This window comes from Solea solea, chromosome 19, assembly GCF_958295425.1.
Source record: "Solea solea chromosome 19, fSolSol10.1, whole genome shotgun sequence".
Classification (NCBI taxonomy): Eukaryota; Metazoa; Chordata; class Actinopteri; order Pleuronectiformes; family Soleidae; genus Solea; species Solea solea.
Genome location: NC_081152.1, coordinates 617,870 through 762,048, shown reverse-complemented (window position 1 = coordinate 762,048; position 144,179 = coordinate 617,870). Strand labels below are relative to the sequence as shown.

Here is a 144,179-nt window from a genome sequence, read left to right as displayed (position 1 = left end):
TGAAAGAGAAACAGGATGCGGCCCTCCTTGTTTTTACAGCGTGTCGACCTGCATCAGCGCTGTGATCACTGAGTCTGCTGCACACCAGCCTCCTCGTGCACACGCTCATATTCCTGCTGGGTCCTGACCAAAGCAGGGATCTCATCCATCATCTTCAGCCGCTGATCTCACTTTTCCATCCAGATGGATGAAGAGGAGTATTTAAGTCCCTCCTCCTCCACCTCCTCAGTCAGGGCTGGGCCGGCTGCCAACCGAGAGGAAGAGTGAGGACGCGGAGGTAAACTTGGCCAGAGGAGAATCCGCTGTAGTCGTCAGTGGGAACGGTTTGCTGTGAAAACGTCTCTGTATTTCCACACTTACACGGAGCAGAAGAAAGCAGGGTCAGGGTTCCACATGAGCGTCACAGGGACTGTGGGAGGAAACCACACAGGCAGGAGTGCTAACCCCTGCACCACCGTGTGTCCCCTGTTCCCATTCCATTTAGGTACAAATCTGCCCTGTGTTGTAATTTGTCTCATCTGTAGACGACTGGACTGAAGACAGAAGACAGAAGACTTCTTCACTCCAGACGCGTGAAGTTCTGACCTCTGACCTCTGACCTCTGACCCAGTTTCAGGTTGTCTCCCGTGTATTTGAACAGGAAATGTGTAAATTCAGCGATTTTGTCCACAGAAACGTTGAAATACTTACAGAAAACTCATTTATAAAAGGATCAAGTTCTTTTATCATTGTTAGTATTAACAATGATATTAACAATGTCGCCTCCCCCGACCACACGGCACAGATTTCACCTGAGTCAACGTGTGACAGAAGGTCGTTAGAGGTCACATGACTCTTCTTGTTTGTTTAGGCCGGATCAGATTATCATCAGACTGACTTTCTGAAGTTCTGGATCCAGTGGATCAGGTGCTGGTCTGTTTTATTTCATTAGAGATAAAAGTTAACCAAAGTCACAATTGTTTAAATTGTTGAAATTGTTTGGAAGAATTTAAAAGTTAAGGAGAAGTAAAAAAGAAAATAAAACACATAAAAAAAGCGCATGAATTACAGTAGAGAGAACGTAATAGGACAAGTAAATCATTTTAGTTTTCAAAGCACTAAAAGAAATAAAAGGAAAATAAAAAATCTTTTCACTAAACTTACACGTGCATTACTGTGGAAGTTCAGTTTTCTTCCCCGGGGTTAAGAGTTCCTCGTGGGGAGTCTGAAAATAATATTTCAAATGAAAGGAAGTTGTATGTTTTAGTTCTAATGGTGAAACGAATAGAAAACATGTTTCCAGCTTTCAGATGTCCTTTGTTCCCACGTGATGCCCGAGGTGATAATGAGCAGCTGCTGCTTCAAATTAAAGTCTTTTGTGTAAGAAGTCGACCCTCCTGAAGGGATAATGTGTTTTTAGTCTGCAGTGCTTTTATTTTGGAGGTTTGAGGCAGAAACGTTTGAGTTTTACTGCGATAATCGAGGGAATGTGACGTCGTCATGTTTTTCAACTTCTCTCAGTGAACAAACACATCTCTGGCTCCCCCACAGTCGGTGAAAGGTATTGATTGTTACAAGTCACTCTCAGCTCACTTCTTGGCATTAAACCAGGCACTGGGCGGAGTTAACTTGAGTTAAACACAAAGCTCAGTCCAGCTTCACTTGGAACACTGAACTTTACTTTCATCTTTTTCTTTGAATAGAATCCGTTAAAGTTCATGGTGACGGCAGAATACTGAGCACACGACACCGAACATCAGCCAAGTTTAAATTTGGCTCGTCGTCCTCGTCGTCGTCACTGAGTCAACGCTAACTAGCGTTAATGAGCAGCATCAGCTAATGAAGCGCTCGCCCACAGTCAGCGGTGAAAGAGACTCTGCTAATAACCCAAATTAGAACTGTCTCATTTTTACTCCCCGGTGCAGCAGGAGGTCTGGACTCCTGAAAGACACCAGAGGGAGGGACTGAGGACGAGGCTCAGTCAGGATCTGCTGTGCTGGTTCTGGTCCGGATCCATTAGTTCAGGATCGTGACGAGTTTTCTGTCTTTGCCAAATTTGACAGGAATTCCCTGGAGATATTTCATTGTTGTTTTTTATATTTTATTCTTTCACACTTGAGTGTGTGCGCTGGTTCTTGGGCTCCTGGTGCAGTTGTCGGCTTGTGAATACTAATGTGTTGTTTCTCTCTTTTTGTTGTCTTAACATGGCTGCGCGTAGCTAATTACACCTAGTGCGACTAATGAAGTTGTTTTAATTTCACAGCTGCTTTGACTTTGTTTTGTCTCAGTCCCTAAAAGTCTGGGTTTTAGCTTGGTCTCTAATTTAGGTCCTGATCTTATCTTGGTACATTCTGGTCTTGGTCTCAGTGTTGATGACAAAATGATTGTTAGTGTTTCTCATTGTGCCGGAATCTGTCAATTAAAACCTGAACATTCCTTGGTCTGTGTTCCAAGACGGGTCAGGTGGGTTAGCGACGCGACTGAGGACAGTCCGCTCGGATCCACAGAGGGTCCACGGCAACCCCCGGTGAGGGGGGCAGTCGCGAGGTCCGGGCGAGGGTTCACTGTAAACCACCATCGCCCCGAGACCATCGGTGGAGGAAATGTCATTTTCACAACTTCTGTGTGACACTGTTGTCGCCATCAATTCATGAAAAAGAACTGCTGAAAAGTTGAAATATGGAGATTAAAGGTTTCTGCACAACAACAATCTCCAATACTTACTGACCGAAATGAATTTGTTAAAGGACTATACTTAAGACTAGAGACTAGACTGACTAAAACTGTCTAAAACTATCACATATACAAATGACTTAAACTAATAAGCATTTCAAAAGTCTCAGTCAGTGTGGTCTTGGTCTTGTTGTGTTCTTGGTCTCGTAGTGGTCTTGGTATTGTTGTGGTCTTGGTATTGTTGTGGTCTTGGTCTTGTTGTGGTGTCTGTCTTGTTGTGGTCTCGGTATTGTTGTGGTCCTGGTCTTGTTGTGGTCTTGGTCTTGTTGTGGTCTTAATCTTGTTGAAGTCTCGGTATTGTTGTGGTCTTGGTCTCGTTGTGGTTTTAGTCTCGTTGTGGTCTTGGTCTCGTTGTGGTCTTGGTCACGGTTGTGGTCTTGTTGTGGTCTTGGTCTCGTTGTGTTTTTGGTCTCGTTGTGGTCTTGGTCTTGTGGTCTTGTTGTGGTCTTTGTCTCGTTGTGGTCTCTGTCTTGTTGTGGTCTCGGTCTTGTTGTGGTCTTGGTCTCGTTGTGGTCTTGGTCTCGTTGTGGTCTTTGTCTCGTTGTGGTCTCGGTCTTGTTGTGGCCTTGACCACAACACTGTGATCAAGGACGACAAGGTGAATCTGGTTCAGTGCCAGGATTCATGGAATCACTTAAAGATCATCTTTGATCAGACGGCTTGATTTGAAGTTTTGTCATGATTCCAAACGCGATGATGTCATCAGTCAGGGGAAAGAAAGAAGAGCCTGAACAACAGTCCACAGTGATTCATGTGGTCCACAGTGACAACATGAAGGTCCACAGGATGAAGGTGTGGGAGGTTTCACCTGTGGAGTGGTGAAAAATAACTCCCCATCATTGATTCTTCAGAAACTTTGATTTCCAGCGTTGCTTCACTCACAGTGATGTTGAGACGTGTGGACGTTTTCAGGTTTCTCTTTTCTTCTCCTCTTCCTCGGGTGTTTTTAAAAAGGCGATGTGAACTTAAATGAGCTGAACAACGTTGTCTTGTTCCTCGTCGTGTCAGGTTTTCTACGGTGATGCAGAGAAATGAACACACACTGCTCTCACTGCAGGAGAGCAGCAGATAACATCATTTATTTACTCTGATCCTTGTTGCTGCACAAGTGTCAGCACCTGAGATTCATTCAGTCCTCTGGGCTTTAAATCACTCTTCTATTTATATTTGACTTCTTCTTCTTCTTCTTCTTCTTCTTTGTTGTTGTTGTTGTCGTCGTTGTCGTTGTTGTTGTCGGCAGGATTAGTGATTGTTGAGTCTCGGCTGTCGTGTACGGTGGCCTGGAAGTGCAAACCATTATAAAACAAATGAACAAAAAGTAAAATCCTCAGGGAAACAGATGCACCAGTGAGCAGACTTGTGTTGACATTACAACGTTGATTGTATTTTGTAGAATGAACGTTTTGGTAAAAGTTTGATTTAAGAAAAAAGCTGAATCAGTGGCTCTTATTTTGAAAGCCAGGTTAAGGTTGGCTGTTGTGTATGAAGAACAGTCTGGTAACTGGTTTGTGTTTGTCTCCTAACACAGTGCAGATGTTAGGTTGTTACTCACCATCATTTAAATGTTAAACTTTATTTTATGCATAAATAGTAAATAAAAGGATGCATGACGGTGATCTCCTCATGTCACTTTACACTTATTATTAAGGTTATTATAGAATACAGTGTGTGTGTGTGTGTGTGTGTGTGTGTGTCTGTCCTGCTCACCCATGCCATAAAAATGTTGCTGTTGTTATAATTGTGTAATATTCAGTAGGTTTGGTTGAGCGTGTGCTGTGTTTGGATAGTTAAGCATTCCCGGCGTTCCCGGCGTTCCCGGCTGAAAAGCGTTGTTGTAGCTTTTAATGTGAGTGAACTGAAGCAGTTCTGAGGCTAATGTGGAACCAAGGAAATGAGCTTGTGTTTGTTTAAATGCACACGATGTCATTCCTATACAGTATGTTAGTGCATCCTGCAGTTATGAGGAGCATCAGCATCTCCTTTTAAGCGTTATTAGTCATTAAAAGTTATTATTTAAGTATATGACAAATGCCCAAATGAATTCATACTCTTTTTTTATTTTAAAAGCTTGAGTTTGTGAGTGATCAGCTGAAGTTTGTGTCTTCATCTGCCTCCTCCTCCTCCTCCTCCTCCTCCTCCTCACATTCTCTCTCATTTCTCCTGCAGGTCTGGCTTTAGAGTGCAGCATTATGCTTTCACATGTCATTTATACAAACAGCTAATCGTCATGCATAATGCAGCGAGGCAAGTGTGGAAACGAGCTCACGGGCTCCGGGTAATGCTAATTGAATTTGAAGATGAAGTATCTTGTAGACAAACTGTTAGTGACTTCTTCCTGTGCTATAATTACTCATGTTAAATGAGGGTGAAAGCATGCAACAATGTTAATGCCTTCCTCCTGCAAACAAATATGCTGCTTACATTTCAAACCCCAACAATACTCTGCATGATGCAAACTCTGCAGCAGCTGCTTCAGTATTTCAATCTGAGACAATGAAACATCTGAGCTGCTGCAACAAGTAAGATATCAGTCACTTTATTAAGGTGCATGTTGTGAATTCAACAAATCTGATGGTTTCCCTTCGTTTCTCCTCATTAACAATGATTTAAAGCGGAGATTGTCCAGTTTGTGTTGATTTCACTGCAGCTCACTCACTCACTCACACACGTCGCGCTTTGAGTCGCACACTTCTCTAATGAACACACAGAAATCTCCTCCACATTCTACAAAAGCCAATTAGACCCGAGTGTCATTTTCCACAACCACCTAATGTCAGTGCACACTGCTGCCAGCTCATGCATCAGTCCAGCTGTGTGTCAGACGAGCACAAGAAAAAACAGCCTCAGTGTCGCAGCTAATAAGGCTTCTGTGAACACAACACACACACACACACGCGCACACACACACGCACACACACACACACACGCGCACACTCACACCTATTCAATCTAAACATTAGTCCAGTTAAAGAAGAAGAAGATTAACCCAGAGTAAGTCTCATCCCAATGAACATCTCTGTACCTAATGCTTCTAGAAAACATAGATTTCTGACATGAACACAATCCGCATGTGAGCGTGTGCATCAGGGTTTTGGACTCTTACCTCTAAACGATGCTAATCTAGCGTCGTTTAGAGGTAAGAGTCCAAGTCCCGTCTTTGACGACTTCTCCTGAGCTGAAGTAACATTCAACATCCACAGGGACGAGATTACTGCAAGTGCAACTGTAAATATGTGCAAGCAAGACAGTGGACAGTCGTATCTTTAACCAGTCAAAACACACCAATCAACCACCTCTAACCAACACACTGATCTATCAACCAACTAACGAGCCAAACAACCATCCTGCTCTATTGTCCTCGATCGAGTAAAAGCTGAAACGATGAAACATTAAAACCTCATTTCTCTACTTTGTAAAAAACAGGATTGAACAAAAACAAATCTGTCTTTTCTCTTTTCATTTTTGTCCAAATCCAAAAGCTCGCACTAATAAACCAACAGTTTATCTCTTCATGAAGGTAATGACAACAATTTTGTCTATGATTCAAAAAGCAGATTACCATCTGTGTGTGTGTGTGTGTGTGTGTGTGTGTGTGTGAGACTTCATTTTCTCTTTATCTGCCACAAAGTAGAGAAGCATTTCTAAATGAATGTTTCTGCTGCAGAGATAAGTGGAGATAGATGTATTTGCTGTTGGAGATAAAAGTTCCAGTGTGGTCATCGGTGCTACTTTTCTGCCGGATGCTGTTCACGATCACATTTATACTCGTGCTGTCCGTTTATTACATGTTATTAACGACGTTAACACAAATCCATTTAACTACAACACCACACTGGATCAAGCGAGACCGGAAACACAACAACAGGCACGCTGCACACACTTGTTTGGGCTAAAGAGTAGTAGCTAACGTTGTGTTTGGAGTGGATGGCGAGCGCTGTGCGTTAACTATGACATTAATGTGATTAATCGTGAGTTAACTATGACATTAATGCGATTAATCGTGAGTTAACTATGACTGACATTAATGCGATAAATCGTGAGTTAACTATGACATTAATGCGATTAATCGTGAGTTAACTATGACTGACATTAATGCGATTAATCGTGAGTTAACTATGACTGACATTAATGCGATTAATCGTGAGTTAACTATGACATTAATGCGATTAATCGTGAGTTAACTATGACATTAATGCGATTAATCGTGAGTTAACTATGACATTAATGCGATTAATCGTGAGTTAACAATGACATTAATGCGATTAATCATGAGTTAACTATGACATTAATGCGATTAATCGTGAGTTAACTATGACATTAATGCAATTAAACGCGAGTTAACTATGACATTAATGCAATTAATCGTGAGTTAACTCTGACATTAATGCGATTAATCACTATTAAATATTTGAATGGTTTGACAGCACTAAAAAGAAATTTAAAAGAAAAATAGTCTCTTTTTACTGTTGTGTTTTGCTTTCCTTTGGCCTTTGTCCTCTCTGTGACTTTGACCTGGAGGTAATCAACAACAAAAGGTCATCAGACCTGTGGCTCTGAGCCCAGTCCTCAGAGATAAAGGTCAGTGGTGCAGGACGAGGCAAAGCTGACCCGAGTCTTCATTTCTGAAAGCCTCGGGTAACAAGTAGAAGAGGGACCAGTGTGTAAAAATACTGCCATAGTCTCCAGCTTTACTCAATATTCTGCTGTGGCCGCAGTGTTTTTTTTCTGCTAACTATTGAAAGTGATTTGAATGAGTCACAATAGTCCAGGTGATGCGAGTCAAATGCATGAATACAGGCTTCTGCTCCTGAAATGAAAGAGATGTGTGAGCTGACAGATGACTATCTCTGTACCAGGAGCGAGCAGTTAGCATTCACACCACCTGCGATTATGACTTCTCTGTCCCTGTGCTGTATTATTTCACTTTTATCTGCACTTTACGTGAGAAAAGTCTCTTTATCCACCAAGGGCTTTATATCTGCCTGCCAATGAAAAGTGAAATAGTAGAGGATGGATTTTTGTAGCCTGTGCAAATGAGAAAGACTCAAGTTATGGATCTCAAAAATAATGGGACATTTAGAATAGATACAAATGTGTGATTAATTGTGATTGATCGCGAGTTAACTGTGACATTAATGCGATTAATCACGATTAAATATTGTAATCATTTGACAGCACTAGTTTATATGTATATATATATATATATCTATATACATATATATATATATATATATATATATATATGTATAAATAAATCACTTGTCAGACTTTCTGTGACATCACCAGAATCTCCAGAATCACTGATAACTGATTAATCAGTTACACGTTTTTTTTTTCTGTGATTTCCTTGTCGGCGTTTGAGAACATCATCATTTCCAGATTTTACTCGACAGATTAATGGATTAATCTAAATCTAATCTGAACTCTGTTCCACTGAGAACCACAGAGTGGAGTGTGAATGTGTCGCGCTGAAGGCTGACGACACACAGACCACACACTCCACTCCAGCTTTCTTTCCAGTCAATGATTTTAATGTGCTCCCACTTGTGAGACGGGGTTAGGGTTAGTAACTGCAGTTCATCTTCAGAAGCTCAGTTTGAAAGCCTCACTGCAGCCTTTCACAGAAGAGAGAAGTCATTCAGGAATTCTCTGAGGCATCTTTCAAGTGCTTTATCCGGGATTTGACTTTCCTCTGGAATTCTTTTTGGAGATGTGAGCTCACATTTCAGCCACTTGATCCATGGCCTGGTTCTTTATGTTCCTGCCTGAGCGTCTTCACTGTAACTGCAGGTTAAAGAAAGATGAACGCTGAATAAAAGCTTCAGACGAGATTGATTTAATATTTCACTTTCATTTGCTGCTCCTTTTTTTTTTCCATCTAATCAAAACGTCCTTATTGATCATCGGTGTCTTTAAAAAGTCTTTAATAGACAGAAACTTTATTAAGGACCTTTAATTCATAATGGCAGAAAAAACAAACAAAAACAAACAATGAGCTAAAATGTGTGTCTGGATGAGATGGATGCTAACGTAATGCTAACGTAATGCTAACGTAACGCTAACGTGCTTATCTTCATATTTACTGCTAACTGCTTCGGTGTAAGCCGCCGTGCTGAGCTTAGTGCACTTACTTATATCTTCATTTTTTTTTGCACAAAACACAAAGAAGTTTAGCTGCTAATTCTAATGTTTGAAGGTAAATGAAAACCTTCTTGCTCCTGTTGATCTAAATCCTTCCAGTCGTATTCTGCTGTGATTCCTCACTCTGAACAACAGCTGCTGGGATTTCAGATTCTATTTTCCATCGTTCTCTTTTTCACAGCGCTGCATATTATCCCCGTTTGTCCAAACTACACCGACCCTGTCTTTACCTGAGACGTGTGCTCAGAAAGAAATGAACACAAGGAATTCTCTTTCACATGTGTGTCGTTTACCTCTCAGCTGTTTGTTTGCTCAGTTTAAACTTCAACCTTTCATTAATTGGTTTTTGAAGTGGATTCATTCCCCTGAGATGGCGTTATAGTGCTCAATATTCATTGGCGTGCATGTATCAGAGAGTCAGCAGCACCTCCTCCTCCTCCTCCTCCTCCTCCTCCTCCTCCTCCTCCTCCTCCTCCTCAGAGACGTGGGGAAACAGTGGGTGCTTTCTCCAGAGAACAGACAGCCATATTCATTAGGATATTCATGGGTGCAGAGCGGCGGCTGAGAGCACCTCAGTGGCATCGAGTATGCAGAGCAACAGTTAAAGCAGAAAGGATAGAGCTATAGAGCTGCAGGAGTTACACAAACACTGCATCACATTAACTGATATTTCTGCCCAATTAACCGCCGTCCGATCCGTTTGTCCTTCTGTGCGAGTTATGGTTCTGAGTCGTTACCCTCGGTCTTTAGCTCGGCCATTAGCGTGCTCATTTTTAGACTTTCTGTCTAAACTGCACTCCACAGCACAAAGACTGCATGTGGTTGGGGGGTTTTTAAATGGCAGACAGAATATGTATTTTAAAAATAATTCCTATGGATGTAATCTGCAGCTCCTTCAGATTAAATCACAAGCGTTTCAGAACAAAGAAGCTGCTGCTGCTGCTGCTGCTGCTGCTGCTGCATCGTCGTGCCGCCTCTATTTTTGTATTCATTTATTTTAAAAGCTTCTGTTTGTGGATTTATTCTCTGGGTGGATATGGAATCCAGGAGATGTCCTCGATCCACACAAATACAGGCACATTAATGCATACAAGAGCAGGCAGAGCAGTACACCCCCATACAATCCTCCTACGAGCCCTCTCCTCACCGACAGTAGCATTGTGTAATTTAAAGTATGTGGTGGATGTTGCTCACGGTTCCTCGCACTCATCAGTTGCCTGCTGACAGTGATGCTTGTGCGTGAGTGAGGACAGATCACCATCACTCACTGTGTCGGGGGGAGAGCCTGAAACACGCTCCTTCAGTCCGTCCATAAAAAGCAATCTGTTGTTTTCTATCTGTGTGACAATCAGTGCAACAATTAACTCGTGACATTATGCATTATTTATTTATTTATTAAGTCAAGGAACTGTACACAAACAAAGCAGAAACCGTTACAATACACACTCACACACAGGGACGCGAGACAAGAACGTCTCAGTATTTGGACAAAGTTCCCTCACTAACATTTTTGTGCTCGGGAATCTGCACAGAATTGTACCTTTAAAGAGTACAAGTACACAGTACATGTGTGTACAAGTACACACATGTACTGAATTATCAGCACTTTTATTTTTAAGTCTGTATTATAGAGAGAAAAGAAACCCAGCAGTTCACTTCTGACAGAACCAGACTCACAGATGTGCAGCATCTGCTTCTGAATCAGTTATGACGTGTTAATAGTACTACAATACTACAATAATAGTACTACAATCACATTTATACACGCAGTAGCATATACTGATGAAAAGACATGATGCTGATATCACTTTTATTCATAGCAGAAGAATGATGTCAATACTACCACTGCTGTTAATATCATAATAGCAGCATCGCAACTGCATCTGGATCCTGAATCCTAGATGAGGAGGGAGGGAGGGAGACAGACAGGGAGGGAGGGAGGGAGAGACAGACAGAGAGGGAGGGAGAGACAGACAGACAGAGAGGGAGAGACAGACAGAGATGGAGGGAGAGACAGGCAGAGAGGGAGGGAGAGACAGGCAGAGAGGGAGGGAGAGACAGACAGACAGACAGAGAGGGAGGGACAGGCAGAGAGGGAGGGAGAGACAGACAGACAGAGAGGGAGAGACAGACAGACAGAGAGGGAGAGACAGACAGAGAGGGAGGGAGAGACAGACATACAGAGAGGGAGGGAGAGACAGACAGAGAGGGAGGGAGAGACAGACAGAGAGGGAGGGCAGGAAAGGGGAGGGAAAGAACAAGGTTAATGACATGTAATAAAGTCATATTCATAACCTGAGTCTGAGAGAGAGAGAGTGAGTGTGAGGGAGTGAGTGTGAGAGAGTGAGTGTCAGAGAGTGAGTGTGAGGGAGTGAGTGTGTGTGTGGGAGGGAGTGTGAGAGAGTGGGTGTGAGGGAGTGAGTGTCAGAGAGTGTGTGAGGGAGTGAGTGTGTGTGAGAGAGTGAGTGAGTGTGTGTGAGAGAGTGGGTGTGAGGGAGTGAGTGTCAGAGAGTGAGTGTGAGGGAGTGAGTGTCAGAGAGTGAGTGTGAGGGAGTGAGTGTCAGAGAGTGAGTGTAAGGGAGTGAGTGTGTGTGAGAGAGTGTCAGAGAGTCAGTGTGAGGGAGTGAGTGTGAGAGAGTGAGTGTGAGGGAGTGAGTGTCAGAGAGTGAGTGTGAGGGAGTGAGTGTGTGTGAGAGAGTGAGTGAGTGTGTGTGAGGGAGTGAGTGTCAGAGAGTGAGTGTGAGGGAGAGAGTGTCAGAGAGTGAGTGTGAGGGAGTGAGTGTGTGTGAGAGAGTGAGTGTGAGAGAGTGAGTGTGAGGGAGTAAGTGTCAGAGAGTAAGTGTGAGGGAGTGAGTGTGTGTGAGAGAGTGAGTGTGAGAGAGTGAGTGCGAGGGAGTGAGTGTCAGAGAGTGAGTGTGAGGGAGTGAGTGTCAGAGAGTGAGTGTGAGGGAGTGAGTGTCAGAGAGTGAGTGTGTGAGAGAGTGAGTGTGAAAGAGTGAGTGTGAGAGAGTGAGTGTGAGGGAGTGAGTGTCAGAGAGTGAGTGTGAGGGAGTGAGTGAGTGTGAGAGAGTGAGTGTGAGAGAGTGAGTGTGAGGGAGTGAGTGTCAGAGAGTGAGTGTGAGGGAGTGAGTGTGAGGAAGTGAGTGTCAGAGAGTGAGTGTGAGGGAGTGAGTGTCAGAGAGTGAGTGTGTGAGAGAGTGAGTGTGAGAGAGTGAATGTGAGAGAGGGAGTGTGAGGGAGTGAGTGTCAGAGAGTGAGTGTGAGGGAGTAAGTGTGAGGAAGTGAGTGTCAGAGAGTGAGTGTGAGGGAGTGAGTGTCAGAGAGTGAGTGTGTGAGAGAGTGAGTGTGAGAGAGTGAGTGTGAGAGCACCATAGAATTTCCTCCAGCAGTAAGACCTGGTCCAGGTTCCCCTGAACCAGGTCTAACTTTAAGTACATTTTTAAGTGTAACTTTAAACACAGAGCGAGTGTCTGCTGTTCACACTCAGTAAACCTGTATTTGAAAACACAAGTGATCTGATGATGATGAGGTGAAACTAGTTCTTTGTGATGGGACCTGATCATTAGGTGCTTTGTACGTGAGGAGGATTTTAAATTGAACTCTAGTTTTTCTTGTGACATCTTTTTGATGCTTTAATGATCATTTTTGCTTCTTTAATCAGAGTCTGAACACACAGGAGTGTCAGGACCCTCTGGTAACTGCTTTTGTTGTATTGTTCTGATGTTAGTTTGAATATGACTTCTTCAGCTGGAAATGAGAGCCTTTATGAATGTTTTATTGTCATATACGACAGTTCTTCAACGAGTTGAAACCCCAATGAAATTGAAACTGTTCAACTCGAGGAACGAGTCCTTAATACATTTGTAATAAATGAACAATCACGAGCTCTTTCACAAATGCAAATGAGTCTTCGGTGATTCCCGGCTAATTTAGTCTAGTCAATAAACCAAGACATATGAACATTGTCCATTTTCTAATTTCTAGCTCTTGAATAATTAATGATTCTGCTAAAACATGGAACAAGATGGAGTCAAAGAGCTCAACACAGTGAAACAGGAGTCAAGGGAATGTTTTAATGCATCTACTGCCTCATGAAACATTTGGTAACCAGATTGTTTTGTTTTTGCATTATTTAAATGAATGAAAACTAGTAAGTAAATTAGCATGATATTTCCAGACTGGATTTTTTTTAAAGTGCATTTTATAACTGAGTTCAATTTATAAACTCCTTGAAAAAAAACACCTTTATTCTTAAACTGAAATTGTAAAGAACAAAATCTGACCACGTCTAAAATATAATATATGATATATTAATACAAGTATCAAACACAGTCCACAGGCATGCTAGTTGTGTTTAGTGCTAACATTACCATACTAATGTGATTACGATGACACAGCTAACATGCTAACATTTACTCTCATGTTCATATTTTATATTTACCAGCATTAAAGACAAAGTAGAGTAACTGCTTATTAGCATATTATTAGCTTTGCTAGTAGTTACAAAAACAGATTATTAGCACGTTAACGTATCAAACTGATTCTACAGGCATGCTAGCAGCTCTGTGTGACACGGCTATCTGGCTAAAACTAGCTCTTGTCTTCATATTTATTAGCATTAAATACAAAGCAGGCTAACTGCGTATTAGAATGTCATATAAAAAAATAGTGTAGCACGTCTATTAAAGTATTAAATACAGTCGACAGCAGAAGTGGCCCTTTGAGTTTAATGCTAATATCACAGTCAATGTTAACATGATAATGACAATGCTAATATGCTAATGTTTAGTCACTAAACACAAAGTAGGCTAACCACTTATTAGAATGTCATTAGTTCAGCCAAGTCATTTTAATTACATTTCAGTCTTTAATTTAGTGACATACAAATGTGTATATTTAAAGAGATCAACAAAAAATAAACATTTCCAAAGATGCATTAACTTACCATCATTTATCATAGTGTGTGTGTGTGTGTGTGTGTGTGTGTCTTCATCAGTGCTCAGGCTAATATTAGGCACCAGATTAAAGGTTAGACTCCACACAAATATCATCATCATCACACGCTAATGAGTTGAAACACCTGAACTTATCATGTTGACACATACACTATGATTTGATTCGCGTCTCACTGTCTTGTTGTGTTGTAAAGTGGGAGTAGTCAAAGTGATCTATGTTAATTATAGCTCTAAAATAAAGGTTAATGATAGTCATTTAAATGTCATTTCATGAATGATTGTGTCAAGCTAATGAAACTCGGGAGGAAAAAGGAAAAGAATTCTTCCTTCCTTTAGTTGCTGAATGTGTCAATGTGACAACTCAGAGAAGCATTTACACACATGTGTGAAGAGCAGTGGCTGAAATCTTGATGTGGTTTTTTTGGGAAGGATTTTATGTTCTGTGCCGCACTTACAATTTCTTTTGTTGAAACAGAGTCCAAACATAAAAACAGCCCAAAGTCCATGTTAGAGTTGAAGCCTTTTATCAATATGACGCTGACATGAACGCTACATTGCTTTTTGGCTTGTGTAATTTGTTTTTATGGAGTGAGACAGTGGAAAGGTTGTTCTCTGTAAATGTAAATACAACAGTGGCAGATCTTTGGTTGTTTTGTGGCGCAGTGAAACATGGACGTCACTGGTCTGACTGATGTGGAGTTTGGGGAAGGTTCCATCTCTTGTTCTGTGTCATAGTGAAAGACAGTCAAGGCTACGCCTCGGACGCCTCCTGACAGGAAGTCTGGCATGTTTTTGTTTTTTTTGTTTGTGGACGTTGACCAATGACAACGTAAGGAACGTAAACAAACAACATGGTGAAACAATTAAGACAAATGAAAAGTATGTTCCTGAACATGTAGGCTGCAGGATCCAGATCCAGTTTCAAGGCTATTATTATTATCATTAGCAGTCATTACAATTATTACACTATAATGAATGCATTTTTTTCAGTATAAATCTCTGCTGCTGCCTGCATGAATGACATTATTGTAGAATTATAAACATGGCGTAACTGATGCAGAAATGTGGATACAATGAGCGATTAACGCTAAGCAAGAGAGAGAAAATGACAACATGATGCCTGGGAAATGAAAATTCCAAGACCTCTGTCTCACCAAAGAAAAATGACAAACACTGACTTTGACCAACGTCCCAAGGACAATCACTTGTCCACATGGAGAGCATGCTGCAAATCAATAAAAGTGGACGCTATGGACGAAGCTCTTAAGCTGTGTCACCACTTTCTGTCCTTGAATTTGAGGGAATTGGTCCTTGAATTTTATGTCAACCAAAGTTTGAGAACCCTGAGTAAATGACTGCTTTGTCATAGCTTGTACACGAGTGTTTGACGCTCCAGTTTATTTACAGTTGCCTGTTGCCAACATTCCTCCGTGTCTCCCAGACCTTCGTCAGGAGGCGGGTCAGAGTTCATCTCCTCAGCCCACAGCTGCTGTTCTCCACTGGGTCTTTGTTTAGCAGATGATTAACATGCTGGTGAAGGCAGCGAGGCGTTGGAACAACTGAGCGAACACCTCTGATAGAGAGATAGTTAGAGAGATACTGGCCTCAGCAGCTAAACAAGACCATGTCCAGCACAGGGATCTGATGCTAGCGTCATTAGCAGAGAGGCGTTAATCTCCTCCAGCAGATGTTGAGTCATTGGTGAGGTAATGTTGCATGAAGCCCACTTCTCCTCATCCACCAAACACGCTGCATCAGTGTGGTGACGATGAACGTTCAGGACGGGCTTCCGTTGAGGAAGGTTCTGATGTTTCCTCTGAGGTTTCCAGACCCAAACTCCACAGATACAGTGTGAAGCTGATGATCACAAAGATGGTGGCGGACAACCAACCACGCAACTGGATGAAATCCACACACCTGACAGATGTTATTTGTCACATCCCTGTCATGCTGAAGCATCCTATATATTTTCAATTTCACTGCAGGATAAAAGGATTTATTGGTTCTGTTGCTTAGTTTTTTGTTCCATGGTCAGACTTGATGTGCAGCTGTGAGGAGAGGCTGTTCTGCTGAGTCCTCACTCATCACTTCTTCATTCAGGTTGAGAGACTTTTGCCCAAAGCCATTTTTTTCCACTTCACCTCAAAGTACTGAAGAAGTTAGTGAATGAAACTCCACTTTGAATATTTGTATATACAGGTGCTGTCGTGAACAAGTATCATGTGACATGTTAGTCCTTTGACGATTATTTGTTATTACTCTAAGTCACGTGCAGCTAACAGCTAAGCTAACATGCGAGTCAGCAGTTTCCAATTCTTTAGTGTCATGATCGTTCTCTCAGGACAGTTTAGCTCGTGTCCTTCAGTCCTTCAAAACAACTTATACAGTTATACAGTAAAGCAGATGGAATCTAATGTTAAACAGAATCAGGAGCGACGTCGCACCCACAGTTCACCGTGCTTCAATTCAGAAGTCAGAATGGAAGAAGTTGTCAGCAGTTGTTTGCAAAACCAGTCGATATCATGTAAACCGTCACAAATGAAACATTAATATTTAAACTGGGAAACAATCTGAGAGAAGTCAAATAAACAGTAAGGATCAGTGTCTCATGTCGGTGTTGAGGGAGTTCCGACTACAAATAAGGCCATGCTGTGCTCACAGCGCCCTCTGCTGGACTGCGTGGTAATGCAGTCCCCAGTGAGGCCAAACATTTAGTTTTGATATATTACGAGATATGTTCAGCTACTTTGATAGTTGATTATTGCTGTGCAACATTAACAATATGTGCAATATTTTCATCTATTTTTACATCCATTTTACTTTAATCATTCCTGAACAGGATTTCATAGTTAAATTTGTACCATTTTATCTTTTCTCTTAAAACACTTGCTGCTATTTTTAGCCTGAGAAATGAGGAAGCGCCTTGTAACAAAGTCTGAGTTTAGTCTCGTCCCTTTTGGAGGGGACAGACAGTCAGACAGTCTGATGCACTTCTAGGTCATATACTTTGAGCTGAAACAGGTTTTTAGGGTTCGAGTTTGAACTTTTCACCCTCACGTTTTCCTGGATATTTGACATGTTATTAATGTGATAAACTGTGTCAGCCCCAGTGTGAATTTCTAGCTGCCCTTTCTTTTATTCTGTGTACATTGTTACAGTCTGAAGTGAGAAGAGAGGTCAAAGTGTGGTGTTTTTATCAGGGATCACAAATTCATGCCTGGTTTCTTAAAGGCTCATTTCCAGGGTCATTTGTGTATCACAGAACCATGTTTGTGTTTTCTGTAAAAATCCTCTCATTTCACTGTGAACTACGGACATTCATGGTAATATTCTGCAGCTTTTACCAATGTCAAACTCACCGTCGTCCCGTTTCGTCTCTTTTCTTATTACAATGAGACACGACTGTGCAAGGACATGCAGTAAATGGAGGACAAAGAGGTAAAAAAAATAAAAATAAAATATATACGTGCTGATCCTGCATATAGGATCCTTGGGGAAAAGAAAAGCAAGTGCAACAACAAAGACTCATGAGTGAATGTCCTGCACATGAGAGGACGCTCGTTACACGTTTTTCTGTCTGAACTCCCTGAAAAACACAAAATGAATCTGACCCACTTCTGACATTCATCAGTTTATTCAGTTCAAACAAAGTCCCCCAGTCTTTTCTAAGCGAACATTAACCTGAATTTCTCTGCTTGAATTGACATAAATATCTGAAGTGTTACCATTTAAATACCAGGTGTGGCAGTTTTAGTTAGTTTAGCATTTATGTCATAGTTAACTTGCGATTAATCGCATTATGTCATCGTTAACTCAAGATTAATCGCATTAATGTCATAGTTAACTCGTGATTAATCGCATTAATGTCATAGTTAACTCGCGGTTAATCGCATTAATGTCATAGTTAACTCGCGATTAATCGTATTAATGTCATAGTTAACTCGCGATTAATCGCATTAATGTCATAGTTAACTCGCGATTAATCGCATTAACGTCATAGTTAACTCGCGATTAATCGCATTAACGTCATAGTTAACTCGCGATTAATGGCACATTTGTATCTATTTTAAATGTCCCTTGATTTCTTTGTGTCCCATTATTTCTTCTCATTTTATGTAACGAGCTAATCCGAGCTAAAGGAGCTAGCGGTCTTCGGTGGTCTCCTCACCATGGTTCGGGGGTCTGCCAGCTTGGTTGGTAACACTGCAGACATCATGACTTGGATGTGGGGAAACAAGTGTGTGCAGCGTGCCTGTTGTTGTGTTTGTGGTCTAGCTAGATCCAGTGTGGTGTTTTTCTAACGTTACTAGTACTAAAAAGAACGTTAATCTCACGATAAAAACATTGACGCTGTTAAAATGGGTTTGTGTTAATGCCGTTAATAACACGTTAATAACACGTTAATAACCCGTTCAACTGTCAGCACTAGTAAAAACACTGTGTCCAGCCAACGTGACTCCACTGCAATATAACTTCACACATTTATATCCAAACCAATCAGTTTCCATCAGATCCCCACAGACTCCGCCCTCTTCTGTAGCCTACAGTGGAGGGGGCGATGTCGGATCAGAGGCAACCGCTCTATGACAGCAAGCTAAACTAAATAAATAGTCAAATACGTAGTTGTTTATTTACATTTCGTGAACTGAGTTCAAAAAAGTTGATATTTTTACAGCACCAGGTAAAATAATTATTACCAGAGCTTCTCAGAGATCTGAGTCCCGTCTGAATGTTTCATGTCAATAAAGATTACGGTCTGGAAAAATCATCCCTGGTAATTCTAATCCCGTGTGAATAGACCAGCAGTGTCTATGTGTTAATCCTGTTTACAGGGAGTTTTCTGCAGATTTTCAAACATGAGAAAGTATTCAGGTTTGTTCTCAGCGGTCGGACGGTCTGTGGCAAACCGAACACTGACTGCTTTAAGTTTCATGTTTAACGACAGGAAGTGGTAGCGCTGCCTAAATCGATTGGCCCCGCCCACATGTGGGAGTTTTACTGAGATTTCTTATCCTGAGTGAAGAATCAGCCATTAATATTTCAGATGTCCTGTGGTAAAATGACATGACTCCACCCACCCATGTAAAAGTAATCCTGACAGATTATGTTGACGTTGTTCCAGCTGTGTTTTATGAGAAAGACTTGAGGAATTTACTAATGCTGACTTTAAACGAAGCGTTGATATTATTTAACATTTCTGGGATGTTGAGTTTAGAGCAGAGCAGACCATAATAACCCTCCACTGCACACACGGCTGCTGCTCGTACATGAATAATTATTGTGAGTCTTCTGTAAGAAGAAGTTAAAGATCAGAGAGCAGGGATTAACGTGTCTTTATTTCCCCTGAGGGTCAATTTAACAGTCACATAAACACAAGAGTAAACACGGGCGCAGAATAAAGCAGATTACTGCAGATTACTGCAGGAATAAAAGACATTTTTAAACCTGTTTGTTCTGCATGGGTGCAGATTATATCTGTGACAGCATGAAGTGCTCCATGAGAGGATGATTCATGTACATTCATCGCTGTTGAATTCAGAGACTTTTGGAAATAACTGCATAAACTGAGCAGCAGATTTAAATCAGAACGGGATTATTCCAGAGTAATCCAGAAGTGAGGGATTACTCAGATCTAATAAAAATGAGCACACTTTTTGTTTCTATTTCTATTTCTATTGTATGTGTCTTTACTCTCTGATTATGTTTATTTAATTTGTAATATAATATTCATAAATATTAGTGTTAAAAGGTGTTATTAACATATTTATACTAATGAATTCCATGAGTATTAATAAAAAATACTGCTCTATACTATTTATGCTGTTTCTGGTCCTTGTATAATGAAAATTTTACTTGACAATAATCTGATTCTGTGTGTGTGTGTCTGTGCGCGCGTGTGTGTGTATGTGCGAGTGTGTGTCTGCGTGTGTGTGTGTATGTGCGAGCGTGTGTGTGTCTGTGTGTGCGTGTGTGTGTGTCTGTTAAATGGCGTTAAATGGTCACATCATTGTGTAAATGCTGTTTATAAAAACAGCAGACCAACTTGTGGACTCACCGACTCATTCTCACCCTTTCATTTCATTCTTTTCTACTTTAATATTAACAACGTCAGAACTTTAAAGGAACACGTGTGAAACACAACAAAACGCTTGAGTGAAAACGTATTATCTCTGATATGAAGCAACGATTTAAGTTCCTATTTTTGTAAAAACAGCCGCATTTTTAACGTTAAATAAGACGGATGATAATAATCTCCTTAAATATGAGAATCATTAAAGTCAAAGTCTTTGTGCTGCTCAGTGCAGATAAACACAGGCGACATGTTCACGTCGTCTTATCACCAAGAAGAGATCAACTGTGTTTGTGATGATGATGATGATGATGATGATGATGATGACGACGTAATTCCCTCCAGCTCAAATGTAGTCGTGTCAATTCATTTACCATAAAGTTTAAAAAGTGAGTGTGAGGCTGTGATGCGTTCACTGACACTCGGTGGAAATGTTCTCCTGAGATCTGAAACAACCTGTAATGTACTGTACATGTGAATTACTGTTGTTTTTATTTAAAAAGCACAGCAGCGACGCTCATGGAGTCCATTTAAAACATTCATTCATTCATTTAGAGCCGAGCAGAAGAAAAGCGTCACTGCTGAAACAAATGTACATATATATATATATGTATATACTGTATATATGTATACAATATATATGCATATATATATATATATATATATATATATATATATATACAAGAATTATGCATATATATATAGTTTGGTACATATGTATATATATATGTACCGTGATGGAAACACAGAATAACATCTTTATCTGTGTGTGTGTGTGTGTGTATACTGTAGCAGAGGTTAGACAGATGTTTTCCAGAAGCCACCGTCTGTCTGGTGTGAAATCACTGAGTGAGTTATTGCCACTGTGTGTGTGTGTGTGTGTGTGAGTGTGTGTGTGGGAGGTGTTGGTGGCTTTGTGATGATGATTATATCCAGAGGTGAGGTGACTCACGTCGACGATGCTCATTATTCTGAATGTGCGTGTTTTTGCTGGAGTGGATGATGAGTTAACTGTAGAGCTCTGAATGGTCCCCGCAGACAAGCGTCCACTTAACTCTGCATGAGCTCACCACGTTTCACATTTCAGCTTCTCTCTCTCTCCCCTCGGTGGGATTCATTCACGTTTGCCTGGAAGCAGCGTTGTGTCTCTGTGGCTCAGAGAAGGAGCCGGAGTGACGGCTCTGCCTCCGGCTCACGGGTATGAACCATTAATGGCCTCCTGTGCCGCGAGGGTTAGTGAATGTGTTGACCAGACTCTGTGCAGCATAAAAGTCCCAGTCTGCTCGTGCATCAGTGTCTCTGTGGAGACGCACACTCTCCTAACTGCCGCTCTGCTCGTGTGACACCAGACGAGATAAGCAGGCATTGATTTTTGGCCCGTGGACTTTGGCTGCAGGGAGAATCCTGCGCTGACATAATTGTGCTCAGTCTTTGGTTTGGAGCGAATGAATAAGAGACGAGCCAGCACATTGTGTGTGTGTGTGTGTGTGTGTGTGTGTGTGTGTGTGAGACACTCCATTGACAACTGTTTTCACACTTGTTTGCCAGCAGTCAAATTCACCCTGTCACAGAGGTGAGTGATGACGGCGGAGACTCAGTGGAGCAGTGAAAACGTTCATGTGGGTCTTAATTGACTTTATTCACGATCGCCTCCTGGTTTTCAATCATCCAGCTTCACTGTTTCCTGTAATCTGTCAGTTAAATGCTGGATTATAGTCTGTTCACTATAATCCAGCATTGTACCCTAACCCTGCAGCAGTGACAAGGACTAAAGGCTCATTTATCCCCCTTTGTTCTGGACTTTGCGTTCATTTCGTCCGCCGTCGCGCTCCTCGACGCGCAGACGAGCCAACGCTGACAGATGAAATGGTGCAATACCATCAGAAATAGTGGGGGCAGTAAAGAGTCAAGAACAACAAAATGAAAGTGGTCTTAATCTTATTCCACCGCCACCAAATTCACTTGTGTTTCAGTCTATTTTGGATCAAACACATTAAAATCACCTCTTCAATGGTCGCCGTGTTTGTTGATGCAACTTTGTACTCAGCACTGCCCTCTAGAGGAAGTATTGGCCAAACCAACACAACAGACGCACAGAGGTTTATGTCGGGCAGTGACTGTGAGATTGTGTTATGGACGTAAAACGGACGAACATGGAGAATAAATGGGCTTCAATTAATAAAACTACAAGTGAAAAACAATGCTAACGCTCACAGTACTTTAACAACGCACTTTAAAGTCTTCTTGGTGTAGCAGTGTAACAGCGCCTCTCACAGGCCTGGTTTATGTACTACAGCGTTTTGAGACAATGCCGTGTTTACAGGGAAACGTTTCGAAAGAACAAAGAAAAAGATTGTTTACGCTTCGACAGAACCGTAGTCACGTGACGTCCAGAGCTCCATACAGATAAAGTAGTGCTGTCAAACGATTCAAATATCGAATCGCGATTAATCGCATTAATGTCATAGTTAACTCACGATAAATCGCATTAACGTCATAGTTAACTCACGATTAACCGCATTAACGCCATAGTTAACTCGCGATTAATCGCATTAACGCCATAGTTAACTCGCGATTAATCGCATTAACGTCATAGTTAACTCGCGATTAATCGCATTAACGTCATAGTTAACTCGCGATTAATCGCATTAACGTCATAGTCAACTCGCGATTAATCGCATTAGCGTCATAGTTAACTCGCAATTAATCGCATTAACGTCATAGTTAACTCGCGATTAATCGCATTAACGTCATAGTCAACTCGCGATTAATCGCATTAACGTCATAGTCAACTCGCGATTAATCGCATTAACGTCATAGTTAACTCGCGATTAATCGCATTAACGTCATAGTCAACTCGCGATTAATCGCATTAACGTCATAGTTAACTCGCGATTAATCGCATTAACGTCATAGTCAACTCGCGATTAATCGCATTAACGTCATAGTCAACTCGCGATTAATCGCATTAATGTCACATTTGTATCTATTTTAAATGTCCCTTGATTTCTTTGTGTCCCATTATTTCTTGTCATTTAATGCTCTTATCAACATAGAAAAGTGGATCTGCTTGCTTTGTGCAGATGTTTTTTTATTGAGACAATATCTCTGTCACCTGCATATTGTGACTTATTCCTCTTATTGTGAGAGCCGCACAATAATCAGAGAGGCTGTGTATCAGCCTGCAGTGTGTGAATAAAGTGCCGTGGTTTAAGTGGCGACGCTAGAATAAGTCAATCTTTAGCTGACGACTGTACAAACATGTTCACTTTCATACAGTATTCAGTTCATGTGTGAAGATCACAGCAGTGCAGGAATATACATTCATGTATTCACACAGACCCATGCATGCGCGGTGAAGAGACTGAATAATATTTTCATCTCATGTGAGTGGATGTAGATGATGAGCCATCACTTAGTCCCTGCAGGTTTTCTTTAGCAGCTTTAGCAGAAAATGTTAATGCACTTCATAAAACCTGAAAGTCTTTTCAGACTCAGAGCCATTGAAAATATTCCCATGACCCTTTTTGAGCTTTTGAAAAGAAAATCGCAAAAGATTGAAAGTGATTTTGCTGAAAAAACATGTTCAGAATCTGAAGATCAACATTATTTCAGTGTGAAGCCGCTTCACTCCAGCTGTGGTGTTTTGTCCGGTGTGACTCGTGGACATGTTGATCTGTTCAGGACCAGGTTCCAGCTCCCGTTCTCAGTCCGACCAGTCAAAATCATTGTGTTCTCAATAATTCATCAAACCTCCTCTCACTCACTCAGCTCTAAACCCATTTAGCATCGGGTGGAGCTAATCCTAATCCTAACCCTAAAACTCACTGTTGTCCAGCAGCTTGTTGAAGCAGTGGTGATCAATTTAGAAATCAATTCATAATCAATTCATGAATTGGTTGTGGCTGTAATTATGTAAATGTAACTGTGTTCCTGTATAAATATAAAAGAGTTTCACTGTTAAATCCTGTTTAACAGTGAAACTCTATATAACGACACCATAGCTGTGTCTGAAACCACAGTATTGTGATTTATCACAGTGAAAGACTGAAATCATAGTTTTGTTAGAATATGACTGCATTCACTGTGTTTTGTCAGAATTTGTCAGAAAACCAAACGTAATGGATAAATAATAAAGGAGATGAAATGTGCAATAATTCAAACAGTTTATAAAAAGTAAAAAGTGTGTTTTCGCTTCATAAGCAGTGATTATTTTTTCAGTATCTGTCGAGACGAGGAGCAGTTTTCTTAAAACATGTTGAAACAAACGACATCTGCTTCTGCACAAATTAAAATTCATGAGCGTGTGGTGAATGATGTGGAAAACCTGCTGAGTCATTACAGTTAAATATGACACAGCAGCTTTTTCTACCGTCAAGGAGGATAAATAATTACACGTAATCATTTTCCTTCAGTGTGCAAAATATGACACTTTCAACAGTTTGTGCAAATTCTATATTCATCATCATCATCATCATCATCATTATTATTATTATTATAAACTAAGATGCTTTCAGCTGCAGGGGATTTTACTTTCACTGCTCGGTGCAATATAATAACATTAGAATCAAAAATGAATACACAAAAATAAGAACAAGTAACAAAAACCTCAGTAAAATAAAAGATAATAATAAAAACGTCCCACAAGCGTTGAAAATGATTCTTCACATCAAGGAATGTGAGATGAGCTGGTAGCAAATAAAAGTATTTCAAATACTTAAAGCAGTAAAATGACAAAGTTCTGGTCTTTCATTGACTTTTATTCAGTTATATTTCAATTTTATTGACTTTTTCTTTCATACTTGAAGCAAAGACTGGACTTCACATACATACATATATACATACATTTCAACCAGTAACCATGGAGACAATAATCTGAAGCATCCACAGAGATTATGTCTGTCATTTTCCAGTGACTCACTTGACAGCAGCAGCAGCAGCAGCAGCAGAGAGACTTAGATTCAGTGCAGCTCAGTCTGTGATGTCTGTGCTCACAATAGTAACTCAACAGGAAACTATTCTTTCCTTTCATGTTGTGCAATTAAACACTGACGCTGTTCATGTGCAGCAAACACAAGAATCAGCAGGAAACAAAGGAAACTCCAGCATGGCTCATGTCATCAGTGAAAGCATCGACTCCACAGGAACGAGCATGAAAACCTGACGTACAAATGACCTGTGTGTGGCAACAGCAGCAGCAACAGCAACAGCAACAGCAGCAGCAGCAGCAACGACTGCAGCCGCAACAGCAGCCGCAACAGCAACAGCAACAGCAGCAGCAGCAGCAACGACAGCAGCAGCAGCAACGACAGCAGCCGCAACAGCAACAGCAGCAGCAACAGCAACAACAGCAGCCGCAACAGCAACAGCAGCAGCAGCAGCAGCAGCAGCAGCAGCAACAACAGCAGCCGCAGCCGCAACCGCAACAGCAGCAGCAGCAGCAGCAGCAGCAACAACAGCAGCCGCAGCCGCAACCGCAACAGCAGCAGCAGCAGCAACAGCAACAGCAGCAACGACAGCAGCCGCAGCCGCAACAGCAACAGCAGCAGCAGCAGCAACAGCAACAGCAACAGCAGCAGCAGCAGCAACGACAGCAGCCGCAACAGCAGCAACGACAGCAGCAGCAGCAGCAGCAGTAACAGCAGCAGCAACAGCAGCAACGACAGCAGCAGCAGCAGCAGCAGTAACAGCAGCAGCATCAGCAACAGCAGCAACGACAGCAGCAGCAGCAGCAGCAGTAACAGCAGCAACGAAGCCTCACTAACTTATTTATTTATTTTATTATTTATATACTCTCAAACTAATTTACTTATTTATGTCTTCGCTCAATGATTTGGACGTGTTTTAATTAACAGTCGCCTCACGAGGAGCGAGAGAGTCATGTGACAGAGGAATGGTTCAGTCCTTCAGTCACTGAACTGAAATACCAGTGAACGTGGATCAGACCCGTCACCAGACCTCAGTCTTCAGGGGGCATATGAAATGCATGGTGGGGGGGTATTTTTAATAACACGGTGCTGAACAAAATCACGCAACTTACAAACCTCTGTTTAAAATAATATCCATGGTAAAAATGTTATGACAATAACTTACAATTATTAAATGCCCAGATACACCGGGGACACCGGGGACATGTCCACAGAACTATTTATGATCAACAATTTTGCCCCCACCACTAACCCCTAACCTATAAAGCCCCTTTTATTGTTTTCCCTTTATAACTCAATAGAAATTAATTATTTCTTTAATTAATGAATGCATTAACATTTCTATATTAAAGCATTTTTCTTCTGTCGGGCTTTTGCTCATGTGGACAGAACGCAGTTCAGTTTTTATAAAGAACTGAAGCATTTTTTGCAGCAGGTCAAGGATATTACACATATACAGATATTACTGAATGTGTTTGTCCTGTAGACACTGATACTGGTCACCTGCATGCGTTTGTCCTGTAGACACTGATACTGGTCACCTGCATGCGTTTGTCCTGTAGACACTGATACTGGTCGCCTGCATGCGTTTGTCCTGTAGACACTGATACTGGTCACCTGCATGCGTTTGTCCTGTAGACACTGATACTGGTCGCCTGCATGCGTTTGTCCTGTAGACACTGATACTGGTCGCCTGCATGCGTTTGTCCTGTAGACACTGATACTGGTCACCTGCATGCGTTTGTCCTGTAGACACTGATACTGGTCGCCTGCATGCGTTTGTCCTGTAGACACTGATACTGGTCGCCTGAATGCGTTTGTCCTGTAGACACTGATACTGGTCACCTGCATGCGTTTGTCCTGTAGACACTGATACTGGTCGCCTGCATGCGTTTGTCCTGTAGACACTGATACTGGTCGCCTGCATGCGTTTGTCCTGTAGACACTGATACTGGTCGCCTGCATGCGTTTGTCCTGTAGACACTGATGCTGGTCACCTGCATGCGTTTGTCCTGTAGACACTGATGCTGGTCACCTGCATGCGTTTGTCCTGTAGACACTGATACTGGTCACCTGCATGCGTTTGTCCTGTAGACACTGATGCTGGTCACCTGCATGCGTTTGTCCTGTAGACACTGATGCTGGTCACCTGCATGCGTTTGTCCTGTAGAAACTGATGCTGGTCACCTGCATGCGTTTGTCCTGTAGACACTGATGCTGGTCACCTGCATGCGTTTGTCCTGTAGACACTGATGCTGGTCACCTGCATGCGTTTGTCCTGTAGACACTGATGCTGGTCACCTGCATGCGTTTGTCCTGTAGACACTGATGCTGGTCACCTGCATGCGTTTGTCCTGTAGACACTGATGCTGGTCACCTGCATGCGTTTGTCCAGTAGACACTGATGCTGGTCACCTGCATGCGTTTGTCCTGTAGACACTGATGCTGGTCACCTGCATGCGTTTGTCCTGTAGACACTGATGCTGGTCACCTGCATGCGTTTGTCCTGTAGACACTGATGCTGGTCACCTGCATGCGTTTGTCCTGTAGACACTGATGCTGGTCACCTGCATGCGTTTGTCCTGTAGACACTGATGCTGGTCACCTGCATGCGTTTGTCCTGTAGACACTGATGCTGGTCACCTGCATGCGTTTGTCCTGTAGACACTGATGCTGGTCACCTGCATGCGTTTGTCCTGTAGACACTGATGCTGGTCACCTGCATGCGTTTGTCCTGTAGACACTGATGCTGGTCACCTGCATGCGTTTGTCCTGTAGACACTGATGCTGGTCACCTGCATGCGTTTGTCCTGTAGACACTGATGCTGGTCACCTGCATGCGTTTGTCCTGTAGACACTGATGCTGGTCACCTGCATGCGTTTGTCCTGTAGACACTGATGCTGGTCACCTGCATGCGTTTGTCCTGTAGACACTGATGCTGGTCACCTGCATGCGTTTGTCCTGTAGACACTGATGCTGGTCACCTGCATGCGTTTGTCCTGTAGACACTGATGCTGGTCACCTGCATGCGTTTGTCCTGTAGACACTGATGCTGGTCACCTGCATGCGTTTGTCCTGTAGACACTGATGCTGGTCACCTGCATGCGTTTGTCCTGTAGACACTGATGCTGGTCACCTGCATGCGTTTGTCCTGTAGACACTGATGCTGGTCACCTGCATGCGTTTGTCCTGTAGACACTGATGCTGGTCACCTGCATGCGTTTGTCCTGTAGACACTGATGCTGGTCACCTGCATGCGTTTGTCCTGTAGACACTGATGCTGGTCACCTGCATGCGTTTGTCCTGTAGACACTGATGCTGGTCACCTGCATGCGTTTGTCCTGTAGACACTGATGCTGGTCACCTGCATGCGTTTGTCCTGTAGACACTGATGCTGGTCACCTGCATGCGTTTGTCCTGTAGACACTGATGCTGGTCACCTGCATGCGTTTGTCCTGTAGACACTGATGCTGGTCACCTGCATGCGTTTGTCCTGTAGACACTGATGCTGGTCACCTGCATGCGTTTGTCCTGTAGACACTGATGCTGGTCACCTGCATGCGTTTGTCCTGTAGACACTGATGCTGGTCACCTGCATGCGTTTGTCCTGTAGACACTGATGCTGGTCACCTGCATGCGTTTGTCCTGTAGACACTGATACTGGTCACCTGCATGCGTTTGTCCTGTAGACACTGATACTGGTCACCTGCATGCGTTTGTATCATAGAAAATTTGTGTCCGTGTTTGTTTCACTGAGCGACATTTTAGAACGTGAAGGACACATTTTAATACTTTACTTGAAATGATACAAGTTGGCAGGACCTTGGATTCAGGACAGTTTGAAACTGAGTGCTTTTGACAGAGGTTTGAACTTTCTGAGTGCTTTCTCTAGTTTTCACATGTTTTAATGACACCAGCATGAACTGAAGGAGAGGAGGTCACGTCCACTTCACTGTCTCACACACACAGATGAACCTACATCAGCTTTATTTATGGATGATCACAGCACATGCTCTGAATTCATTCGATTATTAGACAGAGTCAGAGTGATTAGTGATTTGACATCATCTTTAAAATTCATAAACACAGCGTTATTTTATAAGATTGTTGAGGATAAACACATGGTTATGGAATTAATGATTTCCAGTGGGAAAAAAATATTAAAGGAGCACAAAACCGAACATTTTCCAGGACAAATTCATGTTTCCATCACTTTACATCACATATGCTAAATATTCACATACATAACCACAGGGTTGTGGGTTCAAATACCCCAAATACAAGGTACCCAGTCCTCATTGCTCATTGTTAAAAGGACACTTTTAATCAATTCAATTGACCCCAGTATCCAGTGCACTCATAATCTCAGTCCCAATCCCAGATTAATGGGAAGGTAAAAAAATCCCTGCCAAATCAAATATATTTGATTGATTAATAATATGTATTATTATATAAACAACGTGTATATTCAGGTTGCTGAATGCAGTAGCAGGTGTTTGACCAGAGAGGGCAGTAGATACACCCATGTATAATTTCAACACTTTACACTAAACTGTGAAGGTTTGCACCTGGATCAACACATAACATTTACTAGAAACACATTATACACAGATTTACACCTGAGAAACGCTGGTTTAAACCTGAAAACGCTGGTTTAAACCTGAAAACGCTGGTTTAGACCTGAGAAATGCTGGTTTAAACTTGAAAACGCTGGTTTAAACCTGAAAACGCTGGTTTAAACCTGAAAACGCTGGTTTAAACCTGAAAAACGCTGGTTTAGACCTGAGAAATGCTGGTTTAAACCTGAAAACGCTGGTTCAAACCTGAAAATGCTGGTTTAGACCTGAGAAATGCTGGTTTAAACCTGAGAAAGCTGGTTTAATCCTGAAAACGCTGGTTCAAACCTGAAAACGCTGGTTTAAACCTCAGAAATGCTGGTTAAAACCTGAAACTGCTGGTTTGAACCTGAAAACGCTGGTTTAAACCTGAAAACGCTGGTTTAAACCTGAAAACGCTGGTTTAAACCTGAAAAACGCTGGTTTAGACCTGAAAAATGCTGGGTTAAACCTGAAAACGTTGGTTTAAACCTGAAAAACGCTGGTTTAAACCTGAAAACGCTGGTTTAAACCTGAAAACGCTGGTTTGAACCTGAAAACGCTGGTTTAAACCTGAAAAACGCTGGTTTAGACCTGAAAAATGCTGGGTTAAACCTGAAAACGTTGGTTTAAACCTGAAAAACGCTGGTTTAAACCTGAAAACGCTGGTTTGAACCTGAAAACGCTGGTTTGAACCTGAAAAATGCTGGTTTAAACCTGAGAAACGCTGGTTTAAACCTGAAAACGCTGGTTTAGACCTGAAAAATGCTGGGTTAAACCTGAAAACGTTGGTTTAAACCTGAAAAACGCTGGTTTAAACCTGAAAACGCTGGTTTGAACCTGAAAACGCTGGTTTGAACCTGAAAAATGCTGGTTTAAACCTGAGAAACGCTGGTTTAAACCTGAAAAACGCTGGTTTGAACCTTAAAACGCTGGTTTAAACCTGAAAAATGCTGGTTTAAACCTGAAAACGCTGGTTCAAACCTGAAAACTCTACAAAAGGGTCATATGATCGTTCGTTGTGGCGCCCCCTGCAGTCACGTCTTTGTTTGTTCTAATAATAAAATAAACTTTATACGTATACAATAATCTACACGTATCCCATAATATTTCTGCCTCTGGTTAAACATTTGAATATTGTGAAAGTGAAGACATGAATGTTTGTCTTTGTTCACACACGCAGAACCATGTGACCGCATGTGTCTCAGACCCACGGGGAATAAGGGTGTGGACACATTGAGGACACATTAATGTGCATTCACACCTGCCTGTCCTCAGAGGACACATGTTAATCTGTCAGGGTCAGAGTGTCACTGCACGTCAGCTGCTCACACAAATACCAACAGCAGTCAAATCCAAATTCGGATTTTCATGCAGTGGAAGAAGAAAAGAAAAAAATCACATATTCTTTAACATTTCTGCTTCACATGCGAAGAATGTTTGTGTTTATGTTTTCACGTAGCGTCGCTCGCGTCCTCTGGGACTTTCCTCTACGTCTCTTCTTGCAACAATGCTGAAAACAATGACATCTCCTGAAATAGAAACACAGTCGGAAACTGCAGAGCATACAAATGTTTGTGTGTATACAGTATATGTATACATATACTGTATATATGTATACATATACTGTATATATATACAGTATATGTATACATATACTGTATATATATGTACATATACAGAAGTCACTGCAGCTGTTATGAACCCTCAGTGTCGACGGTGCACACGCTGATTAAAGACACGCTCAAACCTGAAGTGAGAGGAACTAAAGGTGACGACAGTTAAACAACAACACAATAGTTTGACGTACACATGGATTCATTTTCTTCAAATTAGTCAGCAACTGTTTTTCTCTGTTAGAAAACAAACACAGTGTGGTTCAGATTTAACATAAAAACAAACATCAGTAATAATCTGTAAGCGTCCAGGAACAAACAACAGGAGCTAAAAGTTCACTTTTCACCCAAAGCAACACAATGTAGTCAGAGCTGACTGTGCTGTGAGCGCCCCCTGCTGCTGAGAACCAGCCTTTGTAAAGCACTCACTCTCCCACACCAAAGTCCAGAGAGAAAATCAGTGATTTTAACATCCCACACAGAGGAGTTGTTGTTCCGCTGTCAGGGCTTTGGTGTGGGAGAGTGAGTGCTTTACAAACGTCTCACTGTGAGATGAAGACGTGATCATGTGACGCAGACATCGTACACTTGAGTCTTTTCTGCATTTTTAGTCGATAGAAAAGTGGTGAATATTCATCAAACCTTTAAATGTATTTTATTGAATGGTACAAACGGTATTTTTTACACATATTTAAAAAGAGAGATAATTTAACGGTTTACACAACAAATAAATAAACACATGTTTGTTGATGTTTTGTTCCTCTCAGATTTCCTGCTGAATGGACGTTGTTGTGATTCCTCTGAATATAAATCATATAGAATCAAACCCACAGACGGCAGAGTCGCGGCCGCTCATGTGAGACTGAACACTTTCCTACTGGAGGCTGATGTTGCAAAGCTCCCACTTATTAGTGCACACATGTGGGCACACATGGAGCGTGAAACACTGCAGAGTTTATTTTCCACATCCCACTGACAAACGGAACTCCAGAGGCAAGTTAATTATCATAACACGAGACTCTATTAAGAGATGAGGAGTGGGATTGAATACATATTTTCAGATATGTAAAAATGAGCCGTGGTGTTGATGCTGTAGGAGGAACAGTGTGTTTCCTGCCTGGAAACTGCTGTCTCTCTTCTCTCTATAATATTGTAAAGGTTTTACAGATTTGTCTGAGATTAAAGGCCATGGGAAGCATGGATTCCAATCCAGTGATTAAAAAGTCACTATGTTCAATTGAATTCCGGTTTATTTGTACAGAAGCAACTCATATATTATCTCAAGGCTCTTCACATAGAAACCTGTAGAACATCATAGAGAGAAGAGAAACAAGCACAACACTTCAGTGAAGAGAAACAACTCTCTTTGCACAGGAAGAAGAAATCTGTGACCGGACCAGACTCAGACATGTGCAGCATCTGCCTAGACTGGTTGTGGTGAAAGGACAAATCGGGGACAGAGACATAAAACAGAGGTTTAAAATCAGGTCAAATTCAGCAGCTTTCTCTGCTCTGAGACACTGGAGGAGCCACACACACTTACTGGTCTCCTCTGTTTAGTGGGGACCAAAGTCTGCAAACGTCACTGTTACCAAAACTAATCCATTAAAATAAAAGTCATACACGCTCACATGAGGCTAAAAAAACACGAGTAAAATCAACAGCCACACAGTAAAAGAACAGAATATTCATATGAACAATCACCTGCTTTTGTCTAAACTAAAACGTGTGTGTGTGAGCTGAACACACACACACTGGTCTCCTCTGTTTAGTGGGGACCAAAGTCTGCAAACGTCACTGTTACCAAAACTAATCCATTAAATAAAAGTCATACACGCTCACATGAGGCTAAAAAAACACTCAAATATAAAACACAAAAATACGAGTAAAATCAACAGCCACACAGTAAAAGAACAGAATATTCATATGAACAATCACCTGCTTTTGTCTAAACTAAAACGTCTGCTGCAACTGCTCAGTGTAACAAAGATGATGAACGGATGATGTTGTGTTTCCCTTTTGTTTGTGTGAACAATATTTACAGGTGAATGGAAACAAATGTGAACATTGTCCAAAATGCTATGACTCTTTATACCGGTCCTCTGCCCCGCCCATCCAAACATCACAAGCACGATTATTATAACAACAACCCACGTGAAAATAAAGCCACAATAGTTCCCAAATGAACGGTGTCACAATAATTATTGTCCCCACCTTTAATAAACAATATTAATAGATAATTAATGGAACTACAAAAAGTGACGTCACTCTAAGCGTCCCGCCATCGTTGTCATTTAGGATGAGGATGAGGATGAGGATGAAGATGAAGTAAGTTTGAACCAAGTTAATGTTTACAGGATGAATGACGCTCTACACATGGTGCTGAAAACTGGCAAAGCAGTTGGTGTGTGTGTGGGTGTGTATGTGTGTGTGTGTGGGTGTGTGTGTGTGTGTGTGGGCGTGTGTGTGTGTGTGTGTGGGTGGGTGTGTGTGCGCGCTCATTAGTGGCGAGTATGAAGTGTTTACGCCCCTGATTCTTCCACAGATGCTGATACTTTGTGTTCTGTGGAATGTTCATGTTGTCATTGCTGTCAGGATGAAAGAGGATGAACAGATCTAAGAAGACACGCTTCTGAAATGCCCCGTCCTTTCTTTTAAACCCTGGGGATTTCCCCCACCTGCTTGGGCTTCTTTATTCTCTGTAGGTCTGCCCTCGAGGACAGCCTCAGGACAAGGACAGCCTCAGGACATGTCCAAAGTCAGGACATGTCCAAAGTCAGAGCAGAAAACGATCCCTCTGCAGAGCTGTTCTCTGAGCAGCAACAGGAGAATCTGAAAAGTGCTTTAACTGAGCCTGCGTTTGGTTTACTTTGGATTATTCCGTTAAATTAGTTTTAACATTTTAATGCAAAGTCTTGTCCATTTCTAGAGAGACGCGTAAGAGACAGACCTGCAATAATGAAATTATTCTCATTTCCCAGTCAGTGTGGGAACGTGTTCAAATTGCGAAGCTTGAAGACAATAAACTCGGTTTGGAAGATTTAAAAAAATTGTACGATAAAAAGATCCAAGATCAGCAACAACATCTCATTATTTTTTTGTCATTATTTCGTGAGCTGCATACCCACAACATTTTATCAGAATTCTTCATTTAGTTTTTGAATTATTCAGAAGAGAAAAGTGGCCAAAAACACCACAATCTGAAATCTTTACATTTTCATCCACTGGATCCAGAAGTCTTTCTGGATCTGTTATAGACCTTTGCCTGCTTATAGCTGTTACCCTCTTACTTCTCTCTTTAGGGGGCGCTACAGTGAATCATCTGCTTCCATTTTACCTCCTCCCTTGTGTCAGTCTCTTGGTGGCTATCCAGAAAAGCTCATTATTTGGCAGTCAGTGTGATGGTGGGTGAAAAGACTAGCTCATTATTTGGCAGTCAGTCTGTTGGTGGGTGAATAGACTAGCTCATTATTTGGCAGTCAGTGTGATGGTGGGTGAATAGAATAGCTCATTATTTGGCAGTCAGTCTGTTGTTGTACTGTATAGTGTTCTATATACTGTACGTCTGTGAATGAGTGATAAAATCATTTCTTCGTATCAGTGGTCAGCAAATATCAGCAAAAATAACAAAAGCACGTATTTCTTCCTTCATTTCTTTTCTCTCTTCACTCTCACTGTGAAAAAAGATCAAACATTTACATGCTGTGAATAAATGACTCATTCTGTCGCTCATTTACTTCAATTCTCTCAGCCTTAACCGTTTCTACAAAAAAACCTTCTATTCTCAGATTCAATAAAAATGTAGCTGCAGGCGTATTTTTACATTTCTGTCTTCCATACGGTCACATGATCTGGCCCCGGCTGACTTCCTGTTGGGTTTAGGTCACGGGTCCAAGAGACTTTTGTGTAGAAGTCGCCCTGATCGTCACGTGTGCCAAATGTCATGTGCGTAGGTGAAACCTGTTGCTGGGGCTTTTCTAGGGGGCGCTGTGTCCTGTGACCCACCTCAGACTGGGCTACTGTGGACAACAATCTTCTCGTGAGTCATCGAGCAGCCACCGGCCGTCGGGACCAATGTCCTGTTTTCTGGCGAGCATCCATCTTTGCACTGTTGCCATGGTAACACCATTTCACACCGAATCATGATATTCACCAAATTGTGTTGTTAATGAGTGAGTTAATCGAATTTGAGGTGGATCCGATAACTTCTAGTCAAACAGAACAGTCAAACATGGTGTTTCCTGTTGCCACAAGGGGGCGCTCTGTTCAAAATGTAATATTCCTAGTTGTTGTTATGAGCAGTTTTTGTGTGTTTGAGAAAATATTGGTGTCATGGATCTGGATTCAGTTGTGACATCAGTGAGTTGTCACGTTCTTGAATGAATGAATGAATGAATGAATGAATGAATTTCCTCTCCCTCATTCATCACAGCGCTGTAAAAAGCGTGCAGTGGCTGAACCTAATCGCTGACCCCAGATGAACTGAACTATAAAACTCAGTGATTGGTCACAATTTTCAAATGTATGAGATCATAACGTCTCATAAATGAGAGAGTGATGGGCATCAAGGTCGTTTTCCTCAGCTCAGAAATCTCAGAGTTAATATGAATATGTTTAATAAAAGAGGCAACAACGTTTCATCACAGCTGCTGCTGAAACATGACATGTGACCACAAACACAACTGTCCTGGCCTCATGACCACACTAACCAACTAACTAACTAACTAACTAACTAAGTACAACTCTAAGTATTAGATTGGATTAGAGTTGGTTTAACTGAGGGTTTTGTATTTGCTGAAGTTTATCTTGAACACGACTTCCTGGTTAAATAAAAACTAATAATACTTAGACTAAACTTTAATGAGTCGATTCATGTGGTTACAGAGGTGGACAAGTGAAAAGGATGAAGAATAAGTAGCATGAAATGATGCCAATAATACAATTTAAACAGAAATATTACGAGCCTATAAAATGAAGTGTTATTTTAACTTTAAACGTAAATACACATATTGAAATAGTAACACAGTGATAATAGCACTGACTGTGTGTGAGAGAATCACTGGTGCTCTGAACAGAGAGACAGACACTGAACAGAGAGACAGACACTGAACAGAGAGACAGACGCTGAACAGAGAGACAGACACTGAACAGAGAGACAGACACTGAACAGAGAGACAGACAGAGGAGAGAAAACACCTGTTTCACATGGTTTTTTGGTTACTTACAAACTCGGACGAGATTCTGTGGATGAACTGCTGCGTGTGCGCGTGTGTGCGTGCGTGTGTGTGCGCGTGCGTGTGTGTGCGTATGCGTGTGTGCGTGCGTGTGTGTGCGCGTGCGTGTGTGTGTGCGTGCGTGCGTGCGCGTGCGTGTGTGCGTGCGTGTGCGTGCGTGTGTGTGCGTGTGCGTGTGTGTGTTAACATTAGAGGTAATGAGTGTGCGGGAGCTTTCTGTTACTGAGGCTTTGGATGAAGTCTCTGGAGTCGGTGATGAGTTAAGTTTGAAGAAGTGAATGAAGTTTGTCAGGATTAACATTTCATAAAGACAAAGAAAAAGAGAATCAGGTTTTGTTCCATTTCAGTGTGACTAATGTAACCTTTTAACTTAGTTTAAAAAATCCATATATTTTTATTGTTAGGTCGATATGTTGGTCTATATTAAATAGAAAGACTTTTATTTTGAAATTCTGTGGAATATTGTGACATAAAAACTTGGCCAGACTAGATGTTTTAGACTGTTTACATAAATTAACCCTAATCCACAGCCTGTAATCTGGATCTGCTGCAAAGTGCTGATGTATAAGAAAAGTGCTGTTATGTTATTTTATCGGCATTGATTGACAGCAGCCTGACAGGAGGTGAGTCACATGACCAGAGCAGGAGGAGTGGCTCACCATCATCACTTCATCAACACATTTATCTATTCTTGATGAAGCCCTTTGAAGTGGGCGTGGCCTTTGTCATGTGAACGAGCGCTGCAGCCGTGAACGTACTGCGACTCCATGATGAGATGCTGCAAATATCACTGACGACACAAAGCCTTTACAAAAGGTCCTTAAAGCCAGCGGACGCAGCAGGAACTGTGCACAGTGCATTCTGGGTAGTGATGCAGGAGGTTCAGCCTCACAGTGGAAATGAAATCCAACATTTATGTCGGTTTTCTCTGTGTGAAAAGAAAACCACTCAGTTTAGAGCTTTCATCACCTGCACAGACAGTTTCAGTGATCATGTGACTCCATCACTGAACATCGTTCTGACGATTACATGTTTGTGTGTCTGTGAGCAAACATCATCACTCTTTATAACTCTTTATGTTTAACGGGTTTATCACGTGGTCATGTGGCTCCTCTTTAATCAGATTATGTTGAACCGGATCATGTTGAATCAGATTATGTTGATTTGATCAGATCATGTTGAATCCGCTCATATTGAATCAACTCATGTTAATAATTTAAGGAGTCTATTGTTGTTTTCTCAGTAACGACACAAACAAAACTATCCTCTGTGAATACATGAATTTACAGGTGGTATAATGTTACAATAAACATGTAGAATAACAGCTAATATTATTTTACTGTCGTTGGTGACGTGATTCAAGTTATTGATTTAAAAAAAAAGTCTCTTTAAGAATCGTTCTGTGACAAAAGAAAGAAAAGAAAGCTGCAGCTGCAGTGAAGGAGGAACAAGTGATGAAAACAGAGGTGGATTCTGTGTTTCCTTCTGTCTCTCACTGCTGTCTCTGCTTCCTAGCAACTGAAACCAACTCTGCAGCAGCAGCAGCAGCAGCAGCAGCAGCAGCAGCAGCAGCAGAAGCAGCTCATGAGTCGCTCACTTTACAGCATCATATCAGTCAGTGTGTGTGTGTGTGTGTGTGTGTGTGTGTCTGATATGATGTGGAACAATCACATCATGCTTGTTATTGGATTTCAAGGTTTTGGGTGATTTTAATGGCTCCACGCTGCTGTTTGTTTTGTTGACCTTCAGAGAAACAGTTCAAGTTCAGCCGTGTTTGTGTTTTACAGCTAAACTGCAGCAGCATCCACAGGAGAGTCATACACACTGTCTGCCTGACTGTCTGTCTGACTGATGAGCTGCAGCTTCTCTCTGTCTGTGGAGCTGTGTTTGTGTCTGTGCCTCTTACACACACACACACACACACGCACACAAAAGATTCTATTAAGATTATCCTGTATGAAGTTGAACATATTGGGAAAAAAAGCCCTGTAACTTGGTCTCCGGCTCTAAATGAAATACACTACTCCACTCTCAAGGTTCTGGTTTTATCAGTTTTGCTGAAAAATGAAGAGCTTGATTCTTTATCCCTCGTTAAAAGAAAAATCCCTTCATCGATCTCTGTGTACGTCCCAGTCAAGCACAAATGTAGAACCTTTATAATCCCAGAACATAAACTTCACACGTCCACGTGAAGGAATGAAAATCCCGTACTTCGCTTAACGATGATAAAAATATATTAGTCGAGGGTCACAAAAGTGTTTTACGTCTTAATTACCTCATAGATCAGCGTCAGTGTCAGTGATTGGAGTCTAGTATCAATTTGCTTTGGATTTAAAGTGTACTTTATTTTAATGGGGATCATATTTTAGACATTTTTATTCCCTCTAAGGTTTTCAAAAAACCTGACAGTGTCCTTTTAAAAAAATAAATAAATGAAAAAGTAGATTAATTACAAAGTGCAGGTGTGTGTGTTTTTATCAAACTGATTTTTAATAAGCATTTTCAAACTCCTGGAAACAAATAAAGCCAACGACGACGAAAGTTAAAAATAATAAAGCTAACGACGACACAGAGAGTTAAAAATAATAAAGTGAACGACGACGAAAGTAAAAAATAATAAAGCCAACGACGACACGGAGAGTTAAAAATAATAAAGTGAACGACGACACGGAGAGTTAAAAATAATAAAGTGAACGACGACACGGAGAGTTAAAAATAATAAAGTGAACGACGACACGGAGAGTTAAAAATAATAAAGTGAACGACGACATGGAGAGTTAAAAATAATAAAGTGAACGACGACATGGAGAGTTAAAAATAATAAAGTGAACAACGACACGGAGAGTTAAAAATAATAAAGTGAACAACGACGCAGAGATTTAAAAATAATAAAGTGAACGACGACATGGAGAGTTAAAAATAATAAAGTGAACAACGACATGGAGAGTTAAAAATAATAAAGTGAACAACGACACGGAGAGTTAAAAATAATAAAGTGAACAACGACGCAGAGATTTAAAAATAATAAAGTGAACGAAGACACGGAGAGTTAAAAATAACAAAGTGAACGAAGACACGGAGAGTTAAAAATAATAAAATTCTTCTTCCTTCAGGTGTCACTACAGCAGGTCATCTGTCTCAGTGTCTCTGTGTCTCTGGGTCTCTTTGTCTCTGTATCTCTGGGTCTCTGTGTCTCTGTCTGTCTGGGTCTCTGTGTCTCTGTGTCTCTGTGTCTCTGGGTCTCTGGGTCTCTGGATCTATGTGTCTCTGGGTCTCTGTGTCTCTGTGTCTCTGTGTCTCTGTGTCTCTGGGTCTCTGGATCTATGTGTCTCTGGGTCTCTGTGTCTCTGTGTCTCTGTGTCTCTGGGTCTCTGGATCTATGTGTCTCTGGGTCTCTGTGTCTCTGTGTCTTGTCCTCATGAACCTTCTCTGTGGTCCAGTAGAACTCTCCTTCCTCTGCATGTGACCATCTCATCCGTCACTCTCTGACTTTATCTGTAAACCCTGGATTATATGCTCATTTCTAATCCTGTCACTCCCAAACCATAAACACCTGTCTTTTAGACTGGTGTTTCTTAATCCTGGTCCTGGATTCAGGTTTGTTGGAGCAGGGAAACGTTTAAAACATGCGGGACAGTGGGACAGTGAGACATAGCTGAGGACCAGGACTGAGAAACACTGTCTCCAAGTGAGACTTCACAGTCCCATCGTCGTAGGATAATACAATAAAAGTAATGAGTTATTTTCCATATGAAACAACAAGCACAGTTTGTGGAGTGACTGTGTTTTGATCGAGTTGAATATTATTGTATAATATTGTTGGAATAACAAGCAATTATCCAGCTAAACGCTGAAATCCACACAAACTCAGTCCATCTGCAGCGGACAGATGCAACCTTGTAAAAAGCTCAGGGTCAGCAGAGAAGCAAGAAAACTAAAAATACACCGAAACTTAACGATGCCTCATTCAAATAAAAAAAAAAACATAAAAAGAAAAGAGAAAATAAACAGACTGAGCTCAAACTGTGGCTCAGGAAACTATTCACACAAAACTGGCTGCATGCAGTTGCCGTGGTAACCAACTACTTATTGAGTGGTGTCACTTAGGTTTAAGACTTTTCACACCGAACGCATGACCTACATACACACACACACATTGTAACTCTGTGTTTAAATAATATATATATATGTATATATATATATATATATATACTGTATATATATATATATATATATAAAGTACATTATATTTACTATGAGTTAATATTAAAACTAACTGAAAGCTGAAGTGAAGCTGTTCATTTAAACATTTCATAATAAAGAAAAGAACCAGTTTTTGAGCTTTTGTGTATTTTTAACTTTGTTGTTCTTTTGCTCCTTAATGCAGGGCTTTTAAAGATTAGATTAGATTAGATTAGATTAGATTAGATTAGACACCTCCATATGTGTTTTGAATCACCTTTGGAAAATTGGATCTGTGTTTTTTAGATGTTTTTATGTGACATAAAAAGAAAATCTATTTAGATATAATAAGGATTTATTTAAACATGTGATCTGGGCTTAGTCTAAACAAGGACTAAGTTTGATCTTCAGCAGGAATCCATGAGTGTTCAGCGGCGATGTCTGTAACATGACGGCCGTCCTCTTCAGCTCTGTCAAACATTCAAATATTTTATCACAATTAATTGCACAGATGTTTTTTTAATGAGATAATATCTCTGTCACCTGCATATTGTGACTTATTCCTCTTATTGTGAGAGCCGCACAATAATAAGAGAGGCTGTGTATCAGCCTGCAGTGTGTGAATAAAGTGCCGTGGTTTAATAACGAGCTAATCCGAGCTAAAGGAGCTAGCGGTCTTCGGTGGTCTCCTCACTACGGTTCGGGGGTCTGCCAGCTTGGTTGGTAACACTGCAGACATCATGACTTGGATGTGGGGAAACACGTGTGTGCAGCGTGCCTGTTGTTGTGTTTGTGGTCGAGCTAGATCCAGTGTGGTGTTGTAGTTTTTCTAACGTTACTAGTTGTTGCAACAGCATGTGAACAAAACCACAAAGTTTGCTCGTCCAAAAAGAACGTTAATCTCACGATAAAAACATGGACGCCGTTAAAATGGGTTTGTTTTAACGACGTTAATAACACGTTAATAACATGTTAATAACACGTTAATAACACGTTAATAACACGTTAATAACACGTTTAACTGACAGCACAAGTTTCTGATCAATGTCGTGCGTCTTTATGAAACAGTCTCACAAACACCTTGAACGTCTAATATAATCCAAATGGTCTGGTGGAATTTAAACGCACCATCCGGCCCATTTATTTTTATTTTTATTTTTATTTTTATTTGTATCATTCTTATTCACATTTTCTTCTGTCTTAAAACCAGATGGTGGGAAAGACGGCGTCATAAATGCCTGTGGAACGTGAGCTTTGCTGCAGTGTCTCCAGATGGACGCGGCCTGTCAGCACAGAAACATGCTCCACATAATTGCCATTCATGTATGCGTCCTCAGCTGCTGTCTGAGCTGATCAATAACACCACAAGAGAATCTTCCAGTCTGGCTTTCTTCAGTTTGAAGAGAGACAAACGCCGAGGAGCGAGTCCACACAGAGGCAGTCACAGCCATCGACCAGAGGAAATGTTGCATTTACACGTTCTTTCTGCACAATAACAGTGTTTGAGTGGAATCATGTGTTTGTCATCTTTGACTTTACTCAACGTTGTCAGGAAAATGTAGAATTCTTAGTGATTACAACTCCAAACTCTAAGTTAAAGTACATTTTCAGAAGAAAATGGCAAAACTTCCAAAAACGGAATGTTTACTTAAGTTATACTAAGTAAACATTCCGCTTACTTAGTCGTTTATTTATTTCTCCTTTGTCTTAAGGAGAAATAAAACTCTGCAGCTAAATACCACAAAGACTAAGGAGGGATTTTAACATCGCCTCTCAATATCCAGGTTGAATCCACTCTGCAGCTGTTCTCTGTTCACAGGTTTCAAACATGTGTGAACAGAGACTGATTCCTGACTGTCTGTGTTTGACTCTGTTTACAGAAAAACACAAAACTGAGGACGTTCAATGTCAGAACACACGTTTTAGCTCTGCCACACTTAAATAATCCATTCTGACTTTCATCAAACAACCAAACACTCCTGTAAAGTTCGTCTATCCATCGATCTTGTTAGTTGACAAAACTTTCTCCAAAGTCCAAACATTTATTGCACTAAACTTCCCTGAAGTGTCAACTTTACATTTTTACAGTGTAAGACTGTTATTATTAAGTCTGTGGTAAAATCAGTTCATCTTTCCCAGTTCAATGTAAACGTTCTCAGAGAATGAACGTGGTTTCATTGTGACTGAGGCGATGAACAGTGGTGACGGGAGAGTCATCATCATCATCATCATCCTCCGCTTATCCGGGGCCGGGTCGCGGGGGCAGCAGTTTCAGCAAGGGACCCCAAACTTCCTTTTCCTGAGCCGCATCGACCAGCTCCGACTGAGGGATCCCGAGGCGTTCCCAGGCCAGAGTGGAGATGTAATCTCTCCACCTTGTCCTAGGTCTACCCCGAGGCCTCCTCCCAGCTGGACGTGCCTGATATGCCTCCCTCGGGAGGCATCCTCACCAGATGCCCGAACCACCTCAACTGGCTCCTTTCAATGTGAAGGAGCAGCGGTTCTACTCCGAGCTCCCCCCGGATGACCGAGCTTCTCACCCTATCTCTAAGGGAAAAGCCAGCCACTCTCCTGAGGAATCCCATTTCGGCCGCTTGTACCCGCGAGCTCGTTCTTTCGGTCATGACCCAACCTTCATGACCATAGGTGAGGGTAGGAACGAAGACTGACCGGTAGATCGAGAGCTTTGCCTTCCGGCTCAGCTCCCTTTTCGTCACAACCGTGCGGTAAAGCGAATGCAGTACCGCACCAGCCGCTCCGATTCTCCGGCCCATCTCCGGCTCCCTCGTGACGGGAGAGTTTGTCATGAATCTCAGTTTAGTGAAGACAGAGCAGACGTTTTCACGTACAACACATCTGACATCATCAAAACAGTAAACATGTTTACAATGTTAGATATTTAATATAGAGACTACTTTAACCTTCTTTTCTGATAGTGCAGAGTTTTACTGTTTTTAAAGATGTAAAGAACATTTAGCTTAGTTTTTGTCTGGATTTACAACAAGTTACAGATGACAAAGCATTTGGAATATTGTTGTGAAAGATCATATATATATGTATATATATATATATATTAAACTAAATACTAAAAATTGTGTCATTAATGAAGATGTCATTTAAAATATAAAGAGCTTATTTGATCACATAAGATGTTTGTTTTTGTCTAACTCTCGACATCAGCGTTGCTCAGTGTGGAGGTATAATAAAGAAGAAGAATGTAAATACCGGTTTAATAACTCGACCATTTCATAAAATGACTTGATCGATGGTTATAATAAATAATGGGCCCAGACCTGAACCTTGTGGGACGCCTTTATGTTCGTGCAGTAGGAAAAATCCTCTCTGTGCCGTCTGTGAAATAATAAACAAACCATACATTTGTTCAGAAAAATATCAACATCTTTATGTTGTTCTGATGCACAAATATAAAGAAATGTGTGATGAATTAACATATCATTATATCATTTATATAAACTTGAAAAGCTTATCGTTACACACATGCAGTGACTGCATCAGTCATTGTTATTCTTGTTATGACTCAAACGTTCTGCGTCCGTGTATGTTTCCTTATGACATCACTGATTTGCGATGATTTTCACCGTCAGTGATGTGTATTGACTAAACTTCACTGGTGGCTTATTATGATAATTTGACCTTATCTGCTTCACTGACCTCTGCTGATACCAATGAATAACTGACACACCAGTTCACCATTTATGTCACACATAACATTTGAATGTTTACTCCACTTAAATACCAGATCAGCCTCATGGCAAAATGGAACCTGCATATTTGTATTTTTATGTCAAACTTAAAAAATGATTTTAAAAACTCCGGTTTAATAACGTGTTTCACTTTAACACAAACACTTTCTGTTTGCAAACCAATTTGCAGTCAATTGCAGCTTCTTTTGAATAAAATATCAGTGTGATTTTCTCACTGTAATTTCCAGCCGAGGTAAACAAACCTTTTTAGATTCCTTTTCTCTGATAAATGATGATAATCATGTGTGTGTGTGTGTGTGTGTAGACCTCTGATGTCACCGCTTTGTTGTTGTCGTAACAACCGTCGTCATGTCTCATGAACACCGGTGTTTTTCCTCGCGACCGACCGTGTGGTCCCTGTTAGTGTTTCCTCACTTCCTCACTTTATTGACGAGAATGAACCAAACACGGTTTCATCGGATGTGTCACGTGACATTAATCACAGCTCAGTGGCAGAAACATCGTATTTCAGACTTTGTAAAAACATCAGTGTTCAAACAAGTTTCTATCATTGACTCATTATTAATGTCTTTAAAGAAGAGATAAAGTAGATATATAATCATCTGCTGATTATTGTCTTATAATCTTGTATAAAATAATGTTGATCAAAGTCTCTTCAAGTTGAAAATGATGACATCCTAATTATTTCTTCTCATTTTAATGCTTTTATCAACATAGAAAAGCGGATCTGCTTGCTTTGTGCAGATGTTTTTTTATTGTAGTTGTGTTGTTGTAGTTTTTCTAACGTGACTCGTCGTTGTAGCAGCATGTGAAAAGTTTACTAGGCCAAAAAGTGTTCAACTGGGTTAACGTTAACGCCGCTAATAACACGTTTAACTGACAGAACTAGTTTTTTAATTAATGATAACATTGTTAATAATAGTTATTAAATTAATGAACAGTCCATTAATCACTGCAGCCGTAACAATAATAACATAACAATTAAACTTTATTTTACATTTTAACTTTGTGATTTTGATTTGAAAAGATTTCAAAAGTGATTAATTATGGATCGCTGATAAAAAAAAAAAAAAACACGTCAGAACCAGAGCGTCGTTGGATTTAGAGAATATTTGATGAGCTAATATTTTCATCCTCAGAGTTTTGACAGGAAGTCTCTGCTGTGATTTTCATGACTTTTAAAAGAACAACAGTGGAGGCTGCACAGTGACACAGTGTTATTAATAACTGCATGAAACAACATCACACGTTCATAAACACGACCTGAGAGAAGAAACATTAACCCACGAGCTGAAGTCAAGCTGGGCTTAAACAAACCGACCTGCGGCTGGGAAGGATTTCATCACATATACTTCATCATCATCATCATCATCATCATCGTTTCATTCAACTCTTGCATCATTTTAATTAAATTCTTACCAAAAGCTCGCAGTCATGTGTCAATAAAAGAGGAAACAACAATCTGAAGCAGAATGTTTCCATGAACTGCGAAGAACAGCTGCTCGTTTACATTCATTCATTCATGTCATTCATGTCGTGTACGTTGTTTTATTGAAAATGTTTGTATATAGATCATTTATGACAGTAACACGTAACCACAGAAAAATATCAAGCGTAAAACACTCATCACAACCGTCACAGGTTCTGCTGCGATGTAACCAAACATGATGAACTGACGTCATTCATCCGTTAACATTCGTTAACATTCAAACTGTGAAAATAGGAAAATTGTCCCGATCAAAACAAAAAGGTGTCACCTCCTCTGTAACCACCCTTTATACCGGTCCTCTGCCCCGCCCATCCAAACCTCACAAGCATGATTATTATAACAACAACCCACATGATAATAAAGCCACAATAGTTCCTAAATGAACGGTGTCACAATAATTATTGTCCCCACCTTTATTAACAATATTAATAGATAATTAATGCAACTACAAAAAGTGACGTCACACTAAGCGTCCCGCCATCGTCGTCATTTAAGTGCGCCGCTGACGTAAACAATGTTTGGAATGCTGCCGACGCAAACTGAGGATGAGGATGAAGATGAAGTAAGTTTGAACCAAGTTAATGTTTACAGGATGAATGACGTGTGCGCACGTGACGCTCTACACATGGTGCTGAAAACTGACAAAGCAGTTGGTGTGTGTGTGTGTGTGTGTGTGCGTCTTTGCGCTCTATCAGCGGGTGTGTGTGTGTGTGCGCGTGTGGCGAGTCGCTCCGTCACAACTTAAATACATAACACAATAATATTGTTTGTTTTTGAGCTTTTGGTGAAACATGAAAACTTCTCTCCAAACATTTATTTATCTGCTCCACTTTGTTACAGTTAAAGGTAAAAAAGTGTTTGTTACAATCGACGGAATTGAAAAAAAACTGCTGTTAATGCTGCTGTTTTTCTACTTGTGTGGATTCATGTGTTCATTTGTGTGTGGATCCATGTGTTCATTTGTGTGTGGATTCATGCGTTCATCTGCATGTGGATTCAGGTGTTCATCTGTGTGTGGATTCATGTGTTCATTTGTGTGTGGATTCATGCCTTCATCTGCGTGTGGATTCAGGTGTTCATCTGTGTGCGGATTCATGTGTTCATTTGTGTGTGGATCCATGTGTTCATTTGTGTGTGGATTCATGTGTTCATCTGTGTGTGGATTCAGGTGTTCATCTGTGTGTGGATTCATGTGTTCATTTGTGTGTGGATTCATGTGTTCATCTGTGTGGATTCATGTGTTCATTTGTGTGTGGATTCATGTGTTCATTTTTGTATGGCTCCATGTGTTCATTTGTGTGTGGATTCATGTGTTCATTTGTGTGTGGATCCATGTGTTCATTTGTGTGTGGATTCATGTGTTCATTTGTGTGTGTGGATCCATGTGTTCATCTGTGTGTGGATTCAGGTGTTCATCTGTGTGTGGATTCAGGTGTTCATCTGTGTGTGGATTCAGGTGTTCATCTGTGTGTATTCCCAGAGAACTATTGATTTTTTAAGGTCTAATATCTCATTGAAAATAAAAGGTCACTGTGATTGTGTTTTATTTTGACGCGATGGAAGCATCAGCTGACCGTCTCTTATTTTGACGCGATGGAAGCATCATCTGACCGTCTCTTATTTTGACGCGATGGAAGCATCAGCTGACCGTCCCTTATTTTGACGCGATGGAAGCATCATCTGACCGTCTCTTATTTTGACGCGATGGAAGCAGCAGCTGACCGTCTCTTATTTTGACGCGATGGAAGCATCATCTGACCGTCTCTTATTTTGACGCGATGGAAGCATCAGCTGACCGTCTCTTATTTTGACGCGATGGAAGCAGCAGCTGACCGTCTCTTATTTTGACGCGATGGAAGCATCATCTGACCGTCTCTTATTTTGACGCGATGGAAGCATCATCTGACCGTCTCTTATTTTGACGCGATGGAAGCAGCAGCTGACCGTCTCTTATTTTGACGCGATGGAAGCATCATCTGACCGTCTCTTATTTTGACGCGATGGAAGCATCACCTGACCGTCTCTTATTTTGACGCGATGGAAGCAGCAGCTGACCGTCTCTTATTTTGACGCGATGGAAGCAGCAGCTGACCGTCTCTTATTTTGACGCGATGGAAGCATCATCTGACAGTCTCTTATTTTGACGCGATGGAAGCATCATCTGACCGTCTCTTATTTTGACGCGATGGAAGCATCAGCTGACCGTCTCTTATTTTGACGCGATGGAAGCATCATCTGACCGTCTCTTATTTTGACGCGATGGAAGCATCATCTGACCGTCTCTTATTTTGACGCGATGGAAGCATCAGCTGACCGTCTCTTATTTTGACGCGATGGAAGCATCATCTGACCGTCTCTTATTTTGACGCGATGGAAGCATCATCTGACCGTCTCTTATTTTGACGCGATGGAAGCATCAGCTGACCGTCTCTTATTTTGACGCGATGGAAGCAGCAGCTGACCGTCTCTTATTTTGACGCGATGGAAGCAGCAGCTGACCGTCTCTTATTTTGACGCGATGGAAGCATCAGCTGACCGTCTCTTATTTTGACGCGATGGAAGCAGCAGCTGACCGTCTCTTATTTTGACGCGATGGAAGCATCATCTGACCGTCTCTTATTTTGACGCGATGGAAGCAGCAGCTGACCGTCTCTTATTTTGACGCGATGGAAGCATCATCTGACCGTCTCTTATTTTGACGCGATGGAAGCATCAGCTGACCGTCTCTTATTTTGACGCGATGGAAGCAGCAGCTGACCGTCTCTTATTTTGACGCGATGGAAGCAGCAGCTGACCGTCTCTTATTTTGACGCGATGGAAGCAGCAGCTGACCGTCTCTTATTTTGACGCGATGGAAGCATCAGCTGACAGTCTCTTATTTTGACGCGATGGAAGCATCAGCTGACCGTCTCTTATTTTGACGCGATGGAAGCAGCAGCTGACCGTCTCTTATTTTGACGCGATGGAAGCAGCAGCTGACCGTCTCTTATTTTGACGCGATGGAAGCAGCAGCTGACCGTCTCTTATTTTGACGCGATGGAAGCATCAGCTGACAGTCTCTTATTTTGACGCGATGGAAGCATCAGCTGACCGTCTCTTATTTTGACGCGATGGAAGCATCATCTGACCGTCTCTTATTTTGACGCGATGGAAGCATCATCTGACCGTCTCTTATTTTGACGCGATGGAAGCATCATCTGACCGTCTCTTATTTTGACGCGATGGAAGCATCAGCTGACCGTCTCTTATTTTGACGCGATGGAAGCAGCAGCTGACCGTCTCTTATTTTGACGCGATGGAAGCATCATCTGACCGTCTCTTATTTTGACGCGATGGAAGCAGCAGCTGACCGTCTCTTATTTTGACGCGATGGAAGCATCATCTGACCGTCTCTTATTTTGACGCGATGGAAGCAGCAGCTGACCGTCTCTTATTTTGACGCGATGGAAGCAGCAGCTGACCGTCTCTTATTTTGACGCGATGGAAGCATCATCTGACCGTCTCTTATTTTGACGCGATGGAAGCATCATCTGACCGTCTCTTATTTTGACGCGATGGAAGCATCAGCTGACCGTCTCTTATTTTGACGCGATGGAAGCAGCAGCTGACCGTCTCTTATTTTGACGCGATGGAAGCAGCAGCTGACCGTCTCTTATTTTGACGCGATGGAAGCATCAGCTGACCGTCTCTTATTTTGACGCGATGGAAGCAGCAGCTGACCGTCTCTTATTTTGACGCGATGGAAGCATCATCTGACCGTCTCTTATTTTGACGCGATGGAAGCAGCAGCTGACCGTCTCTTATTTTGACGCGATGGAAGCATCATCTGACCGTCTCTTATTTTGACGCGATGGAAGCATCAGCTGACCGTCTCTTATTTTGACGCGATGGAAGCAGCAGCTGACCGTCTCTTATTTTGACGCGATGGAAGCAGCAGCTGACCGTCTCTTATTTTGACGCGATGGAAGCATCAGCTGACAGTCTCTTATTTTGACGCGATGGAAGCATCAGCTGACCGTCTCTTATTTTGACGCGATGGAAGCAGCAGCTGACCGTCTCTTATTTTGACGCGATGGAAGCAGCAGCTGACCGTCTCTTATTTTGACGCGATGGAAGCAGCAGCTGACCGTCTCTTATTTTGACGCGATGGAAGCATCAGCTGACAGTCTCTTATTTTGACGCGATGGAAGCATCAGCTGACCGTCTCTTATTTTGACGCGATGGAAGCATCATCTGACCGTCTCTTATTTTGACGCGATGGAAGCATCATCTGACCGTCTCTTATTTTGACGCGATGGAAGCATCATCTGACCGTCTCTTATTTTGACGCGATGGAAGCATCAGCTGACCGTCTCTTATTTTGACGCGATGGAAGCAGCAGCTGACCGTCTCTTATTTTGACGCGATGGAAGCATCATCTGACCGTCTCTTATTTTGACGCGATGGAAGCAGCAGCTGACCGTCTCTTATTTTGACGCGATGGAAGCATCATCTGACCGTCTCTTATTTTGACGCGATGGAAGCAGCAGCTGACCGTCTCTTATTTTGACGCGATGGAAGCAGCAGCTGACCGTCTCTTATTTTGACGCGATGGAAGCATCATCTGACCGTCTCTTATTTTGACGCGATGGAAGCATCAGCTGACCGTCTCTTATTTTGACGCGATGGAAGCAGCAGCTGACCGTCTCTTATTTTGACGCGATGGAAGCAGCAGCTGACCGTCTCTTATTTTGACGCGATGGAAGCATCAGCTGACAGTCTCTTATTTTGACGCGATGGAAGCATCAGCTGACCGTCTCTTATTTTGACGCGATGGAAGCAGCAGCTGACCGTCTCTTATTTTGACGCGATGGAAGCAGCAGCTGACCGTCTCTTATTTTGACGCGATGGAAGCAGCAGCTGACCGTCTCTTATTTTGACGCGATGGAAGCATCAGCTGACAGTCTCTTATTTTGACGCGATGGAAGCATCAGCTGACCGTCTCTTATTTTGACGCGATGGAAGCATCATCTGACCGTCTCTTATTTTGACGCGATGGAAGCATCATCTGACCGTCTCTTATTTTGACGCGATGGAAGCATCATCTGACCGTCTCTTATTTTGACGCGATGGAAGCATCAGCTGACCGTCTCTTATTTTGACGCGATGGAAGCAGCAGCTGACCGTCTCTTATTTTGACGCGATGGAAGCATCATCTGACCGTCTCTTATTTTGACGCGATGGAAGCAGCAGCTGACCGTCTCTTATTTTGACGCGATGGAAGCATCATCTGACCGTCTCTTATTTTGACGCGATGGAAGCAGCAGCTGACCGTCTCTTATTTTGACGCGATGGAAGCAGCAGCTGACCGTCTCTTATTTTGACGCGATGGAAGCATCATCTGACCGTCTCTTATTTTGACGCGATGGAAGCAGCAGCTGACCGTCTCTTATTTTGACGCGATGGAAGCAGCAGCTGACCGTCTCTTATTTTGACGCGATGGAAGCATCATCTGACCGTCTCTTATTTTGACGCGATGGAAGCAGCAGCTGACCGTCTCTTATTTTGACGCGATGGAAGCATCATCTGACCGTCTCTTATTTTGACGCGATGGAAGCATCATCTGACCGTCTCTTATTTTGACAAGATGGAAGCATCAGCTGACCGTCTCTTATTTTGACGCGATGGAAGCATCATCTGACCGTCTCTTATTTTGACGCGATGGAAGCAGCAGCTGACCGTCTCTTATTTTGACGCGATGGAAGCATCAGCTGACCGTCTCTTATTTTGACGCGATGGAAGCAGCAGCTGACAGTCTCTTATTTTGACGCGATGGAAGCATCATCTGACCGTCTCTTATTTTGACGCGATGGAAGCAGCAGCTGACAGTCTCTTATTTTGACGCGATGGAAGCATCATCTGACCGTCTCTTATTTTGACGCGATGGAAGCATCAGCTGACCGTCTCTTATTTTGACGTGACCTGATGTGGCGATGACTTTAGAGGACAGAGTTTTGTCCATGAAGGCATAAAACATTTAAACTCTGCACCTCTTCACTGACATCACAGTTCTGTCTGTGGTCAACGAGGTGGAAGAAAAGAGGCTGGGGGCAGTGCCGATTTATGACCACGCCTCCTTTTGATTGTAGCTCCAGGCCTCAGGGAGCATTTTATGATGTTGTAACTGGATTTTAGGAAATGTGGAAACTTCCAAAAAACTTTTACCCTCTTCCTCGTCCTCGTCTTCTGTCCACTGTGTTGTAAAAATGTGAAAGGTCAAGGCTGCAGGAGTTTCTGAGGGACATGTCTGCTTGTTGGATGAAATCCTTATTAGTGAGTGAGTGAGTGAGTGAAATAAACAGAAAAACCCTGACATTCATGCGAACGCTGACCCAGAAAAGACGGTGGTGTTTCAGTCAGTTTTTACCGCACACTGTTTGATTCACCTGCAGCACCAAGAAACTTTTGTTAAATCACTGCTGAACACATGAATCTCTGTAAGAGACACGTTTGTATTTAAACTAAGTAGCTGCAGCTGTTTGTCTTGTTACGCTGAACAGGAATAATAATGAAGTACGCACTAAAAACTCAAACACACAGCACTCACACGTACTCACTGTTGGACGTAATTGATTGATAATTGATCATCTATTGGAAATAAGCGAGAGGATAAAAGCTCTGCTGCAGGAACCAATCAGAACGAGGAAAGCAGGCGGGTCTAAATCACTTCTGTGAGATTGTGTTTCTGCGTCAAAGCAAAAGCAAACCTTTGTTTTCTTGATTAAACTCCACGTTGTTTTTGAATGTTTCTGAAACACAAAGTTTGGACGTTTCCGTCTAGTTTTGATGATTTTGTGATTAATGTCTCGTTTTCAGTCAATCAAACTGAACATCTTATGTTGTATAAACATGCATGTGTTCATGTGTTCATGTGTTCATGTACAGTTATCCTTCAGTCTAACGCTCATAAATGTTCCACTCACTCCAACATAATCACAAGGAAACAAAGACCAACATCGTAAATTATGTAAACCATGAAAAACGCTCTAAATATTTCATATTTGTATTTTTAGGTTGAGACAGAAAAAGAAAAATATTGAGTTTTTGCAACATTTTCTCCATGAAAAAGAAAGAAAATCAGCGACGTGTGTCTCGTATTTCACGACTTCTTCTCCTCCTTCACTCAAATGTTTAAATTCAGTCATTACTTTGAATATTCAATCGTAATATTTGTCAAAGATTTCAAACTCCAGCTCATGAGAGCGAGTGAAGGCGATGCATTCAAGAAACCTCGTAAATGTCCTCACTCCATAAACACATGCTGCTGCCACCTGCAGGTAAATGCATCGTCAGAGAAACACAATCACTTCACGCTCTCACTTTTAACTTAAATGCTGAATCTGCTGCCTGGTCACGTTCTTACGTTGTTGGTAGTCTTGGCAGTCGGTCACGTGCCCAAACCATGTGAATATAATGAAGGACCAGATTATTCCATCAATGCAAAGAGTGGTTCAGGGAGCATGAGACCACAGAGTCCAGACCTGAACCCCACTGAGAATCTTTGGGATGTGCTGGAGAAGGCTTTGCTCAGTGGTCTGATTCTCCCATCATCGATACAAGATCCTGGTGAAACATCAGTGCAACATTACAGTAGCTTATGGAAACAATGTCACAGTGAATGAGTGAGTGATCAAAGCTACAGGCGCTGCAACCATGTGACAGTGTATGTTCAATCTTAATTGACTAACTGTGTTTATTTAACATGGTAACTAAAGTATCCCGTTTCAATTATGACTTGAAATGTAAACTCCTGTTATAGCGCCACCTGTTGACCTGAGTCTTTGAGCAGAACATAACTGTGCTGTGTTCATGTTTGTGTGAGCGACCAGGATTATTTTAGTTTGGAAACTGGAGGAGGAAAAAAAAGTGGCGTCTTTATAAAAAACACCACCTACATGAGGAGACTCTGAATGTTTCCTGAATGTTTCCTGAATGTTTCCCTGTTGCTTTTAAATGGAACAAATCAAAAATCACTGCATTTAGCAGTAATTATGCAACATGAGGGGGATCAGTGTGGACGCCCACTCGCACTGGAATCACTGCAACACACCTGCACACACACACACACACACACACACACACTCTGCAGCTGCTGCTGATGCTGCTGCTGCTCCCACGAGGAGGATGAAGATGATGAAGATGATTAAAGATCTGCATGTAAAAGAAAACAAAAGCAAATCTTATATTTGTCTAAAATCTGCTGTTGAATGCTGCATTGGAATCTTCTGTCTCTCTCTCCCTCTCTCACTCTGTCTCTGTGTCTCTCTCTCTGTCTCTGTGTCTCTCTCTCTGTCTCTGTGTCTCTCACTCTCTCTCTGTCTCTCTCACTCTGTCTCTCTCTCTCTGTCTCTCTCTCTCTCTCTCTCTTTGTGTCTCTGTCTCTCTCTGTCTGTCTCTCTCCCATATTCCGGGGACGGCGCGCGCGCTCCCCCACGCAGCCGAGCGCGCGCCCGTGGAGCTGCTGAGCCGACAGTGTGTGTGTGTGCGTGTGTCAGTCCGCTGGATGTGTGTGCAGAGGAGGTTCGCTGTGGATCTGCTGCCGTGTTGTGTTCAGGGACCTTCATGTCGTAGAAGCTTCACGTTGCTTCTCTCTGGAGCCTTTGCGTCTTTGAGTCTTTGAGTCTTGGAGGATCTTTGATGGCTCAGGTTTCAGTGTCGGCTCTGGAAAGTTGCGCAGCGTCAGGAACCGTGGACGCAAACTTTCACAGCTTCTCATAAACGAGTGACAGATTGTTTTCGTATTTAAATCTTAAAATGTTTAGATTAAAAGATGAAGATGAACGCAGGTGAGTCACGCGCGCTGTGAGCTCCGCGGCTCAGCTGCTGCAAGAGGAGAAGTCGTGATCTGTGCGGCAGAGGACGCACCGATGAGACAACATGGGTGAGTGAGTGAATGAGTGTGTGACTGAGTGAGTGTGTGTGTGTGTGTGTGAATGAATGAGTGAGTGAGGACGGTGTCGTTTAGAGGCGGTTACAGGAGAGTGAAAAGCATCACTGCTGCATCTGTTAGTTCAGGGGCTGATTCTCTTGTTAATCTCTGCGCATCTCACTCAACTCCAATGTTTCCGATGTGTTCTGTTAAACATATTGAGATGATAATCCCCGGTAGAAACCGATAATCCCCGTTAGAAACCATGTTTCTGAATATTAAAACAATAATCTCACCTTTCTCTAAAACTCATGATGATGTGATTTTTAGATTAAATAATCCTATAATAACAATAATCCTCGTAATCTTTTTATAAAAAACGCCTTCGCTGGTGAAACGTCAAGTTCACCGCGATTATTACTGATCAAGATTATGATGAATGAACATCTGACTTCATCCTCTCTCTCTCTCTCTCTCTCTCTTCGCTTCTGTCTCCAGCTCCCGCACCACACACGCACGCACGCACGCACACACACGCACGCACACACACACACACACACGCACACGCACACAGACACACACACACACACAGACACACACACACACACACACACACAGACACACACAGGTTAGCGCTGCTCCCATATTAAGGACTCTGCATCGACTTACATTCCTAACAATAAGGTTCGTGTCTGCCTCATTAGGACCAGGTTTTGGTCCTACTACTGATCCTGATGAGGTCAGTGTTTATGACAAACACACACACACACATCTCATCCCCCTCATCAGTGATTGACAGCTCAGTTCTCTTTTTTCTTCACCTCCTCAGATCATCTGTTCATATGAGATGATGCTGTGTGTGTGTGTGTGTGTGTGGACACAGACACACACACACACAGACAGACACAGACAGACAGACAGATGTTTACTGTTAAACTGCCACTTCTCCGCCTCTGAGTGCTCGTCTGGACTCCTCACTTGTTGAGTTGTGTTTTTCTGTTTTCACTCACATGAAGTGAGAGGCTGACGCAGCAGACTGAAGAATCACTCGCTCACGTCTGAAGCTCATCACCTCTTACTTTTGCAGGTTTTTAATTATAACGTCATGGTGGTACATCAGTGGTACAGTGGTTACCACCGGTGTCTTACAGCTCAGGGGTTTGAGGTTTGAATCTGTGGGTTTTCTCCAGACTCAGGATTGTCTTGACTGTAGATTCTGAGTGGACTGTCGTTATGAGCGTGAGTGTAAACGTTGGTTTGTTGCTTTTTTTGGTCAAATCTACATTTTCAAGTGGCCACAAATGGAAATGTTTGAAAGTGATACTGATTTCATTTTTGGTTTGAAAACTCTGGGTGTGGATGAGCAGAAATGGGGAACATTTGGAAAATGAAGGCAGTTACTTTCCTGGTAAGATCTCATTGGTCAGGACTTTAGTTTCTGGAACCAATCAAAGAGCAAATCTACTTCCTGTTTACACCTGAGCCCTCGTCTGGATTAGGGCTTGGCCAAATATCACCATATATGTTTTTATGTAATTTGATGTTAAAATATATCAGGATATGAATCTAATCCATATTTATATATGTCTTATAAATAATATGTATATGTGATATCTGTGGATATAAAGCTGCACACAGGTTGTTTCTCTGGACACATGAAAGGTTTGACAGTGACACTGCAAATACACTGTAATTACACTGTAAATATACTGTCATTAAACTGTAAATACACTGTAAATATACTGTCATTAAACTGTAAATACACAGTAAATATACTGTCATTAAACTGTAAATACACCGTAATTACACAGTAATTACACTGTAAATATACTGTCATTAAACTGTAATTACACAGTAAATATACTGTCATTAAACTGTAAATACACAGTAAATATACTGTCATTAAACTGTAAATACACAGTAATTACACTGCAAATATACTGTAAATACACAGCAATTACACTGCAAATACACTGTAAATATACTGTCATTAAACTGTAAATACACAGTAATTGCACACACACACACACACACACACACACACATATACACACACACACACGCACACACACACACACACACACACACATATACACACACGCACACACACACACACACACACACGCACACACACACACACACCCTAATTTCTGACACTGTCAAAAAAACCCGGTCTTTCTCCAGGAGAGCGTCTCTGAACTCGCTGTGAGAGACCAACGATAGTTTCATGTTGGGTAGAGTGGTCATCTTTCATCTGAGACAGACTCCAATCTTAAAATGTTTGACCTCTGACCCTGAGACAGCTGTGACTGGCACCAGCCGTGTCCCCTCATGACCCTTTAAAGAATAACTGTCCCAGATGATGCATGGACGTTGCTCAGTGTTCAGGGCAGAAGTTTCCTCCATCACTTTGACACTAAACTCAGATTAGATTAGATTATACAATCATCTACAGTGAAGAGCAGCAGATACAGAACCACTTTTATTGATCCTACACTTGACTTACATTAATCTGTACGTCAAGATAAATAAGAGATAAACAAAGACAATGCATTCAAAAGTACTGTAAATTATACACAATAAGTGTATTATAGTCTTATAAGTATTATACACAATAACAGTTTATGTATTATATGTATTATACACAATAACAGTGTATTCTAAGTATTATACACAATAACAGTTTATGTATTATAAGTATTATACACAATAACAGTTTATGTATTATATGTATTATACACAATAACAGTGTATTCTAAGTATTATACACAATAACAGTTTATGTATTATAAGTATTATACACAATAACAGTTTATGTATTATATGTATTATACACAATAACAGTGTATTCTAAGTATTATACACAATAACAGTTTATGTATTCTAAGTATTATACACAATAACATTACATTTATCCAAAGCGACTTACAAGGGAATTGAGTACAACCTCCCGGGCGTGGAGTTGAACTTGCGACCATGAAGTCTTTGGTCCCACAGGGTACCGGTCTTAATCACTGATTATGGTTAAGACCTGACACACAGATTATTATAACAGTATATAATAGTATTATAAAAGTGCTAATTAAGCAGTTAATTAGTAACACAGTGTAAATATGAATTGACCTCCGTCTCCGATCTTCATGTTTGTTTTTGAAACAGAAAGTCATCTTTATCATCTTTATCATCTTTATCATCTTCAGCTTTTACAAACTAAACTCAGACACTTTGACGGTGAAAAAAACGGATTTTCTGTCAGTTGAGTAAAAATGAAAAATGTCTTTGTTTTGAAAAGATTTTACAATTCCATCGTTTACATGAACACAAATGATTTTGTGTTCATGTAAACTCATGATGACTTTGTGTCTCTGTAGAATGTCCACACTCACACGTCCTCCACACGAAATGACACAATGTGTTCTTCATATTGAACTCACACAGAGAGACATCTGTGCAGTGAACAGTGTGACACACACACACACACACACACACTCGCACGCACACACACTCACACACGCACACACACGCACACACACTCGCACACACACACACACACACATACGCGTTTTTATTTCCCTGTGAGGCCCACTGTCTGGGTGATTGCTGGTGGGACCCACCCTTTCTGAGTGGTCTAGAGACTTGGTTTTAACTGCTAAATTTTTTTTAAATTTCTGTGAGGATGAAAATGACTTAAAACATCAAACACTCTCACATAAATTTTAATCCTGAATTTTGGTTCCTATGGGGACCAGTCATGGGTCCCCATGGGGCTTCCAAACCCCAACCCTACCCATATTATCTCTATATTATGTCTGTAAGCCTCAAATAGGCAGAGAAAAGATGCTTCTGGCCTTCAATGATCAACACTGATACAACTAGAAAGAAATCAGACCCCTGGCTCGATGCGTTTATTAATTATTACAAAAAACTACACCTGAACGGCTGACCTTTGACCTTTACGAAGGGCGCACGTGTCCGAAACTCAGCACCCTGGATCAGCCGTAGTTCCTGATACACATACTTAAAAATCAGACCCCTGGCTCAATGCCTTCAAGAATGATTACAAAAAACTGAGGGTGAAGGCCGAATAACACAGATCATCCCCAAACCGCTGACCTTTGACCTTTCTGAAGGTCGCACAGGTCTGAAACTCTGCACCCTGGACAAGCGTTTGTCCTTGATACACATACTGACATTTTAGACCCCTGGCTCGATGCGTTTATGAATTATTACAAAAAACTACACCCGAACGGCTGAACTTTGACCTTTACGAAGGGCGCACAAGTCCGAAACTCGGCACCCTGGATCAGCCTTAGTTCCTGATACACATACTGACATTTCAGATCCCTGGCTCGATGCGTTTATTAATTATTACAAAAAACTACACCCGAACGGCTGACCTTTGACCTTTACGAAGGGTGCACAAGTCCGAAACTCTGCACCCTGGATCAGCCGTAGTTCCTGATACACATACTTAAAAATCAGACCCCTGGCTCAATGCCTTCATTAATTATTACACAAAAATGTGGGTGAAGGCCGAATAACACAGATCATCCCCAAACCGCTGACCTTTGACCTTTACGAAGGGCGCACGAGTCCGAAACTCGGCACCCTGGATCAGCCTTAGTTCCTGATACACATACTGACATTTCAGATCCCTGGCTCGATGCGTTGATGAATTATTACAAAAAACTACACCCGAACGGCTGACCTTTGACCTTTACGAAGGGCGCACGAGTCCGAAGTTCCGCACCCTGGATCAGCCGTAGTTCCTGATACACATACTTAAAAATCAGACCCCTGGTTCAATGCCTTCATGAATTATTACAAAAAACTACACCCGAACGGCTGACCTTTGACCTTTACGAAGGGCGCACGAGTCCGAAGTTCGGAACCCTGGATCAGCCATAGTTCCTGATACACATACTTAAAAATCAGACCCCTGGATCAATGCCTTCATGAATTATTACAAAAAACTACACCCGAACGGCTGACCTTTGACCTTTAAGAAGGTTTATCACAAAAAGAATGAGACTGCTTTCAAAGTAAGTTATAGTGTTTATAACTAGTATTAAATTGTCTCCCTTATAGATTTTGGACATAATAATTTGATAATATTGAAGTCTGATCACTTAAATGTACATTCATCTTCATGAAATATTAAGTTTTTTGACATACACACTTACACACATGTCAGGAATCGGACCCCACCGGTGCAAACTTACACACTGCAATACCATTTGTGACCACTGGGGACCCAATCCCACACACACTCTGTCATGAAAACCTAGTTCATGGGGTCCAATTTTTTTTTTCAAAAAAACTGGGCAGGGCCTATCAGGAGGCTGTTTTCTATTGATTGCAATGCTCGTGCCCGTGGGGACCGAGTTTCGGGCCCCACGGGAAAAACTGGGCCCCACCGTGTGTGTGAAGAGTCAGGATGTGGTCCCCATCAGGATAGAAAAACGCACACACACACACACTCGCACGCACACACCCTCACACACGCACACACACACTCGCACACACACACACACACACGCACACACACTCGCACACACACACACACACACTCACTCGCACGCAGACACCCTCACACACGCGCACACACACACACACACTCGCACACACGCACACACACTCGCACACACACACACACTCGCACGCACACACCCGCACACACGCACACACACTCGCACACACACACACACTCGCACGCACACACCCTCACACACGCACACACACACTCGCACACCCTCACACACACACACACTCGCACGCACACACACACACACACGCACACACACTCGCACACACACACGCACGTACGTGTTTTTCAGTGATTTTAAACTCACTGGCTACATCTTACATTTGGTTGTCATGGTTTCAAGTATTCATCGTAGTTTTTTTGTTGTTTTTTAAATGAATGAGATTTTATCTATTCATTCATTCATTTGTTACCTGCACATTTACATCAGTCTCCTCTTTAGCATCAAATGTTATATATTGTCTCGTATGCAAAACTAGTGTTTGTCCAGAAACACGCAGATTATGGATTAAACTGACTGTACACCTGAGTGAACGAGTGAATGGCTGTGGGTGTGAGTGAACAAGTGAATGGCTGTGGGTGTGAGTGAGACAGAGAATGGCTGTGGGTGTGAGTGAACGAGTGAATGGCTGTGGGTGTGAGTGAACGAGTGAATAGCTGTGGGTGTTAGTGAACGAGTGAGTGGGTGTGAGTGAGAGAGAGAGTGGGTGTGAGTGAACGAGTGAATGGCTGTGGGTGTGAGTGAGAGAGAGTGGGTGTGAGTGAACGAGTGAATGGCTGTGGGTGTGAGTGAGAGAGTGAATGGCTGTGGGTGTGAGTGAGAGAGAGTGGGTGTGTGAGTGAGAGAGTGAATGGCTGTGGGTGAGTGAGAGAGTAAATGGTTGTAGGTGTGAGTGAGAGAGTGAATGGTTGTGGGTGTGAGTGAGAGAGTGAGTGGGTGTGAGTGAGAGAGTGAATGGTTGTGGGTGTGAGTGAGAGAGTGAATAGTTTTAGGTGTGAGTGAGAGAGTGAATGGTTGTAGGTGTGAGTGCGAGAGTGAATGGCTGTAGGTGTGAGTGAGAGAGTGAATAGTTGTAGGTGTGAGTGAGAGAGTGAATGGTTGTAGGCGTGAGTGAGAGAGTGAATGGTTGTAGGTGTGAGTGCGAGAGTGAATGGTTGTAGGCGTGAGTGAGAGAGTGAATGGTTGTAGGTGTGAGTGAGAGAGTGAATGGTTGTAGGTGTGAGTGAGAGAGTGAATGGTTGTAGGTGTGAGTGAGAGAGTGAATGGTTGTAGGTGTGAGTGAGAGAGTGAATGGTTGTAGGTGTGAGTTCCCAGACATTAGTTTTCTTTTCTTGTCTTTTTATCACATATTTGTATTTTTAAATTATGAATTTCTTGTATGAATGTGTGAATAACCACTTCACACAGTTTGTTCCAATTCGACCACTAACCAAAAAAAGAAGAAGACTGAAGCAAAATCTCATCTGAGCCTTTGCGTGTCTGTCCTGTCTGTTCTGTTTCTGCTGCTGTTGCTGCTGCTGCTGCTGCTGCTGCTGCTGTTGCTGCTGCAGTTACTGCTGCTGCTGCTGCTGCTGTTACTGCTGCTGTTACTGCTGCTGCTGCTGCTGCTGTTTCTGCTGCTGTTACTGCTGCTGCTGCTGCTGCTGCTGCTGCTGTTGCTGCTGCAGTTACTGCTGCTGCTGCTGCTGCTGCTGTTACTGCTGCTGTTACTGCTGCTGCTGCTGCTGCTGCTGCTGCTGCTGCTGTTTCTGCTGCTGTTACTGCTGCTGCTGCTGTTACTGCTGCTGCTGTTACGGCTGCTGCAACAAACGTCCACTGCTCTTATTTTCCTCTGATGAGGACAGTCTTTGTGCGAGGGACACTGAGACATAAAGACAGAGTTTGATAACATGAAGCATCTGTGCCACATGTTGTCATCACTGCATTGATCAGCCTTCATGTTACAAACACTCTTACACTCCAGGATTATAACAGGATGTTAAAAAGTCCCGTAAACCTGAGACAAAGCTCTCGTCCTCCTCGTGTGGAACCTGCAGGCAGTAATTCACAGCAGCAGCAGCAGAGGACGTGAGGACAGAGGACATAAGGACAGACTCAGACTGAGTCATGAGACACGCTCAGTGTTTTATTTCACTTTATGATTGCAGATGTTCGTGTGTGAATTAACGGTGACTTTGCCTCACGTTCTCTGATGTAAAGGATTCTTCAAGGACTGGATGATGAAATGATCACATGACTGATAACGAGGATTCACGTGTTTCTACGTCAGCTGATCTCACTCACCTTCTGACGCTCAGGGAATTATGGGATATGTTGGACAGTTACACAGTTCTGCTCGACTCAGTTTAGTATCGCCACGTTGTTTTCCATGACTTCATAGCTCCTCCTCAAAGTGGGCGGAGTCATCACATCACTGTGGTGACGTGGTTGTGTCACGAACGCGTTGTAAAGCAGTTGTTTTGGGTGAAAGTGAATCATTAGATCGATGAGTTGACAGAATGGTTCAGTCCTTCAGTCACTGAACTGAAATACCAGTGAACGTGGTGACGACCAGCAGCGCTGTCCATAGATGCAGGAACATATTCTCAGCTCGCTACACTGATTAAAAATATCATATATATTCTGCGGTTCGACTCCGACACCATGGAAATATTGTTACATGCAGCGGTGACACAGTCAACTGTGTCATCGGTTCACAAACCACCCAGAAAACACACAATGATACAAGTGACACACACTGATGTGAGTGTCACTGACGAAATAAAGAGAAAATCATGAGACACAATGAGACGTTAGATCAGTTCACAAACAGAAAAGAACTTTAAATTCACAGAAAAGTCAGAGCTGAACCACCTCACACACAACAAAGTCACACAACAATAGAAGGGCATTGACGCCGCTGTGTAACTGTCCATGGTGCTGATCATCCTGGCAACAGTAAACATTTAGACGTTCTTTGACAACAGCCCTCGTCTGTGGATGGAGTTCAGACTCTGTGTCCTGTACGATGTCCCGGGAGAGACGCTGAAGACGACTGCGTCTCCAGTCGAATCTTCTTTTTCTCTCCCCTTTATTTTTTTAATACATTTTTGGAGTCACCAGCAGGGGGTGCTGCAGCACCCTTACTTCCCTCGGTACTGGTGCTGTCTGTAAATACAGTGATCCCTCGAAGTAGTCGGCTTTATTTTGTACAATTATTCTACATGATTTAAGGCTGTAAAACCACACACTTTATTCACTTTTCTCACACAGACATGACCATTTTCTCACATTTCTCACTAGTTTAAACACTCTCAAAGATTTTAAAACATAAAAGTATTATAGAATGAAACCAAAAATCAAAACTTGTTTTCAGGCTCAAACATTTGTTTGAGAAATAAAAATATAAAAGTTTTCCTAGCTATTAGAAATAACACATTTCATTTTAATGATCAACTTACGAGGACATGAATTATTAATAGTGACTCACGCGTATTTCACAGTTCCTCTGACGATGCCGCGGCTTCCTCGTCCTCGCGACGCTCGGGAGCGTCTTTTTCAGGATGCGGAACACAATGCGCGTTAGTACACTGTAAAAAAAAAAAAAATCAGCGACACAGCGAGGCCGCGAAAGGTGAAGCATGTTATCGTGAGGGACCACGGTACACCAGACTCCTCATTCAAACTTCAATTGAATGAATTGAATGAATGACTTTATTCCTCCACACACATTTACAACAGCTCAGTTAAAGTGACAAAGAGGTGCAGAAATGTGCAAGTGTATAATAAGTAAAAAGAAAAGAAAAACGTAAGAATAAGAATGAGAATAAAATAAAATACAATATAGTAAAAAGAATTACAAAAAAAATCACACTCTAATATAGAGTAAGTAATAAAAATAGAGATAAAAATAAGATAGAATGCACAATATCCAAAAATGTACACAGTGTAGAAAGACTAAACCGAGATGTGCACTCAGTACAGAAGGAAAAAAACAAAACACGTTTACATGTTGGACATTACGCATGTTTTCAGGATGTTTAAGTCTTTTTCACTTTGATCTGCAGTTAAACTTTGCGCTCACGACTCTTCAGTGACGACACTCTCTGACCAATCAGAGGCCGGCAGTCTGTCGACGTCACATTTTAGTATCGGACCAAAAAAAGCATGATTAGTCAGCTGTGTTTGGAAGGTCCTACGATCCGAGACGGTCCTCGGCGCTGCGGAAATAAGACCATGTCGGAAAAGAGCAGAAATGAGTTAAATCGGTGGAAACTGATCCAATTTCTGCAGATCTCATTTATTTAAATTGGAGGAAACATGAAACTGGACGTGTGTGAATGTTTCAAAGAGACGCAGAGCAGATTTTATCATACGTTATATTCACATATTCTACAGTTGAACTATACAATCCTTCAGTCGGATGCTTTTTAAACTAAACACCTTTTAAATATCTATCGATCAAAGTAAGACAACATATCGGGATCTTTATTTAGTTTTAGTTTTTTTTATTTAGATATAAGATCAACAAAGTTCTCCCACATGTGCATTTTATCCGTGGTTTACATGAACGCCTCGTGTTCCTGCTCCACCTCCTCAGCTCAGCTCTGTTATCGATCATCGCTGCTCTCTGCTTCACCACACACACACACACGTGTCTGTGTGTGTGTGTGTGTGCGTGTGTGTGTGTGTGCGTGTGTGTGTGTGTGTGCGTGTGTGTGGATCCACAGTAAAGCCGCTGTCAGGAAAGTTCCTCACACGTGGGATTTCATTGTCCTCAGATGAAGAGTTTGTGCCGTGACCGTGTGACAGGATCAGTCCAGATATTCCACAGAGCAGCTTTAAAGGCTGAAGACGGAGCTTTTTCACTGATTTACATTATATTACATTACATTACATGTCATTTAGCAGACGCTTTTATCCAAAGCGACTTACAATAAGTGATTTACTTAAGATTTCCGCTGTGAGGTCAACACTGAAGGACGCGCCGCATGTGTTCACACTGTGCTTTTATAATATCATCACATTTCACAAGTGTTACAGTGAATGTAAAGACTATAGAAACTGTTCAGCGTTACATTCTTTCCATTAACTTCCCATTAATCAACACTTTAAATAATAATAACGTCAGCAGTTTAAATGTAGAGCTGCAGGATTTTACACTTTTAATTGACAGCAACTTTAATTATCTGTTGCTTTTTCTTTATTTATGGATCATTATGGCAACATTTAAGTAGTCGATCATTAAAGGGATATCATCATTATGGTAAATATGAATAAATAACAGCGACCTATTGTTTTTTGATTTTCACGTGTCAGTAACAGACGGAGAATGATCATGAACGTGTGTCAGCAGCAGAGACGCCGCGATCCTGACATGTTTTATGTTCAGTAACGTGTGCGTTGAGGTGCTGAGAATTGTGGGCGGAGCTACAGACCCTGGTGACGGAGCTAGTGACTCAGGCTTTTTCTTACATATTGCAGCTTTAAACCCTGAGACCAGAGCTACTGTCGTTTTTCAACACTGTACATTTTGATCAGCTGATAAAATGACTCAAACACAACATTTAGATGGTTGTGTTTGTATATTCTATATATTATATACAGTTTTATAATATATATATATATATATATATATATATATATATATATATATATATATATATATATAGTAAAGCTCAGGCGTTTGATTCACACAAAAACATGCCGCTGTAAAAATGTTGACATTCAAAGTGATTCATTAACTTTTTTAAAGGTCTCACAAATTAAACTTTACGCCCTCAGACTAATGGAGCATATGATTTTCTTTTTGAAGTTTCTGTTGGTTTTTAAGTGATGACATTTCTATTTAATAACAACTATTAACTGATTAATCATTTACTTTCATTTACTGATCAATTAGAATTTGATTAAATGTTAATCAGACGTGAGGATTTGTTGCTTCACTGCATCTCGTTAATGACTTTATTTCTCTTAACTGTTTGTGAGACGATTCAAGTTTAATCTCATCATTAAAGACATACAGTCAATTATTAATCCCTGAGTTTATTCTCCATTTCATTTAAAAAGTGGAGTTTATAGTTCAAGTGTTTCATGTCGGCCTGTTGTTGAGGTCAGATTTAATATCAGATTTCATGTGGATGATGTCTGAACATGTGATTCTTGTCCTGTCCTTGGACACGAGACGTAGAGTAAAAGACACGTGAGTTGATCCGAGTCAGAGAGGAAGAAGAATTCACTCTGAAGACTTTTCCTTTACAAACAAACCCACCTTTTATATTTAATGTCATTTCTCCCTAAGAAATACTGTGTTTATCTACTTTGCTCAAACTAAACCATGTTGTTATTACATTCATTTGACCTTTAATGTTAAACAGAAGTGCATTAACTCCTAACCCTGTTCCCAAACAGCCCAGTATTTGTCACGTGTTTATAATACCCTTTTTTCGCTGCTGTAGCAAAATAATTTCTCTAATCTAATCCAATCTAATCTAGATGAATCATCTAATTAATTAGATTAATTATCTAATTTAATCTATCTAATGTAATTTAATTTAATCCAATCTAATCTAATCTAATCCAATCCAATCCAATCAAATCTAAACATCAGTGTAAAGCCTTGTAAACTGTGTTTTTTGTTTTTTTTTATCTGTGCGTCACAAAATGATAGAAACAATAAGATTCAGAGGAAGAAGGAAACAGGGACATGTGGAGCTCAGTGCTACATGTTAACAACGTTACTGGTGAAAGTGATGAAATAAAAACCTTAAACCTTCTGGTAAATATTGAGATTGTGTCATTTAATTAAATCACAGGTACATATAATGTACATTAAGATATAACATACCATCTATACATAATAACCACTACACTCTAATGTGAGGATGAACACTTAAAGATATAAATAGTTTCTTGCATGAATAACTGGTATGAAATTCCGTTTCACTAATTGCGTTGTTAAAAAAATGTAAAGTTCAGTTTCAAAACTATCATTTTTTCTCTCACTCCCACTGATGTGAGCATATCACCTGCTGGTGAATGCAGATTAACACATTCACACTCATCAAACATCAATTTAATCCTGGATTAAACCTGTGTTTGAGGAGAGAATCATCAGCAGAAACAGTGACCTGCATCCTCCTCCTCCTCCTCCTCCTCTGGATAAATACTCTGTACAATAACATGCTGATGCTGAGATGGAGATAATCTATAGGCCTAATCAAGCCATTAGATCTTCAAGTGGTAATAATTTAGGTCTTTGTGTTTTTCCCGCTGTAAAGTGGCCTCGTGAGAGCGAGAGTGAGTCGTCTGTCTTCATTCCCTCCTTCGCTGTAATGTTCCCAAAGCTTGAGCTGCTCCAACTCACATCCCTCACAAATCCACCGAGAATAAACCGGCGAACACGATCGACTTGTTCATTTCATTTAAACTTTTACAACACGCTGCATCATTTCACGTGAACGTTGTCATTAGTGAAGTGATGCGAGCGCGGCGCAGTACGGCGGCGGCGGCGGCGGCGGCCACTGCTCCTCCTCTCGCCGCATGTATGTTTGGTTCCAGTGGCTGTAAAATAAGCTTTTATCATAAATCAGCTGTTTTATTCTGCTTCATGCTCACATTACAGCAGACTCCAATTTTCAAATGAATGGGCATAAAATAATGGGTTCAAGTGTGTAAAAAGGTACTTCATTTCAATATTGTAATGCCAGTGAGGTTCAATCTATCACCGCTCACCCCGTCACATTCCACCGTGCCCCTGGAAATATTTTTTAATTTTATGTGCCTTAAATCTGAGTGAACACACTCAATAATGTCATATATCACAGACGCTGTTGTGGCCTGGAGTTTTGCTTGCCTAAGCTGAGTCACACACTTTAAACAGCCTCCAGCATCAGAGAGGAAGAGGAGAAGGAAATTACAAGGACTTATCTAACGCTTAAAGGTTTACGAAGCCTGTCACTTCTCCGATCATCACTCTTTCCTCAAATCACACTTCTTCAATATTTACATATTCAAGGTCGATGGATCGTCTGAGTTAGGGCTGCAACGAACCATTCTTTTCATAATCCATGATTCTCTCGATGAAATGTTTGTCAGAAAATGTGTAAAGTGTGTAAAATGTGTAAAATGTGTGTCCACAAACCAAAATGATTGAGTTTGAATGATGTCTTTGTTCTATGGAGCAAAAAAAGCTCAACAAATTTACATTGAAAGCTAAAAAAACACATAAAACTGGTTTTAATGATTAAAAACACAAACTAGGATGAGACCAATAACAATATTAAAATGAATATAATACAATATACAGTCAACATGAATCAAAGAATAAAGTCATTAAAATAAAAAAAAGCCCTGATATTACAAACAATTACACAGAACCTCTCAGAAAGTTTGTTCCTTTCTTTGTCCTTTAAATTTGATCTAAATTCTCCCAAAGTCATTAAGTGTGAACGTTTTAAAGCTGGAAAGTGGAGCAGCTTTTATTCTGAGCTCTGACTCTGGGGACTGACGTGGTGGTCGTTTCTACACATGTTCGTACACAGATGAATCCGTTGAGATTTGGGATCATAAACGATTCCAGTAAAACTGAGATCAGTCAGAGAAGCTAATGTAGCAGCAACATACAGATATGATGTGACTTCAATAATACATTCAGTCAGCTAATAACTTGTTTCCACTTAAACCAGTGTGTAAACCAACGTTTTCTGGTGTAAACCAGCGTTTTTTCAGATGTAAACCAGCGGTTTTTTTCAGGTGTAAACCAGAGTTTTCTGGTGTAAACCAGCGTTTTTTCAGATGTAAACCAGCGTTTTTTCAGGTGTAAACCAGAGTTTTCTGGTGTAAACCAGCGTTTTTTCAGGTGTAAAGCAACGTTTTTTCAGGTGTAAACCAACGTTTTCTGGTGTAAACCAGCGTTTTCTGGTGTAAACCAGCGTTTTTTCAGGTGTAAACCAGCGTTTTCTGGTGTAAACCAGTGTTTTTTCAGGTGTAAACCAACGTTTTCTGGTGTAAACCAGCGTTTTCTGGTGTAAACCAGCGTTTTTTCAGGTGTAAACCAGCGTTTTCTGGTGTAAACCAGTGTTTTTTCAGGTGTAAACCAACGTTTTCTGGTGTAAACCAGCGTTTTCTGGTGTAAACCAGCGTTTTTTCTGGTGTAAACCAGCGTTTTCAGGTGTAAACCAGAGTTTTCTGGTGTAAACCAGCGTTTTTTCAGGTGTAAAGCAACGTTTTCTGGTGTAAACCAGCGTTTTTTCAGGTGTAAACCAGCGTTTTCTGGTGTAAACCAGTGTTTTTTCAGGTGTAAACCAACGTTTTCTGGTGTAAACCAGCGTTTTCTGGTGTAAACCAGCGTTTCTTCAGGTGTAAACCAGCGTTTTGTGGCGTAAACCAGCGTTTTTTCAGGTGCAAACCAGCGTTTTCTGGTGTAAACCAGCGTTTTCTGGTGTAAACCAGCGTTTTTTCAGGTGCAAACCAGCGTTTTCTGGTGTAAACCAGCGTTTTGTGGTGTAAACCAGCGTTTTTTCAGGTGCAAACCAGCGTTTTCTGGTGTAAACTAGCGTTTTTTCTGGTGTAAACCAGCGTTTTTTCAGGTGTAAACCAGCGTTTTTTCAGGTGCAAACCAGCGTTTTCTGGTGTAAACCAGCGTTTTTTCAGGTGTAAACCAGCATTTTTTCAGGTGCAAATGGCTTCGTGTTAACGCCATTAATAACACGTTTAACTGACAGTTCTCATATATATATACACATAAATATTCTATGTTGAGCAAAATAAATAAAGATTAAAAAGTAAAAGCTGTAGAGGGCGCCAGTATAGAAGTCAAAGAGGAAGCAGCTAGTTTAGCTACTGTTCTAGTCTTTGATCATTTCAGGGGATGTTTGACGATATCCGATCATACACACTGATATGATACCGATACCGATTGTGCATCCCATAATGTTACTATGACACGGGAAGATGAAAAGCCCTCACACATACGTGTGTCAGTCAGTCACCTTGAAAACGTGTGTAACCTGTGGTCGAGTGGAGCATTTAATAAGAAAGCGTAGATTTACTTTGTTTTCTTGCACACTTTTCATTTCTCTCGAGTGCCCTCGGTGCGGCCTGAGCACCGTTGGCCAATCCACTCGGGCACTCTGGGTAATAGCCTCTGCATCAGTGCTCAGAACAGCATGCATTCAAATGAAATATCAACTTGTCGCACGGCCAAGGAGGACGACAGCTGACTCTGCCACAATCCACTCCGTCCTCTGAGGGGGAAGCGGTGCCACTTTTATGAGATTTCAGAGAGGTTTCCACAGGAAGCTGACCTCAGCCGAGGTAATTGGGGAAAAGATATATTTTAGGAGTAATATTATATTTGATCTTTTGCAGTTTCCAGCTCATTTTAGTTGATGCTTGAGTTTGAATTGAAGCTCTTGAACTTGTGCAAACTTCTGGTGTGGTGTGTGAGCACTCGAGGCCTCGGGAGAAATCACAGCCTGTTCTTTAATTGATATTCATTTGCTGCAGTTGCATCATCAGGCGCAATTTGTGTTGAAGTCTTATTTGTTGCTCACAGGAAAATAAAAAGCAACGTGTGGATTTGCTGCGAGGCTCGTGTGTGTGTGTGTGTGTGTGCGTGCGGCGTAGCTTGTCATTCTCTGATCCACTGGCTTCTCCTTAATTCACAGAGAAGAGTTTGAATCCTAAAAAAGGAATGAAAGAATAAAACGGAGGCCCATTGATTTTTTTACATGTCGTGTGAAAGACGAGTGCAAAGCTGTTCGAAGCCTCTTGTGTTTTCAGATATGAATAAAGTGATGAAGTGATAAAGTAATGAAGTGATAAGGTGATGAAGTGATAAGGTGATGAAGTGATAAGGTGATGAAGTGATAAGGTGATGAAGTGATAAAGTAATAAGGTAATAAGGTGATAAAGTGATGAAGTTATGAAATGATAAGGTGATGAAGTAATAAGGTGATGAAGTGATAAAGTGATGAAGTGATAAAGTGATGAAGTGATGCCACTTGGTGAATATTCTCTGGTTTTCTTTGCTCCATAAAAACAAAGAAATCATTCAAACCCAAAAACAAGATGTTTGAGAATGTCGTCATTTCCATGTTTGACAAACACTGATCAACATTTTTACACATTTTATGAACCAAACTATAAACGTGATTAATCAACAGATTAATCGATTATAAAATGATCGTTAAAGGGCAAACTCTTTTTCTAACAAAAGTTCTTGGACAGAATAATCTGAGGTAGTTCTGTTCGCCGTTAAGGATTAAATGAAATGTTAACTTTGCTAAAGCAGTCGTGCATTTTGTTTGCAATCAGAACTCTGACAGAAACAAACGCTGCTCATTTCACAGAAAACATCACTTCTGTTAGTTTCACAGTTAATGTTGTTACCGTGTGTGTGAGCGGAATATTTATTATATAATAAATATTATTTTCAAATATTTAATCGCGATTATTCGCATTGATGTCATAGTTAACTCGCGATTAATCGCATTAACGTCATAGTTAACTGGCGATTAATCGCATTAACGTCATAGTTAACTCGCGATTAATCGCATTAACGTCATAGTTAACTGGCGATTAATCGCATTAACGTCATAGTTAACTCGCGATTAATCGCATTAACGTCATAGTTAACTCGCAATTAATCGCATTAACGTCATAGTTAACTCGCGATTAATCGCATTAATGTCATAGTTAACTCACGATTAATCGCATTAACGTCATAGTTAACTCGCGATTAATCGCATTAATGTCATAGTTAACTCACGATTAATCGCTTTAACGTTTATTGAGACAATATCTCTGTCACCTGCATATTGTGACTTATTCCTCTTATTGTGAGAGCTGCACAATAATAAGAGAGGCTGTGTAATCCGTGTTAACGCCGTTAATAACACGTTTAACTGATATTTCTAACTTCTCCGATTTCTCAATTGGAACACGATAAAGTTGGGGGTGACTTCACTTCCAATTCTGACATCTAGGTTCCCGGATAAGTGGAAATTGGCTCGTTCTACTAAAAATCTCCAACAAAAATGCATCTGCAACAGGAAAATACAGTTTCTAACAAAACACAAATGTATACCTGAGAACTGAGATCAGAGTCTAATAACAGAACATCCTGATTTTAGCAGTAACAATGTTACTGATGCAGGTTTTTTGTGTTTTTTTTTACAGTGAGCTTGTTTGTGGAACATCTGATGCATGAAATCAAAGGAAACCTGAGTGCTGCTTGCACTTAACAGCACATTTAATGATTGAATAATCAATTTGTGCCAAAGTGAAAGTCTCTCTGTGTTAAGCCTCCCGTGGGAGTCTGATACACACATGTAAGCTGGATTTCTTTATTACTCTGTCTGTGTGCAGAAATCTATGCTGAGCCAACAGCTGCTAATTAACGACGCTGTCGTGCGGCTGAATATTGTGGCTTTTTTTTTATCATGGATTACTGTCACGCACGTTCCAAACTCATAAAATATGCCCCAGTCTTCGTCTGTGTTTTCTCAGGATTGGTGTGCGTGAGGTCCCAAATGTAGTTTTAGTGATATGATGCGATGTTAGCGATCATTTCCTGCGGGTTCACTGCAGACTCTTCTAAAGTCTCCTGTGAAATTACCATTTAGGAAAAACTAATGAGCGTGAGTCGTGTTGTGGATGCTCAGCCAGATCACGCTGCCTCTAATGGAGGTGATTCTCGCTCTGCTCAGACGATTCTCTGGGTTTATTTATAGCTTACTTTTAGCGTGGATCTCCACTTTTACCATCACTAGACCTCCTTTTCTTAATTTACTGCCTTTCTTTCCTCTGCTTCTCCTCATATTTTTATGAAAATATGCTCTTTTATTATGTCTGTTTTATTCCCTGTTCCAACTTTTTACACTGGCATTAAATGTAAAGGTTACATTTAAAAAACTCTTACCAGGTGCAAAATGACACAATAGCTCTCACTAAAGGTCGTCATTTTTAACTGCCACACTTCATCTGGATGAGTCCGTGGCTGTGTTTGTTTTGACGCTGGTCCAGATGCACATGAATCATTTCTTGGCATTTTGTGTTACAAATATAAATGTGTGTGTTTGTGCAGCCTCGACAGAGCGGAGTGCTTTCTAATAGTCAAAATAACAGAATAAGAGAGAACTATGTCACTCTCACAATGCCCTATGTAAAATCATTCATAATCTCTGTTTCAATCCAAATAATTTAATGCCAGGGTAAAAATAAAATGGTTATTATTTTCCAGTGTAATCCTGATTACGTTGTGTTTGGAGTGGATGGCGAGCGGTGTGCGCTTCTCCGATCATTTGTCCACGCACTCCCCACATCCAAGTCATGATGTCTGCAGTGTTACCAACCAAGCTGGCAGACCCTCGAACCGTAGTGAGGAGACCACCGAAGACCGCTAGCTCCTTTAGCTCGGATTAGCTCGTTATTAAACCACGGCACTTTATTCACACACTGCAGGCTGATACACAGCCTCTCTTATTATTGTGCGGCTCTCACAATAAGAGGAATAAGTCACAATATGCAGGTGACAGAGATATTGTCTCAATAAAAAAACATCTGCACAAAGCAAGCAGATGCACTTTTCTATGTTGATAAGAGCATTAAAATGACAAGAAATCAAGGGACATTTACAATAGATACAAATGTGACATTAATCACAAGTTAACTATGACGTTAATGCGATTAATCGTGAGTTAACTCTGACATTAATGTTATTAATTATGAGTTAACTATGACATTAATGCGATTAATCGTGAGTTAACTATGACGTTAATGTGATTAATCGCGAGTTAACTATGACGTTAATGCAATCAATCGTGAGTTAACTATGACATTAATGCGATTAATCGCTAGTTAACTATGACGTTAATGGGATTAATCGTGAGTTAACTATGACATTAATGCGATTAATCGCGAGTTAACTATGACATTAATGCGATTAATCGTGAGTTAACTATGACATTAATGCCATTAATCGCGAGTTAACTATGACATTAATGCGATTAATCGTGAGTTAACTATGACATTAATGTCATTAATCACGAGTTAACTATGACATTAATGCGATTAATCGTGAGTTAACTATGACGTTAATGTGATTAATCGCGAGTTAACTATGACGTTAATGCAATCAATCGTGAGTTAACTATGACATTAATGCGATTAATCGCGAGTTAACTATGACTTTAATGCCATTAATCGTGAGTTAACTATGACATTAATGCGATTAATCGTGAGTTAACTATGACATTAATGCGATTAATCGTGAGTTAACTATGACATTAATGCCATTAATCGTGAGTTAACTATGACATTAATGCGATTAATCGTGAGTTAACTATGACATTAATGCGATTAATCGTGAGTTAACTATGACATTAATGCCATTAATCGTGAGTTAACTATGACATTAATGCGATTAGTCGCGAGTTAACTATGACATTAATGCGATTAATCACGAGTTAACTATGACATTAATGCGATTTATCGTGAGTTAACTATGACATTAATGCGATTAATCGCGATTAAATATTTAATCGTTTGACAGCACTAATAATTAGTCATCAGAATGATGTGCAGAGTGGATTGTGGTCTTTGCCTTGTGATACATTTTGTAGATATTGTGGACATTTACTGTATCTGTTACATAGTAAAAGTCATTTAGGCGAGTGCAGTGAGGGTGGATTAGTGCCATTACAGTGCATTAGCAGACACCAAATCATGCTTTCAGCTTTTCTGTGGATTTTCAGCATCAGAGCACATTTATTTTCTGTCATCACTAAAAATGTTCTTAGACGTGGATCAGTGCGGAGAAACCTTTGTTTGAAACAAGTAAAAGAGGCAGCATAAAGCATGCATGACCGAAGGTAGAAGTACATTCAGTGTGTGTAGAGTGGCATCGAGCATGAATTCATGTATTTAACTGCTTATCATTTGTTTAAAATAAATGGTTTTGACGTGTAGTTTAATGAATAAATCGATGCTTGACGCTGAGTCGTGCTGCCGCTCTGATGCCTCAGCTGGTTCCTGCACAGACACGATGTGATTGTTGTGCTGCCGCGTGTTAAAGCTGCATAATCAAGCTGCTAATTAATAATTACAGGAGGCATCACGCGACACACCACTGTCATTAACAGCTTTCTGAGCACATGGTGTCAGTCTGAACCCTTTCTACCAAACGTCTGCACATTCATTTACAAAGTGGATTTGTGAGTTAATGCAGTTTTCTTCATCATCATCATCATCATCATCTTTATCTTCTGTTCTTTTCATAACGATCCGTGTCTCTGTTCACACAGTTTTCTACACTCATGACACAAACCCTCAAACCAACAGATTTTCTCTATGTTTTCTAAAACAATTTGGGAATTTAGCTGCTAGTTGTTTAGAACCATGGTTCTCAAATGGTGGTATGTGTACTTGAAGATGACCATTGATGAGTTCACTAAAAACATGATGGAACTAGGTTTAGGTTAAGTCAAAGGATTTACTAATACATTATTTGTGGAGTTCCTTTTTATAAGCTGCTTTTTAACTCATTGAGTCATTTGAGTGTCACAGCTGTACACATCTGTGTGTGTGTGTGTGTTCTTGTATGGGTATCTTTGTGAGGACCAGAAAACGTATAAAACAGTGAGTGAGGACATTTTGAGAATGTGAGGACATTTGGTCTGGTCCTCACATTCTGTCAGTTTTTTTAGGTCCACAACAAGCTGCTACTTTCATCATCGATTCATCCGTCTGTCACTTTTTCAATAACTCAATTAGTAGTTTGGTCCATTAAATGTCAGAAAATAATATATTGATTGCTGTTTGCCTTGTATTCTCATTTGTCTTGACCACAAACCAAAGATTTTTAATTTACCATCAAAGACGAACAAAGAAGCAAGAGCATATTATCATCATCTGTGAGACTGAACACACAGAAATGACAAACTATTAAATAGTTGGTGATTCAGTTAATACTTAACTTATTGCCATAGTGTGTTTAAAAGTTCATGTTTGATCAAAAATCATCAGATTCCTGTGTTTAGGTTTGAAGGCGACCTTTTAAAAATCAAAAAGTCCTTACTAATTATTACATATTTCACTATTACATAGTCAAATACATGAATCACGACAATAATGAAAATATTGAGATCATGCTGTGAATATTGTGTGGTACATGTGCACAAATCCACAAACACTGCCAAGTCCAAACATGATTAACACGCTCCCGACTCCCCGCGTCTCGTTGTTAATTGTCAAATCAATAGCTGTTGACGACTAAAGCTGCTGCCACTGAAGGAAACACGAGAGCGAACAGATGAAGTACTTTTCAAAGCCCTGAGGAAAACTCCTCCCACTGAGAGTAAAAGCTGAGGGGATCGGCGGTTCAAAAATGTGTCCCTCGACGTACAGTCGAGTCAAAATACATGAACGCTCTGACACTCAGTTTTTTAACCGCTGGCTCTAAACTGAACCGTGTAACATTTGGAGTCAGACAGGATTGTGAGGTTTGAGGTCTGACTGACAGCTTACGTTCAGAAAAACAACAATTCTCTTCTTAAACCCCTGTTTGACTGTGAATGAGTTGCGTCTGCATTTTCAACGGAAGTGGATTTTTATAAAAATAAGGCATCAATTATGGTTGATTTTTAATATTAATCTTGTAGATTATGTCCAAGATCAAGACCAGAACCTTCAGAACATGGTCTCTGGACTCTGGTCTCTGCATTTCCCAGGTTTCTTTGTTGCATCGGCCACACAACGACCATCAGCTGTTTTTAAAAGTGTGACAGAGACTGAGCATCTCTCTCTCTCTCTCTCTCTCTCTCTCCCCCTCTCTCTCTCTCTCTCTCTCTCTCTCCCCCCCGCTCTCTCAGTAGTGCTGACACACTCCCTGGTGTGTGAGAAACTTGCAGCCTTACTTTTAAATGATTGACAATCATCAGAGGATTGTGAATAATTGTTGTTGTTTTTTTCCTGACTTCATACAATCTCAGAAAGTGATAGTTGGTAAATTCCTCTCTCCTCTTTCTGTCTCATAGGTCCACTGCTGTGTGATGGACGACTGGCACACTTGCTCTTTCCTCTCCTCCTCCTCCTGCGGGCTCCTCTGCTGTTCAGCTTCGGAGAGCGCACCTGCCCCAACAGCTGCCGCTGCGAGGGGAAAACTGTCCATTGTGATTCATCGGGCTTCTTGGAGGTTCCAGAAAACATCACCGTCGGCTGCCAGGGCCTCTCACTGCGCTACAACGAGCTACACACCCTGCTGCCCTATCAGTTTGCCCACCTCGGCCAACTCCTCTGGATTTACTTGGACCACAATCAGATTTCAGCTGTTGACAGTCGGGCATTCCAGGGCGTCCGGAGGCTCAAAGAGCTTATACTGAGCTCCAACAGGATCACGTCCCTGCACAATTCGACATTCCATGGAATTCCCAATCTCCGCAGTCTGGACTTGTCCTTCAACAAACTGGAAGTCCTTCAGCCAGGTCAGTTCCATGGCTTACGAAAACTGCAGAATCTACATCTACGCTCAAATGGTCTCTCCAACATCCCAATTCGAGCATTCCTTGAGTGCCGTAGTTTGGAGTTTCTGGATTTGGGCTACAATCGGATCAAGGCTCTCACTCGCACCACCTTTTTGGGCCTACAGAAGCTGATGGAGTTACATCTGGAGCACAACCAGTTCTCACGGATCAACTTTTTTCTGTTTCCACGCTTAGCCAATCTGAGGTCACTGTACCTGCAGTGGAACCGCATCAGGGTGGTGAACCAGGGCCTTCCGTGGACTTGGTATACGCTGCAGAAACTCGATCTGTCGGGGAATGAAATCCAGACCCTGGACCCTGCTGTGTTTCACTGTTTGCCCAACCTTCAAGTCCTAAACCTGGAGTCCAACAAACTGTCCAACGTGTCTCAGGAGGCCGTGTCAGCATGGATCTCGCTGACCTCCATCAGCCTCGCTGGAAACATCTGGGATTGTGGGACTGGCGTCTGCCCCCTTGTGGCTTGGTTAAGGAATTTTCGTGGCAGTAAAGACACCACGATGATCTGCAGCAGCCCGAAATATCTCCAGGGGGAAAAAATTATGGAAGCCACAAGAAACCATGGGATTTGTGAAGAAACCGATTATGTTCTGACTGAAACACCATCACCAATGTCGGAGTTTATTTCTGAAGCCACTGCCGAACCGACCTTTGCTTCCACTGGAACCTCTGCACCGTTACCACCCAGCAGCACCTTTGGTCCTCTTCCACCTTTCAGACCTCGACCTGCTCCTCATCCTACCTTTCCAGGTCACATGAACAAAGACCTCCGAGACTCAGTAGCTCGCACTCGACCCACTCATGCCCCTCCCCCAGAGGTTGAGCACATGACTGTGCACAAAGTGGTGGTGGGCAGCGTGGCACTCTTCTTCACCATGTCCCTCATCTTGACAGTTATCTATGTGCTGTGGCGGCGCTACCCGGGTGCTACCAGGTTGCTGCAGCAGCGCTCCATGGTGGTACGCAAGCATCGCAAAAAGAGTCCAGAGCCGGAGCAGAACCTGAGCTCCCAGCTCCAAGAGTATTACATGAGCTACAACCCGGCTGCCACACCAGAAGCACTGGAGGTGCTGGGCAACGGCACCGGTTCCTGCACTTGCACAATTTCTGGCTCCAGGGAGTGTGAGGTATGATCCATCGCATCTGCCTAAAAAAATACAAAATCAAAACACAGAGGCTCAACACACAGAGGTAAATCCTTCTATCAAGTATACACTGTAAAAAATAAGCCACATATTAGACTCACTTACACACTTGACTTCAAATGTTAGACATCTCCAATTATTCATGTTTTTACTCTTAAATCCTTGAAGTCTAAACAAAAATTCAATGAATCGGTTCTTGAGGAAAAAGAAAATCCACAACTTGGTTTTAATAAAACCAAGTTCTAACACCATCACATGAATAAATGTTGTATTTTCACTTTATCTGTGTATCTAAATTCTTACTCTGTGTTCATATTGAACCCGAATGAAAGTCTGTAGCTGAACAAATGACACACAGTCACTGCAGAGATGTGCGTCGCTTATCAGAGACTTTAAAGTTGTACTTTGTTTTGATTTGAAATATATGACAAGATGACTGTGAATTAGTTTAATGGAGAAAATTGTGAGGTTCATCTTCACGCCAACGCGGGTAGCCATTCAGATTTTATCGAACCAATTTGACGGCAAATGCTGATCCATAGTCTTGAGACAGAAACCTCACCGAAAGTGCAGTGCTGAATAAAACCACTGGGGGCAGCAGAGGTCTTAAACACTCTCATTGCCCTTTTTGTTCATGGTTAGTAAAACAGCTGTTGAAGTGAATTCTGGTCGTATGTTTCCTAATATATATATATATATGTATGTGTATATATATATATATATATATATATATATATATATATATACATATACATATATATCGTATTGTGACCTTTATATCGTGATACATATTTTAGGGTATAACAAATACGCAGCGCTATCAGTTTCAAAAATTCTGCCTTATTATGACACTTCCATTGTTACGACTATATTTATTTTATATCTGAGTAACTTGAGCCACGGTTGATGGTGGAAAGAAGAAGTTAACTCCTCCTCCTCTCTTCTCTCCTGCGGGAAATAGTCACGTCGTGGAATAGACGTGTTCGGTGTGAACACACATGTTGAAAACACACATGTTGAAAACACACATGTTGAAAACACACATGTTGAAAACACACATGTTGAAAACATTTGGAAATGTTCCTCTTGCTACGTCCAGCAGGGAGCCATGACTGACTGGACAGTGTCTAACTCAGCACGACTCATCTGTGTTTGTGTTTGCTCGTCTTGAATTACATCATGATCCATTACTCATGCCTGACGGACTGCACACGCGTCATCACGTCAGTCACGGGGACATCGTCCGAGCCTAATGTGTGCACGGTGACATGATTAACAATGAATGAATGAATGGAGCTTTCATTCCTCCACTGAAAGGTTTGGGTCTAATCTGTGGTCATTTGTCTTGAACTGCTTTGTTTTCAGAGGTTTGAAAGGTCTTTAAAACGCCAAAAAAATGGAACTCATGAAGGTTTCATTACAAAGTTGAACATGGATGACAGGAGACTCTGGTTTGTGATGTGCATGGTCTCACCCGTCAAAGCTAAAACGAGTTTTTCCACGACACTGCACACCTTTCCAGTTGCATGAGAGGGAGATTTATGGTAATTTGCACAGAAGGTGAGGCGATGCTGAAATCCCCAAATTTATTATCCAGCTTACGAGTGGATTTCTCAGCTGTGATAAGGCGTATATTCATAAAGCACGGTTATTATAATCAACTGCCTGAAGTTCTGGAATGATGCCTCATATTTGTTTGGTCTCAAGAAACACACGACCTTGTAAAGCTGCATTTATGACATGGCGCCGTCTCCAGCACAATTCAAAAGGTTAATTAAAACACGGCATTCTAAATGTTTTATTTAAAAATCTGTCTGACACCAACTATATGAGATTCAGTTTCACCAAATACAGAGTTTCAGGACAAATGAATTATACTTGAATGGAAAAGAAAGACAATGCCTGCTTACAGTCTCTAATCTTGTGTATTTTATTATCATTATTATTATTGTTATCATTATTATTATTATTATTATTATAATCATTTTTATTATTATTATTATTATTATTATTCAATTATTAGCTTTTGTTAGTGATTCAAGTTATGAACCAGACACATGATGTGAGATGTGCAACCACTGAGACAAAGATGACATCAAGACCTTTAGAGGCCAAGACCATGACTCAAGTGGTATGAGATCCAAGATCCAAGATCCATAGACCAAGACAAGACCAAGACTTTTATGAACTAAGACAAAGACCAAGACTTTTATGAACTAAGACAAAGACCAGGACTTTTATGAACCAAGACAAAGACCAGGACTCTGAGAAAACAAGACTGAATCAAGACCAAACCTGATACAAAGAGTGATACAAGAAGACTTTTAGAGATGGAGAAAAGACCAAAATAAGAGTGAGCTTTTTAAGGACAGCGGCGTGAAGTGAAGACACGTGCCTCCTGTTCTTGTATTCAGAGTTGTTCCTCCCCTGCTGATATTCATTTATGTTTCGGGGTTGAGATGGACATAGCTGCTGTCTTAGTCATGTCTCTATGAATGTCCCTGTGTATAGTTTTCACGTCAAAGAGGAAATGAGTTGTGCGTGCACCTCAGAGATTCTCCTTTTATTACAAGCTCACAGTCAACGATCAATGGGTGAATCTCTTTACACCCACAGGAACTGGTTCATTCCATTTTTCTGTCTGTCCGATTGTTCAGAATGAAACAATTAAACTTGTCTGCTTATGTGATAATCCTTGACATTTAGAGCTGGAATTATTAGGATTATAGGCATTCTATAACGAGACATGGACATTATTGTGAGGCAAAATTGATTTCTGAGGTTATGTAATCCACCGCTGAGGGAAATTGTCCCTTTTTTTAAATCCTGCTTCAATCGCAGACTGAGAGAAAACCAATCTATATGCATGTGACAGAGTGAGGAAGCAGCTGATGATGATGATGATGATGAAGAAGAAGAAGAAGAAGAAGAAGCAGCTTTTATGTGGAGAGAGTGAACGGGCACTTCAAAGAATCACAATCCAGTGGTGGCTCAGAGGGCAGGTGTGTATGTGTGTGTGTGTGTGTGTGTGTGTGTGTGTGTGTGTGTGTGTGGGTTCATCAGTGTCTCTGAACTGAACCTCAACACTTCAACAACACCATTACCTTCAAACCAAACTTTAGTAAAGTTTAACCTTAAGACCCTAAAACAGTAACAGCAGCAGCGGCAGTAACAGCAGCAGCAGTAACAGCAGCAGCAGCAGCAGCAGAAAGATTCAGACAAATGGAGTTTGTGTAAACTACACACGTGATTGTTTAAATGCAAAAACAAAATGGCGTCTTGGTCTCGTGTTGATGCTTCTCAAATGCACCATATTGTTGTGAGTGTGAACAGAAGCTGCTGAGTGATGAATCCACATCAGTGTTGAGCTGGTGTTAGTGTGAATATCACACACCTAAAATATCCTCTGCTTTAGACACAAGAACAACAGATGCATTTAAAAAACAACAACAACAAAATCACTGCAAAGACTAATCCACTTCCACCACTAATGCAATCGCCTGTAATGTTTAGACTCTGTAGGTCACAGTGATTCATTAGTATATTGTCAAAGAACTGTGATTTAAAAAGAGTGCAATTATTTAAAGCAGCAGCACCAGGAGACGTAAATAAATCATTATTGATGCTCTACAGAAAAGTCACAAAGTTGTGGATAATGATGAATCACAGAGGATTTGTTTTTGTCCCTCAAACTCCATCCAACACTTCTTCTTATAAATCACACGAGCACATCGTGGTTGTGCTTGGATTCCATTTCCACAGTTGAAGTGTTTTCCCCCCACACTCACACAGAGGGTGACACTGACGGTGACACTGACCTGATTTCATTTCTCACTGGACGTTAAACTTGTCGGAAAGCTTTGGCTCTGAGGGCAGAAACACTCTGAAAACAGAGACATCTTCATTTCTATTTCAGAAAACAGGTTTCTCCTTTTTTATTAAGCTCTACTTTGTGAGTGTTCTCACCTCTAAAATCCTCTAAAGTCGTCGTCAGTTATTATCTTACTGTTGTTTTTAGGAGCTCAGCACTACAGTGGCCGACAGGGGCAAACGCACTGCGACGAAGCCAAAACACATGAGAAATGAGCTGCATATTCACAAACGCTGCCCAAAACACCAGCAAGTCCCAAAACACCGGCGAGTCCCAAAACAACGGCGAGTCCCAAAACACCGGCGAGTCCCAAAACAACGGCAAGTCCCAAAACACCTGCAAGTCCCAAAACACCGGCGAGTCCCAAAACACCTGCAAGTCCCAAAACACCGGCGAGTCCCAAAACACCTGCAAGTCCCAAAACACCGGCGAGTCCCAAAACACCTGCAAGTCCCAAAACACCGGCAAGTCCCAAAACAACGGCGAGTCCCAAAACACCTGCAAGTCCCAAAACACCGGCGATTCCCAAAACAACGGCAAGTCCCAAAACACCTGCAAGTCCCAAAACACCGGCGAGTCCCAAAACACCTGCAAGTCCCAAAACACCGGCGAGTCCCAAAACACCTGCAAGTCCCAAAACACCGGCAAGTCCCAAAACACCGGCAAGTCACTAATCACTAATCATGACCAATACTACTTTTTAAGTATGATTACTTAGATTTGAGTATTAGTGGATACTGAGTACTGAGTAATAATACCATTACATTTAATGTTTAAACATTAAATACAGTATTGTGAGGACTATTCCTTTATTTTTACTGAGAAACATTTAAGTTTTATTTACATCCAGATATGATCGATAACTTCGGAGATAACCACAGTTTTAGATGAACACAGTGACGTGAAATATGATTCAGTGAATATTTAGTGATGTTTTATCAAATGTGTTGAAGTTACTGTTCTCCTCCTCCTCCTCCTCCTCCTCCTCTTGACAGTCTGCTCTCCTTTTGTCCTCATCACTTATCTTTAAGTATTTCCAGTCTGCTGAGTCATGGTGACAAAACAAAATACAGAGTTTGAGTCCTTGTCCATGACACGTCCTTGTCCACGTCCACGCGTCCACATCGGTGGACATCCATGTTTCAGTTTTGCTACGACAATGTGAAAATCACGTACGACGTCGTGCGATAAACAGCTCGTCGTTGTCGCGTTTAAAATCCAACACAGAAACACATTTGACATTTGAGAGGAGGCGGAGCTTCACTTGCAGTCCTCTGCTGTGGGTTTTCTGTGCTTGTCTTTCGCCGGCTCTTCTATGATCGATGTCTAAAACAACACTCACACTGCTGGGATCTTATAGACGTATGTGTTTCATTTCTTTCATTTCCTCAGACCTTTTATTTTCTAAACCCACAGTTTAAACTTTGTAAATCAGTCGTATGTTTGATTAATGAATCACCACTTTATTTAATAAATCTTGAATAAAATGCAAATGTACTCAGCGATGCAGAATAAATCTCCTTGTGTTCACCTCATGAACCATAATTCCTCCTCAGATCACTGCACTTTATAACCCCACACACTTTCATAGTTCACTTTATAGTCTCGTGTTTGAGGATGAGGAAATATTGTAGCATCATCTCAGTGTCTCCACACAGAAAATATGAAGTTACATTTAACAACTTGATGATTTTTCTAACTGGACCAGAGAGAGAAAAGCACTTTAACTTTGATACAAATGATTTATGACTGAATGAAACCATTTTCATCATCAATTATCATGAAGTCCTACAATCGCTGGAAGGATGCAGCGCCCCCTTGTGGCACTTCAGCTCATAAAGTAAATCACTGTGACTGTATGTTGTTGAGCTAGATTAGATATTAATGATAAACCTGTTATTGTGAATGATTTTATCACTTCATTATCATCCCTGATCATTAATATCGATCAGAAATCATCCTCACGCTTGTGTTATTATAATCACGTGTTTGAATAGAAGAAAAGAAACAAAACAAACACAGACAGAAAGAGTTCAACTGTAAAAATATTAGATGTTAATATTCTTTTCCACTTTAAATGACTTTTAAAACTACTTCAGCCTGAAAGATACGTATCAAATATTAATAATATTTTTGAAATTTTAACTCTTTAAAGGCCAGTTTGTTTTCATATTTTTATTGGAAAAAAAATCTACAATCATTTCCATAAAATACATTTCAAGGGGAATTTGATTATAATTACTATTAGGCCTTGAGATGGGTCAATGATTAGCAGAAACATTTATTTTGCAGTGTCAGATTTTTCCAAAAACTTTCTAATGTGTTCCTAGTGGCAGAAAACGCCACCTTCCAAAGTGCTGTAACATTTGATTACGATAGCCTTCTGTAAGAGACCACTGTGTGTGTGTGTATGCGTGTGTGTGCGTGTGTGTGCGTGTGCGTGTGTGTGTTTAACCCTTAACTCTTAAGGGTTAAATATACATTTTAGTTGACAGAGGAACTCTGTAGCGCCTCCTGGAGCTCAAAGGTTACAATTTGTTCCCTGAAGACAATATGGATACGGATTGAAGATAATACGTATTTCATCACCTTGAAACGAGAAAGGCAATTAAAATGCTTTTGTGTAACGTTGTGTAACGATGTGTCATGTGTGTCGTGTGCAGCACTGGACACAATTAAAGAAAAAAGCTTCATCACAAAGGCAGAGAAGTGGCTGCTGAGGATTTGACTCTCTTTAAAGACACATGAAAAAGAAGCAGATTTTCTCGCTGGTCTTTTCCTGCAGCTCTCGCTGCGTTCAGGAGATACCACACCTCCCCCCCCCCCCCCCCCCCCCGCGCTCCTCCCCCGCTCCTCCCCCTCAGTCTGCTTTGAAGACAGAAGGATGTCACACATGCAGCCACCTCGCTCACTTTCCTCCTCGTCCCCTCGGCTAATTTTCTCCTCCAGTCTGGTTCCACTTGACAGGCATTTCTGTGAAAACCATTTAGAAGAAGACTTTCATTTTCCGCTCCCTCTCCTCTTCACCTCATCAGCTGTGAGGAAGCATTAAGATCTGAGATGAGAGCAGTCTTAATGAATTCACTGTATGGCCAATATTCAAAGTTTCACCCAAAATATAAGAATAAAAAAAATCTCCTCACTGTCTTTGAAACTAAAGCTTTACATATTTGTGTCTCTGGTCTTACATTTTTAAAATCATCATTTTTAAGATCAAAGAAGATGGAGTTTTGAAACAATGAATGATTCAAAGGATTTAAACCAAACCTTTGTGTTCCACTTTGGAAACTCTGTGTGATTCAATGGAGCAGCAGCAGGAAACAGCAGCAGAAACAGCAGCAGCAGTAACATTAGTAACAGCAGCAGTAACCACAGCAACAGCAGCAGTAACAATATGAGCAGCAGTAACATTAGTAACAGCAGCAGTAACCACAGCAACAACAGCTGCTGCTGTTTCTGCTGCTCATATTGTTACTGCTGCTGCTGCTGATGATGATAATGATGACAGATAACATGAAAACATAAGTTTTCTCTCTGTATAATAAGTTATTTTATTACTGTCGCACTCTGTCGTCTATTTTCCTCTAAATGTGTCGATAAGTTACAAACTGACCTCGTGGTCTGTGAAGACCTGATGACAACATTAACTCCTCTGACGTCGCCCCCTGGTGGCTGAATGCAACTCTTTTCTTTTCTGCGTCCACTTCACAGTGTACTCTGTTGGAGTACTGTACTGTATACAGTATATACAGTATACAGTATGTATAACATACTATACATACTGTATACTGTATACAGTATACAGTATACAGTATATACTGTATACACTATACATACACTATACAGTATAAACTGTATAGTGTATGTTATACCAATTTTGAGATACTCAAAGAAAGCATTGTACAAATGTGGATTCAAAAACATGGTCATCAGGAAAAAAAATACTATAATATAAGTATGTGAGAACAACGTGAATATAATCTGCCAGTTATTTAAAAAACTGTTTAAAAATTCTTCCAGCAAAGTGTTTGGTGAGAGACGAGCTAAAGACACAGTGTCATTCATTGATGAAGACACATGTCCTCGGCGTGTCTCAGTGTGGAATGATTGTGAAGTTGTAAACGCAGCTGCTGACCCGAGGCTGCAGTTCCCTGATCGCACGCTCACACAAACCAGTGACAGGTGAACGCAGCTTCTACCTGCCACACACACACACACACACACACACACACACACAGAGAAGATTCTGCTGCAGATATTTTTGTGTTTGTAAAAAAAAAGGGGGAAAACAGCTCAGTGGCACTTTATAGAAGATCCGCCCCCTCTGTTGCCCTAAATTGAATTTTATAATCTCCTCCAGCAGCTCCCCCTCCTCTTCACTCCTCCTTTTACCGCAGGCTTTGGCATTTGCTGTGACTTCATCCTCAGATAACTGAAGCATCAAACCACACACCTTCACTTGTTCTGTCACACACACACACGCACACACACACACACACACACACACACACACACACACACACACACAGCAGCAATAAATACCATTAATAACTAAGAATTACACAAAACATTCTTATTTCTCATCTGATTACAATCACTCACACAAACATCTACAGATCCACACTGTTTGCTTCTGCTGCTGTTTCTGCTGCTGCGGCTGTTTCTGCTACTGCTGCTGCTTCTGCTGCGGCTTCTGCTGCTGTTGTTTTTGCTGCTGCTGCTGCTGCTGCTGCTGCTGCTGTTTTTGCTGCTGCTGCAGCTGTTTCTGCTGCTGCTTCTGCTGCTGCTGCTGTTTCTGCTGCTGCTGCTGCTGCTGCTGCTGCTGTTCCTGCTGCTGCTTTTGCTGATGTACATGAAGGGAAACAATCATTAAACACAGGTTTTGATTATTGATAACTCGCTGCCTTCATCTCACCTTTCATAACACCAGAGGCTGATTTGCCGACTTTTCAAATGTCAATCATCACATTCTCTTCGGCCTTCGATGTGTGTGTGTGTGTGTGTGTGTGTGTGTGTGTGTGTGTGTGTGTGTGCGTGTGTGTGCGCGTGTGTGTAACATTTGTCTTTTTACAGTACAGCACTGGTCGACTGTGTTGTTTTCAATTTGAATTACAGATACATTAGTTTGAATTGGACTGTGTGTATTAAGTATTGAAATGTACGAGTGTCACTGAATGCACCTCGTAGCTGCTCCTAACATGACGTTAGCGTTGACAGCTCTCGTCTTTATGCGTCTGTTGAGACGACAGATGGTAGAACACGGTCGACAGTTCAGGCTCTTTTGTTTCCTCTTTGTTTCTCCTGTTGAAAGTACAGTGAGTTTGCAGCATGGTTTCTTTCTCCCTATTGTCACATTCATTTTAATTCCATACGGCTCGAGTTCCTTTTCTGCAAATGTTTGAATTATTAAAGTGTGGTTTTCAGGAGGGAGCAGAGACATTTGTGGAGATCACATCTTTTTTAATGGCGTGCAGCCTGCAGCCACAGTCGCCCACTGAGGCCGGTGTACAGCAGCAGTGACGTCCGCGACGCTCACATTACATTTACATGTGTTTTGTTCTGAGCCGCTCGTCGACCTGTTTGCAAAGATGATTTTACAAACGCGGAAAAATAGAAAAAAAGCAGCAGCAACAGAAATAAAAATGTCATGAAAGGTTTTCAGATGAAAACTGTGTCAGTGATTCACAGAAAACAGAAAACAAATGATTAATTATTCAAAGATTTCGTTTATGTTAAATATTGATTACACTAATGTGCTTTTAAAAAATCAGTACAAGGTGGTCACCTTGTAATAAAGGCATATTTTTTTATTTAAAAAGTTAAAGTATTTGTTTTTAGTTGTTTTTTTTGCCTCTGGTTCAGATGATCTGACGTTCTTTCGCTGCAAAATGATTCATTTGTTAGTGAAACAAAGTCACGTTTGCTCGGTGACTGCGGGCGGATGATGGTCTGTATTTAAAAAAAGAGAAGGAAATCATTGTTGAAAATTCACCCTCACTTTGAATCTGTTCATTTAAAAACTACTGACATATGAAATCCTTAAAACGGCTACACGTCATGATCTTTACTGTCGTCATTTACAACCAGTAATCGCGAGTTAACTACGACATTAATGCGATTAATCGCAATTAAATATTTGAGTCGTTTGACAGCACTAATTATTATTGATCGGTGTTTCCTCAAATCCACAATTGTTTCATTATTAAATGATTTGCAGCAACAACAATCAAAAACACGTTTGTTTTAAATGACACTTTGTCTTTAATTTAATTGTTTGTCCACTTTTGCATTTCAGCGTCTTCTGGTCTTTAATAACCTGTGATCGTTTAATATCGCGACGCTGTTTTTTTTACAGCACAGTGTTTGAAAAGTTCACGATCATGATATGATTTGCGTAACGTTTTCTGTTAAATGTCACATTACGCCTGCGACATGCGTCGACACTGTCACTACGACTTCAGTAGGAGTGATAATTGCACTGTTACTCCCTCTGGCAAGTGTCAACAGTCTCTCCAGAGGGAAATGAAAAAAGCAAAGAAAGAAAGACGCCTCCTGCAGCCATCTGCTTCTTCTCTAACGTCACTCGTCACTTTTCAAAGGGAAATCACTTTTTGAAACAATAAAGCAATCAGCAAATCACAAGAGCTGCAACATAAAGAATCTATATTTTCTGCAAATACAAAAAATGTCATATAGTCATCGTGTAAAAATGTATCATAGATTTTCACTTTGGTTTTGTCTGTAACTTATAGATGAAATGATTTATTATTTATGCTCATAGTCTTTTATACAGTAGTTTAATTACTCACTGATTTATTACTGAATCTATTACGTTATATTTGGTATTTACGTCAAAATCACAGGGAAACTAACGATACATCGACCATGATCCCAAATATATCACTCTGTGATAATCAATATGTTGTAAGATGATCATATACATATATATTAGTGCTGTCAAACCAAATATTTAATCACGATTAATCGCATTAATGTCATAGTTAACTCACGATTAATCGCATTAATGTCAAAGTTAACTCACGATTAATCGCATTAATGTCATAGTTAACTCACGATTAATCTCATTAATGTCAAAGTTAACTCACGATTAATGGCATTAATGTCATAGTTAACTCACGATTAATCGCATTAATGTCATAGTTAACTCACGATTAATCGCATTAATGTCATAGTTAACTCACGATTAATCGCATTAATGTCAAAGTCAACTCACGATTAATCGCGTTAATGTCATAGTTAACTCACGATTAATCGCATTAATGTCAAAGTCAACTCACGATTAATCGCATTAATGTCATAGTTAACTCACGATTAATCGCATTAATGTCAAAGTCAACTCACGATTAATCGCATTAATGTCATAGTTAACTCACGATTAATCGCATTAATGTCATAGTTAACTCACGATTAATCGCATTAATGTCAAAGTTAACTCACGATTAATCGCATTAATGTCATAGTTAACTCACGATTAATCTCATTAATGTCAAAGTTAACTCACGATTAATCGCATTAATGTCATAGTTAACTCACGATTATTTGCATTAATTTCATAGTTAACTCGCAATTAATGGCATTAAAATGGGTTTGTGTTAACGATGTTAATAACACGTTAATAACACGTTTAACGTTAGCACTAATGATTGCATGTATCATATAATCATATTTTGATACATCACGATATCTGGGAGGTTATTCATGTTTTTATTAATCAGAGTTTTGTTTGCGATGATGACGGAAAGTAAACATTTAGCTCCATCGACGTTAGAACAGAGATGAAAACATAATCCGTGGATCTCGTGGCGTCAAATCCACAACAAACAGAGGCTTTAATGAAATTTTAAATGATGTGAAAACTTCAAACATGGACTTATTTCTGTTACTGGCATCACTTCAGCTGCTACAGTTGGAAATCTAGCTAATGAGTTAATTAGGCTAAACAAATGATAAAGAAGTAAAAACTTGATTAAACACATTCGTCTTTTTGGCCAGAAAAACAGAGAGTGAGGCCAAAAACAGAGTTTTCTTTGATTTATATCAACGTTCAGACACTTTGATTTAACTTTCTTTAAAAGAATGATGATGATACGTGATGTCAATTAAACCATGTTGGTTTTTTTCTCATTTCAACCTCAGAGGAAAAGAATCAGTGTGTGTGTGTGTGTGTGTGTGGGGGGGATTATGTTTAAGTTTACACTTACACTTAATAATTAAGTTCATTCAAACTAAATTTACCAGGTTATTTGTCGAAAACTTCAACTCTATTTTGAATAAACCTGGTTATTTCAGGTGAAGAAGGGATTCAATAATGGTTTTTCAACTCATTTCCTGACATGTTGAGTATTTTACAAAGTCTTCATGCATTTATAAAGAAAAATGTAATTTCAACATGAAAAGAAAGAAGTTCTCCACTAGAAACATGTTTCATTAAATGTTGTGATTCATAAAGTATGAAGAATAAATCGAATTTATTCATGTTATGTTGAAAAACTGCAAACGTGAAATAAAACACTCAAAAACATGATGTTATTATGTCGACTAATGTAAAGAAATATAAGAAATTATTGACCAAATCCATTCAAACACAGCAGCAGGAATGTGTGTGCGTGCGTGTGCGTGTGCGTGTGTGTGTGTGTGAAGGTCTTTCATCTGTTTAAAACAAGAACTAAAATAGAAGTGAAAGAGGAAAGTGTTCATGCGTATCATTGAAAATGTCCCGTGAACAATAAAGCAGAAAGATGACATTAATAAGAGAAGTAGATGCAGGTTCTGAAAGATTCGAGCAGAAAATCAAACATAATGGTTTCATTACACCACGTTCACTCTCTCACACAGAGACGAGACACTCGAGCGACTTTGTCTCAGCTTCACTTCAACAAAACTTATGACCTTTAACACATTAATAATAATAAACTCCAGTTTAAACAAACTCAACTCAACACTTTCTCAGTGTCTCCGTTGGTTTGAATGAGACGTTTATTCCCAGTTAATCTTGTCTCGCCGTCTTCATGGACACCTGTTTGTCCCGTTTGTCCCGTTTGTCCCTGTCTCTCATTCTGCTGCTTATTTTCAATGAAATCATTTTTTTGAAACTATTCATTTAATAATCAATTAACCGCTGCAGCGCAGCTCTAATTACATTTTAGTTTAGAACCAAAAGCTCCAGGTCAGAATCTGAGCTGTAGTATTTTACACAGAGAGCCTGCGTCACTGAGAACTGGTTCTGGTTCTGGTTCTGGTACAAAGACCTCGACATGAACTCTGCAGACTCGTGGTTTCCCTCGCGCTGCTTTTGCTAATGAGTTATTCATGCTTATGAAATGTTGATTAATTGCAGCGTCTCAGGCCACAGGAGCGATCATGTCAAGTGTAATGTTATTATTGGGTTATTTCTTACAGAGTCATTACTTCCTGTCTGAAGCTTAAAAATAAAAGTCAATAACAGAACATTAAGAAAAACATCGTTTCACTTTCTTTATTTAGACATAATTATAACATATTCATGTAATCATTGATACAGTCGAACGCTGCAGGTTTCCAGTGTTACACTTAAAACTAAATTGTGTCGTTAATATTTCAGTTCAATTCAATTTTACTTCATCACATGTAAATCATCACATACATGATCTCAGGTCTGTACACAGACGACATCAAGGAGAGCAGAAAACACAACAGTTCACACGATGAACAAACACGAGGCATCAGTGCAGAGAAGAAGCATCTGCCTCGACAGGTTGGGGGGAAAGAAAAACTATAACTATAACTATAGCCTCCAAAACTGGATCTGGATCCTGCAACATGGGGACACAGAGAGACAGAGAGACAGAGGGAGACAGAGGGAGAGAGAGAGAGAGAGACAGAGAGACAGAGAGACAAACCACACACTGACATTTACGTCCATTCACGATGTTCACCGTCTCGTTATCATCATGAAAAAAAGAGGCGTCAACAAAATCATTTTGTCATCGTTGGCGAAAACAACAGCGGCACAGAGCAGCGTTACAGGATTACGTCATCGCGTCGCCACAGAACCTGAAGTAAAACCCATTTTTAAGATTTCTCCACAAACCTCTCCTCCTGCCTTGGCCTCAGTTTTTCCTGCACAGCAGATGAAACTCATCCATCCTTTGATCGTCTGTTATTTTGACTTGAATGCGTCGCGTGGACACAAACCTGGATGACGTGATGAATCGCCACAGTCCTCACACAGTTTAAGCTGTTTTCTTTCTCTGAGTTACACAAGTTTCCTGTGAGGAGAAAATGATTATTTCTTGTATGTGAACAGGAAATAACCTTCATCATTCACACACAGAAAACAACATTCACTTCAGTAAAAAGCCTGAAACTAAAGCCATGATACAGTGGACAATAAAATAAAGAAAGAAAGAAAGAAGTAAAAGGTATTTCACTTTCACACCGCTGACAGTTTCTATTTTCACTGAATTGAGTGGAAGTTTTACAGCCGGAGGCAAAGACTCCACACGTGAGCTGAACTCACGTTTCCTGCTGCTCATATTCCTCAGTGTGATCATTGTAGTATATCAAATATAAGTCAATGAAGAATTTCAAACATAAAATGTAAGTAAATCTTTAAATGTTGAATTCACACTCGGTTCACAATTCACTGGACCTTTAATAATCTCGCGTGATGACTTTAAATAATGATGAGGAAATAACTGAGAACAAAGAAAATCACCTGACAGCAAAAAATACAAAATAATATAATATAATAATATAATATTAATACAAATCCTGCTGTGCTTTAAAAAGAGGAAGCACTCTGAGAGCACAAACCCCTGCTCTGTTTCATACTATTTATTATTCCACAAGATTAACAACCACAACAATATTATGACTTTTCTTCGACATCCCATAATCATTTCATCCAAATGCATTTTTATTCTTTGAGTTCTTCGACACTGAGTCTGTTCACACACACACACACACACACGCACGGACTCACACACACACACACACACACACACACTCTCGCGCGCACACACACACACAGACACACACACACACGGACTCACAAACACACACACACACACACACACACACACACACGCACGGACTCACACACACACACACACACTCTCGTGCGCACACAAACACACAGACACACACACACACGGACTCACACACACATGGACTCACACACACACACACAGACACACACACACACACACGGAAGTTGTATTGTTTGTTTTTCTTTAGGATAGTGCAGCATGAATATGTAACATCACCTCAGGAGAGGAGGTGATGTTTCTCTGTGTGTGTGTGTGTGTTTGTGTGTCACTGTCACAATGACTGTAATCACAGAGGCACACACACACACACACACACACGTACAGTATATGCAGAGGATATAGTTTGATGCTCACAGGAAGGAAACATGTGTCACTGCAGGGTTTGTTTTTGTTACCTGTGAGGACACAATGAAACCGAGTGAGGACATGGTCATGTGACCTGCAGTCACACACGAGTATCCTTTCAAATCAGGAAGGAAAATAAAGATTCACACTCATTTTTCATGAAGTTCGGTGGCAAAAGATCAATTATTGCACTGAATATTGTTTCATAAGTCAGAGGAGACAGTGGCCTGATGTTCACTGCCTGTGAACTCAGGTGTGCAGGTCCTGCAGGTGTGCAGCCTCAGGTGTGCAGGTCCTGCAGGTGTGCAGCCTCAGGTGTGCAGGTCCTGCAGGTGTGCAGCCTCAGGTGTGCAGGTCCCGCAGGTGTGCAGGTCCTGCAGGTGTGCAGCCTCAGGTGTGCAGGTCCTGCAGGTGTGCAGCCTCAGGTGTGCAGGTCCTGCAGGTGTGCAGCCTCAGGTGTGCAGGTCCCGCAGGTGTGCAGGTCCTGCAGGTGTGCAGCCTCAGGTGTGCAGGTCCTGCAGGTGTGCAGCCTCAGGTGTGCAGGTCCTGCAGGTGTGCAGGTCCTGCAGGTGTCACAGTTCACCGCTCACTCAGCTGATGGTGATTCTGGCTCAGAGGATTCTTTTCTCTGCAGACGATGAGGTGACAGGTGATGATGTCACAGAAACACCGAGCTGTTGCTCTTCTGTCTTTGTGTTTGCTTCAGCTCGTGCGTCACAGCATGGATTTGGTGCTTCATCAACACAGTAATTCAGTCACTGCCAGTTTCACTCGGGCGTCATTACTTCACGTCTCCTCACGGCAGCGCGGACGACTGTGATGTTCTCTGATTGTTACTGTCAGTCATGTGCAGCTGTTGTGTGAGTGTAAAGGACAATTGTAGAGAAACTGCTGAGGCTGAAATGTCTTCACCTGCTCAGATAATGAAGAGACACGGAGATGAGGAGGAGGGACAGTCCCTGATGAAGAGTCCTCTTCATGTCCTGTTGACTGTGAGCATGAGTATTCATGCTCTCAGAGCAGATCATCACATGAACCTTTGTGTGATGAAAAAAAAACATTCACACACGCACACACATACATGTCAACCCACTTATGTCCAGATAAGCTTCATGTTGCCTAGCAACGCAGCTCTAGAACAACCCCGGCATGTTTGTAGCCGCTACACTGTTAGCAAAGAGTCATTCTACAGGGGGCTCTATGTGATGAATGGATGAATCTGCTCGAGCGGAAGGAAACAAGCGTCTGAACATGAACTTATTGATTCCTTTGTTCATGTGTGTTTGTCCTGCACACGGGGAAGTGAGCTCATGTGCACCACATGATCTGTATTTACACGTATACACATATGTACACATGTATATACTGTACATATATATGTGTGTGTGTGTGTGTGTGTGTGTGTGTGTACAGAGACAGAGAGACTAAAATGTGGTTGAGGATGTTTCTGGTCATCCATCACCTGCATAAATCACAATCATCATAAATCACAGCCCTCGAGCGCAGATAAACATGCGTGTGCACGTACTTACATAAATATGCATAGTGCGCACACACACGCACACACGCACACACACACACACACACTCACACATCAGGGACTCGCTCAGTTTGCTCCGAGCTTCGAGTCAGTGAATCAGATTTCCTCGGGGAGATGTTTGATTGTTTGAGAACTAACAACTGCACGGTTTGCATCTCATGCCTCGCACACACACACACACACACACACGCGCACACACACACACAGTGTTTAACTGTAAATGATGATGAGCAGTGGACTCTCACAGGTCCATTTACAGGATGTTGTAATGAAATACAGTCGATGTTGTTAGAGACAGAAACTCACCGCCATCATGTTCACATCTGTTTAAAAGCAAACAACGACAGACACTTTATTATGAATCATGTCAAAATAATACTGAAGGTAGTGGTGTGTGGTAAATATTGTTTTATTTGGAAAAGCAGTTTTAGTGATTTTTCGTCTGTTTCCATGGTAATTATGAATGAATTATACACAATTTATTTAAAGGTCGTTTTTTTATGATTAAAGGCATTTCATGTCTGTGTGTTCAGGTTTTTTACTTCTGTGGATCATGTGCTTGTTAAAACCCAGGACAGAATTTGTACACAGATTCAATCATTTAAAAGTAAATTGATTTTCATTGTATGTTCTATATGATTTATAATAATGAATATAAAATAATGAATTACTCTTTCATGGGTGTTATTTTCTGCTGATTTCACAGTCTTGCAGCTGGAGGCAGAATATTGCACTTGCTTATGTATTCATGCATTCATGCATTCATGCACGAGCATTAATCTGACTACATACGCTGTGTTTGTGTTTATAAAGAAAAGATATATTTCAACAACAATAAAAATATTATTTGCATTTTACTGCATATTTACTACATTAACTATGGTTCGAGGGTCTTTCTGCATGGAGTTTGTTCTCCCGTATGTGTGTGTGTGTGTGTGTGTGTGTGTGTGTGTGTGTGTGTGTGTGTGTGTGTGCACGTGTGTGTGTGCGTGTGTGTGTGTGTGTGTGTGTGTGATTTCTCTGGCTTCCTCCCACAGTCCAAACACATGCATTATGGGGATCAGGTAAATCAGTCACTCTAAATTGAGTGGAGGTGAGAGAGTGAATGGTTGTGTGTCCCTGTGATAGGGTTAGGGTGACCCGTGCAGGGTGTGACCCGCCTATCGCCCTCTGTCAGCTGGGACTGGCACTGCAGCCCTGACCCTCCTGTGGTGGATAAAGTGTTAGAACATAGATGGATTCTGACAGTTCCTCCTGTGTGTGTGTGTGTCGAACGCTGTTATCCACTGTATCACTAATGATGGTTAACTGTCAGTTTTTCTAAACTTCCGATGTAAACAGAACAACAATTCCATCCAATCATCGATGATTCACCTGAACGTGTTTAAAGCAACAATGTCAAAGATAAACAAACCATAATTATACATTTTCAAGTCACTGAAGCAAATAATTGGCTCCAGAAAAAATGGTGTCATCCTCAGAAGAGGATCCTTTTGTTTCTTCTCCTTCATGACTTTGCTCTCACACAGTGTGTATGTGTGTGTGTGTGTGTGTGTGTTCTGTAGAGATCAAGAGCTTATTATATAATATGATATATTTTTATTATATATACAAGCATCAGCTCCTCAGGAAGTTTTTTCTCTCCGTGTATAATTGTTGTTTTTCAGGTTTCAGGAATAAACCTGGTCACGGTGCTTTAATGTGTTTGTGTTTGAATCATCAGTGAGGATTAGAGCTGAGGTGTGTGTCTGTTACTGTGTTACTGTCCCACACACACACACACACACACACACACACACACACATGCTGCAGTACAGACAGTATATTTCACTCTCATTAACTTTACTTTTCACCAAAAGAACCGACTTGACACATTCTGTCTCTCCAGTCTGCTGCTCTCTGTCTCTGGTCTTCAGGGAACTATGTGAACGCACACACACCGCACACACACACGCACACGCACACGCACACGCACACGCACACACACACACACACACACACACACAGTGGAAGTAGAACAGGCTAATTGGAGTCGTGAATGGAGTAAGAGTGTTGTGTTTTCCCTCTTTGTGAGCGAGTAGCTGCCATTTGTCTCTGTGTGATTCCAGCTGTCCTGACTCTGAGTGAACTCATTACATCATGTTTACATCCTGCTCATTAGTTTCCTAATTAAAAACACGTGAAGGCGCGAGAGGAGGTGGACGACTTTGCTCTGGACACGTAACCTGCTCGAGAAAAGAGCAGAAGCTCAACTGTCTGACTGTTAATTATGAATAATAGTGGGATTATGAGGAAATACACACACTGTGTGTGTGTGTGTGTGTGTGTGTGCGTATACAGTATATATATACATATTGAATTTAATAGTAAAGTTGGTAACACTTATTCATTAACTAGCTACTAACGAGCATGTCTGACAATTATTAACATCTTTTTATTTTGCTTTGCAGAAAATATTTAATCACGATTAATCGCATTAATGTCACAGTTAACTCACGATTAATCGCATTAATGTCATAGTTAACTCACGATTAATTGCATTAATGTCATAGTTAACTCGTGATTAATGTCACATTTGTATCTATTGTAAATGTCCCATTATTTCTTGTCATTTTAATGCTCTTATCAACATAGAAAAGTGCATCTGCTTGCTTTGTGCAGATGTTTTTTTATTGAGACAATATCTCTGTCACCTGCATATTGTGACTTATTCCTCTTATTGTGAGAGCCGCACAATAATAAGAGAGGCTGTGTATCAGCCTGCAGTGTGTGAATAAAGTGCCGTGGTTTAATAACGAGCTAATCCGAGCTAAAGGAGCTAGGGGTCTTCGGTGGTCTCCTCACTACGGTTGGAGGGTCTGCCAGCTTGGTTGGTAACACTGCAGACATCACGACTTGGATGTGGGGAGTGCGTGGACAAATGATCCAGGCTGCGTTGGATACAATACAATAAAAAAAAGACAGCGTTTAACTGAAAGCACTAATTTAAACACAATATTTTAAAGGCAAATGTGTCCGAGCAATAATAACGTTGCACATATTACAACTAAAGATTGAATTATGAACTCCTTTATCAGGTTTGATTACATGATAGAAATCCTGAATCTGGATCATCACAACATTTATGTCCAGAAAATTTCAACCAAATCCGTCTTTAAATGTTTGATTTTTGCTGCTCAAACACAGACAAACAGTGTCATTAAACTTTGAAGGAGAAGAAAACTCTGATCTCTTCTCAGTGTTTCAATCAGATTTGATTGTAGTTGTTTTTTGTTGCAGTGACAAACAAAAGTGAAGTTACGCCTCTGTAACGGTTCATTTTAATCAAAGCCTGGTGTTGTTTTTGTGAAACAGCTGTCGAGTGGAAGAAACTTATTTACTTTAGATAATTGAAACTGACAAATCACAGGACACACTTTATTTAGTCAAAGTGAATTTTCATCTCCTCAGAAAACACTCACATCAGTGTAAGAATCAAGAGAACAGACGCTGGTGTTTATCTGTAAATGTTGGTGACTGAATTATGACGAGAAGAACAAAGAAATAAAAACAGTGACACAGAAATCAAACATTAAATCACTTAATGTCACACAGAAATCAAACATTAAATCACTGAATGTCACACAGAAATCAAACATTAAATCACTGAATGTGACACAGAAATCCAACATTAAATCAGTGAATGTGACACAGAAATCAAACATTAAATCAGTGAATGTGACACAGAAATCAAACATTAAATCAGTGAATGTGACACAGAAATCAAACATTAAATCACTGAATGTGACACAGAAATCAAACATTAAATCAGTGAATGTGACACAGAAATCAAACATTAAATCAGTGAATGTGACACAGAAATCAAACATTAAATCACTGAATGTGACACAGAAATCAAACATTAAATCAGTGAATGTGACACAGAAATCAAACATTAAATCACTTAATGTGACACAGAAATCAAACAGTAAATCACTTAATGTGAGGTGGGGTTGTGGAGGAAAAGACTGAACATCAGTTCAAAGTCACAGGAAACAGGAAGTCAGAATGTCTCTCTCATTTGAACAAGGTTGTGTTGAACTGTGGGAAACGTTGACATTTAAAGGTCAAGAATTCTTCACTTCACCATGAATTCTAAATTCTAATTCAGCCTTCAGTGATGAACATGTAATGACAAATCTGCTGAATAGAATCACACGGTGTTCATTGAGTTGCTCTGACATGAATAAAGCTTCAGATGATAAATAATAACCGGGATATTTTCTAGAAATATTTCACACAGAATATCACAGATGAAAAGATTTAAGTTTGACTTAATACTGACTTTTTATCCCCAGATGCTTTTAGTTTGGAGAGTTTTCTTACTTCTTTGTGTCTGTGTTTTTTTCCCCTTGTTTTATTTTGTAGTTTTTCCTTGTGGTCCTTGTCAAGTTTGACTTCCTGTCCCTGTCTTGATTGTCTGTCCCGCCCTAATGTGTCTCACCTGTGTCTGATTGTCCCTCTCTCCCTACTTTAGTTCAGTTTCAGTCTTTTTTGTAGGTTTTATTAAAGACTCATTTTGATCATTTTTTCACATCCTGCTACTAATTATTAAATTATATATAAATAAATATATATATATATATAAATATATATATATATATATATTTGTGTAAAAATAAACTTTGTTTGTTAATGTTAAGAAAAGCAGTTCAATATCAAACATGAGAATATTAAAGCACTCGACAGCAGAATGACTCAGAAACGATAAATTAAAAAAACGACATGACATCGAGGCTGACGTGTTCATTTCAACATTTTCTATTTGAGATTTAATAAAGTGGAATTTTTACCGTGGAGGTTTTGAGCCAATGAGAGAAGCCGCTCCACTAAATTATCGGAACACTTGATGTTTCATCTTCTGCTTAATTGCTTGTGCTGCGTCCGTCCCAGCGTCATTGTTCCATTATCACATGACTGCGCTCCATAATGAACTCTGCACGTCTGCCACTGCTGAACACCAGCTGGTACAAATGCTTTTAACTCGATTGTCTTTGTTGTTGTGTGTTTTGGTCTCTGGCAGAATGAGTACACGTGTCCGCGGCCGCTGCCCGGTGCCTGGCTGGGAGACGTTCCTACCATCCATTAACCCGCCCACAGAGAGAGCTGTGGACGCCGCTGCCGCCGCCGCGCAGGTGTGAAGAGAAGCCATCAGGATCCTATGCCCATCATCTCCAGAATGTTCTTCAGATAATTCTCCACGCCAAAACAAGGGCAGCAAAGGGGAGAGAAAGGGGAGTGTTTTTGTCTTATAACATGTTTTTTGGACTCCTCCCTCGTTTGGCCTCACACGTGTCTACCGACGTCAGCGTCTGTGGAAACACTTCAGTGGGTGGAGTCTAATGTAAAGACTCAAAGGATAATGTTGTTAAAAAAAAAACACCACAATTTGAAGAGGCTTTAAAAACAAAAGAGAAAATCTGAGCGACGAATTGTTGACTGAGTTGCAAACACAGATGTGTGGATTTGCATATTTTGATTCCATCAACTTTCAAAGTGGGCGGCGACTCGAGCGCTTGGCTGATGTGAGACATCAGGAAACATAATCGTCCGCTCCGTCTGCTTTGAAAAGTTTCCAGACAGAAACTAACGATCCCCGAGCCAATGATGTTTGGCCAGATCTTTTTTTTTTTTCTAAGATGCAATCAAAAACTTTTTGAGCTCGAGTTTGATTTGAGGACCAAACGTCAATCAGAAGCAAAAAGAGGGCGAAAAAAGGGTGAAATGTAATTTTTCTGCAGTTGTAATGTTGTTAATGTTGTACTTTAAGAATCTGTGTTTCTGCCATTTCTCAACACCAAATACCAAAGAGCCGAGAGGAGCTTTGTTTCCGAGGCTTGTGGCTCTTCAAACCCGTGGATCCAGGATTTTTTTCTCCCTCTGAAATAAAATCCAGGAAAAATCAAAAGAAGCCTCAACTCCTCCTCCAGCGTCCAGCAGCGCTCTTGTTACTGAATTGGCTTTTTTTTGGTCCACGTGTGTGTAATGTGTACATCTTTGTGAACGACAGTCTTCAGTAGGAAACTCTTCTTTTAGATTCATTGCTTTACATTTTTTAACACGTGCTTGTTTTCTTTAAAAGAACCGGCCTGACTCCTGGAAGAAGTTTGTGTGTGTTTTCTTTGTGTGGTTCATCCAAGTTTGAGAGACGCTCGACTCTAATTTGCTTTCTTTCAACCTGCAAACATCATCTTTCTACGCCGGAAAATGATCATTTTCTATTGTAAATTTCTGCTTTCCCCTCCTTGAATTGTTGATATTTAGTAAGCACTTCTTGTATTCTTGTTTCACTTTCAACAACAGTTTGTTTTATAATGAAAATAACCACATCATTGGTGAGCAATATGAATTGGTCAAATTAAAATATTCATTAATCATTTTTTTCTGAAGTAATTTTCTATTACATGTTTGTTTGTAAAGTCACTTTTTCTCACAGGAAATCTGTTTTTCATCATCGTGTCAAATATCCAGGACATCTTTGTTTCCTCCAAAAAAAATCTTGTGACCCATCTGTGGGTCCTGACCCAGTCTTTGGGAAACACTGGTCTACGCAATATGCAGGTATTTACCATATCCCCTGTGTAGTGGCGACAGTACACTTAATCCAAAGCCACTGAATAGTCGTTAGCTGTAGGCAGGTTCCACTCGGCTTGACTCGTAGCTTCTGTTTTAATTCATCAATCACGAAGGCGAGAGAGAGTCGTGTGAAGGGTTTGCACTTTTATTTCCACTCGTCGTACTTTCAAGTTACATTTCTATCCACATGTATCCAAGTCATTCACAACCTGACACTACGTGTCTTACTGTTTGAATCTTTAGATCGTCGTTCACAACCTGGAAGATCAAGGGAATATTTCTGTGTGGTTGATCCTAGAGAAGCTTGGATACGTGTGGATAGAAATGTAACTTGAAAGTACGACGAGTGGAAATAAAAGTGCAAACCCTTCACACGACTCCCTCTGGCCTTGGTGATTGATGAATTCCAGCAGAACCTGAAGGGTCAGGATTGCAGTATAACTGTTTACACGTGTGCTCTGATACATATCAACACCTTGTTCTGACAGAACTTCAGTCAAGTCATTTATTTTTGCAAATGTTCATTTTAATTGGAAAAGTGATGAAACTTCGTGACATTCATGTGAACTCTGTGTTTGTAGGTGGTTTGACGGCACACACCAGACTACACCACTGCATTATCCAGACATTTCAAAACTGCCCATTACTGCTACAATTTTAGCCTCCGTTCTGACCCAATTTAGACTCATTACAGGCTGAATGGAGTCATTTGTCACACAGTGACAGGGAGAAGTAAAGAATCATCATCTGCTCCTGAGCAGCTGCTCAAACATGTCCACTCGTTGTAATTGGCCAATGTCAGACGGAGTCACAGTAGAAGCAGAGCCACGACTCTGTGTGTTTGCAACAAGCTGCTAAAATATAGCATCTGCTGTCACTTTGTGAGAAACTTCAGGAATTTGTTGAAAGTTTCAATTTGAACCTTAAAAATCCTTTCAGGTGTTCAAGTGCAGTTTAGCCTTAGTCTTGGAACAACAGAAACATTAGACGATGTCCTTTTGTTTGGACATGGAGGACAAACAACCATGATTCTACACCAAAGATGACAAAGAAACAAATCTGCTGACTCACCTGCTAGCTTAGCTGTTAGCTTCACCTGAGTGAGTCGTTAGCAGCATAATGAGTAATGATAATTAATGTGTGTGGACATGATGTTCTTACTGTAATCACAGTGGCGCTAACGTTAGCCAACAAGTCACAGACAATGACAGCAGTATTTAGCAGTTAGCAGATTAGCATTAGCATGCTTCTGTGTTGTTAACATTGTTGCTCGTCAGAATCCAGGACTGTCCTCAGGGGACAGCAGGCTGATTTTACCCTTGAACAAAGTCCATAAACTGCAGCACAAATCTGATTTGTAACTTAAGCATATCTGTGCATATTTTTATTGTCAGTCTGAACAGATAAGCAACACGAGATCTGATTTAAACCACATACAGAGGTGGATTCTGATTGGATTTTTACAGATACGTCTTTATCCGAATGTCTCTCAGATAGGATTTCAAAGTGTCTTCCCTCTGGATCCCTCTGAATGTGTCTCCGTCGCAGCATCAGAAGTGATGCAGGTCCACTTCAGTCAAGGTCTCAGCTTCCACGGACTCTGTCTGCGTCACGTATCGTCTCCGTCGTCGCTCCGTAGAAAGTGTTCTATTATTGAAGGATGACGGAACACAAAGCTTCAGTTCAGCAGAATTTAGCATGAAGTCAAACACAGAATCAACATTTTCAGAATAAAAGCCCCCTTGTTGTTTTTTGGCCTGTAACTGTAGAGATCCACGTGGAAAACGGGACTAGATGATGTCATTATGGACACACAGATAAGATCTGATCACTTATAATATACAATGTGAACATTTGTTCAGGAAGATCAGATTCTGATCAGATTTCAGTCTAAACGAGACCTTAAAAAAACTCTGAAAGTTGACACAGAAGAAGTGAAGAAGACTTTGTCAGATGTTTGTAGGAAACATAAATCAGGAGCTTTGGCTTCAGACGATAAGAAGAGTGATTCTAAACGAGAATCAACGTTGTTATTTTAAGTTGTGCATTTTAAGAAGCACAGAAGTCAGAAAAGTCATTTGCATCCTGACATTCATCCCTGTGGATGATTTCAGGGAAAGGCTGGACTTGAGTGCGGCTCTGAAAGCAGCTGTAATGAGCTCCTGGGTGTTCTTGTCTCCACTCACTCACTGAAACATGTCGTGTTCCCCACAGACCTGCAGTGACGAGGCTGTCACATCAACATTAGCCTCATTAATTTAGAGAGCAGAACATTGATCTCTGTTCGACCGGCCTGTTCCCGCTGACGCTCACGCTGAGGGCCGCGCCCGCCCTCTAATTACACTTCATGTGAAAGGTGTTGCGTGTCTCAGGAGGAGGCCGCCGCCGCCGCCGCGCGCCCCACGCTTCTGCCCCACATTCACCACAGTTGGAAAATGTCGAGGTGTCAAGTCGAGCGGAAGTCCAGATGGTCAGTCTGCCCTCCCCTCTACCTTTCCTCCCCCCTCCTCACTCGCGCTGCCTCCTCTCTGCCCACTGCCCACTTCTCACTCACTTCCAGTCTCTTGACATTTATGTCGTTTCAGCTCAGTCCCTGTCGCCATATTCCCTGCTTTCACTCCATCTGTCCATCTGTCCATCTGTCCACACTGTGGCTTCACTTTTCAATAAAATAATCAAACATAAGTTCAATTCATCAAAGTGCAGTTTAAAGTTTACACACAAGCACATATAAAACCCAGAATATAAGACGAGTTATTGTAAAATGATTCATCTGATCGTATTCATTCATTCATTCATTCATTCATTTATTCATTCTCAGCGTTAAAATAAATGAAATGAACTTTGTCACATGACAGAGAAACAGAAGCCTCTGCAGCCACATTCATCATTAATGAGGAAACATTAATCCTGTTATTGACTCGTTTGCATGGACAGAAAAAAGCCAATGATTTGCATGAACGAAGCGCCAACTGCTTCGTTCATGCAAATCATTGGCTTTTTTCACCCAAGTGTCCAAACTGTGCATGTGACGCACAAACACTGTCTCTGTAACAAACACAGCAAACTCCATATGGATTTTTGTCTATTTCATTTTCTTTTCCCATTAAATATCTTGCAGTATATGACCCCTGATTTTAATGACTTCTACGAGTCAGTATTTGCTGCGTCACCACACTTCATGTACGTAATCTGAACTCTAAATTATTGTATATATTGTATCTACAGCATAATAAGAACATTGAAAGTTGGAGTGTTCTCCTATTATCAGTCAGTTTACCTTCAAAATGTCATTAATTATAGATTCAAACAAATTGCTGCTCAGACTAATTGTGAGAGTCTATTTTACAACGTAACGATCTAATTACCTGGAAAAAGTAACTGACAGAGAGTAATCGATACTGGAATGGCAGTAAGTGGAGCATGTAACTCCCAACAGTCTCCTTAAATTCAATAAAGCCTCTCAGCCAAGCCAATATTTAGATAATCCACAACTGCACCAACATTTAACAGCAAGTTCTGTGAAAATCTGTTCGTAAACCTGCTTCAAAAACAAACATGGACAGACGGACACGGGTGAAATTATAAAAATATTTAACTGCACTCGTAGAATTGGTCCATGTCGTTTCTTTCATGTTATGCAGATTGTAAATCTCTGTGGTTTATTGTTATTATCTGCTGTTTCCTCGTCTCCATGATCTGTGTGTGTGTGTGTGTGTGTGTGTGTTGGGTATCATGCCACATTCATGGAGGAACAATGCTATACTATGACTTTTTTGTCACATTTTGGACGACATACAATACTATGACTTTTTTGACCAATTTTGGACGACATACTATACTATGACGTTTTTGAGGGATTTTGGACGACATACTATACTATGACGTTTTGGACCGATTTTGGACGACATACTATACTATGACGTTTTGGACCGATTTTGGACGACATACTATACTATGACGTTTTGGACTGATTTTGGACGACATACTATACTATGACGTTTTGGACCGATTTTGGACGACATACTATATACTATGAGGTTTTGGGCCAATTTTGGACGACATACAATACTATGACTTTTTTGAGTGATTTTGGACGACATACTATACTATGACGTTTTTCACTATTTTGGACGACATACAATACTATGACTTTTTTGACCAATTTTGGACGACTTACTATACTATGATGTTTTTCAGTGATTTTGGACGACATACTATACTATGACGTTTTGGACCAATTTTGGACGACATACTATACTATGACGTTTTGGGCCAATTTTGGACGACATACAATACTATGACATTTTTGACCAATTTTGGACGACATACAATACTATGACGTTTTTGACCGATTTTGGACGACATACTATACTATGACGTTATGAACCGATTTTGGACGACATACAATACTATGACATTTTTGACCAATTTTGGACGACATACTATACTATGACGTTTTGGAACGATTTGTGACGACATACAATACTATGACTTTTTTGACCAATTTTGGACAACTTACTTTTCTATGACTTTTTTGACTGAATTTGGACGACATACTATACTATGACTTTTTTGACCAATTTTGGACAACATACTATACTATGACATTTTTGACAGATTTTGGATGACATACTAACCTATGACTTTTTTGTCACGTTTTGGACGACATACAATACTATGACTTTTTTGGTGATTTTGGACGACATACAATACTATGACTTTTTTGAGTGATTTTGGACGACATACCATACTATGACGTTTTGGACTGATTTTGGACGACATACTATACTATGACTTTTTTGACCAATTTTGAACGACACACTTTATGATGAAGATGTGACAACACAAGGAGAGCAAGGTTGGTGAAGTGGTTAGCACTCATGACTTTAATGTAGAAGATCCAGGTTCAAGCCCTGGTTGGAACAAAGAAACTCTGCAATCCTGATTCTTCTGAGTTTAATTTTGGACGACATACTATACTATGACGTTTTTCACTATTTTGGACGACATACAATACTATGACTTTTTTGACCAATTTTGGACGACATACTATACTATGACTTTTTTGACCGATTTTGGACGACATACTATACTATGACTTTTTTGACCAATTTTGGACGACTTACTTTTCTATGACTTTTTTGACTGAATTTGGACGACATACTATACTATGACTTTTTTGACCAATTTTGGACAACATACTATACTATGACGTTTTTGACAGATTTTGGATGACATACTAACCTATGACTTTTTTGACCGTTTTTGGACGACATACTATACTATGACTTTTTTGACCGATTTTGGACGACATACTATACTATGACGTTTTTGACCGATTTTGGACGACATACTATACTATGACGTTTTGGACCGATTTTGGACGACATACTATACTATGACGTTTTGAGACAATTTTGGACGACATACTATACTATGACGTTTTGGACTGATTTTGGACGACATACTATACTATGACGTTTTGGCCCGATTTTGGACGACATACTATACTATGACGTTTTGGGCCAATTTTGGACGACATACAATACTATGACTTTTTTGAGTGATTTTGGACGACATACTATACTATGACGTTTTTCACTATTTTGGACGACATACAATACTATGACTTTTTTGACCGATTTTGGACGACATACTATACTATGACTTTTTTGACCGATTTTGGACGACATACAATACTATGACATTTTTGACCGATTTTGGACGACATACTATACTATGACTTTTTTGACCAATTTTGGACGACATACTATACTATGACGTTTTGGACCGATTTTGGATGACATACAATACTATGACTTTTTTGACCAATTTTGGACGACATACTATACTATGACGTTTTTCACTGTTTTGGACAACATACTATACTATGACTTTTTTGACCAATTTTGGACGACATACTATACTATGACGTTTTGGGCCAATTTTGGACGACATACAATACTATGACTTTTTTGACCAATTTTGGACGACATACTATACTATGACTTATTTGAGGGATTTTGGACGACTTACTATACGATGACGTTTTTCAGTGATTTTGGACGAAATACAATACTATGACATTTTTGACCAATTTTGGACGACATACACTACTATGACGTTTTTGACCGATTTTGGACGACATACTATACTATGACGTTTTTCACTATTTTGGACGACATACTATACTATGACGTTTTTCACTATTTTGGACGACATACAATACTATGACTTTTTTGACCGATTTTGGACGACATACAATACTATGACTTTTTTGACCAATTTTGGACGACTTACTATACTATGACTTTTTTGACCAATTTTGGACAACATACTATACTATGACATTTTTGACAGATTTTGGATGACATACTAACCTATGACTTTTTTGTCACGTTTTGGACGACATACAATACTATGACTTTTTTGACCGATTTTGGACGACATACTATACTATGACTTTTTTGACCGATTTTGGACGACATACAATACTATGACTTTTTTGAGTGATTTTGGACGACATACCATACTATGACGTTTTGGACTGATTTTGGACGACATACTATACTATGACTTTTTTGACCAATTTTGAACGACACACTTTATGATGAAGATGTGACAACACAAGGAGAGCAAGGTTGGTGAAGTGGTTAGCACTCATGACTTTAATGTAGAAGATCCAGGTTCAAGCCCTGGTTGGAACAAAGAAACTGCAATCCTGATTCTTCTGAGTTTAATTTTGGACGACATACTATACTATGACGTTTTTCACTATTTTGGACGACATACAATACTATGACTTTTTTGACCAATTTTGGACGACATACTATACTATGACTTTTTTGACCGATTTTGGACGACATACAATACTATGACTTTTTTGACCAATTTTGGACGACTTACTTTTCTATGACTTTTTTGACTGAATTTGGACGACATACTATACTATGACTTTTTTGACCAATTTTGGACAACATACTATACTATGACTTTTTTGACCAATTTTGGACAACATACTATACTATAACTTTTTTGAGGGATTTTGGACGACTTACTATACTATGACGTTTTTCAGTGATTTTGGACGAAATACAATACTATGACATTTTTGACCAATTTTGGACGACATACACTACTATGACGTTTTTGACCGATTTTGGACGACATACTATACTATGACGTTTTTCACTATTTTGGACGACATACAATACTATGACTTTTTTGACCAATTTTGGACGACATACTATACTATGACTCTTTTGACCGATTTTGGACGACATACTATACTATGACTTTTTTGACCAATTTTGGACGACATACAATACTATGACGTTTTTGACCGATTTTGGACGACATACTATACTATGACGTTTTGGACCGATTTTGGATGACATACAATACTATGACTTTTTTTACCAATTTTGGACGACATACAATACTATGACGTTTTTGACCGATTTTTGACGACATACTATACTATGACTTTTTTGGGCCAATTTTGGACGATATACAATACTATGACGTTTTTGACCGATTTTGGACGACATACTAAACTATGACGTTTTGGACCGATTTTGGATGACATACAATACTATGACTTTTTTGACCAATTTTGGACGACATACTATACTATGATGTTTTGGACCGATTTTGGATGACATACAATACTATGACTTTTTTGACCAATTTTGGACGACATACTATACTATGACGTTTTTCACTGTTTTGGACAACATACTATACTATGACTTTTTTGACCAATTTTGGACGACATACTATACTATGACGTTTTGGGCCAATTTTGGACGACATACAATACTATGACATTTTTGACCAATTTTGGACGACATACAATACTATGACGTTTTTGACCGATTTTGGACGACATACTATACTATGACGTTATGAACCGATTTTGGACGACATACAATACTATGACATTTTTGACCAATTTTGGACGACATACTATACTATGACGTTTTGGAACGATTTGTGACGACATACAATACTATGACTTTTTTGACCAATTTTGGACAACATACTATACTATGACATTTTTGACAGATTTTGGATGACATACTAACCTATGACGTTTTTCACTATTTTGGACGACATACAATACTATGACTTTTTTGACCAATTTTGGACGACATACTATACTATGACTTTTTTGACCGATTTTGGACGACATACAATACTATGACTTTTTTGACCAATTTTGGACGACTTACTTTTCTATGACTTTTTTGACTGAATTTGGACGACATAGTATACTATGACTTTTTTGACCAATTTTGGACAACATACTATACTATGACGTTTTTGACAGATTTTGGATGACATACTAACCTATGACTTTTTTGTCACGTTTTGGACGACATACAATACTATGACTTTTTTGACCGATTTTGGACGACATACTATACTATGACTTTTTTGACCGATTTTGGACGACATACTATACTATGACGTTTTTGACCGATTTTGGACGACATACTATACTATGACGTTTTGGACCGATTTTGGACGACATACAGTACTATGACTTTTTCGACCAATTTTGGACGACATACTATACTATGACGTTTTGGACCGATTTTGGACGACATACTATACTATGACGTTTTTGACCGATTTTGGACGACATACTATACTATGACGTTTTGGACCGATTTTGGACGACATACAGTACTATGACGGGCCACACGGTGGTCTAGTGGTTAGCACTCTCGCCTTGCAGCGAGAAGACCCGGGTTCGAGCCCCGGTTGGAACAAGGGCCTTTCTGCATGGAGTTTGCATGTTCTCCCCGTGTGTGCGTGGGTTCTCTCCGGGTACTCCGGCTTCCTCCCACAGTCCAAAAACATGCAATGTGGGGATAGGTAAATTGGACACTCCAAATTGACCATAGGAGTGAGTGTGAGAGTGAATGGTTGTTTGTCTCTATCTGTGTGTGGCCCTGCGATGGACTGGCGAACTGTCCAGGGTGTACCCCGCCTATCGCCCGATGTAGCTGAGATTGGCACAGCACCCCCCGCGACCCTCTGGTGGAGGATAAAGCGGTAGATGATGACTGACTGACTGACAGTACTATGACTTTTTCGACCAATTTTGGACGACATACTATACTATGACGTTTTGGACCGATTTTGGACGACATACTATACTATGACGTTTTGGACCGATTTTGGACGACATACTATACTATGACGTTTTGAGACAATTTTGGACGACATACTATACTATGACTTTTTTGAGGGATTTTGGACGACATACACTACTATGACATTTTTGACCAATTTTGGACGACATACACTACTATGACGTTTTTGACCGATTTTGGACGACATACTATATACTATGACGTTTTTCACTATTTTGGACGACATACAATACTATGACTTTTTTGACCAATTTTGGACGACTTACTATACTATGACGTTTTTCAGTGATTTTGGACGACATACTATACTATGACGTTTTGGACCAATTTTGGACGACATACTATACTATGACGTTTTGGGCCAATTTTGGACGACATACAATACTATGACATTTTTGACCAATTTTGGACGACATACAATACTATGACGTTTTTGACCGATTTTGGACGACATACTATACTATGACGTTATGAACCGATTTTGGACGACATACAATACTATGACATTTTTGACCAATTTTGGACGACATACTATACTATGACGTTTTGGAACGATTTGTGACGACATACAATACTATGACTTTTTTGACCAATTTTGGACAACTTACTTTTCTATGACTTTTTTGACTGAATTTGGACGACATACTATACTATGACTTTTTTGACCAATTTTGGACAACATACTATACTATGACATTTTTGACAGATTTTGGATGACATACTAACCTATGACTTTTTTGTCACGTTTTGGACGACATACAATACTATGACTTTTTTGGTGATTTTGGACGACATACAATACTATGACTTTTTTGAGTGATTTTGGACGACATACCATACTATGACGTTTTGGACTGATTTTGGACGACATACTATACTATGACTTTTTTGACCAATTTTGAACGACACACTTTATGATGAAGATGTGACAACACAAGGAGAGCAAGGTTGGTGAAGTGGTTAGCACTCATGACTTTAATGTAGAAGATCCAGGTTCAAGCCCTGGTTGGAACAAAGAAACTCTGCAATCCTGATTCTTCTGAGTTTAATTTTGGACGACATACTATACTATGACGTTTTTCACTATTTTGGACGACATACAATACTATGACTTTTTTGACCAATTTTGGACGACATACTATACTATGACTTTTTTGACCGATTTTGGACGACATACTATACTATGACTTTTTTGACCAATTTTGGACGACTTACTTTTCTATGACTTTTTTGACTGAATTTGGACGACATACTATACTATGACTTTTTTGACCAATTTTGGACAACATACTATACTATGACGTTTTTGACAGATTTTGGATGACATACTAACCTATGACTTTTTTGACCGTTTTTGGACGACATACTATACTATGACTTTTTTGACCGATTTTGGACGACATACTATACTATGACGTTTTTGACCGATTTTGGACGACATACTATACTATGACGTTTTGGACCGATTTTGGACGACATACTATACTATGACGTTTGAGACAATTTTGGACGACATACTATACTATGACGTTTTGGACTGATTTTGGACGACATACTATACTATGACGTTTTGGCCCGATTTTGGACGACATACTATACTATGACGTTTTGGGCCAGTTTTGGACGACATACAATACTATGACTTTTTTGAGTGATTTTGGACGACATACTATACTATGACGTTTTTCACTATTTTGGACGACATACAATACTATGACTTTTTTGACCAATTTTGGACGACATACTATACTATGACTTTTTTGACCGATTTTGGACGACATACAATACTATGACGTTTTTGACCGATTTTGGACGACATACTATACTATGACTTTTTTGACCAATTTTGGACGACATACTATACTATGACGTTTTGGACCGATTTTGGATGACATACAATACTATGACTTTTTTGACCAATTTTGGACGACATACTATACTATGACGTTTTTCACTGTTTTGGACAACATACTATACTATGACTTTTTTGACCAATTTTGGACGACATACTATACTATGACGTTTTGGGCCAATTTTGGACGACATACAATACTATGACTTTTTTGACCAATTTTGGACGACATACTATACTATGACTTATTTGAGGGATTTTGGACGACTTACTATACGATGACGTTTTTCAGTGATTTTGGACGAAATACAATACTATGACATTTTTGACCAATTTTGGACGACATACACTACTATGACGTTTTTGACCGATTTTGGACGACATACTATACTATGACGTTTTTCACTATTTTGGACGACATACAATACTATGACTTTTTTGACCGATTTTGGACGACATACAATACTATGACTTTTTTGACCAATTTTGGACGACTTACTATACTATGACTTTTTTGACCAATTTTGGACAACATACTATACTATGACATTTTTGACAGATTTTGGATGACATACTAACCTATGACTTTTTTGTCACGTCTTGGACGACATACAATACTATGACTTTTTTGACCGATTTTGGACGACATACTATACTATGACTTTTTTGACCGATTTTGGACGACATACAATACTATGACTTTTTTGAGTGATTTTGGACGACATACCATACTATGACGTTTTGGACTGATTTTGGACGACATACTATACTATGACTTTTTTGACCAATTTTGAACGACACACTTTATGATGAAGATGTGACAACACAAGGAGAGCAAGGTTGGTGAAGTGGTTAGCACTCATGACTTTAATGTAGAAGATCCAGGTTCAAGCCCTGGTTGGAACAAAGAAACTGCAATCCTGATTCTTCTGAGTTTAATTTTGGACGACATACTATACTATGACGTTTTTCACTATTTTGGACGACATACAATACTATGACTTTTTTGACCAATTTTGGACGACATACTATACTATGACTTTTTTGACCGATTTTGGACGACATACAATACTATGACTTTTTTGACCAATTTTGGACGACTTACTTTTCTATGACTTTTTTGACTGAATTTGGACGACATACTATACTATGACATTTTTGACCAATTTTGGACGACATACTATACTATGACGTTTTTCACTATTTTGGACGACATACTATACTATGACTTTTTTGACCGATTTTGGACGACATACACTACTATGACGTTTTTGACCGATTTTGGACGACATACTATACTATGACGTTTTTCACTATTTTGGACGACATACAATACTATGACTTTTTTTACCAATTTTGGACGACATACTATACTATGACTTTTTTGACCGATTTTGGACGACATACAATACTATGACTTTTTTGACCAATTTTGGACGACTTACTATACTATGACGTTTTTCAGTGATTTTGGACGACATACAATACTATGACTTTTTTTACCAATTTTGGACGACATACAATACTATGACGTTTTTCACTGTTTTGGACAACATACTATACTATGACTTTTTTGACCAATTTTGGACGACATACTATACTATGACTTTTTTGACCAATTTTGGACGACATACTATACTATGACGTTTTGGGCCAATTTTGGACGACATACAATACTATGACATTTTTGACCAATTTTGGACGACATACAATACTATGACATTTTTGACCAATTTTGGACGACATACTATACTATGACTTTTTTGACCAATTTTGGACGACATACTATACTATGACGTTTTGGACCGTTTTTGGACGACATACTATTCTATGACGTTTTGAGACAATTTTGGACGACATACTATACTATGACGTTTTGGACTGATTTTGGACGACATACTATACTATGACGTTTTGGCCCGATTTTGGACGACATACTATACTATGACGTTTTGGGCCAATTTTGGACGACATACAATACTATGACTTTTTTGAGTGATTTTGGACGACATACTATACTATGACGTTTTTCACTATTTTGGACGACATACAATACTATGACTTTTTTGACCAATTTTGGACGACATACTATACTATGACTTTTTTGACCGATTTTGGACGACTTACTATACTATGACGTTTTTCAGTGATTTTGGACGACATACAATACTATGACTTTTTTTACCAATTTTGGACGACATACAATACTATGACGTTTTTGACCGATTTTGGACGACATACTATACTATGACTTTTTTGACCAATTTTGGACGACATACTATACTATGACGTATTGGACCGATTTTGGATGACATACAATACTATGACTTTTTTGACCAATTTTGGACGACATACTATACTATGAAGTTTTTCACTGTTTTGGACAACATACTATACTATGACTTTTGACCAATTTTGGACGACATACTATACTATGACTTTTTTGACCAATTTTGGACGACATACTATACTATGACGTTTTGGGCCAATTTTGGACGACATACAATACTATGACTTTTTTGACCAATTTTGGACAACATACTATACTATGACTTTTTTGAGGGATTTTGGACGACTTACTATACTATGACGTTTTTCAGTGATTTTGGACGAAATACAATACTATGACATTTTTGACCAATTTTGGACGACATACACTACTAAGACGTTTTTGACCGATTTTGGACGACATACTATACTATGACGTTTTTCACTATTTTGGACGACATACAATACTATGACTTTTTTGACCAATTTTGGACGACATACTATACTATGACTCTTTTGACTGATTTTGGACGACATACAATACTATGACTTTTTTGACCAATTTTGGACGACTTACTATACTATGACTTTTTTGACCAATTTTGGACAACATACTATACTATGACATTTTTGACAGATTTTGGATGACATACTAACCTATGACTTTTTTGTCACGTTTTGGACGACATACAATACTATGACTTTTTTGACCGATTTTGGACGACATACTATACTATGACTTTTTTGACCGATTTTGGACGACATACAATACTATGACTTTTTTAAGTGATTTTGGACGACATACCATACTATGACGTTTTGGACTGATTTTGGACGACATACTATACTATGACTTTTTTGACCAATTTTGAACGACACACTTTATGATGAAGATGTGACAACACAAGGAGAGCAAGGTTGGTGAAGTGGTTAGCACTCATGACTTTAATGTAGAAGATCCAGGTTCAAGCCCTGGTTGGAACAAAGAAACTCTGCAATCCTGATTCTTCTGAGTTTAATTTTGGACGACATACTATACTATGACGTTTTTCACTATTTTGGACGACATACAATACTATGACTTTTTTGACCAATTTTGGACGACATACTATACTATGACTTTTTTGACCGATTTTGGACGACATACAATACTATGACTTTTTTGACCAATTTTGGACGACTTACTATACTATGACGTTTTTCAGTGATTTTGGACGACATACTATACTATGACGTTTTGGACCAATTTTGGACGACATACTATACTATGACGTTTTGGACCGATTTTGGAGACAATTTTGGACGACATACTATACTATGACGTTTTGGACTGATTTTGGATGACATACTATACTATGACGTTTTGGCCCGATTTTGGACGACATACTATACTATGACGTTTTGGGCCAATTTTGGACGACATACAATACTATGACTTTTTTGAGTGATTTTGGACGACATACTATACTATGACATTTTTCACTATTTTGGACGACATACAATACTATGACTTTTTTGACCAATTTTGGACGACATACTATACTATGACTTTTTTGACCGATTTTGGACGACATACAATACTATGACTTTTTTGACCAATTTTGGATGACTTACTATACTATGACGTTTTTCAGTGATTTTGGACGACATACAATACTATGACTTTTTTTACCAATTTTGGACGACATACAATACTATGACGTTTTTGACCGATTTTGGACGACATACTATACTATGACTTTTTTGACCAATTTTGGACGACATACTATACTATGACGTTTTGGACCAATTTTGGACGACATACAATACTATGACTTTTTTGACCAATTTTGAACGATATACTATACTATGACTTTTTTGAGGGATTTTGGACTACATACAATACTATGACATTTTTGACCAATTTTGGACGACATACTATACTATGACGTTTTGGAACGATTTGTGACGACATACAATACTATGACTTTTTTGACCAATTTTGGACTACTTACTTTTCTATGACTTTTTTGACTGAATTTGGACGACATACTATACTATGACTTTTTTGACCAATTTTGGACGACATACTATACTATGATTCTTTTGAGGGATTTTGGACGACTTACTATACTATGACGTTTTGGCCCAATTTTGGACGACATACAATACTATGACTTTTTTGACCAATTTTGGACGACATACTATACTATGACTTTTTTGAGGGATTTTGGACGACTTACTATACTATGACGTTTTTCAGTCATTTTGGACGACATACAATACTATGACGTTTTGGACCGATTTTGGACGACATACTATACTATGACGTTTTGGACCGATTTTGGACGACATACTATACTATGACGTTTTGAGACAATTTTGGACGACATACTATACTATGACGTTTTGGACCGATTTTGGACGACATACAATACTATGACTTTTTCAACCAATTTTGGACGACATACTATACTATGACGGGCCACACGGTGGTGTAGTGGTTAGCACTCTCGCCTTGCAGCGAGAAGACCCGGGTTCGAGCCCTGGTTGGAACAAGGGCCTTTCTGCATGGAGTTTGCATGTTCTCCCCGTGTGTGCGTGGGTTCTCTCCGGGTTCTCCGGCTTCCTCCCACAGTCCAAAAACATGCAATGTGGGGATAGGTAAATTGGACACTCTAAATTGACCATAGGAGTGAGTGTGAGAGTGAATGGTTGTTTGTCTGTCTCTCTATGTGGCCCTGCGATGTACTGGCGGACTGTCCAGGGTGTACCCCGCCTATCGCCCGATGTAGCTGAGATTGGCACAGCACCCCCCGCGACCCTCTAGCAGAGGATAAAGCGGTAGATGATGACTGACTGACTGACTATACTATGACGTTTCGTCACATTTTGGACGACATACTATACTATGACTATTTTGTCACATTTTGGACGACATGTTATAGTATAACTTTTTTGTCACATTTTGGACAACATGCTATACCATGACTTTTTGTCACATTTTGGACGACATGCTATACTATGACTTTTTTGTCACATTTTGGACGACATGCTATACTATGACTTTTTGTCACATTTTGGACGAAATGCTATAGAATGACTTTTTTGTCACATTTTGGACAACATGCTATACTATGATTTTTTTGTCACATTTCGGACGACATGCTATAGTATGACTTTTTGTCACATTTTGGACGACATGCTATACTATGACTTTTTTGTCACATTTTGGACGACATGCTATACTATGACTTTTTGTCACATTTTGGACGACATGCTATACTATGACTTTTTTGTCACATTTTGGACGACATGCTATACTATGACTTTTTTGTCACATTTTGGACGACATGCTATACTATGACTTTTTGTCACATTTTGGACGAAATGCTATAGAATGACTTTTGTGTCACATTTTGGACAACATGCTATACTATGACTTTTTTGTCACATTTTGGACGACATACAATACTATGACGTTTTGGACCGATTTTGGACGACATACTATACTATGACGTTTTGGACCGATTTTGGACGACATACTATACTATGACGTTTTGAACCGATTTTGGACGACATACAATACTATGACTTTTTCAACCAATTTTGGACGACATACTATACTATGACGTTTTGTCACATTTTGGACGACATACTATACTATGACTATTTTGTCACATTTTGGACGACATGTTATAGTATAACTTTTTTGTCACATTTTGGACAACATGCTATACTATGACTTTTTGTCACATTTTGGACGACATGCTATACTATGACTTTTTTGTCACATTTTGGACGACATGCTATACTATGACTTTTTTGTCACATTTTGGACGAAATGCTATAGAATGACTTTTTTGTCACATTTTGGACAACATGCTATACTATGATTTTTTTGTCACATTTTGGACGACATGCTATAGTATGACTTTTTTGTCACATTTTGGACGACATGCTATACTATGACTTTTTGTCACATTTTGGACGACATGCTATACTATGACTTTTTTGTCACATTTTGGACGACATGCTATACTATGACTTTTTTGTCACATTTTGGACGACATGCTATACTATGACTTTTTTGTCACATTTTGGACAATATGCTATAGTATGACTTTTTTGTCACATTTTGGATGACATGCTACAGTGTGACTTTTTTGTCACATTATGGACGACATGCTATAGTATGACTTTTTTGTCACATTTTGGACGACATACTATAGTATGACTTTTTTGTCACATTTTAGACGACATGCTATAATATGACTTTTTTGTCACATTTTGGACGACATACTATACTATTACTTTTCTGTCACATTTTGGACGACATGCTATAGTATGACTTTTTTGTCACATTTTGGACGACACGCGAAACTGACTTTTTTGTCAAATTTTGGACGACATGCTACCCTATTACTTTTTTGTCACATTTTGTACCACATACTAAAGTATGACTTTTTTTGTCACATTTTGGACGACATACTATTCTATGACTATTTTGTCTAATTTTGGACGACATACTACCCTATTACTTTTTTGTCACATTTTGTACCACATACTAAAGTATGACTTTTTTGTCACATTTTGGACGACATACTTTAGTGTGACTTTTTTGTCACATTTTGGACGACATACTAACCTATGGCTTTTTTTGTCCATTTTGGACGATATGCTATAGTATGACTTTTTTGTCACATTTTGGATGACATACTATACTATGACTTTTTTGTCAAATTTTGGACGACATGCTATAGTATGACTTTTTTGGCACATTTTGGACGACATACTATACTATGACTTTTTTGTCAAATTTTGGACGACATGCTATAGTATGACTTATTTGTCATTTTATGAAATGGTAAAGTGAGTGATTTTGCAGCTCCCAGCAGATCATCTGCTTCAACCATCTGCTGCTGAAGAACTGCAGGCTTTTCACTTCACATCATCTCTGATGACATCATCACCAACTGCTGGTAAATGACACTTCCTCCTCCTCCTCCTCCTCCTCCTCCTCTTCTTCTTTAAGACGAAATAAAAAAAGTCAGACTGAATAAACAATAACATGATGGCAGTGTTTACTTCTTCTCACTCTGGTCTCTTAGGGAAATGTTGCTTTTGTACTTTTTCTGCAGAGAGAACTTTTATCTCTGCTGCTCCAGTTTCCTGGAATCATTTACAAAATGAGCTTAAACTTTCACGGTGTATCACCTTATGCGGAATTTAAATCTACACATTTAAAGGAGAGAGAAAAGAGCAAAGTGGGTGAATGTAAAGGTTTGTTATTGACTGAATATGATGTTTTATTTTATAGTTTGTATCATGATTGTCATTTGAATACAGAGACAAACAAACATCCCACTCATCCATGACTTCATGTGTTATTCATAGGTTCTGTTTGTGGCACAAAGTCCACATCATTCTTTTAAAAGAGAAAAAACTGAATAAATGATTAGGAAACAAAGAAAGCTGTCAAATCTGAGCCCATGATAAAAAAATACAGTGATACAAAGAACGTGACAAATGTATACTTTCAATAACACAATCAAACGGATGAAAACCTAGAAAACTTGCAAAAAAATCGCCCCAAAATGGCTGTTTGATCCAAAATGGCTGCCATCCTGTTGGGTTTAGTTTCATGCGATTCATGCGTTCACATTTGCATGTTCAAGACGTGGAAAACAAAAAAATAATAATAACAATAACAATAACAATAACAATAACAATAATAATAAAACCTTCCACAGTCTTTGTGTGAAGCCATCCCATAATAAACATGAGACAGCGACAGGACAGACGGAACAAAGACATTTGTCCTTTAACAGGATTTTCGCTCAGATGATTTCATTTCAGCTCCTGCTTCACTTCCATCACATCATCATTCACTCATTCATAATGAACTCACTTTTCACTGAGTGATGTTCAGTTTTTTTAAATGTCCAAACATTTGAGTTTAACTTTGAATGAATGATTTGAATGAAGCTCTGGTTGAAACACGTTGGCGGTGATTTAAGCGTTTGTTCTTGTTTTGGTGAAAGAAAACTTTATTTAAATTGAATCATTGATCATTGAATCAGTTCTCTCAACTTTTTAAATAATTTTACTGAACAGCTTTATAAAATGTGACTTATTGCTTTTTAGTCCATAGCTTCATTGACATTTTCTTTCATTTATTTTTAATCCAGAGACGTAATTTATATGATTTATTTTGTCTTATATTTCATTCTTCTTGCTTGGTTCCACGAACATCACGATATTTTTAAATGAACGACATTTAACGAATCACAAGTGAAGTTTTATAGATGAAGTTGATTAAAGTGCAAGTGGAAACATGGAGGATTCATTCAGACTGAAGTGAAACCAAGACACAAAATAAAACAACGTGTCATTTGTGGATAAAACTTCACTGATTTGTTAAAACATTTAAACATTTGAAAGTATCATGTGATGAAGAGGATGTTTCACCTGTTGATTGTTTTTGCTCTGTTTTCATGTCGTTGGACCTTTTAAAAATTTAAACATGATTATATTTATGCAAGTAATAAGACAGGAGGTCAACACGACTCTGTTTTTATTTTTATTTTTTTATTTTATTTTACTTAATTTTAAGTAAAATAAAAGTACTACTTTTAAAGAGAGAAGACAAGATAGAAGGGTTTTCCCTTGTTTTTGATTTATCTTCTTCGTTAAATGTCTTTCAATTCAAAGAATTTATCTTCTTTCACACTGTGTTTCAACTCGTCAACTTCCCTCTTTTCTTTCTCCAGATTTCTGCAGATTTGTATTTAATTTAAAAAAAGTTCTCCACAAATATCTTGATTGTAAACCTTTGTGAGACAGAGGATTAAACTCTCTAACATCTCTGGTCAAACCTTCTCAAAGCAAAGAAGATTAATAAGAAAATCCACAAGCGCTAAATGTTGCTCTGAGCTGATAGAACATTAAACTTTTACGAGGGAAAACTGAGCCGAGCAGTTAATGGAGAATTGATCTGTTTAAATCTTCTGCTAAAGGTTGAATACACAGATTAAGTCGCAGCCAGTGGAGCGTGTTGTGTGTTGTGTGTTGTGTGTTCACAGTGTCGTCAAAAAAACAGAAGCAATCCATCATGTTATCACGTTATTCTCCTGCATCATCACTCACGAATTTATAAACCATTAATGTTACAAAATAAATAACAACGATAATTCAATTGCATGAAAAGAGGAAAAAGAGACGACTAAATTACTATTATCTTTATTTTATATAATCTTTACAGAAATGTGCAAGACTTTACGTTAGAAAAACTACAACATCACACTGGATCTAACTCGACCACAAACACAACAACAGGCACGCTGCACACACGTGTTTGGGCTAAAGAGTAGTAGCTAGTAGTCGCTTCTCCGTCTCCAACGCAGCCTGGATCATTTGTCCACGCACTCCCCACATCCAAGTCATGATGTCTGCAGTGTTACCAACCAAGCTGGCAGACCCCCCAACCGTAGTGAGGAGACCACCGAAGACCGCTAGCTCCTTTAGCTCGGGTTAGCTCGTTATTAAACCACGGCACTTTATTCACACACTGCAGGCTGATACACAGCCTCTCTTATTATTGTGCGGCTCTCACAATAAGAGCAATAAGTCACAATATGCAGGTGACAGAGATATTGTCTCATTAAAAAAACATCTGCACAAAGCAAGCAGATCCACTTTTCTATGTTGATAAGAGCATTAAAATGTTAATGCTCTAGTTTTATTGTGACTAAACAGAAAATAACGACGACTGTAGAATATGAATCCATTTCAACTTTTGTCTTGATATTCTAATCACGGAACACTTTTCATAAAACACACCACACATTATTCATCACACATTGATGAAAACAAAGCGTTGAGCTTTAGTAGCTACAGGGAAAAAAAAAACGTCAAGTTTATGAATAAATCGGTGTTAAAAACAACCACAGGCGAAGGAAACGCTCTGAAAATAACACACCGACTGTAACTGACATATTACTTTATTACAACAACAAACTCACTCCCAGTCAACTGCAGGGAAAGCGTTTCTGACCGGTGAGGTCACGACCTTTCAGTCCAGCTGCAGAAAGTCCACAGTCACGAGCGAAAGCAGGAGCAAGTGTCTGACGGTGACGAGGGAATTTTATAGAATTGATTATGTGCTAAAAGGCCCAGGTTTTCAGGAGAGTTAGGACACAGAGAGCTGGAAGCCTGTTTCCCACACAGCAGTGATGAGTTACACAGCCCACTGAAATCAATGGGCTGTGTCTCCGGAGGGAGAAATGCTCAGGATAAATTAGAGCTAATATTGAATCCTCTGACTGAACAAATGGAGCAAACGCATTAGATATAATGGCCTACAACGGTAGATTTAAAGGTGTTACTTAATCCTGTGTTAAGCTAAGAATTCTAATGAGTGCAGCAAAAGTGTTGTGACCCTGAACAAGTGGAAGGACAAGACTGCAGCTCCAAAAAGGAGGAGGAGGAGGAGGAGGAGGAGGAGGAGGAGGAGGAGGAGGAGGTTTACAGTCAGAAAAATCCGGTCCACTTACTTCCAGAGACAAAGACACCATCTTTAAAGTGAAACTAAACCTTTAAACAGCACTTTGACCTCGATCATTAACCTCCCCTCAAAAACTTTATTGATGACTTGGCACAAATGTACTCAACCTCATTGAGTTCCTAACGTAATAAGGACATTTGATGACAAACATTTATTGATAGGAAATAAAAAATAGTTGTTGTTTTTTCTTGTGTTTTATGATAAAATGATTTTGAGAATCAAGACATTATAGGAAAAAGTTCTCTATTTGTGCAATATTAATTCAAATAAAAAGTTGTAATGTACAAAATGTCCTGCAGTGCATGTGTTAATCCACACAATACACACAAAAACCTCACAGTTTAGTGTGTCGTCCAAAATCACCAAAACATTTACAAGGTTCACAAATAAAGAACATTTCATTTTCTGTCACGAGAGAAAAACATTTACATCAGTGTCAAGATTGTAATAAATACAATAAAGAATCACAAGTGGAAATGGGCGAGCAGTGTCTCCATTTCTTTATTCATAATCACCACAAACACTGTGTATATATATATATATATATATATATATATATATATATGTTTGTTTATATTTCTCCTATGTGCAATAATAAAATGTGTAAAATATTGAATATATAGTAGTTGGAAGGCGTTGGACTGGAGCAGTGCACCAGCTGTTCCTGGGATTAACAAACCAAACATAATCTGTTGATAATAATAGTCAGAGACTGACTGAGGTTGGAGTGAAAATCCTGAAAGACGCTTTTCACATATTGTTGGAACAAAAACCAGAGACTGACGATTCTTCACTGCGGCCAAGATGACTCACAGACTCACTGATTCACTGATTCACAGACTCACAGACTCACAGACTCACTGATTCACTGATTCACAGACTCACAGACTCACAGACTCACTGATTCACTGATTCACAGACTCACAGACTCACAGACTCACTGATTCACAGACTCACAGACTCACTGATTCACAGACTCACAGACTCACAGACTCACTGATTCACAGACTCACAGACTCACTGACACACAGACTCACAGACTCACTGACACACAGACTCACAGACTCGCTACATTTACATCCCCTTGTTCAAAGTCAATGCTGATTTATGAGTTTTTTCTCCTCTACAGCTGCAGTGAAGAGTGAGATAATCATGGAAACAACATGAATTTGACCTAATGACTTTAAAAGGTGTGAGAGTCGTCCAGTGTGGTCACTCTTCCAACTGGAAGTGACTGAATCACATCTGCAGCTGCACTAATTACTCATTATGGTCAATTCATAAGAGACAAAAAAAATCAGAGACTTTGTTGAAAAGAGAAACAAAAAACAAAAAGAAGCTGAGGTCACAGAGAATGAAAATGTACTCAAATAAACTGCTGCTGAATGTCATTATCACGACAACATAGTATTATGTTAAATGACAAACTTAAGAGTCAGCGATTTGTCTTCGTATAACTAACTAACTTAATTAGAGGGAGGGACAGTGAGGGACAGTGAGGGACAGTGAAGTACAGTGAGGGACAGTGAGGGAGAGTGAAGGACAGTGAGGTACAGTGAGGGACAGTGAAGTACAGTGAGGGATAGTGAAGTACAGTGAGGACAGTGAAGTACAGTGAGGGATAGTGAAGTACAGTGAGAGACAGTGAAGTACAGTGAGGGACAGTGAAGTACAGTGAGGGACAGTGAGGACAGTGAGGACAGTGAAGTACAGTGAGGGATAGTGAAGTACAGTGAGGGACAGTGAAGTACAGTGAGGGACAGTGAAGTACAGTGAGTACAGTGAAGTACAGTGAGAGACAGTGAAGTACAGTGAGGGACAGTGAGGTACAGTGAAGTACAGTGAGGACAGTGAGGGAGAGTGAAGTACAGTGAGGGACAGTGAAGGATAGTGAAGTACAGTGAGGACAGTGAAGTACAGTGAGAGACAGTGAAGTACAGTGAGGACAGTGAGGTACAGTGAGGACAGTGAAGTACAGTGAGGGACAGTGAGGTACAGTGAGGACAGTGAGGACAGTGAGGTACAGTGAGGACAGTGAAGTACAGTGAGGGACAGTGAGGACAGTGAGGTACAGTGAGGACAGTGAAGTACAGTGAGAGACAGTGAGGGACAGTGAAGTACAGTGAGGGACAGTGAGGACAGTGTAGTACAGTGAGGACAGTGAAGTACAGTGAGAGACAGTGAAGTACAGTGAGGACAGTGAGGACAGTGAAGTACAGTGAGGGACAGTGAGGTACAGTGAGGGACAGTGAGGACAGTGAGGGACAGTGAGGACAGTGAAGTACAGTCAGAGACAGTGAAGTACAGTGAGAGACAGTGAAGTACAGTGAGGGATAGTGAAGTACAGTGAGGACAGTGAGGACAGTGTAGTACAGTGAGGACAGTGAAGTACAGTGAGAGACAGTGAAGTACAGTGAGGACAGTGAGGACAGTGAAGTACAGTGAGGGACAGTGAGGTACAGTGAGGGACAGTGAGGACAGTGAGGGACAGTGAGGACAGTGAAGTACAGTGAGAGACAGTGAAGTACAGTGAGAGACAGTGAAGTACAGTGAGGGATAGTGAAGTACAGTGAGGACAGTGAAGTACAGTGAAGTACAGTGAGGGACAGTGAAGTACAGTGAGGGACAGTGAGGGACAGTGAGTTGTGAAAAGCTTTTCTTTCTTCTCTGGTAAACTGACTTTCACTGAAACGCTGAATAAGAAAATAAAAAAAACCCAAGAACAGCAACAGTGTCAAGGTAAAGATGCCAAATCTCCAGATGGTTCATAATCACATTGAAGCCTGAAGCTGGTGCTGACATAAACCTGAAGTCTGTGACATCATCCACATCCATCTGCTTCATCCTGCGTCACAGAGCACAAGAACGTTTCCTCTTTATCTCTCACTAATAACAGATATTATCAGATCTCTGTACATTCGTTTAGTTCATTGTGATTGTTTTAAAGTGCTTCACAAACAAAGTTGGATTGAATTTTGGTGGCTTTCAATCTAAGGCAAAAAAAAAAAGAATGCAGATTGTTTTATTATTTTGAGAGCAGGAAGTGTGTGGAAGTAAATCTGTTTCACCAGCATTTGAATTTTAAAATAATCAAATATAATAATAACAATAATGATAAAGTACTGTGCTACACTCAGAAAATTCAAATTCAACCACATTCTGATTTTAGATCATAAACATCAAGGATAAGCAAAATATTCTGGTTTGAATGAAATGAATTAAATCAGTAAATGAATCAGCGTCATGTGACTAATGGAGCATCATGTGATTTGAAAAATCCGAAAAGCAGAATTCAGAGGAAAAAAGTCAAATCCATAGTTTCTATTTGAAAGAGTTTTGTTGAAATCCATGACTGTGATTTTCTCTTCATCCACACAGACCATTAGGTTTGTCACTCGCCACTAAATCGACTTCATCAGTGAATGAACGGTGCAGAAAAACTCTTTGCATGTTTAGAGACGAGTTGTTGGCTCTCAATCACTTTTGGCCGCTGATTCAGTGCAGGTCAGTGATAACGAAGACAAACAACGTCCAGTGATGTGTGAGGTCTGAGGTTCTCTGCAGGAGAAACTGTGGAGTCAATGAAATCACTTTCACTGGGACGTTATCATCGTGTGACCACTCCATCCATCTCCTGCTCAATCCACTCAACCCTGTGTGTGCGTGTGTGTGTGTGTGTGTGTGTGCGTGTGTGTGTGTGTGTGCGTGCACGTGTGTGTGTGCATGCAGGTTTTATGTCTCTCTGCACAGTAAACACATTGATCGTTGTATTTCTCCTCCTCACAGGTTTAAACTCCACATGATCACTCTGAACCTGAATGAATGATTCATGCTGCGTTCATTTACATCACACCTGAGCGCGACGTCGCCGCCGATGTTCGACATCAGTGATTCCCAAACAATGGTCAAAGGTCATTAAATATAAATATGTTTTTAATGATCAGTTTTGTCAAATATGTATATTAGATTTCAAAAAAACTAGTGCTGTCAAACGGTTAAAATATTTAATCGCGATTAATCGCATTAATGTCATAGTTAACTCGCGTTTAATCGCATTAATGTTGTATGATGTATTATTATTATTATTATAGTTAACTTGCGATTAATCGCATTAATGTCATAGTTAACTCGCGATTAATCGCATTAATGTCATAGTTAACTTGTGATTAATGTCACATTTGTATCTATTGTAAATGTCCCTTGATTTCTTGTCATTTTAATGCTCTTATCAACATAGAAAAGTGCATCTGCTTGCTTTGTGCAGATGTTTTTTTATTGAGACAATATCTCTGTCACCTGCATATTGTGACTTATTCCTCTTATTGTGAGAGCCGCACAATAATAAGAGAGGCTGTGTATCAGCCTGCAGTGTGTGAATAAAGTGCCGTGGTTTAATAACGAGCTAATCCGAGCTAAAGGAGCTAGCGGTCTTCGGTGGTCTCCTCACTACGGTTTGGGGGGTCTGCCAGCTTGGTTGGTAACACTGCAGACATCATGACTTGAATGTGGGGAGTGCGTGGACAAATGATCCAGGCTGCGTTGGAGACGGAGAAGCGACTACTAGCTACTACTCTTTAGCCCAAATACGTGTGTGCAGCGTGCCTGTTGTTGTGTTGTTTCTGCTCTAGTTAGATCCAGTGTGATGTTGTAGTTTTTCTAACGTTACTAGTTGTTGCAACAGCATGTGAAAAAGCCCACAAAGTTTGCTCGGCCAAAAAGAACGTTAATCTCACGATAAAAACATTGACGCTGTTAAAATGGGTTTGTGTTAACACGTTAATAACACGTGAATAACACGTTAATAACACGTCAATAACGCGTTTAACTAACAGCACTAAAAAACAGTCATGGAGAATATTGTTTTTACTCTTCAAACTGTCAGGAAACATCACAGATTGACTTTCACGTGTATTAACTTTATATTACATGTTCCAAACGTTTGCTCTGGAACAATCAAACAGTTGTATGTTCACAGTGCGTTTGAGAAGAAGGTCGTGACCTTTAGCAGCACGCGTTCCGTGTGCGTCAGACACAGAGCAGCAGCTACAGTCAGAGCTGTGGTCAGATGACGTGTTTGTCTGTTCACTGACTGTGTCGCAGTGTGTGCAGCTCCTCGCGGGTCAGAACCGCAGGACAGAGTTCAGACAGAACCTCCAGAGCTGCTCGCTGTCCAGCCTAACACCTGACACCTGACACCTGCTGCTGGCAAAGGATTCTGGGAGACACATTTTGACAACGTGTGTTACGGCTGCACCGATAATGGAGCCGGTCTGCTTGCCAATTCTGTGTGCTAATTGCCCTCAGGAGAGTTGACGTGCTGGATTGGTGGCTGCCGACCCCGCCCACAGAGCGGATTGGCTGTTCAGGAGGATCCATGATATTTGAACCAGGGACAGCCAGCGTTCTCTCTCTCTCGCCTCAACCAGCCACTTTTGTTGAACCTAATTGTTATGAGTAATCTTGTGTGTAGTAGTATTTTGATCCTGTTTGAGATTAGAATTGTTTTAGTTTAGTTTGAAACGTTATGTTTGTTGTTTGGCCTTGGTCCACCCTGAAGCTATTTTCATTCGTTTAGTAAAACATTGTAAATAATCTATAATAAATATCATTTTTGTCATCTACCTCTTCGCCTTGTGGGAGTGGAAACCATCCTTTCATGTTATGCCCACCGAACCCTAGACTGGGCGTAACGTGGTTGATGAAGGTAAACTCTGAAGGATCCAAATCTTATACTTTATTAAAATTATCTCTCTGCATTTGACCCATCCTAGAATTACGAGCAGTGGGCTGCCACACTGAGTAGCGCCCGGGGAGCAATGGGGGTTGGGTACCTTGCTCAGGGGTACCCCAGCCCTTTTTTTTGGACTGGTGGGGACTTGAATCGGCAACCCTCCGGTTACAAGCCAAGTTCCCTTTCCACTTGGCAGCCCGTGGACTGGGAAAGAAAAACAGAAAAACAAGCAGAGAAGCTGCTGGTGATCTTTGACACTTGCTGCAGGTCACTGTGGTTCACCTGCATCTCCACTGGATCCTCAGAGACTCATCACACTCTGCTCACCACCTGTGACCGACTGTTACCATCAGATCCACCAGAGCCACAATACACACACACACACACACACACACACACACACACACACTGACACCGTGAACATAAATATGAGACTGTGATTAACATAAACCTATACACCATTATATCTGACTGATTTAGATTTATTATTGCTCTGGATGGATGATGGATGGATGGATAATTGATGGATGGACGATGGATGATGGATGGATGGATGAATGTACCGCTCCACATACATACATTCACTTCACATACAACTTGAATATACTGTATGGCGGGTGTTTTATGCCAGTATTCTATTCTTCTCTTTGTACAGCTGTTTTGAATCGTCTTCACTTTGCATGAACACATTTGAAAGTGTGAAGAATCATTTATCTTACAGACAGAAGTGTGGTAAAGGTCCAGGCTGAGGCTTTGAGATTGACTGAGGAAAACAAACTAACATAATCCTTGGATTCACACTGAGCTGCAGTGAAACCGGGTTTGACCTCAGAGCTCGTTGTCTGCTCATTCTTACTTTGAACACGTCCATGTGCTCCACACAGTGAGCTTTGTCAAATTCTGCTAAATGTCTGTGAATCTACTGTGATTTTACAGTGAAGCAGGGGTTCATTTGAGCCGGATTCTGCCGGAACAAGATCTGGCACCTCTTAATTTTGGCCTCCCTGTGTTCCGGTACTTATTTGGGCAGATCCGGTACCTCTCATAAAAAAATTAATTCAATTAAATGAAAAAAAAAACCATATATAATTTTTTTTTAAATGAAATAATAATACGCATAATAATAATATATTAATATACAGAACAAATCCCAAGAATTTCATGTTTATTAAGATTTAACGTCATTTGAAAGAGTCGGAGATGGGTTGACGCACTGAAAAGCTGGGCCAATAAACCACGCCCACACGCCCCTTATGGAAAATTCAGGTTTTGGCTGCACAACGTGTAAGGCAGTGGGGACTTTGGGGGCACAGAAGACGGGGGCATGAAACTCGCAAAAGAGTGGGTTTCATGCACAGTTACCTCATCTGCTCCAGATATAAAAAAAACACTCAGAAAAAAAGGTATTTGAACATGCCCGTACCAAGGCTCACCTAGCAGCAGCAGCAAGCATTCTTGAGAAGGCACAAGTGGACACTTTAGGACAGTCTATAATTAATAGTCAGTCTGAACAGATGGCCACTACAGCTCGCGTATTTCGCACGGCGTACAAGGAGGCTAAACGCTACCGTCCCGCATATGGCTTCGAACATGAGATTGATTGCCAAGAATTAAATGGACTGGATATGGGGAGAATTTTACATTCCAATGTTGCGTGTGTAAACATACAGAAACATATTTCTGAAGAAATTAAAAGAAAACTGTAAAATAGGTCGTATTCTAGACACTAGATGGGTGGCATCAAGTTTTAGAACCGTTGAAGCAGTGTGGAAGAACTACCCAGCACTTCACAAGCATTTCAAAACGGTATCAGAAGATCCCTCCTGTGATAGTGTCACAAAGCAAACATACAGTGGGCTTGCTATGCACAACTAAGGCACAATGTGCGATGCATTGCAAGAATTATCCGAGCTCTCAGTCGAGCTTCAAAAATGAGACATTACCAAAAACTGGATATAATAAGTTCATTGAGGAGTTGAAGGTGCTTTACGCACAGTACTGGCCCGAGGACGCAGGTGCGCTGTATGGAGAGACTGAGGTTGAGTCACTGTGTCAGCGCTTCAACATTGCCAATCAGCGCGCAGTCATACGGGCCTACAGAAAGTACAGAGACTCGGATGGAAAAGACCCCCCGATGAGCTGATGGAGTAACTTGTTGCTGTCAACAGTATTCCAATTGCAAGTGCTGAATGTGAGCGCGGATTTTCTCAGATGAACTTGATTTTGACTCTTTGCTCACATCCACCATATCAGCGTTACTTTTCCTAAATCTTGTTGGACCCCCCCCGGCTAAATTGAATCCAGTCCCGTACGTGAGGTCGTGGGTGGCCAAAGGACACACAACTGCCACAGACACACGCGGTAAAAGCAGCAGGAGGAGGAGGAGAATTACATTACATGTCATTTAGCAGAAACTTTTATCCAAAGCGACTTACAATGGAATCAAGTACAATTAGCCAGGGGTGGAATCGAACTTGCGACCATGATGTCTTTCGTACACAAGGTAGGGTCTTAACCACTGAGCCACTCCTGCCCTGAATCAGGACATGCTCGTGATGTGGGGTGTTTTGGACAACTAAATATGGTGAGCATACTGTCTATTAGTAGGAATAATAATAATGGAAGATATGTGTGATTTATTAAAAGCCCTTTTTTTTTTTTTACACATTAGACCTGTTGAGAAATGAATTGCTGACTGTAATACTGTTAAGTCCCACCTGTGGTGATGTGGGCATTTGCCTGTGCTGTGCGGAGTATAGCCTCAAATAATAACATTTACACCACATATGTCAGAGTCAAGGCCCGCGGGCCGGATCCGGCCCGTGAATGAGTTGTCTCTGGCCCGCGGGATAATATTTAATTACTATTAAAACTGGCCCGCAGTATTATGTGCCCGCAGCACCATAATACTACAAATCCCAAGATGCACTGCGAGTGCATTGGCGCGTACCGAGTGCCCGCAAGCGAGCGCGATCTTCTCTGTCTTCTCTTCATGAGCAGCAGCACAGTCACAGTGGAGGACTAAACATCGCCGTCAATTTTCATCTCCCTCTCCCCCAAACAGGGGGTTTGAAGACAGGTGGGAGACAGAATAATGTTCACCGAAGTAAAAGGAAAGCCTGTGTGTCATGTGTGTGGAGACAGCGCGTCTGTTATGAAAGAATAGAACTTAAGAAGGCACTATGAAACATCCATGAAACACACAGACGCACAGAAAGACAAATCTGGCCTAAGAAATTAATGCAACTGTTTTGCTTTTTTCAAGTTTGCACTAACTTTTCTAATTTTATTATAAAAGACAGACATTGGTGAGGATCAGAGCAGCACACTGATTTGTTTTTAATGCATGCTGTTTCATTTTTGCATTTATCTTGCCCTTGAGCTGTGAAGGAAAATTACATGTTTTTATGTTTACCTGTTAAAAAAAAGAAGAAGAAAAAACGTTTTCAATTTGTTACTGAAAGAGCCTTGAGAAAATATTGCAACTGATTTTATTTATGTTTTGCTTAATTTAATTTAATGATTAATGTTAAGTGCAATATAGGTTGTGTTATTGGTATTGGTTCAATATGTGCAATAATTGCGAGTTTTAATAAACATTGAACCAGCCCGGCCCTCCACTTGTACCATTTTTTTTATTTTGGCCCCGTGTATTTGACTTTGACATGACTGATTTATACCATGGATATTATTTGAAATTGAAGCTTGTAAGTCCCACAGTGTGGCAAGTGGGCATTTTCATGTTGTTTTCAGCACGTTTTCTGTATATGTTCTGGGACATGTGCCCATCTCGTCATCCCTGAGCTGTCATCTGTATGTTTGCGTTCCGGCACCTTATGATTTACAAATTAAGCACTGCAGTGCAGAAACATAATCTGTTACTGCACTGTAAAAAAATGAGTTCACACAGTCTGAGTTTGGATCTCGTGTCACAAAGAAACGTCCACGGAAAGTTTCACAAGTGAATTCTACTACTTTATAAATGCTTCTTGTCTCCGCCCACCTCGGCTCTGCTGCTGTACACAGTGTGACTGCGAAAACCAACCCAGTGAATGCAATGCGCTTCCGTCGTTCCTAATGTGGAAATTAGAACATTGTTATTGTGTTATTGTGTTATTGCTGAGAGAATCAAGGACGCGTCAAAGACAACACTGAACTGACAGAGACATCCGTTTGTCTTCTGTTCTCCCGGCTGTGAAGACTTAGCGGGAGCAGACACGGAGTGGTGAAGACATCGAGTGAACACCGAGCTTTTGTCTCGGAAACTGATTTCAAAAACATCCGTCCTGTTTTTCTTTGTAAAAAGCAGGAGACAAGTCAATGTCCTCAGTCACTGGATTCAGCTCTTCTTCAATAGAACAAGACGACAGTTCTGTAAATGAAGTTCACACTTAGAGGAAAATGGACGATGAAGTACGACACATATGAGTGTGATTGACAGCTGGATATCAGACGGATTAAAATATAAAATAGTTTATTTCTTCTTTATTTGTTACACAGCTTAAATGTGTTGTTAACGGCATCATAGTTTAAAATAAACTTAAAACTTGTATCATTGTATCGTCCCTATTGAAAATACACTTCAGTTAAGAGTTTATATTTGAAACTTGAGAAGAAATGTTGAATATAGAAGTTGTTACAGTGTTGAGTTAAACTTGTGTCTCTGTGAATAATGAAGGATAATCATTTCATTGATTTTGCACTGTTTTTGTTTTGTTTGTGGCTTTTTAACAGTTTCAATTTTGGGTTAATTGTACAGGTTCAGCCTCTTCCTTTTTTTCAAGAACAAAACAAACTGATATAAATCCATTCATTCATTCATTCAAGAATGACAGCTTTCAGCCCCTGCAGTATTTTTGTCAGTTATCCTTCACGTCTCTTTCCTTCTTCAGTGCACAGTGTTATTAACGCGTTATTGACGCGTTAATAACACGTTATTAACGTGTTAACACAAACCCATTTTAACAGCGTCAATGTTTTTATCGTGAGATTAGCGTTCTTTTTGGCCGAGCAAACTTTGTGGGTTTTTTCACATGCTGTTGCAACAACTAGTAACATTAGAAAAACTACAACACCACACTGGATCTAACTCGACCACAAACACAACAACAGGCATGCTGCACACACTTGTTTCCCCACATCCAAGTCATGATGTCTGCAGTGTTACCAACCAAGCTGGCAGACCCCCGAACCATGGTGAGGAGACCACCGAAGACCGCTAGCTCCTTTAGCTCGGATTAGCTCGTTATTAAACCACGGCACTTTATTCACACACTGCAGGCTGATACACAGCCTCTCTTATTATTGTGCGGCTCTCACAATAAGAGCAATAAGTCACAATATGCAGGTGACAGAGATATTGTCTCAATAAAAAAACATCTGCACAAAGCAAGCAGATCCACTTTTCTATGTTGATAAGAGCATTAAAATGACAAGAAATAATGGGACATTTACAATAGATACAAATGTGACATTAATCACAAGTTAACTATGACATTAATGCGATTAATCGCGAGTTAGCTATGACATTAATGCAATTAATCGTGAGTTAGCTATGACATTAATGCGATTAATCGTGAGTTAGCTATGACATTAATGCAATTAATCGTACGTAAACTATGACATTAATGCAATTAATCGTGAGTTAACTATGACATTAATGCGATTATCACGAGTTAACTATGACATAATGCGATTAATCGCGAGTTAACTATGACACTAATGCGATTAATCACGAGTTAACTATGACATTAATGCAATTAATCATGAGTTAGCTATGACATTAATGCGATTAATCGTGAGTTAACTATGACATTAATGCAATTAATCGTGAGTTAACTATGACGTTAATGCGATTAATCGTGAGTTAGCTATGACATTAATGCAATCAATCGTAAGTAAACTATGACATTAATGCAATTAATCGTGAGTTAACTATGACATTAATGCGATTAATCACGAGTTAACTATGAAACTCATGCGATTAATCACGAGTTAACTATGACATTAATGCGATTAATCGTGAGTTAACTAGGACATTAATGCGATTAATCACGAGTTAACTATGACATTAATGCAATTAATCGTAAGTTAACTATGACATTAATGCAATTAATCGTGAGTTAACTATGACATTAATGCGATTAATCACGAGTTAACTATGACATTAATGCGATTAATCTCGAGTGAACTATGACATTAATGCGATTAATCGTGAGTTAACTATGACATTAATGCAATTAATCGTGAGTTAACTATGACATTAATGCGATTAATCACGAGTTAACTATGACACTAATGCGATTAATCGTGCTTAAACATTTTAATCGTTTGACAGCACTAACAGTTGATAAAAACGTGCTTGTGTCTTTTGTCTATAGAGGAAAATAGATGAGATTTCCTCATGACAGTGATGATCCTGTATCTTCTCTATATTAACTGTAACAATGGTCTGAATCACACTAACGTTACCGCCCCTGAACTCTGTGACTCTCTCCACTGTCTCTGAGACTATGAACAGATTATTGGTGAGTGAATGAATTCCTCTGACACTTCCTCACAGTTATCTTTGTGTGCTTTGGAAGAAAAAGTCGACTGTGGTTCATAATCTTATTTATTTTTCATTGTGTTGTTGTTTGTCTCTTCTTTGCTGCAGGATGTCGTTGTTTTAGTAAACACGGAGTGAAGCAGGAGTGAGTTTGAATAGAAGAGAAGAGGCAGTTTCTGTTATCAGCTCATCCACTGGCACCACACTTATCTCATTATTTCCTTAAGTTTCATCACTTTTATCTTTGTCGGTTGCAGAGAGTGAGATGTTTTTGTTGGTTTGGTTGTTGACGTGTGCGTGTGTGCTTCTCCACACCACAGCAGACACACAGTATCAATCACAAAAACAACGGCTAAAATCTCAAAAACAAAGCAAATACTTTTGCTTTTCTTGAACGTCTTGAACGTCTTTGAACGTCTCCCTCTCTAGGGGGCGCCACAGAGGATGATTCACATGTTTGATTTGGCAGAGATTTTTACGCTGAATGTCACATTTTGTCTGGAGTCAATTTGAATTGTCCAATTAACAACAAGCAAAGGGGGTTAGGTGCCAGGGACTCAAACTGACAACCCTTAAGTCCCTGTTCCGCTTGGCTATGGGCTGCCCCCAGAAACAAGGTAAATAGTTTAATAATAATTAGATTTGAACTTCAGAGCCACCGTAGATTTGACCTGGGTTAGATTTTAGTTTTTTAGTTTTTCAGACTTTTGTCTCTTATTGACAAACAGTATTTAAATTCTTTCTATATTCAATCTTAAGCTTTAACTCTCTTAGTTTTCCTACCATGTTTGTTAAATATCACTTCACTTCCTGTCACTGATTCATTTTTCAGGGTGAACTCGTGAACTTTTATGTGATTTATGAAAACCTTGTAACTCAGTAGAATAAACAGATTGTTTCTCTGCTCTGTGATGAAATAAAAGAGTCATTTCAGCTCAGGGTCACAGATTCTGTCGTCTTTAAAGAAACAGAGAGTGAAGGTATGAAATGATTAGTGCTGTCAAGCGATTCAAATATTTACTCACGATTAATCACATTAACGTCGTAGTTGACTCGTGATTAATGTCACATTTGTATCTATTGTAAATGTCCCTTGATTTCTTTGTGTCCCATTATTTCTTGTCATTTGAATGCTCTTATCAACATAGAAAAGTGGATCTGCTTGCTTTGTGCAGATGTTTTTTTATTGAGACAATATCTCCGTCACCTGCATATTGTGACTTATTCCTCTTATTGTGAGAGCCGTACAATAATCAGCCTGCAGTGATACAGTTTTACTTTCAAAACATTCAATAATTTAAAGTTAATTTCGTCGTCATTTCTCGTGTGGATTTGTGTGACTCTGAACATTCACTCGACTCTCGTAAGATTTCACTCAAAGCTTAAACATTTATATTTGAAAATGCAGTAGTAGTAATAAACCTGTTATATTCTCATTTATCTAATGTCACGATGTGTATTTTAGGCAGACACCAACGTGCAGGGTTTCAATTTTATTCATGGGTTTTGGCAGCTCTTCTTTCTCTCTTCTCTTTCTACATATATACTGTATATATATATATATATATACATACATACACATATATACTGTATAGATATATATTTACATACGTACACACATATATACTGTATATATATATATATATATACACATATATACTGTATATATATATATATAGACATACGTACACACATATATACTGTATATGTGTATATATATATATATACATACATATAGACATACGTACACATATATATATATATACACATATGGTGTACGTCTACACTCACAGAAATATGATATTTGGTATTTTCATGTATGCATTTCAGCTGCAAATATCATTTGTAAACCAACCTTATACATTTAATCTCAGTGATGATGTTTTTTCTTCACCTTTTTTAAAACATGTTCAAACTGATTCAATTTGATAATTTTCGCCAATTTGATTCAATAAATTTTCAAAGAAAATGTGATGATTTGAACAAATCAAATAGATTTTGTGACTTCTTCATAATCACCGTTTCTGAGTGTGTGATACGCGCGCGTTGTGTTTTTGTGGTTTTTATCACGTTTGCTGGATTAACGTCAAGGTCACAGCTTGTCCTTGAGGATCCATTTCCTATATGAAGGCAGGATATGGACGGAAGTGCGGCCGCTCCGCGCTGCTGTTTGAGTCACGTTATGTAACGAGCTTCTTCTTCTGCTCCCCACGGATCTAATGTCATTATGGAGATGAATTACCTGGACCCCACACACACACACACACACACTCCTCCTCCCCGCCCTCATCCGTTCATCTCTGAACAGACTGTTATAAATGGATGATGGGAGGTTTCTCCTGTGAGACCAGCTCTCCTGACGACCTTGTGCCATTTAGTAGGAACTGGACTAATGTGCATCAGTGAAGGTTTAATCACTCCCACAACTCATGTGAAGGATCTACACTCACTGACTCCTGCACACGTTGTTTTCATGGAATAAAAATAACGCAGATCTTCAGCAGACATTTACTGCCATCGTGATACGATGTGTCACGCTGCCGTGTTTCACTGGAAACTGCTCACAGGAAGTGAGGTCATTAAAGGGTAGAGCGAGACTTGTTTACCTGCCGCATGGTTTCCTCAGGCTGGGCTGGTAATGTGTGAGCAGACCTGGTTCCAGCCTCCACCGAACTCCAGTCCTGAACACAACAACACACTGGATAAAAATCAGGCTTTAAATCCACAGCTCGACAGAACTCTGATCTAATGTTGTCCTGAACTGTTCAACACTAACTATGACATTAATGTGATTAATCGCGATTAAATATTTTAATATTTTCGTTTGACAGCACTGATTTATATAGAACAGTAATAAATATGAAAGCCTGAGGCTCGTGGATTCGAACCCTTTTTAATAACGGAGAGAGTATTTTTGAACTCCTCTTGATCTTTCTTAAACTTTACAACTTTAAAATGTCTTTTCAACAGACTTTTTAACCTCAGAACAGTGAACAGAACAATGACTGTTCACAGATTTCAGAGCCACTTTCATGATCTGTCCTCGCTGATGGAATGTATACGTTTTTGGTATTTATGCATCAGATTAAAAGTCATTTGGAAAAAGGTTTGAATATCACTGGTGATACGTTTGATTCATACGAGAATCAAAGAGTTTAAGTGCAAACATTGAGATGTGAGTTCATTACTAAATTAAGATCTGACGGTAAATAAACAGCCTGTTAAAATGACACAGATGTTTCAGAAAGTGCGTGTGCTTGTTGCCAAAGTGACTGAATATGGCTCATGTGATGGTGGAATTACAGTTGAACAAATATATGGCAATAATCTGTCATTTTTGTGAAAAGCTGAACAGATTACAAACATTCTCGATCATTTAATGGATGATTTTGACTTGAAAAGTCAAAGAATCAAAACCTCAACAATGTCCACTGCACTTTGTTTCACATTACAACTCCATTTTCTTCGGTTTAGCACTGAAGAAGCAGGTGGAGGCTCGTTATCATTATTATTATATTATATATAATAATTATATATAATATAATATAAAATATATGCATTCGGTCAGAGAGAGAGCGAGTCCACAGCTTTGTGCTGAGCAGAGGAAATGAAGACTTATTTACACGGGTGAAGACAAAGAACTGGAATTAGATGTAAATACATGAAACATTTATAAATGCATTTTTAGAAGTCAGTTCATTTTACACTCTATATTATGTTGATTCTATCATTTAGAATAAATAATCCAGTCAAGTGATTTTCAAAGTGAGTGGAAAACCATTAATAATCAAGAGGCTCTTTAAACCTCAAATAAACATTTCTCCATTTTATGATGAGTGGGCTCGTCCACCTCCATCGTCCTGGGTGCAATTCTGAAGCTTCTCTGTTTCACTGCAACTGATCACCACTAAAAAATAATAATAACAACAATCCAGTTGAAGAATTATTGAGTTTTTTTATTCAGTGAAAGTGTTTCAGAGTTCAAACTATGCTGTCAAAGTCTATCCTTGTCAATAATATATTATCATGTTAAAACGTGCGGTTATAATTACATTTTTATGCATAAATAATCATTTAAAAACGTAGTTGTTACGAGATGAAAAGACGTAATTAACGTTGATTTTTCTTACGTTGATTGACAGCTCTATTCCTTACTCATCTGTTTCCATGACATTGAAAATCATTATTTCTTGGTTTATTTCTTTGGTTTACATTCATTATCATAACATAGATTTGGTTCATTTGCCATTTAAAACACATTCTAATGACTGAAGTTCAACAAAAGCTCACGGGTGCATCATCAGTTGAAATCACTGATTATTTAATAATTCAATTATAATTATGACTGATGATTAAAGACACTTTTGTTTATTTCAGATGTGCTTAAAAAAAGATTGTGTTCGTTTTTTATGTTAAAACTAATGTTTGTTAGTTTGTCAAACTATTTTCTAATTCAACCTCATGAAGTTAAAATATAACACTAAACAAGAGAGAGGACACGTGAGTCGGGTCCTGTTGTAGTTAATGCAAATAAAAGTTTGTGAGGTGACAGCAGTGAAAGAAATGAAAGTATCACTGTGTCCCTGTGACGTCATGTTCACAAGAATAGAATGGACAGACGACTTTACCCAAAAGTCTTATGTATAGAATCACTCTTTACCTCTTTGGTTGCCTGCTGGCCTGCAATGAATCCCACCAAAGCAGCATTTCCTCTGGGAGCGTTGGCGTCAAAGGTGACGCAGAACGGACGTTCAGTGGAAGAACCGGCCACGATTTCCCCAGAGAAACCTTTCTCCTTCCAAAAAGCCTGGAGGGAAACAGAGACTTTACAACATGACACGAGACAAAAACAAAAACTACCAAACCTTTCATCAGATATCAAAGAAATCATGTTTCATTTGTAGGAAAACTGAAAGTTTTAAAAACATAAAAATTAAAAAGCTTTATATCATTTAACCCACTGGGGAAACATACACTAAACTTTTATGTAAACTTTAAAAAATACTAATTTACAGAGAACTTGAGAGAATATCTTCACTTTCAGGCATCTGTGTTTTTGATCAACACTGTCTTCAAGTTCAGAAAAAGAGGAAATGTGGAAGTACATGAAAACTGTATTCTCGTGAATGGCCATCAAGAGGCGACTCCACTAGTTTAAATGTAAGTCTATAAGAAAATTAGCTTCTACTTTTAACTTGATTTCTAACACACAGTTAAGAGTTTCAGTAAATACTTTAAACATGAAAACTGAAGCAGAAATTGTGTTTGTTTTTTGAAATGAAAATGGTGTAGTGTGGATGGTAGACATTTAAAATGTGAAAACAGCGTTTGTGTGGATGACGGATTTTTTAAATATGAAAACAGCGTTCGTGTGGATGACAGACATTTAAAATGTGAAAACAGCGTTCGTGTGGATGACAGATATTTAAAATATGAAAACAGCGTTTGTGTGGATGACAGACATTTAAAATATGAAAACAGCGTTCGTGTGGATGATACATTTAAAATATGAAAACAGCGTTCGTGTGGATGACAGACATTTAAAATATGAAAACAGCGTTCGTGTGGATGACAGACATTTAAAATATGAAAACAGCGTTCGTGTGGATGACAGACATTTAAAATATGAAAACAGCGTTCGTGTGGATGACAGAGATTTAAAATATGAAAACAGCGTTCGTGTGGATGACAGAGATTTAAAATATGAAAACAGCGTTCGTGTGGATGACAGAGATTTAAAATATGAAAACAGTGTTCGTGTGGATGACAGACATTTAAAATATGAAAACAGCGTTCGTGTGGATGCAGCCTCAGCTTCACCTGTGGCCATCATTTTTCCGGCTGCTGCCTCATGTTGAGGAAACAAATATGATAACCCTGAGCTGCTGCTGCTGCAGTCAGCTGTAACCTAACCTGTCGTCACCACAACATTTCTCTGGATAATGAAGGAGTTAGTGTTCACCACCAGGCTGCTCCCAGCTTCATTATGTCTCATAGCTGCACTCAGCGTGACATTGTCGCGACTGCTGTGGCAAATTAACCAACATGCAGGAACATTGTCACCGGTAAGTGAAGACACAGACGTGATGCTGAGCCTCAGGCAGCCTCCAAGGACAAACTGCTGCTTTCAGGATTTTCCCCACAGTGGAGCAGATCATTCAAAGCAGCAACGCAGAAAAAGTGCTGAAAATTCAAAATCCTGGGCTTTTTACAGGTGATAAGAGTCAGAGCTCAGCTGTCTGCCTTTTTCATATCAGCCAATAAGACAAAGTCTGTTACCGTCTGCTTTCAAAGTGTCTCAGTGATTTTGCTCCACTCATGGTTTAAGTCTGGTTTTTAATTACTCTCGTCTCCTCAGTGTCTCCAGCAGGAGGTAAGAATGGCAGCATCTGCTGCTAGACTCACGCTGACAGACAATTAAAACACTCTCTACTTCTTCATGACTTTGGTCTGAAAAGCTCAGAGTGAGATTGTCAGAATACAAATTCATTAGTCAGAATAAGAGTGGACATTTTTATTTAAGCACTCTCTTTTTTAATGTAAACACATGTGTCACTCTGTCACACTATCTGCAAACAATCATACATTTGATCTAAAAATGTATTTGGTCACCTTTACAACTAACTAACATGACAAATTACAATTTAAGAACCTTTTTATTCTCTGTTCAACTGTTTTGGGGAAGATAAGAGAAGGATTTCTGTGGGGTAATCTGCATTGTTACAAAAAAGTAAATGTTAATTTTAGTGCTGTCTTTACACACTGTCCCCGACTGTCCTGTAATTACAGTATTTGGACACTTGTCTCGCTTAATAATCTGCCAACAACAACAACATGAACACCAACACGTCTTTAGTGACGTGAAGGTTTTAAATGTTTGAAGAGAAAACATGAAAAATAAAATAATGCAAATGGAAAAACAGTTTAGAAGACACACACACACACACACACACACACAGAGAGAAACGAGTGTTTGTGCACTAACTGTTAACTCAGCGTCTGCTGGGTCATAATGAATTCATTATGTGACCACAGACATGTTTGAAAAAGTCAAAACAAGATTCCACCACGAATCTTTCAGCCTTCACACCAGAAATAAAACTGTTCTGAGAGTAGTAAATGTTAATCTGTAATCTGATAATCTGTCTATGAAGGATTATCTGATTAAAACAGAGTGAAATTATTTGATGTAAAACTCACCTGAGATTATTAAAAGTCAGTTTCTGCAGATAACACACATGATGATGATGATGGTGATGATGATGATGATGATGATGATGATGGTGATGGTGATGGTGATGATGATGATGATGATGGTGATGATGATGGTGATGATGGTGATGATGGTGATGATGGTGGTGGTGGTGATGATGATGATGGTGATGGTGATGGTGGTGATGATGATGATGATGATGATGGTGATGATGATGATGATGATGATGCTGTCAGCGAGCAAAATTAAATAAATAAAGCATTGGATGCTAAATGAAATGATTGAGACTGTTGCAGTAACATGTAAAACATTGAGACGATACGTGGCTCCAAAGCTGGTTGGACATGGTCACACATGACATGATGAAACCTCTCCTCATTATGTGTCGGGCAGATGTTCAACAGGAGTCAACTCCGGTATCTGAGGTGGTTCTCGCTGACAGTTGTGATCTCAACAACTCCTCATCACACTTAAATCAAGATGACAGTAGTAAACAGGTTCAGTGCGGTGGCAGTTTATACGATTTAATAACCTCACATTAAGCTCATAAATCAGCCGCTGTTTGCTGGAACGTTCGACGACAGACAGAGATTCAGTCACTCTTCTGCTTTCTTTCTGGTCTCCACTGAGGGTGCTCAACCTCTAAAAAAATGAGTTTACATTTT

At 40.0% G+C, this 144,179-nt stretch overlaps 1 protein-coding gene across 2 annotated transcripts; it reads left to right on the top strand.

Moving 5' to 3' along the window:
- Positions 1-54,083: 54,083 nt before the first annotated feature.
- Positions 54,084-101,966, top strand: lrrtm4l1 (leucine rich repeat transmembrane neuronal 4 like 1). Of its 2 annotated transcripts, XM_058617128.1 has the most exons (3): positions 54,085-54,568; positions 77,121-78,751; positions 100,639-101,966. In XM_058617128.1, exons 1-3 carry the CDS (start codon positions 54,565-54,567, stop codon positions 100,702-100,704), a joined length of 1,701 nt encoding a protein of 566 aa, XP_058473111.1. In that variant the 5' UTR covers positions 54,085-54,564; the 3' UTR covers positions 100,705-101,966. The 2 variants fall into 2 exon arrangements, with proteins under 2 accessions (XP_058473112.1, XP_058473111.1); XM_058617129.1 differs by lacking the exon at positions 100,639-101,966 and having other exon boundaries at positions 54,084-54,568; positions 77,121-78,757.
- The last annotated feature ends 42,213 nt before the right edge of the window (positions 101,967-144,179 follow it).

Coding starts and splice junctions, on each gene's coding strand:
- lrrtm4l1 (XM_058617128.1), top strand. Junction 78,752..100,638: donor CTGGCTCCAGGGAGTGTGAG/GTATGATCCATC, acceptor GGTCTCTGGCAG/AATGAGTACACGTGTCCGCG.